At 41.5% G+C, this 138,765-nt stretch overlaps 2 protein-coding genes across 2 annotated transcripts; one reads left to right on the plus strand and one right to left on the minus strand.

The window, feature by feature from the left end:
- Positions 1-1,761: 1,761 nt before the first annotated feature.
- CDC7 (cell division cycle 7) lies at positions 1,762-33,586 on the minus strand. The gene is made up of 13 exons (XM_035123502.3): positions 33,485-33,586; positions 24,870-24,930; positions 23,973-24,059; positions 19,770-19,853; positions 17,726-17,861; positions 16,881-16,974; positions 16,652-16,794; positions 15,339-15,588; positions 13,556-13,645; positions 11,577-11,749; positions 9,628-9,710; positions 6,742-6,891; positions 1,762-3,441 (listed from the first exon to the last, which is right to left on the minus strand). The coding sequence occupies exons 3-13, from the start codon at positions 24,046-24,048 to the stop codon at positions 3,050-3,052; spliced, it is 1,671 nt and encodes a 556-aa protein (XP_034979393.3). The 5' UTR covers positions 24,049-24,059; positions 24,870-24,930; positions 33,485-33,586; the 3' UTR covers positions 1,762-3,049.
- Positions 33,587-51,735: 18,149 nt separating this feature from the next.
- HFM1 (helicase for meiosis 1) lies at positions 51,736-99,742 on the plus strand. The gene is made up of 38 exons (XM_088673810.1): positions 51,736-51,797; positions 53,178-53,290; positions 54,786-54,828; positions 56,797-57,056; positions 58,766-58,810; positions 59,415-59,485; positions 61,797-61,929; positions 64,201-64,352; positions 64,977-65,054; positions 65,139-65,300; positions 66,037-66,237; positions 66,337-66,425; positions 68,246-68,289; positions 68,377-68,478; positions 69,379-69,524; positions 71,106-71,200; positions 73,198-73,331; positions 77,482-77,529; positions 79,977-80,057; positions 80,847-80,938; positions 82,370-82,476; positions 83,419-83,466; positions 84,051-84,148; positions 84,246-84,377; positions 85,554-85,639; positions 87,365-87,448; positions 88,678-88,835; positions 88,918-89,021; positions 90,235-90,387; positions 91,485-91,580; positions 93,298-93,416; positions 94,420-94,502; positions 94,638-94,735; positions 95,206-95,451; positions 96,296-96,386; positions 98,221-98,332; positions 98,757-98,896; positions 99,148-99,742. The coding sequence occupies exons 1-38, from the start codon at positions 51,736-51,738 to the stop codon at positions 99,209-99,211; spliced, it is 4,170 nt and encodes a 1,389-aa protein (XP_088529936.1). The 3' UTR covers positions 99,212-99,742.
- Positions 99,743-138,765: the final 39,023 nt, after the last annotated feature.

Raw genomic sequence — 138,765 nt, forward strand, 5'->3', positions numbered from 1 at the left:
AATTTTATGGAACAAGTAAAACAAATAGACCTCCTATTGAAGAAAGGAATGTGTCTAGGTGCCCTTCTGCCTAGTTTGAAGTTACGAAGAACAGAGCTGTCTCCCTTGTACCCAGCAGCCAGTACAGGAATTAAGACGAGAAGCAACTTGTTAAAAATATCCTTACTTCGCTCCATTCTCTCAGAGGGAAATGGAAGGGAAGCTGGCTGTTGCACTAGCACCCACCCTGTATTTAAGGCATCAGTTCCTTGCTTATTCAGACAACAGCTACTCTGTCCTGACCAGGCAAAAAGCAGTTAATTTTTAAAAGGAAAAAAAGGGTGTCGCAGCTCTCCATGAGATGTCGTTATGGGGAGGAAGGGGGGACTGCTTCCTGCCCTCTGCTTTCTCTGTGATCTAAGAGCAAGGCAAGGTTAAGTCAGTTCTGCAAGACTCTTCTGCTTCAGTCATCCAATAAATCTGGTGGTTTTTTTAAATGCTCAAAGACAGGCAGAAATGGATTTAACTCCACACTCCCCCCCCCCCCAACGAGGGAGTGTTGGTACTTGAATCTGTCCAGATGCAATTGTATAAAAACATCACATGCCCAGTTTTGGGATATTCAGCCAGCTGAAACTCGCAACATTTCCATATGTAGTGAAAAGGCCAAAGGCAAAAACACAAATTAAAAAAACAAAACAACCCACCACCACCCTTATTCAGTTTTGAGAGCTTAGCATAGAAAGTGGTCCTTTTTGCTTGGCGTTAACTAATATTCTAGTAAGGCCACAGACACAATGCGAGAACATAGGAGGAAATAATACATCTACAAACACTGGCAGAAGGCTCAGCTTGCCAAATTTGGCCACAGTTCCTTTAGATAAATAACTTCTCGGTGACGTGCTGCGCTGAAATTACATAAACAGCAGAAATTGCTAAGACGTAGGCCCCAGGGTTTTGTGGGTTTCAGGACTTTCTGCAATCAATATTCTGACATCTGCAAACATTTATCTCTAACAGCTGGTGCCAAAAGCAGTAAAACACACACACACCAACAACTTACCATCACTCTTCCAAAGATCTTGATTCAAGTATCATTCCATTTAAAAGCTGCTTTTCATCTGCAGCTTTGTGCAATTATTTTTTTTCTGTAATAGAGACCTTATATGGAAAAGGTTTTGTTGCAAATGTTAAAAAGTGTGGGAACATGTAATTATGTAAAAAAAAAAATTAAGCCTGCAGACCCATGCACAATTACTCAAGAGCAAGTCCCAAAGAACTCAATGAAACTTACTTCCCAGTAGACGTTTATAGGACTCTGCCATTAGTATTCCGTATTAAAATAATTTTAGGGGGAAATCGTGAAATAACACAGAAGTTAAACGGATATATCTTTAGTACAAGGTGACAAAAGCTACACATTCAGAGACCAACCTCTTGGGGAAGCAGAAAATCCACTACTATGGTATTCAGTTCTGCCAATTAGTGCTTATGTTGTAATTATTAGCTTATCTTACATTGCCTTTAATGTAGTGAATGGTGTAGCTTTAAAAGAGGATTTGGCAAATTCATGAAACATTAAAGCTATCAATGGCTCATCATGATGGTTGTATACTATCTCCAGTATCAGAGCCAAGATGTCTCTGTCATTTACAGTAGGACATGTGCTGGCTGAGCCTGTCCTTTTTTCTTTTTTTGCAACCAAAGAACAAAAATAACACACACACACACACACACACACAATCAATCTTATAACATATTGTTGTGCGCTAATCATATCCATTTTTAAAGTGTATGAAATATAGGTTTACTTTTGGTCATTCTAGGAAAATCAAATTGTTCCGACAATCGTACACATTATACAAAATAACGTGAGCTAGTGCTTGACAAGCAGACAAATACACAGGTCTTGCATATGCAGATATTATGACACGCAGTGCGGAGCAACTGGTACCCATCTCAAATGCTAGCAGAGCAGGGAGGAAAGGTAGAAGTTTTCAAAGAGTACAAGAACACAATCCATATTTTCCTTAAACTCCAAAAATTGGGGGGGGGCGGGGGGGCAGGGAAATCTTTACGGCAAGCACTAAGCCTTATTAAGCTGAATGGCCATTTAATTATATGAAAATTGTTCAGTCTTGATAGTGACATGGATAGGGAACAGGAACGGCTGGTAGGGAATGGCAACACTGCAGATCTGGCCAGCTTGGAATCAGTAATGCTGATGTGGGTGAGGCAAGGGAGCAGCAAGCTCAGAGTGGCATGGCTGCACCAGCAGGACCGGCAGGTTGGCTCCACCGGGGTGCTGGCACTGCCCTGTCCTGACCACCATTCTGCCCGAAATGTTCCAGTAAGCGACAGAAAGGCTGAGGCTGGGAGGCAGCATCTGCAGGGGCATCACTCCCCACCTGCCAGCTCCTGGAAAGAAGGGAAATGTGGGTCTTTTAAGTTGGCTAGGATTGGACACACTAGAGTAACCATGTTCACAGCTGCTTCTTGTTCCACCTAAAATGCATGCATTCAAAAGCTGTAGTCCGAAGCCCTTAGAAACTACTGTTGTCGGCTCAGAATTCTCTGTTTCTTCCTCCGAAGAGAGAATGCGTTTTGATGACTAGGACAAATTTTCAAGTATACTTGTTGGTCTGCGAGGCTGGAAGTACAGTGGGAATCTTTTCTCTATCACAGTCTCACATTAGCACCCTTCACATGGTAAAGGCACATTTGTACAGGTATTAGGAGCTGATTAAGAAGAAGCGGTGCTCCTAGAAGTCAAGAACAAGGCAGCCCAAAGGAAGCCTATACAGGTATCGTGCAGAGGCCAGACTGGGACCACTGTGGGACCACTGTATGGTGTAAGAGCATGGGGAAAAATCTGTCCCAGTCTGCCTTTGATTTGGACTTCAGTATGTTTAATAGCTGACAAGGTTTTGTTTGTTTTGTTTCCGGCAAGTTGGATGTAGCTATGAAGCAATTTAGAGGAAACAATGTCCCTCTAGGGATTTTGATTTTGTTTAAAGATAAGGAAACTGTGACTTCCAATGCTTCTGGTGGTACAGAGCCGAGCATCTTTTCACTGCTTCATATTTTTGAAGAAAGGATGAAGCAAGGCATCCTTTGCAGTTATTCTAGTAGCAGGATTTAGGTCTAGCAGTTTATCCAGAAGATCATAGGCCTCATCAGGGACTTTGTCCCATCCCAGTTCAGCTGCCTTTTCAGAAGTTCTAATAACCAGGCCATCACGTTCATGACAACTTGGCTTCTGATACTGCAGGTGCTTTTTAGATGTCTGAAGTGCAGGCTCTGAAATGTTGAAGATTTCAGCTTGTAGCGGAGGTTCCTGAGAAAGGTTGATCTGCCCATCACCTGTCGATATGTCAAAGCTGGTTTTGCTTCCTCTCAGCCTTTCACAGAGCATCCGTAAATCCTGCGCTGGGATATCTTTACTACACAGTATTGATTTACCTGTGTGAAAAGCAACTGTGGTTAGAATGGGTGCTCGACAGCTTTCAGAAGAAACATTATAACACTAACAAAGACAGTGGATGCACACATACAATACATTAAAGCAGTACTGTTGACCTTTCAAAAAACATAAGCTAGTTTGTCACTTAGCAAACTGGTTTGCACTGAACATTAAAGCCATTATTTTAAATAAACTATGGCTTAATGTAAATGTGCAGTGTGCGGACGAATACTGCTCAAATGTCCCCACTTCGTCCCTACCTGTGCCATGCTTGGAGGAAAAAACCTGCATCACTGGCTTGGCATTGCATGTGTACCAGAGCTCATTGTTTTCCCCAAAACCATGAACAGGAAGGCCATGGGTTCTGCTTGTGGTTTAAAATAGAGAAAGAAACCAACAACATTTAAGCCAACACTGTGAATTGTTTCCTGCAAGCACAGCACAGGACGTAGGAGCCAACTCCTAGGGGCTGTGTGGGCTTTGGCCCCCACAATAAAATATTTGAGGGGGCTGGATCCCCACAAAGTTGATGAAAGTATGAAATCTTTATTACGGCCAAAGGCCCACAATATAATCTTATGCAACACAATGTACAAAAACACTGGGCAAGACAGGATAAAATAAAGCAAGAGTAAATAAAGTTTAAAAAGGACTTAAAAATTCAATACATATAAACAGATATAATTTGCAATAATTCCTTGGATAAAATAGATGGAACAGTACGTTTGTTTCGACAAGTTTCCGCTATAAATCGGGTAATAGAACAGATTTTCAGTAATCATGAAGTAAACCATTTTTCCTTTTGTATGAGAGAACTGTAACCAAATATCTTGCTACTAGCAGTGTTCTGCTAGGGTCGCTGTCTTGTAGCAAATATGTTAACTGAGACTCCAAGTTCTCAGTCAAACTTTCTGTTATTAAGGGAAGTAGAAATCTGGTCCGGGAGTCCGTGTGCAAGGGACAACAGAATAATATATGATGGAGAGATTCTATAGTTTTGTTATCACATGCACATAATGCTGAAATTTGTCCTTTAGTAAACCTATTGCCCATAACGTTGGATGGAAAAACGTTAAATCTTGCTTTAGTAAAAGCAAATCTGTGGGCCGCAACAGATAAAGATGACAAATAAGATGGAATCTGCGGTGTAAGCCGTATACCAAGATTCAGCGGTGAGCATGTACCACTTCCCATTATGACATTTTGTTGGAGATCAAACTCATCTAGTTTTTGCGTAAGTGTTCTTTTGGCCGAGGCGAGATCTAGTTTCAATAGGTCCGATGGAGACAGTCCATAGGACACGATTTTTGTATGTATCTTCTCTGCCCATGGGCTAGCGAATTTGTCTCGCCAGAGACATTGACACAAAGTTGATGGGCATTCCCATTCAAATGGTGTGTGCACTGTGTCATGTGGTCAATTATGTAGGGCCCCACAATATTTTATTCAAGTTGGCACCCCTGGCACAGGAGTAAAGAGGGGCTTTTGAGCTAAACTGGTTTAACGTTATGCACAAATTGGGTCAACTGAACCTTTCATAGAACCAAAGCTTGCAAAACAGATTTCTCTCTCTCTCTCTCTCTCTCTCTCACACACACACACACACACACACACAACAAGAGATGAATCTGCCACATTGCTATTTTGTAATGGAATACAAAACAGCTAACAGAACTGAGTTAAATCCTGACCAAGTCCAAAAGAACTTTTGATAGGTGTGTTTTGGGGATGTGCGGGTATGCAAAGAACCCATGTTGCACCTGTGGATGAATAGGGATAGGAGGAACACGGGAAGCTGCCTTGAACAGAGTCAAACCATTGTTCCATCCAGCAGCAGCTCTCCAGTTTTTCCAACGGGACATTTGCAAGACTACCCAGGATGCAAAGCAGATGCTCTGCCTGTGTCATATACACACGTGTGAATCTGTGAAAGAGCAGTTCTGGTGACACTGGCAGTAATTCCCACTGTGGGTACATGAAGCACAGGTACATACTAAGACAAGGAAGGGCATATGGCTGGAATACTAGGTTACGAGGCCAATTGTCTGCACACTCTCAGCTATTCTAAGAGGGAGACACCTTTAGAAAGTATGCAGCCAACCACTATGTGCTTCGGTTTAGGGGGGACAGACAGCAATTTATTTTGAGGGACACTGCAGCCAATGCTGTGGGACATTCCTCATCAGCTGATGACAGGCAGGAGAAAAGACTTGTGGGAAACAGGCTCAATTCCCTCAGTTTTCCGGATTCGCCAAGCAGCAAGGTACCGACGGAGTCACTGAAAGGAAACAATATACAGTACCTGCCTGCTTCCCCCTCCCCACCTCGGGAAAAACTCAAAGAGTAGGACTAAGATACATGTCACTCAGGAACAAATAACAATTGAGAGCCCCACATTAACATCAGTGCATCACAGAGCACCCCAGGGTGGGGTCCACTGGCTCTGGCGCCCCTCTCTTACATCTACACTTCGGGTAAGGCCAATTGTTCTTTTCCATATATTTAATTTAAAAAATTATAATCAAATGTTAAGTAACTGACAGCAGCAGTTTTAAGGTGTGATTAGCTTATGTATTTACCTGTTGCAACTTTTATTTGCATGAACACAATCTAAACACAATCTGTTAAGTCCAGACCAACGTATTTGGTTGTTCGTGAAATATCAGGAGTAACAGATACCAGATAAATATTTATACGATGATGCATGAAGGAATAACTTCTGTGAGGAAGTAGTGGTGATGACAATGAAGGCGCTGGCAGCTATTTGCTGGCCTGCCTTCAAGTCACCAAGGGGTGAGAGGTCAGCTGTTTTTGTCCTAACAAGTGCCAGGACAAGCACACAGGGCTTAGAAAAGGAAGTGGCAGAGGTCCAAGAAGGCAATCAGGCCCATGGGAAATTTGCAGGGGGCAGTCTAGGGCAGAAGGGATGAAAGAGGAAATGGTAGAGAGGATTGAAGCAAGAATGTAACTATGGGAGATTTTAGGAGAGGAAAATGGGAAGAATTCAGAACAGTGGGCAGGACCAGGAGCTGCTGCAAAGCCGAAGGTCATTTATTGATGAAAAACAACCAGACACATCTTTGGTAGCAACCCTCTATATCTATAAAGCTTAATTTCTATTGGGATTATTTAAAACTACTTGAGGTCAGCCTGATTCTGGTGTTTAGACCAATAAATTCCAATGCCATTCGAATGACTCTGGGAATATAAACACAAATTATCTACAGAAAGCGGATGGCTACAAAACAGTCTGAACGTACACTGAATCACAAAAAAAACCAAAAAAAAAACCTGCGCACCAAATGTTTTAGCAGCTTGAATTGTTTCCCTAGATCCACGAATAGTCATAATCTGTGCCAAAGCTGTTAAATCATCACTCGCTTTGTAAAATGGATACCGGCCACTCAGCAGAGAAAGGAATATGATTCCTGCAGACCACATGTCAATTGCTGCAATTAAAAACAAACTTCAGTTACAATTACTTATACTCCCAGTGTGTTTGAAAGACTGAGTAAAAATCGAAAGCTGATTTTAATTTACATTTGCTCACGACAATGATAACTGGTCTTATAGAAAGTTACTTTCAGAGTTAGACTTTCTGCTCAGCATATAACTGCTCTATTTTCAAAATGGGACCGCTGTTATAAAAGAACAAAGTTAATAGGATTGCCATATTTCAAAAAGTGAAAATCCAGAAACAAGAGTCGTTGAGCTTTTTATCACAAAAAAACAACCCTGACGTTTCTGAGGCAATTGTATGGAAAATCAGCAAAAATGACACTGCCAACATGGGCTGCCATACACCCGGATTTTCCCGGACATTTTGCCAATTTCTGCCTGGACACTGCTTCCAGCTACAGTATTCCGGGTATGTCTGGGACATTCCAGTCGTATGGCAACCCTAAAGTTATAGGTTTGTTTTGTTTTTGTTAATCTCAGTTAACAACTGAATCAGAAAATCTTTGAATTGGTCTGAGCCAAATCAGGCTGTTTCCATGAGGGACCACATTGGGGTCTCAACCGAATCTTGTGGTTGGTGCGTACCCCTAAACCAAAGTTTGCATGTATGGGCTGCTTCATTCACTTCAATGGAAAGGACAGTTCCGAACTCTTAAAGATGTTCCCACGTAAATGGGAAAGCACTTGAAAGCAAGAACACATGGGATCCATTGCAATGGACAAAGTATGTGCTCTAATTTGCCATGCCATGCCATCAAACTCTATGGTTACTATCCCAAGCTAAGTATGTCTATGTCTCACTGACTTCAGTGAAAGAGAGCTAAAAGTACATGCTTGCAACTACCAATGAAATCACATCAGTGGAACTCAAATGGGCTTAATTTTTGCTAGTATTGCCATATGGTTACATCAGAAAAGCGAGCTGAGCGCCGCATCCCATAGTCGCCTTTGACTGGATCCAGGGGTCCGTTACCTTCACGTCAAGCCAGTGATATGCGAGAGTGTTGGTGAAACATATATAAGTATGATCAACATCAAAGAGAAGAGGTGGAATAAACTGGTGTGGCAAAGTGGATAGGGTTGGAATGGCTTAGAATAGTTAGGGTTGCCATATTTTGAAAAGTGGAAATCTGGACACAAAAGTTGTTGAGCTTTTCTTGGCAAAGTTGTTGAGATTTTTTAATTTTTTTTTTAAAAAATGAGTTTTTGAAATATTTTTAATGGAATCTGTCAAAATCTACACTACTGACATGGGCTGCCATACACCCGGAATTAAGGCCTAAATGCCGACGTATGCTGACCCCAGCTTAGTTGAATATTTTCAGGTCCACATCACGTTTGCTGCTAGACTGGGATTTGCTGAATTGCTGCTGGCAGGACTGAACTGGTGAGGGAAAGTTCTGGCTTCCCAAGCAAGGGAAGGTTCTGTTCTGGCTTCCCATGCCTACCCCCAAACCTTCCTGAATGCCTCTTTCTTGGGGCCCATCAGACTGTAGTTGAAGTAGCAAGGGTGCAGAGAAAAACCATTAAAAGCAAATCGAAAACAAACTCCTAGACTTCACAGACCTTGGCTCTTGCCTATTAAACAGGACTAAGCTGGAAGGGCAGGACGTTTCTTCCCCTAGCAAGTCACTTGACCATGCCTTCCAGTCATCATGAGCAGATTTCCATCTGCTTAAAAAGATTAAATATCTAAGGCCAGCTTTTTCATGTAATCTTTTAAAAAATCTGCTGCAAGCATATTATGTTAGTTATGCTTGCTCTAAAAGAATACAAAGATGGATATGATCTCTCACAAATCCCAGAAGAATAAGCAGTGGGGAGGCATTGAAAAATTCTTCAGCTGATGCAAAACCCTCAGTGTTGGAACTTTCTGCCCACTTTCCACCATTTAAAGGAAAAATGCTGCTAACTCCCAATATCATAGTAAATATCTTTCTTCTTCTTTGGCAATCACTTGTCTTCCATGAATATAGTCTTAACAGTGTGTGTGTAAGTGACTGTGGAGGCCCAATTCTGGATCCACACGTCCTTCCAGAGTGAGGACATAACGTTGATAATGGCGAGAATTCCTCCTTTTAGTTCATTTCTCCCTTTCGTCCTGAGTTCGCGCTTCTTCAAAGTCCATGACACCTTTAGTAAAAGCTGTTCTCCGACTGGAGCACTCGCAGGCTAGTGTTTCCCGGCTGCTGGTGTTTATATTATATTTTGGAGGCATTTGCCTTGAGAGAGTCTTTAAACCTCTTTTGTTGTCTACCGGTATTTCGCTTCCCATTCCTAAGCTGGGAATAGAGTACCGTAGTTGCTTTGGGAGACAATAATCAGACATTTGAACATGACCAGTCCAACAAAGTTGATGTTGAAGAATCATTGATTAGATACTGGTGATCTTTGCTTCTTCCAGTACACTGACATTAATACACCTGTCTTCCCAAGTGATATGTATAAATCTTCAGATACACCGTTGATGGAATCTTTCAAGGAGTTGGAAATGGCGTTTATAATTGGTCCATGTTTCACAAGCATACAGTTAAGTTGGTAGTGCAATAGCTATCTATGTTAGGTATACACCTAACTTGTTTTTATTTCAGGTAAGAAGCTTGGAATAAAGAAACATGTTTTATAATAACTTTTCTTTAGATAACAGTCCAACTACATACAGTCTGGAAGACCTACAGTGGTATCTAGTGCATGGAAATATACAATTTCAATTTGTTATACTGCACCTGTAGTTTGATTTGGAAACTTGGTTAACACTTCTGGTGCTCTGAATCCTGGTGTACCAGCCCTTGGAGCAACCTGCTGACGCCTTGGGGATTAAAACATGAAAAGCGCATTTAGCAAGTAACAGCACAGTTTGAGCTTTTAGGGGTCCAACGGTAAATAAACCAACTGCTACGACTTTATGTGGTAACATGAGTAAGAATTTGTAAAGTAATAGAATGCCACACTCATTAATTCCTCCCGATGAGATGGCTGCAACACCTTTTAAATTTAGAACTGGAATCCTATTCCTCCATATATCAGAGGTTGAGAACTACATGTGTGCAGGGGATTCACAGCTAGCTACCACACCATGATCACAAGGAGTCTGTTTATGCATGCAGATCCCATTCAATCTCAGATGCCTAGCAGGGCACAAAACATAATAATAATAATAATAATAATAATAATAATAATAATAATAATAATAATAATAACAACAACTTATTATTTATACCCCGTCCATCTGGCTGGGTCTCCCAAGCCACTCTGGGCGGCTTCCAACAGAAGAATAAAACACAACAATCTATTAAACATTAAAAGCCTCCCTGAACAGGGCTGCCTTCAGATATCTTCTTAAAGTCTGGTAGTTGTTTTCCTTTTTGACATCTGTTGGGAGGGCGCTCCACAGGGCAGGCGCCACCACCGAGAAGGCCCTCTGCCTAGTTCCCTGCAACTTGGCTTCTCGCAACGAGAGAACCGCCAGAAGGCCCTCGGTGCTGGACCTCAGTGTCCGGGCAGAATGATGGAGGTGGAGACGCTCCTTCAGGTATACTGGACCGAGGCCATTTAGGGCTTTAAAGGTCAGCACCAACACTTTGAATTGTGCTCGGAAACGTACTGGGAACCAATGTAGATCTTTCAAGACCGGTGTTATGTGGTCTCGGCGGCCGCTCCCAGTCACCAGTCTAGCTGCCGCATTCTGGATTAGTTGTAGTTTCCGAGTCACCTTCAAAGGTAGCCCCACGTAGAGCGCATTGCAGTAGTCCAAGCGGGAGATAACTAGAGCATGCACCACTCTGGCTAGACAGTCTGCAGGCAGGTAGGGTCTCAGTCTGCGTACCAGATGGAGCTGATAGACAGCTGCCCTGGACACAGAATTGACCTGCGCCTCCATGGACAGCTGTGAGCCCAAAATGACTCCCAGGCTGCGCACCTGGTCTTTCAGGGGCACAGTTACCCCATTCAGAACCAGGGAATCCTCCACACCTGCCCGCCTCCTGTAAATCTTCAACTGTTGCATATTGGCAGCAGAGATCTTTGACATAGTTATATGACCTAGACCACTGGTCTCCAATTAGCTGAGTACAGAGGACCCCCTGTTTTTCAAACAGCCAAGTCATGAACCCCCTACTTTTGAAAATTTTGCTATCACTATGGTAGTTTTTGTTACATGAATGGTGCCATGGACCCCTTGAGTGGGATATGCAGACTCCCTGGGGTCCACAGACCACCAACTGGGAACCACTGACCTAGACCCATTTACAAGCCAAGGCGTAACAACCGGCCTTTTGAACCTGTGGCACTACCTTGTGCTTCCAACTCCAGAGAGTGTTCTATAACACTGGACCAGCTTTCTGGTGTGAGACACCGTGGAGATTGTGTCACAGAAGAGTTGAAACTTAAGAGGAATCGAGTGGTTTCTGCAGCCTTGCACAGAAAGTGTTGACAGTATTATAAAGAAAACCTTCCGCAGAAAACATTTAAACAAATGCACTAAGTCAGAATTTGTGAGTGCTGAAAATCTAGTTGTGAAAACCAACACCTGCATGAGCTTTTGGAATATTTATCTGCTGTTGCATTGCAAAGATCTAATATTATCTTGTGCTTTACTAAACATGGATTAATTGGACAAATGTTTCTTCCTTTAATCATTTCTTGCCAGCAATGTGATTGCATCAAAGTTAATTACCTTGAAAGACAAACACTGCAGACTCTATCTTTTGCATAACAGTCACAGGTCATGCTAGTTGGATAACTGCTGGCAGCTTTCTTCACTGAGCCATTAGTCACAGCTGAAGTTGTCTTCTTCTTCGCCAATAATTTTCTAGCTGCAATATCTGTCACCCTAGGCTGCTTTATGAGCTGCAATATAAATTATATTTTTTAATCCAAGACACATTTAAACACAATTTTGACTCTAGCTGCCCTCAAAGACATAAAAGTTCTATTAGGTAGCATTTTTAAAGGCAGGTTGCCAAATTCAGACTTGTGAGTGATAAATCCCAATGGCTATTAAAACTAACAAGGTATTGTAAGAATTCTAATTTAGTGGGTTTCAAGGAAAAGGTATATAACTTGTGTTAATATCTAGAATACGTTAATATTATAAAATTATAGAGATGGTAAACTCCAGGCCAGAATCTGAACAAAAGGTTAGTCATTTTTACACTAAAGGGCTTTACACAGGAACCAGGTGATGCTCAACAGAAGCTGCTGCCAAAACCAGAAATCCAATCTCAAATACAGTGGTACCTCTAGTTGCGGACACGATCCGTTCCAGGAAAAATCTGCAACTAGAGCAGCACTTCTGCGCAAACACAGAGTGAATAAAGTGCTTCTGCGCATGCACGAAGTGCGCAGAACGCTTCTGCACGGGAAGTGAAACCCGGAAGTATACAATTCTGGGTTTGCCACATTCGCAAGCCAAAAAGACGCAACATGAACCTAACGCAACACGAGGTATGACTGTACCATTGTCCCTCCGTAATGTTCTAAATTACTGGGTGTCACTGGGGTGAGTAAACACATGACTTGGGAACTTACATGTTATGGGGAAAAGTAGGGGGAATTCAACACAAAGCTGCCATTTTGTGGGCATCTGCCGTCAAATCTATTTCAGTGCTATATCTGTGGCAAAGTTGTCTCGTTGCTTTCAAGGGGACTTAAGTGTGACCAGCTTTTTCTGTGCTGGGGCACAATGCACTGATAACGAAAGGGGGAACTAATTCTCTCACAATTTACAATAACTTTCATACCTCTTTGCTTAGAAGCAATTCTTATTCATTAGGTTAGCAGTTATTGAACATTATTCAACAGAACTATTGGTGCTCTAGTTGTCTACAAAATACCTCTCTCTCCTCACTTTTCAGGCCATCAAAGTGTGTCTAATGGCTAATGTTGCTGTTGTTGTTGATAATAATTATTTATTTATACCCCGTCCATCTGGCTGGGTTTCCCCAGCCACTCTTGGCGGCTCCCAACAGAATATTAAAAACATGATCAAACATCAAACATTAAAAACTTCCCTAAACCGGGCTGCCTTCAGATGTCTTCTAAAAGTCAGATAGTTGGTTTATTTCTTTGACATCTGATGGGAGGGCGTTCCACAGGGTGGTCGCCACTACCAAGAAAGCCCTGTTGAGCCATGTGGCCAAAAGGCATGATAATCAAACTATGTGGGCTAGTAACTTTTGTGTACTCAATTGCAAGACTGTTCTACTGCAGAGTAAAAAAAGTCCTAACAAAGTTTCTCAATTCAGTTCAGTGGATCTGTGCTACTTTATATCTGCGTCATGTCTAGCAAAGCAGACCAGAATTATTATTAGACCTTTCGCCTCTTTGTTAAAGGGCACTCACAAAATACCGTTTCACATGCCTGATCGTTCTTAGCTAGACGAGTACATTGCTTGAACAACAACAAAGCTACAAAGAAGAAAAGGTTCAGATGAGAAGACACACATGCTGCAAGCACATCCACTGGCTTTCAAGCGGTTCGGGTAAAAACCACCACCACAGTAATACAAAATAGGCATTGTGCCAACAAGTGCAGTCCACATGCCGCATCTGCCTAGCAAACATTGACCTATGTAGCCTTAAAAAAAACGATAAACACTGTACATGCTGCTGAATATGCGGTTGATTTATCTGTGGTTAACCAGCAATGCTTACTTTGGAATTGTCTTGAGATGCAGAACTGCGGACATTGAAATTCCTCTCCCCAAAGACAGAGCGTTGAACGTGAAGGCTCTCAGGCCCCTCCTGCAGTGTCAAAAGAGGACAATAAGGATTCCATCTTTAACACACAGTCAATTGTGGCATGGCTTTTAAAAAGCGAGATAGCGCAAAAACAAAAAGCTGTATATAAGCTCTCTCACAGGACTAATTTACTGCAAAGAGAGCACAGTCTAGGGTGAATGCTTCTCACCCCGATTCACGGTAGTCCTCCATCAAGATTCAGCTGGGTAATGCTATGGGTAAGGGTACGCTTTCAAAATTCTGATAGATGACTTCAGAATGTCCTGACAACTTGGAGAAAGGAGGCCGAATTTTATGCCGAGAAAAATTATTGTTGAGATAATGGAGCTAAAACTATAAATCTAAAAATTTAATCTAACATGGTGACAGAACTAGCCCTCTGCAGGGGAGAAGAAAATTCATTTGGGGAATGAATCAACTTTCTAACTGGCATGTAAATTCTCCTTATATGGAGATGCTCAGTCAGTTAAAAGGGCTAAGCAACACTAAACACACAACGGCCCTGACTTTCTGATTTCCTAACACTGCATTTGTGGTTTTATACGTGGATACACTTTGACTCCCCACCCCACCTGCTCAATCTACTGAACAAACAGATACGGATTGATTCCCCCACCACTGTCTTCAGTTCAGGGACGGAAGGAAGTTAGCTAAATTGAAACATTCCGTGTCATTCATAAATATCAGCCTGCACATTAGGGTCTTACAGTGCAATCCTAAACACGTCTAACTCAGAAGTGAGTCCTAATGAATTCAATAGCACTCCCAGGTTAAGTGGGGCTAGGATTTCAGCATTATGAATTTTTTATTATTATCCTACGCAATACTTGCTTGGGAGTAAACCACTTTAAACTCAAGAGGACTTACTTATGAGTAAACTGCTCAGGACTGTATTACAGCAAGCCATGGCAATTAACAGCATTATAAAGCAGATCTACCCACAAAGCTCTCTTAAAAATAATCTTAGTGAGATTATTTCTAACCTTAGACCCTGATTTTGAAAACAGTTTAGGATAACTGATCTGAAATAATACTTACAAAGCTACAAGGAAATTCTAATAAAATGTAACCTGGAAATTTTATCCTGCTGCTCTAATTTACACTGACTGAGCAGCAATGTAGTTTAACATATCAAAACGCCAGCATATTCAGAGTTAGTTTATTGACTGAAGATGGCACCTGGGGTTGGCATCTCAGCGCAATGTACTCTTGTCATATCTAATGCATCTTGTCATGTCTGATACATGCCTATATCCAGCCTTCCCACCATTTTTAAATGGCAAGAAGCTACAAGTGATTACAGCTCTCTAATGTGCACATGCAGTGTGAGAGAGAGAGATGTCACCTGTTCATAGTGTACACTCAGTCAAGTGTAGTGCACCTGACTATAGAAAGGTGTTTGTCACAGCAAGAACAAGCTCCAGGACTTTAGTCATTCCTGCAATAGCTAGTCTGGAATACAGCCTCTTGGGCAATGCCCTCATACAAAAGTTGTGCAAAAACCATTGCCGCACAGAAACAAATTCCTATTTTATAAATTCTATGGCTTTTGTTTTTTAAAAAATATTTTTTACATAAGCACAAAGATTTCGAAAAAGGAGATTGAAGATTTATTTTGGTACTACATCTCCCCCTGGTGGATGAAGTGGCTCATTAAACGAATTCACGCAACAAAATTAAGGAAGAAGCACAGAACCTTTCTTTTCTGTTCTTGTTTAATCTCTGTTTGGGAAAGGGAACAGGGCCTTTTATTAGCCGTTCTTGCAGCTGGCTGACGAACTAGCTGCCTAGGTGCTCTAGCAGTAACTGAAACCTGGGATCCCAAAGTTATCTGAGGCTTATTCCATGCACAACTTTCCTGCTGGGCCTCCGACTGGATAACTTTGAGAAGTTCTATTTTTGTGTCAGGAGTTCCTTGCGCCAAACCAAAGTCGACCAGGGCATACCTAAAAGACAATTTGAGAACACACAATTTGTTAACGATTTAATACATACCTCAGCTGCAATAGTGTTATGTTAGAACCCCATGAGCTTTAGCTGTTATCCTGAAGGAAGTTTGGTTGTGCTATAAGGTAAAGGGACCCCTGACCATTAGGTCCAGTCGTGACCAACTCTAGGGTTGCAACGCTCATCTCGCGTTATTGGCCGAGGGAGCTGGCCTACAGCTGCCAGGTCATGTGGCCAGCATGACAAAGCCGCTTCTGGCGAACCAGAGCAGCACACGGAAATGCTGTTTACCTTCCCGCCAGAGTGATACCTATTTATGTACTTGCACTTTGACATGCTTTCGAACTGCTAGGTTGGCAGGAGCTGGGACCGAGCCATGGGAGCTCACCCCGTCGTTGGGATTCGAACCACCGACCTTCTGATCGGCAAGCCCTAGGCTCTGTGGTTTAACCCACAGCGCCACCCGCAGCATGTAAAAGAGGTGGCCTGCATTCCTGTGTTCCAAGGATTTTAATTCTTTTTTTAAAAGTGCACATAATTTGGCTCCTTAATTTGAACAAAGGAGCCCTCTCCGTTTTGACAAGGTGCATTATCTAGAGAAAAATACTTAAGTAAAGCAGGAAGCAGCAAACCCTCAACAGAGACTATAGTAGCTTCTCTCTCTGACTAGGGTGGGAAGCATCCCTGCATGGTCTTATATTCTACAGAAGATGTGACAAAGATATATTTCAAACCCATTGTTAGAGCCCCCTTTGACGAATACTTATAAAACTTTGGGTTAGAGGGGGGCGTTCAGCAGAAACAGCAGGACGTATTTAACTCTCTCACTACTTTCCCCCAAAACCCCTAGATGCGGCAAATACTGGTCTGTCTCTCCCATTGTAAAATATGCTATACTTTTGCCTGCTGCTTAGCAGCAGATCACAACCCTGTGCTTGTCACTGAACATCTAGTACAGCCTTTACATGGCATACTGCTGGACATTGGGAAATGGCAGTTTGTTATGCTTAATAAATGTATTCCACAGAAGATCATAACAGTGTCAAACTCGGGCAGACGTACCGTTTCATTTGCCTGTTGTACAAGAAGTTACTGGGTTTGACATCACGGTGAACAATGCCAAAGTAATGAATACGCTTCAAAGCTTTGAAGAGATTAAACATATAATCTCTTACTTCTTCAAAGGAGAGAGAGTTCAAGATGTCCTGTAAGAATGCCAGAATAAATAATTGTGCAGCAACTTGCAATTAAGCGTGTTTAGTTACTATAATAGAAGGGATTTGTAACTCACCAAAAAGGATTCGTGTTCCAGGTATGGCATAACAATAACCACATGATCGTTTTTTCTAAAACAGTACCTAACTCCCATGACATTATCTTGTCCCCTACAAGGAAAAAAACACACGAATCCTCTCATTAAGCCCATGTATTCAACATTTGCTAGCATTATTCTCTCTCTATAGTCCTATTCTTAAAACCTTTCATTTAGAAACAGTTATATCTAACACTTAGTTACTAATCAGTACATAGGGCTATATGTATGCTATGACACAGAAAGAGTGCAGAATGCCATATTAGATGGGTGGCAGCGTTCACTCCCCTTGAGGTAGGGCATACATTTAAAATAATGTCATTGTAGCTTTGAAGGTGGGCTTGGACAGTTATGTGGGCGATGGTGGCTGATACTTTTTTCCTGTGTTAGGAGTAGCGCCGGCATACAGTGCCCAATATATCTCCTCATCATGGCAAGCAGAAATAAAAATGGTGATGCAAATTAAAATGAATTTCAGCATGAACTGTGTAAACAAAGCAAGTCAATACAAGCATTTTCAAAATTACAGAACCTTGATTTTTGAAGGAGTAGGATTTACGATAGATTGCATTAGCAGTTTCCCTCCCCTTAAATGGCACACTAAAAAAATGCAACAGCCCTACATTGTTAACATACTTCTCTGGAAAACTGATTACTTTATGAGCCACATTTGATGTGTTGTGAGCATGGGTCCACCCCATTATTAAAATTTCAGTAATGTTCCTCTACAGGTAGGCTTCCTCAGATCATATAAGGCCATGTGACCAGGCTTCAAAAACCGATTCTCCTGTAAATTTAAGAACTTGGTACATTTCTGGACCTACCCTGCTATTATAAGACACTGAATTTCAGCAGCAATTCGTACAGGATGACTGGTAGGAATCAAATGCTTCAACGCCACTTTTTCTTCATGGCCTCCTCGTAGCTGGGCTATGGCCAGGTAAACAGAACTAAACGTACCTGCAAAAAGGCAAAATTTATTTGGTATACATTGAACTTTCATGAGCTACAAGAAAAAGCAAATTTCATGTAAAACAGATCTGGTTCCATGCTGACAGTCTAGTTTCAGGTACATATAATCATGAGAGCAGCGGTATTTAGAGACAAGACTTTGTGAAATATAATATAGAGTACCTGTTTTAAGTGAATAGTTACATTTTGAATAAAGGTATTTCAGAAATTCAGAGCGATCATTAAAAAGGAATACCATCTGATAAGACTGAATAATTTATCTGTTGGGTTAAATGTGACAAGAGATTCTCAAGCGGGGCAAAAGCTTTACAAGAATCTTCAAAGGGGGTATCTTGTGGAGAGGTTAAAAAAAGAGATATTTTCTTATAAAATAAATAAATAAAATATACTATATTCTCAGTCCATTTGACACATTTGCGTAGTCCAAAGCATTTATTATCGCTTACAGGCTTAGAAACCGCTGCACGACTGGCAATTCTGATAACACAAAGTTCCCAATTGTGGGGAGGTTTCTAAGCACCAGGAAGGTCAGGAGTGGAGCACACCAAGACTATAGAGGGTGGGGACAGCACGCATGCACACACACACACACACACACACAAATTCTACACACTTCACACCATCAAACATTCTTTGAATACCTGGACAGGGCTAAAGGTACCACCCCAGCAAAAGATGTATGTTGACATGAAACATTTTTTTAAAAAAATCAGTTGTGGATTGAATTGGTAGCACAATGCAGTTAGGTTGCCAGACAACTGTTCCTCTCCTATATCTAGCACCTGTTCACTAAGTAATTGAGAGCTAGAAGACATACTTATCAAACAGAGGAACCAAGATGCTCCCACCTCCCTCCAGAGTTGTTGGCACTTCCTCTTCCCCATGTTCATCTAAAGGGATCTTTTTTTAGCAGAGGTAGCAGAAGATAACGGAGGACATCTAAACAGAATACTAGGGAAGGTTCCAAACAAGCAACCATTCACACATCCTGTTGCTGCTGCTGGATAATGTGAAAAATGATAGCAGGGATGAAGCTGGATGCTTTGCAACCATATGCATTTTTCCAGACATTCTTCTCACGGAACAAGCATTAGGACAACCATGTGTTCTGGCCCTCAAAAATGACAGATGAATTTGGTTAAGCCTGTTTCTGGACCATAGCACCTCCAACTGCAAGTGGGGGCTCACACACGGCTGAATACTCCACAAAAAGATTCCCTGAATGCCCCCGCACACACAAAATATTCCCTGCATACAGGGAACTTTTCTATACGCATCAGGATTCAGTCACACAGGCTCCCACCTGCAGCCTAAAGTGGACAGACCGGGTGGCATTCAACTAAGTGTTGGTGTTGACCTTTAAAGCCCTAAACGGTCTCGGTCCTGTATACCTGAAGGAGCATCTCCACCCCCATCATTCAGCCCAGACACTGAGGTCCAGCGCTGAGGGCCTTCTGGCGGTTCCCTCATTGCGAGAAGTGAGGTTACAGAGAACCAGACAGAAGGCCTTCTCGGTAGTGGCACCCACCCAGTGGAACGCCCTTCCAACAGATGTCAAGGAAATAAGCAGCTATCCTATTTTAAAAGACATCTGTTTAGAGAAGTTTTTAATATTTAATGCTGTATTGTTTTAATATTCATTTGGGAGCCGCCCAGAGTGGCTGGGGGGACTCAGCTAGATTATAATAATAATTTTATTATTATTATTATTAGTAGTACAGTAGTAGTAGTAGTAGTAGTAGTTTTATCTGGAGTACATCTACTGAAATTAATGAACATGACCAAGTTGGGTCCCTTAATTTCAAGTCTACTCTGAATAAAACGTAGTTGAATACCACCCACAAGGACAGGTTAAGCAACATTTTCTAGGATAAAAAACCAGAATTATCATGATACCTTCACCAATTTTCCCCTTAATTCTGAACAAATTTGCAAGCTGTGGCACTGCTTCATAAAGCTGTTCAATATCTGTACTTGCTCCTGTTGAGAAATTAAAAAAACACTTTCTCATTAATATGTTACATATCATTATTGCAAAGTGAACACTTCAATAATGAAATTAAATATTAGCATAAACTATCTTAGTCCTAAACAACCCAATACTGCATATAACACCAATGTTTTACAACAAATGTAACTGATCTGTAGAAAACGCAATCTGGAAAAAAAAGGCAATGTGTGTGCATTGTAAATGAGGAAAATATTTAATAATAAATTAAAGTAAATAAATAAATAAATAAAGTCTCCCATGGGTTATATGGATACGTGACTTTCTCTTAAAAATAAATAAAACATTTCTACAACAAACACATTCCACTGGAATACTCATCACACAGAACAAGAATATCAGTGGCTGACATCTGAAAATAAGTGGCCAGTTCTATTCTATCAGCATGGCTCAAGGCACATGCTATACACCTCCCGTGATGATGAGAGATGCAGGAACACGAAACCTTCCTCTGGTATGCAGAACAAACAGTAATAATATTAATGCACAGCGCAATCCTAAACAGATTTACACACAAGCAAGACCAGAGTTCAACAAGGCTAAGTGCCAACAGGTAGGAACCCTGACTGGGCAGCAGCAGCACACTGGCTGGCTGGCTGGAAGGTTCAGGGCATGCACATCACTGTCCCAGTCTGTAGTTGCCTGATCCCATAAAATGATGACAATGGGGCCAGCTTGGGCCCTCCCTGTTTTGGGTTAACTGCTGGCACTACCTGCATCCCAATTCAGCAGGTGAGAGTGGGGAACTCCAATGCCAGCAGAGAATGGTGTGCTGGGAAGAGAGACACCTCTACCTAATTCAACCCCAGCCCAGTGCGAAGTGGACTTTGATCGTAGCCTATGCGCACACAGGACCGTATTCTTAGTGAGCCCCACTTGACCGCAGATAGAAACACCATAGCATACTTTACTCAATGAGTACTCATGGCACCCACTTGCTATATAGTTCACACACAAAAATACCATTAGTTAGGAGTTTGCTATTGTTCAATAAAGCGGTAGAGAAAATAGCAAGCCCTTTGCAAGTTGCAAATAGCATCTATTAAGTTTTATGAAAGACAGCACAGGAATGCAAAGGAGTGTTAATTACATTCATTCAGTGCACGCATTTAGCTTCATTTTTCCTCCAAAGAGTGAACCAATGCTTAAGATTATTTTTTTCTATAGTTTGATTAGAACTAATCGCTTAAGAACCTACAGCTGGGGTCCCCAATGCGGCATCTGTTGGCACCATAGCACCCCAAGAGTTCTCCCTTGGTGTCTAACCAAGGCCCACTGCCCCTCCCAGTTTTTTACACTTTTAAACTGAGATTCTTTGGGGACAGGATTCAGGCCTTTTCTGTCTACATTTCATTTGTTCTGTATGGGAGGATGAGGGTTTTACCACTTTTTCTTTTTTTGCCTTCCCACCTTGCGTCGCAATAGTCTATATTCCAAGGATATACAATTGTGCTTCGGTCCAAAATAGCAGGGTGCAATGGCAACAACTGTTTTCAAAGCACTTCTATGAGCCATCAGGTTGGTAGATCAGATTACACTACACAACATCTCTATCGTCTATGTTACCAGCACACAACAAACTAACCATCAAAGGATGTCAAGGACCAGGCTATGTCAATCACTAAAAATATTTTCCAGAGACAAAAGGTGGGCTTGGAAACAAAGCAGGCAGCAGATTTGCACTATTACCTAGAGCTGTTGAATTCAAAAGCTAATTCAAAAGCCACTGCTTTTCATACTCTTTATCACTAGATGGCATGGCAAGGATGTTATATTGCATTTTCTGCAAAAACCAAGGCAACACAAACAAAGGTACCCTAATTCTGTTAGACAATTGTTCTGTATTACATGACTGTTCTCTGTAACATGACTAGAGCAGGCTAACCTGTGACCCTTCCTATGCTGTTGGACTACAAAATCCACCATCCCTGTCCATTGGCCATGCTGACTGAGATTGATGGGAACTGAAGCCGAACAACATTAGAACAGACTTGCTTGACCAGGCCTGTAGCCCATCAAGTCCAGGATCCTGTACTCACAGTGGCCAACCAAGTGCCGTGGGAAGCCTGCAGGCAGGACTCTGAACACAACAGCACTCTCGCCTCCTGTTTCCAGCAACTGGTATTCAGAAGCATACTGGCTCCGAACAGGAGGGCAGAGTGGGGGCCATCAACAGCCTTATACTCCATAAATTTCTCTTAAAAGCCATCCGTAAAAGCCTCCTTGAAAATCCTCCTTAAAAGCCATTCAAGTTGGTGGTCATCATTGCCTCTTGTGGGAGCAACTTCCATAGTTTTTAACTACACACTGTACTTGCTTTCACCATTCTGAACCTTCCAATATACTGATTTATTGGATGTCCATGAGTTCAAGTGTTACTAGGGAGAAAAACTTTCTTCTGTCCTTTCTCCAGCCATGCATAATGTTATATATTTCTATCATGTCACCTCTTACTTGACTTTTCGCTCAGCTAAGAAGCCCCAAATGCGGTCATCTTTCCTCATAGGGCAGTTGCTCCAGCCTCTTGATCATTTTGATTAATTCGCTAGTCTTGGATGGCCAGATTAGCCACCCCTGGACTTGACATTACTCTTTCTAAAGCTTAGGAAAATGCTGTAACCCTGTTGTCTTACTGTCATTGTTATTTTACAAAGGGCTGTTGCTGACATACCAATAGGGTTAAATGAAGGCGCTTGTGGTCTAAACCACTGAGCTTCTTGGGCTTGCCAATAAGAAGGTCAGTGGTTTGAATCCATACAACAGGGTGAGCTCCCATTGCTCTGTCCCAACCCCTGCCAACCTAGCAGTTTGAAAGCACACCAATGCAAGTAGATATACAGGTACCACTGCAGTGGGAAGATAAGCAGTGTTTCCGTGCGCTCTGCCGCTTGTCACAGTGTCCTGTTGTGCCAGAAGCGGTTTAGTCATGCTGGCCACATGACCCAGAAATCTGTCTGTGGACAAATGCCTGCTCCCTCGGCCTGAAAAGTGAGATGAGTGTCACACCCAATAGTCGCCTTTGACTGGACTTAACCATTCAGGGGTCCTTTACCATATCTTTTTACCTTTACCTATAATTTTGGTAAAATAGGCTTTCATCTGTGAACCACTTGAATGTCATTGAACGTGTTCATTATACTTAACCAGCTGGAAGCTACTGAAAGTTGTTTATCTAAATGCAGTATTCTTGTTCTGAGGCTTAGCATGCCGTAATGCACTGCTCTTTTCCACAACAAATCTATTTTTGATAAGCCAGGCTAATCCCGACCTGCTTCAAAAGATACCACACACATTACATCTTCAGCTGCAGGACAATGTACACACTTTTCGCATCTGCTCCCCCTTTAAGGACAGCTTACTCAGTTGCCTGGCCCTAGAGCCACTGGGCAGTCTCTCATGCTGTTATGAAGTACACTATTTATCCTCTGTTGGGCTGCTGCAAGCCATGTCCACAATTACTCCTCACGACCCACAAAATTGTGAGTTAAAGCTAGGGGCCGGGATCCAAAGAACCATAAAGCTACATCTGTTATGTGAGCCCAAAGGGGTTTTAGACTTGCATTTCTCTACCAACATCCCTCTATTCTCTTGCTTTAAAGCAAATTGCTTTTGAAACTGAGGGGCGTTTCAGAAAGAGGTTTGTGATATAGGGATCAGTTGATCACCATAAAAAACCAGGCAGGCGAGTGTAAGCCCTTTGCATGATCCCAAGCAGTTTCTTGGATCCTAGCCATAAAAACCTAACAAAACTCTCTCTCTTTAACCACTCTCGTCTAGCTTGAATGAGATCAATTATGTAAGAAAAACAAGTTTGGCTGGAATTCAAAACAAGAATAAACCTGTACATATGAACCAACCAAGTACATCAAAAGTCCAACTTCTTTCTGCTACAAGTTCCTCTGCAATTGCATTCACCAGATCACTTTTTGGCTCTGATAAAGTTTACATCCATTTATCATCTTAAGAGAACCTAGCAATCATTGCACATACCAGGGTGCAAATGTGCAATGATATGAAGACAGGAACAGGGAACGGACAGGGGAATTAGTGACAATATTGTAGAGGGCGTTCAGATGTGTGACAATGTATACCTGACGGTTTCTTGCTGTGGTCGTATTTCATACGAGAGTCTTCACAATGCAAGGGAGGGTGTTCATCTGCATCCATCACAAAACTACCTACAAGCAAACAGGGAAGCAATGATAACAAAGTTCAGAATAGGAAAGCTAGGCTTTTGAGGACTAAACAGGTTCAAACAAGTCTGGTCCCTTTCAGCTATATAAAGAACAGTGATGTTGTATGAGAATGAACGTTGGATAGCCTGTACTGTACAGTCTGATCCTATGTATCAGAAGTCTCTGTGAGGTCAGTAAGATTTACTATAAAGTATGCATAAGACCTCAATCAAAACTGACAGTCCTTAATGAATATAGAAATATATTTGCTTTTCTATTCAACAGCAATTAAAGAGATATTAGGAATCAAACTTTTAACCAATTATCAGAAAGTATTGGTCAAATGTTGATTTTTTTCGTAAAGATAACAAGCAATGCACACCAAATTTTGAAGAGCTTCCCCACCCCACTAGCTAAATATAGTTTTAAAATCACATTAGGAGACATTAATGGAAAATATGTAAGTAATAAAAATCCACAAAATGGTCAGATTCTAAGCTATGACGCGCATTAATAGCTATATGTACACAAGAATTCTTCCAAGGATGGAATTTATTTCCCACATTTTAACTTCCTTCAAAATGTCAAGTAGATGTCACCCTCCATGTCTTAGTGTTTGCAATTATCCATTACATTTAACACCTCCAATTAGGGCGGAATTGAGAAGCTGATCCTGAAAATACGTGCTATTTTTATTTAAGTATGCACATGCACAAAAAGCTCAAAATTCCACATTAGGAAATATTGTTAACAGAAAGCTGCCAATTACTCAAGATTCCCGCAGATAACCACAAATCTCTTTTAACTACGTACCCTCAACATCGAGGTGTTCAGACCATGTACCTTTCACAGGATGTTCTCGAGTCTTGATAACCTAGAACACATTAAATGGTGTTTAAGACATTGGTGTGTAGGCATTGAGAAGATTAAGAGCCCACGTGGCAACCATTTTCAAAATATCCCAAGGGTTGTCATGCAGGTCAGCAAGGCAGTAGCTTCAGACAATTCACTGGAACCTATCTATTGGGAATGGCATAGTTGCATCCTGCTCCACAGATTCTGCATTGTGCTGGACTAGATGATGCCAAACATCCCTTCCATCTCTTAAGATCCTATGAGTGAAAACAGCAGGCTATCGTGTTCATTATCTAATCACTTACAGCAGTTCATTCCATATGCTTCAAATGAAGAATTTTACTAGCACAGGACACTGCTATAGCACTCCATTCCTGTATTGATAAATAATTGGATGTTTTTACTAAAAGTATGAAAACATTATTGTTTGTGGATAATGAATATCTCAGGAGGCATATGATGAAACAAATTCCTTTACCTTTCATTCTACATACGGCTCAGACCCCATCACCTGGAAAGCATCACCATCCAACAGCCATTGGGAAGATTTTATGCAATGACTTGATGGGCTCAGGTGATGATATACTAGTAGTCAAGTGATTACATCACAAAGGACATTATCTTAACTGTTAATAAAAGACACACTGAGTTGAATCCAACTGTCAAGAGTAGGACTCAGTTTGAAATTTCATTTAATCCGTGGACTTCTTGTTAGTCCAATTGATTTCAATTAGTGTACTCAAGAGTATGACTTAACCCTTCATGTATGACTTTAACCCTTGATATCTGAAGATTGCATTTTTATATACAATGGGTCTATCTTTTTTTAAAATGGCTTTTAGAAACTAATGGACTTTACTCTGAAGATTTAAAATTCTAGTGAGTGATTAAGTTCTCAGTTTGGTAAAGTTCTTCTAATTTTATTTTGAAGAATTTTTTCAGGAGCGAGATTAATGTAAAATTTTACTTCTTACTAAGCTATGGTGTTTTTTTTAAGTTTGCTGTTATAATATTATTATTTCTGGGGGAACTGAACCAGAGTAATTCAAAAACAAATTCTGTTCAGTTACTGGAATTTAGGGAACAGGCTTCTATAAAATAGTTGATACCAACTATTTTATAGAAGCCTGTTCCCTAAATTTACCTTACCTATGTATTCTAACTACACCTACTTTTTATTTATTTTTTGGGGAGGAAACCTATAGCAGATGGGAGGCATTTCCATTAGTTAAAAACCATAATAAAAGTGATAGACTGAGCTTAGCTGCATAGCTTTGCTGATCCTGCAGCTTTTAGAATTCTATTACAAAAATCAATACAGTTATCAAACATAAAAGAATTCCCTCACTACTCAATGGGTCTTGAATCCTTGTCTCTGGAGGACTGTGTGTGCATTTTGCAGGCCTTCTGTCCAGGGAACCATAAGGGTGCTGCAGTCTGAACTTCTCATCCCTCCTTTTTTGTACTGCACTCCACAACAGTGCCTGTGCACAGTCTGTAGCTTAAGGGGGCTTAAAGCCCTTTGCATGAAGAGATGCCTGGTAACTGGTAGCATCATTGGGACAGTTGCTGCCTGTGTCACAGAAGCAGATGAAATAATAAGCAGGAATGTGTGGTGCCATCGTATGCATTGTGATACAGGGAGATGTTCTGGGGGAATCGTCCCATCAATTCATGGGTTTCTTCTGTGTGCTTGTGAGTGTTGTTAACAGCACAGACTTTGACTAATAGGCACTGGAGATGCTTCCACAGATGTTAAGGGCATGGTTGCTCTTTTGAAATATGGTGGTCACTGACTCAAGTGTTGTAGCGGACTTTCCCTCCCTTTCACAACTGACCCATAGAATTACTGAAACACTCACCTGCAGGCATGGGGATATGGGTCCCCATGGCAAAGGGGGAAATTAGTCAAAAGAACCTCACCCCTTCTATCATGCCTTTTGGCAGGAAGGTAATCGTAGGCTTAATTCAAAGGATTCAAAGTAATGCAGAACAAAACAGAGTTTAGGAACCAAAAGCAAAGCTTACAATGATAATTAAGTATTTCAGAGAATGACTTAAATAAATGTCATTTATATCCTGAAATTCTGATAAGCCATCATTCAATTAAAAAAAAAATCAAGAAACAATAAACAAAATGACTGTGTATACAGAGTCTTTTAAAAGGTAAAGGGACTCCTGACCATTAGGTCCAGTCGTGACCGACTCTGGGGTTGCGGCACTCATCTCACTCTATTGGCCGAGGGAGCCGGCGTATAGCTTCCAGGTCATGTGGCCAGCATGACAAAGCTGCTTCTGGCGAACCAGAGCAGCACACGGAAATGCCATTTACCTTCCCGCTGTAGCGCTACCTATTTATGTACTTGCACTGGCATGCTTTCGAACTGCTAGGCTGGCAGGAGCTGGGACCGAGCAACGGGAGCTCACCCCGTCGCGGGGATTCAAACCGCCGACCTTCTGATCGGCAAGCGCTTGGCTCTGTGGTTTAACCCATAGCGCCACCCACGTCCACAGTGCCACCCGTGTACAGAGTCTTTTAAGCTCTCTTTATTTCAGCCCACTACAAGCTTGAACAATTATTGACCATTTTAACAGATTGAGGAATCCAGCATTCAGCTAATTGATTGCAAGAATATTGAACAAAATACTGTATGTAATAAGAGCTATCTAGACTGCTTTTGAAAAGAATGTGAAATAGCTGCCAAAGTATAAAACAGTATCAATTCAAATTAGACTATTTTTTCCTTTTATCAATATTAGATTAGCGATCAAGGGCAAATTTTAATACCCTTTGAACAATTCAGTAACTGCAGTTAAGTTTTTGTATTTTCTCATTTCTTCTTGCTGGACAAATATTATAGCTCAAAATGTGGAAATCATAGTTCCATGATCATTGTTTGAGCTCTATCAAATCATTGGTCTGGAGAAAAGAACAACATCTGGGGCTTGTCAGAGCAGGTTAACTTTACAAGGTAGCTCCTTGTAGCAAGACTCCTGGTCAAATACAAGCCTTCCACTGCATTTAAACTGAAGGTTGCAAGCATAAATATTAAAATAACCAAGCACAAGCTACCTTAAACTTTGTCGTTTAGTTTGTACATGATGTGAAACTATTTCTAAAAGCACTGAATGGAATGCCACCCAACATATGGAATGCCCAATACTTTCTTTTTAAAGTCATCTCAAATTTACATACTGTATTGATCTTAAACATAGCTTTAGGTTATTTGTTAGCCTTTTGCCGTGAAGCCCATACAGTATGGCATAGTAATTTTAAAAAATTTTAATTGTACCACATGCTGATCTGGTACACAAAGCAAAGATGGGCTTTGGTCAAAGCAAGATATTTGCTATGCTGATTTTTTTGTAAAAAGAATATTTCTAGTTGAAGATTTGACAGTGTCTACAATTATTTTAAGAACCCCCCCCCCAATACACGGATACAAAAAGCAAACAATTATAGGGCTTGCCAATCAGAAGGTCGGAGGTTAGACTTCCCGCGACAGGGTGAGCGCTCTCTCTCTCTCTCTCTCTCTCTCTCTCTCACACACACACACACACACACGTTGCTCGGTCCCCGCTCCTGCCAACCTAGCAGTTCGGAAACACGTCAAAGTGCAAGTAGATAACTAGGTACCGCAAAGAATGCCTATACCCAGAATTACTGGATACTTAAATTAAATTCAGTATTTATTTAGCTGTATAGTCTTGCTTCTTTTTCCTTAACACAAGTCTCTTAGCAATTAGAAATACTTTAAACAAAAAGAAAGTAAGACAAGATGCAGGAATTGTGAGAGTAATGAATGGAGCTTTTAGGCAAGCTAGAGCTCCAGTCTTTCATTTGAGAAACTAAAGCTACAATCCTACGCCCATTTACCTGGGAATAACCACCATTAAACTAAGTGGGACTTATTTTGAATGGACACATAAATGACTGCACTGTAAGCTACTGGTTCTCAAGTCATGTGTATTCCCCAAGGGAGGGCACAGAGTGGGGAAGACACAAAGATCCACTGAAAGGTAGGATCTTAAAGCAGTATGAGCCTTCTTTCTTGCACTGACAATCAAGACCTGGGTGGATTGAATAATACCCTGACAGCGTACCTCCACTGATCCACACTGTATTTAAGGGAGTAATAATATTCACACTACCTCATCATTGCATGAGGTAGGTTTTATTTTTAAAAGATGTGAAGATGTGAGCTGTGTTGTTCTACTGTCCTTCTGATGCCAATTCATTCTTACTTTAACAAAATGTTAATTTAGCTGCTTGATTGCAATAAAAATATTTTTAAGTGGTTTACAAAAGGAATGAAAGATTTCAATGATCAATGAAACAATTAAAAACAGGTATTGGAAACTTTCAGAATACAATTAAAATCAACAGTAAGGTAAAAATACATGTGAATGTGTATTAAGAGTAGAACCTCACAAGCAGCAACAGGGCACATGGAGCTGCTTGTGAAGGTATCAGACTGCTACAGAACTCATTATCAGCATTTATAAGGGGTGGGGAGTAAGAAGAGGACAACCTGTGGGGGTTTGTTAGGAAAGAAGGGCTCAACTTTTGCGAAACACTAAATTGAGCATCTGAATTGGGTCATCACACAATGAGGTCAGAGCAGGAAGAACCTCAAAATCAATGCCCCTTCCGTTTTAAGAAGCAGATTTCAGAATGGTAGCTGAAATTTACAGCACAGTTCTAGTTATGTTTACTGGGAAACAAGTTTCAGTATGTTGGGGTGTACTCAATAATAATCAGTCATACCCTGGAAGTCAAGCAGAATCTGTTATGGAAGTCCAAAACGTTCGAAAACCAAGCTCCTACAGCCAATCAGAAGCCGCGGAAGCCCCGTCAGACGCTCGGCTTCCAAAAATAGTTTGCAAACCGGAACAGTCACTTCTGGGTTTGTGACGTTCGGGAACCAAAACATTCCAGAACAAATGCTGCTCGACTTCCAAGGTACGGCTGTACTTAGGAATGCATCCATTAAACACATCAGGTGTGGAAAAGCATTCCCAGCCAGACAGCAGGGCCAGCAAGGGATATGGCATGGGGAAGAATCCAAGATGTCCATAGTTGACCGCCAGGCCTTTACTCAGAAGAAACTCCATATGCCTTCAGCAGGATTTCCTCCCAGGTAAGGGCACAGAGGACTGCAGCCATGCAGTGCAACACTATGAATGCCTACTCAGCAGCAATGTTCAACAGAACTTACTCTCAGACATGTGGTATAGGGTTGCATCGTTATTTGATTATATCTCATGTCACCTTAAAAGCTAAATCATGTCAAGACCCTCAGGATTTTTTGGGGGGTGTCTTATTTAGGAACACAGGTGCCTAAGGTTGGGGTACAGCAATTTTGGGTGTCCACAAGGTTCAAATATTGCAGGCTTCCTCAACCTCGGCCCTCCAGATGTTTTGAGACTACAATTCCCATCATCCCTGACCACTGGTCCTGCTAGCTAGAGATCATGGGAGTTGTAGGCCAAAAACATCTGGAGGGCCGAGGTTGAGGAAGCCTGAAATATTGCATGCTAATTCTTCTAACTTATATTTGGGGTAGGAAGCAGAGCACCTCAGGAGGGGCCAAGCAAATCCAAGGAAGGGAGATGGGTTGAGTGCAGGTCCAGTGATATCACTGGGCCAACTAGGCAGCCAACCTCAGATGGGCACAGAACGGACATTTGAATGGCACAGCATTATAAAGATTAGTTTTTGTTATATCTTGGAAATTTCCAACAATATTTTACTTTTATTCTAAACCTTCAATGCAGCTTCTCAAAGCTCAAATTTGCCAAAACTTACATACGCTCAACCATGCTGCAAAAGAGACCAGCTGGCTTGGCAGCTAATGCCAATTGAACCTGAGCCAGACCTGAAGAAACTGGTGGCCAAACCCACAAAATGAAATTTTGACATGCCTTTTAAGAGACTTGAAAGCGCCGCCATTGGCAGGAATATTCAATATTACTTGTGCGCTGAAACATTTCATTTCATTTATTTATTTAATTTCGATACTGCCCTACACCCGAAGGTTTTTAAGGAAGCTAATCGGAAATGGCTGCATTACTTATTCTTGCAATCCGGAATAAATTTTGCCATTTCAAGTTTTTAAAAATTGAAGTTAGCAAATAACTTTGAAATCCAAAGTGAAAACCCAGACAAAAAATTTGTAGAGCTTTCGGGGAAGAGGCGTTTTTTTTGTTTTTGTTTTTAGCTATTTCTGAGGAGAATGGGCCAAAAAAAGACACAGGCTGCCATACACCCAGTGTTTCCTGGGCACACAGGCAATTCCCCACCGGGACACTGTCAGCGGCTGCGGTGTTCCTTATGTGTCGGGGAAATTCCAGGATTATGGCAAACCCCCTCCCCCAAGAAGTTCCTTGCTACGATGCTGATCAGGGGCTCAAGGAACGAACCGTGTGGGGAACTCTCCCTTCTCCCTCCCCACAAGTGGGAAACCCACCCTCTCAGCATTCCCACCTGAAGATGCAGAACAGGGCTGTCTTAAGCATATCTGGCGCCCTCCAGCCCCCCCCCCCTGTTTCCCAAAGTTGTAAATCTGCTAGGAAAATGCTCATTTTTGCGTCTTTTTTAAAAAAATGTTGGTCATAAAACATTGCTCAATGTGGATAAATCAGCCCACAAAAAAGTCACTAAAAGTCTATGTGTATCAAACATATTCTCAATTGAAGCCACAGTTAGTTTGCTTTCATCTCATTAACACATACTGTATGCTTCAAATACCAGTTAAGAGATTTTGCATTCTATTGGTCAGATAGTTGTTAACATCAGTAGAATTCACAACAAGAAGAATGCACATTTCACAGCTTCAGCTGCTACAGACTTTCACTGAAAATAATGCATTGGTCAGTCTGAAGTCTGAACCATATCAAGTAAACTATGGAAGTAGCATATCCACAACACAAACTGTGCCAGTACTTTCTTTTCAAGTCTAATTCCATAATGAGTACAATCTGAGGGAGCCACTACTCCCAGCCTGTGAAAAGTCATAGAACCTGGCTATCAGACATTTTGAAAATGTGACAGTTTACAGTACATTCTTGCAGCCCAATGCCAGGTTCCAGGCATTGCAGTGGGTTGGAATAGATGACCCTTGGGTACCTTCCAACTTTACAATTCTAAGATTTAATAAAAGGTCCTTACAACATAATGCAATTTAGTCCCATATGATTATGCAATTATAAATAAATGAGTCCCCCACCCTGAGAATAATGCACTCAGGTAAACTGGTTTGTGCAGATCTTTTTGGGTAAGATACTTTGGTCATAATAACCAGCTACATCCAACTAAATCCTACTTAGGGCAGTTACAGGTGGGTAGCTGTGTTGGTCTGACATAGTCAAAAAAATTAAAAAAATTAGGGTAGATACTTTGAAATTAATGTTTGGATTTTTAATTCATTTCAGTGAGTCTACTCTGAGCAGGACTAGCATCGGAGGCAACTCTGTGTGTGTGTGTGTGTGTGAGAGAGAGAGAGAGAGAGAGAGAGAGAGAGAGAGAGAGATGTAAACTTACAAAAGAGGAGGGCAAATGGGACAAAGCACCGGGGCGGAGTGAAATCAGGAACACACAGGGGATCACTTCTTTTTTTAACCCTGTGGGTTCCAGAGTTTGGGTCCTGGGGTGTTTTTGTTTTGTTTTTTAGGCAGAAGCAGAAGTTTTACTGCAACCCATGGACGTATAAGGCAGCCTCTTGTGGCATACTGTTTTGCAAGAAGATTAATTTGTCAGTATGTAGCAGGCTTTAGAGAGAATGCCTTCTTCACAAGACAAAAGGGGGTGGGATGAGCCTTCCAACTCTCCCGCTCAAGGGGGCATCCTAGCAAGGCGATCTACCCAACTCTATGTATAGAGGCTGGAGGAGAAAGTACGGGCAGAGCAGAGGGGCTGGGGGAGAACCCGCTGCCTGGGGGTCACTCCGGTTCCTCACCCCGCCTGTGCCCGGTCAAGAAACGGTGACAGCAGCAGCAGCTGGTGGAAAAGGGAAAGAGAAGGAAGGGAAAGGAGCGCGTGGCGAGTGAACCGGAGTTGCGCCCTTGCGGGCTGCCGCGATCTCAGGAGCAGGCTGAAAAGGTGCTGCCTGCTGGAACTGGCAGGGCTGGCTACATAGCAAGGCGGACTCGTTTCTACGCGTCGAGGGGGCTTCTCCTCCTCGGTAGTGAATGGAGGCAGCCGCAAGCGACGAGGGTGGGGAAGAAGGCGCGGAGGGGAGGGACTCCGAGCGGCTCACAGCCTTCCCTCTTTCATCACCCCTTCCGGCGGTTTTATTATAGCAAGGGAGGGTGGCAGGGAGGACGCTGCCGAGCGGGAGGCAGGCGCACCGCTGCCGTCTGAAGAGAAGGCCCAGGGCTGCTGCTGCTGCCGCCGCCGCCGCCGCCGCCGCCGCCGCCTCCTCTACCCGTTCCAGTGTTGGCACATTTGGAAGGCGCCCGGAGCTCGGCAGGCAGGGGATTCCCGCGGCCGAGGGAGAGGAGGCGGCGGCGAGAGAGAGAGAGAGAAGGAGAGAGAAGGAGGAAAAGACAAGCCGGCCTCTCGCTTTCCCTACCGGGAAACTTCTCCTTCCTAACGCACGCGCGCCGAAGTCCGATCTCTCCCTCCACAAAGCGCTTGACGGTGCCGCCTTCCGCAGCCTGCTCTTGGGCGGCCAATCCCCAGCGCCCGTGCGAAGCGGTCAGATCAACCAATCCAGCCGCCGCCTTGAAAAACGCGGAGGGGGATTGGCTGGGTGAGGTTGCTGACGCGCCCAACGCACACGCCGCCCTTCTCGGTGCTGGGAGGAAGGCGAGGAGCGGCACCGAGCTGCCGAGCATGCTCGCTGGCAGCGGCTGAAGCTACGCTGCCCTTAAGTTGCCCTGACTTGCTCTATTCCTGCTTCATGGCCTAAGGCCCTAAGGCCGCCCTAAACAGTCAAAAGTTTTTAAAAGGCGCTGCAGATTTGGGGGAATGGCCTGGGTTTTGTGATCTTACCAAGGGAGGGAGGTCGAGGAGGCCCAGGACATCATAATCAGATGACACACGCAGAGAAAAGGAAAATAATTAGCGCACCTCATTTGGAATCCTATAGAAAGTTTGTTGTTGTTTAGTCGTGTCCGACTCTTCGTGACCCCATGGACCATAGCACGCCAAGCACTCCTGTCTTGCACTGCCTCCCGCAGTTTGGTCAAAATGGAAAGTTAGAGGAGATTATTATCATTTACACGGATAGTAATCGCTGAAAATGCAGCTGCTGCGATTGATAGACCAACCGAAACGTAACTGGATGTCAATTTTTAAAAAATACAAAAACCACAGCAGTATAAGTACTGGACAAAAAACATTGATCAAGGAGCGCAGGAAACCACTTTGGTTAAATTCTGCAAAATTGGAATCAATTGGAATCATTTTGATATTCATTGGAATCCGTATAATTGGGAAACTGTAAATATTGGAAAATTAATTTTCAAAATATTTTTAAAAAGAAAGAAAAAAATCTACAGTATCACATCTCCAAATAGCTATTTCCCATAAACTCCCATTTTGTTATTCTGAACCTTTCCCCATTTCAGAACAGTTGATCTTCAGCGGATTTGCACTGTCTTTCAAAGTGGGGAGGGGGGGGAGCTGTTTCGGGTTTAAATGGCTACAGATCCGGAGGAAGATTTTGGATTTATCGGAACATGGAGCAATTGCCTTAGATTTCTGAAAACAATTTGTCCCCCCTCCAACATTTCCATAGTGGGGAGGGAAAACTCAACTTCAGCCCCACAGGATCTGCCAGAAAAAGGCTGTCTAATTTCTAGAAATGGATAAAACTTAACCTGAAAAACGCCAAACGTTAAAGAAAGGAAAGTTCTATTCTTGATGCTAATCGCTGCTCCTGTGCCTCATTACTTCTAGCAACTGCTTTTTTGCCAGTTATTTATTTTGTTAATTTGTGAATCTCCTTCCATGTAAGTCTCAAGCCAATTTAAACACATGGCATGCTATGGTCCATGGTATCACGAAGAGTCGGACACGACTAAATGACTAAACAACAACAACAAGCACATGCCATTAAAAAAAACAACTAAAATAGTTTTAAAAACAATGGCACTGAGCGGGTTCATTCTGTCTGGTTTATACTAATTGATACCATTCATGTGTAAGAATTTCTGTTTTCTGGATTCATAGAGGCAGCCTTCTACAGAATTGGAGCAGTAGTCCATCTGACTCAGTAAATAGGTAAAGGTAAAGGACCCCTGGTTAAGTCCAGTCAAAGGTGACTCTGGGGTGCGGTGCTCATCCTGTTTCAGGCCGAGGGAGCCGGCGTTTGTCTACAGACAGCTTTCCAGGTCATGTCGCCAGCATGACGGAACCGCTTCTGGCGCAGCAGAACACCGTGACGAGTGCCAGAGCGCACGGAAATAACGTTTACCTTCCTGCCACAGTGGTACCTATTTATCTACTTGCAATGTTGTGCTTTCGTACTGCTAGGTTGGCAGAAGCTGCGACAGAACAACGGTAGCTCACCACGGTTGCATGGATTCGAACTGCCGGCATTCCGATCGGCAAGCCCAAGAGGCTCAGTGGTTTAGACCACAGCACCACACGTGTCCCTATCTGGCTCAGTATTGTCTACCCTGGTGGGTGGTGACTCTGCTCACTTTCAGAGAGGAGTTTTTCCCCAAGCCCTATCTAGAGAAGTTGAACCTATGACTGGTTGTATGCAAACTACAGTACATGCTATTCAACACTGGGGGGGGGGGTCTTTTAAAACCTGTGGGCTGTGGAAGATTTTTGCCATGAAACATACCTACAGTATGCATATTTTCCTAATTAGTACAGTATATGAAGGAGTTAAGGACCTCAAGAGTTCTAGCTGCTACTGTAGGCTCAGCTAGGTCACACACACACACCCCAGTTAGGGAGTGATGTGTTTCTTATCTTCCTTTCCTCATCCTCTTTCTTTATGGTGTAGCTATGGAGGGATAACGTGCCACTCAGTATCTCCCAGCTTCAGACACATGTCTGAAGTGATCTGGCTGTATTTCTACCTAAGAATATTTCTACCTGCATTTCTTACTGTTGCTTCATAGGACAATGCACAACTGTGACCTAAAGTTAGTACGGTAAAGCATTTTAAAACTTACTCCAGAGTGTGGTTTGTTTCATACATGAGGAATTGGGGGGGGGGGTCCAGCTGCTTCATGCAGCCGAACAGAATAAGTGAGGCTATACCTATCAGTGTCAGAAACTGAAATATGAAATCTAGGCGCTAAATAGCACCTTAAACCGAGGTTTTGGCTGCAACAACAAAATGCCTGGGCGTGCTTTTTTTATAACAAGAATACAAAGCTGAAAATGAATGAACGGCAGCTAAATTATGTTCATTTTTCAGACGGTCTAGTCCTTCCCCTGCCCACCCCCCTAATATTCTCCTCCAGTCTCCAGAGAGTAGTTGGAAGTGGGGAGGCAGAAAAAGGTCCTCCTTCCGCTCTGCAGTTTTAATGTGGAATCTTAAGCGCAGTACTGCGCCCATTGCTCAGAAACTGCTTGCCCTAATGAAATTCCCTGCCACAAAATGCGCCTATAGAACCATGGGAGTTTCAAACACAAATTCCTATGCCTTACTAATCTGCCTGAAGATGAGAATTAAACTTTGCTAGGTGGGGGGGGGGCTTTCTCCTGTCTGAGAGTCTGCTGAAGCCCTGTGATCTGAAAACAGGATTGCAGCCGCTTTCCCTTTGGTGTTAAACCACACATGTGGGTCTCTACAGGATTAAATAGAATTAATATATCTTCTTGCCAATTCCCATTTCATGGACCACCTTCTGTGGGCTGCCAGTGTTGTGCGGGGCCAGGGGCAAAAGAAGGTGAAAAGCAAGATGTGACTTCCATAGGCTACATTCTAGCTACTCCGTGTAGGTTTCCACACTCTCCAGCCTTTATTCAGACAAGCAAGGTCACTTTCAAGTCGTACAAACGCATGCTGTCTGGGCTAGGGAGAATCCCAAGGTCCTAGAGAATCCCAAGGTCCTAGAGAGACCTAGATGGCTTCATTCCAATACATGGGCCTCCGATTTTTCCATCCCTCTATGCTGAGCTTTGGCCTTCCCCACATCATCTAGCTGCTCTTTTTGGGGGGTGGGATGGAAAAAAATTTCACTGCTAATTCAGCAGAAATTTTTTTTTGTCAGTATGGGACTGTTTAAATTTTTAATTCAGAATGCAGTAGGAACGCATCACATATTTAAAAACCCCACTTGGCCTTAGAGTTCATCTGTTTGGCCTTTTTAAAAAAAAAAAAAAAAAAACTTTCACACCTGCAGAATTCCAAGAGAACTTGCTTGTTTTTCTCTTTTTCCTATTCGTTCTAATACTCTTTCCAATGCATAACTTTGGTTTCTGTTTATTTTCATGGATTAGCATATGGTCCTTTGTCTTCTACTATCAAATAAGGTTTTGAATCTGTTCATATTATCCATGTTAATTCATGCATTGGGCTCTGTGACTATTCACACAAATATGGCAAAGCAGGATTTGGCCTCTCAGTCACACTTTTGCAACAGAAGATAAGATGAGATGTTAGAAAATCTCAACTTATGACCTTAATATTTATGATAGTGTCAGGACTGCACTGTAAAACTTTATATTATTTAATTTTCAACTCTGACACTAAAGCATCATTTCATTTATATGCAAATAAGAAGAGACTCTGCTTTTTCTTCACGGTAGAAGCTGTTTGAATTATTCACATCTTATTAATAAAGCTTCATAAATGCATATTTTTTCACTCAATTGGTAACGGCCAAGGGAGAGAATCTGTATATCAAGCCTTTGTTATTATGAGAGCTGTAACAAAATACAAAGATTTAAGGAGTACATAATTGTAGGTTATAGAGTTATAATGGAAACAATGCATTATATAGATGAATTTTTTACCCCTTTCATTATCTTGTTGCTGTTCTCCTTAGTCCTTGGCAGAGATATCTTTTGGAAGGTAGATTAGAAAGAATTAAAGTTCCGTATATTTAGTGACTGAAACCATGCCATTTAAGGATAATATTTAACACTGTTATATCATTTTCTTTCTTTCTCTATGAACCTCATAATGTATATTGGCATTCCCCAATCTAGTGTTGACAGTCTTTGGGCACATGTATGCAGGATTATCATTTTTCTTCGTTGACAAATGAGTATGACCCTTTATTGATATGGAGCGGGTGGGACAAAATTGGAGCTGGGGAAAATGTTGTTTTGTTTTGTTTCCCTGAGGGGATACTTTATTGTAAGGTGCATAGGTTGAAAATGAGGAGTTTGAAGCTTCCTCTCAATGAAACAGGAACGACCACTAGGCTGTTGTGGTGTTTCACAAAATGATAAGCCAGACTTTCGGGTTTAACATGGTTCTTCCAATAAGCTGAGGGGTAGGTTATGCAGCAAGACAGTGATAGGCCCAAGGTCACGCAGTGAGCTTCACAGCTGAGTGGAAATTTGGACCTTGGTCTCCCAGATCTAATATCAAACCCCCTAGCCCAGGGGTCGGCAACCTAAGGCCCATGGGCCACAAGCAGCCCACAGGGTCGTTTAAGCGGCCCCTGAGCCGCCCCAAACCGAGCTGCCCGCTTGGCGAGTCCCCACATGCTGTGCTAAACTGGCACAGTGTGGCGCAGGGACTCGCTTCCGTGGCACCGGAAATCGTGTCTGCGCAGATGCAGATGCCAGAAATCATGGGCACATGCACGATCTGGCCCACGGAGGGATTTCCGCTGGAGTGAACTGGCCCAGGTGAGGTATGGTCTTGACAGCTCACTCGATGATTATCTTTCTCTGCCCATTGTCACAATCGTGATGCTCTGAGCTAGACACTGTCTGTTTTTTTACTGCATTTTTATTCCATCTTTTCGTATGTTGCGTTTTGTCGTGTTACGATTTGCACGGCAAAGAATGCAAACGGTGAGGCGAAGGCATGCGGCGTAAGAAGTGAAGTAAGCGATTAAAAAAAAAGCAATTCAAGATCTATATAGATATTGAATGATGACCACGTGAATGAAGCTCACGGGCCACTGGTGGTCCGTGGACCACACTTTCGGAACATCTGTGCTTGAGCACTCTGCTTCCCTGCACCACAGTGCCTTTCTTTTAGATGCCGTGTAAATCTGCCAAGTGTGGCTTCCTCCTTGCATTCGCAGCGCTGTCGCCTCCGTTGACGCCAGCTGTTTTTCTTCTTTTAACACCAAAGCAGCTGGCAGCAGAGTCAGGCCCTTTGTGCACTGAATAGACAGCCGTGGCAGCAGGCAACAAAGGCACTGCGCCGGTATAGTTGCTCACTTTATCTGCCATTCTTTCAGCTCTAAAGAGCTACCAGCAAAGAACAAACCCCAACGATTCATAAGAAAAACTACTTCGTACTCCCGACACGAAAGAACAAAGAAATGAATGCTGAGAAAACGGTGCTTCTCACCCGCCTCTCTTCAGTTTCTGCGGCCCAAGAAAGGTGTGTGTGTGTGTAAATCCCAGCGGGCAGAGCAACCCGTTCTGGTGCCCACAGCAGACAGCAGCATTAGGGCCTTGAAACGAAAACAGCCCATCAAAGGCAGGAATTCTGTACTGCATGGAAAAGGAATACATACAGCACTCAAGGCATCTGGCTTAAAATATTAAAAAGGAGGACAGCAGAATGGAAAGGGTTCTTTTCTTTGAGAAAATTGCCTGTGGACTGTCTCTTAGTGTTCTGAAGCCGCTCCCTGAAGCTGTTTTATATAATACCTAGTTTTCTCCTGTTTCAAAAGTGCTAATGATTCTGTGGTTGCAGAATCGGAGAAAGCTCCTGGTCCCTCCTTCTGCCCCCTTTCATTCTCTTGAAGTCCTATACACCAGAAATCGTTTTAAAGTTGGATGGGACTGGGGGCAAAATGCCCTCTAAAGTATTAACTGATACTTGTTCTGAGGGGTCTCATTTAGAAAGGGGGGGGGGAATGGGTAAGTTAGGTATATACTTAAAGTCTGTGTTTTCCCTTAAGAGCGTTGGTAGAGAACTGAAGGAAAGTACAGTAATGTTCTTTATACAACTGCTGAGTTAAATTGCTGTTTACTTGTTTAATATCTGTATCCTCTTCATTCCCAGTCTTTAATTGCTGTGCATATCCTTTAAGGTAACTATAGCTGTGGTTATGATGGTCTGTTGTGGAGAAGATTTGGTATGTTGAGAAATGAAAAGTTTTAAATTTGTTCCCCTGACCCCTCCCTCCTAAAATATGAATAATATTGCCTGATCCAATTAAAGCAAGTATTCTAGGGCAAATTTCAAATATACAAATATTTCCCTACAATTATGCAGCACATATCATCTCTATACATAAATCATACTGTTTTCATACTGGAAAACATATGCTTATATTTATCCCTGCAATAAATAATACTGCAAGAGAAATATATTTAAATGACATTTTAATAAAATATGCAAAATGTAACTGAAATTTCAAAGCAACTGCAGCTTGTGAAATCTTGTCTTTCTAGCCTCTTGAGGAATATTCACCCTGAGAGCCTGTTCAGCTGGAAGTAAATCAAGCTTTCTTCTCTCAAACAGTTTTGAGTTTTATAGTTAGTCTTTATTTAGACTAGAATTGGTGGCGGGCCTGGAATATCACCAGCTGCAGCTTCTTGTGTAGTACACAATTAAAGCTTTTATATTATTTGGATATTTATGGAATATACTGTTCTCCCCTGTACATTCACTGGGCAACATATTAAAGCACACCGATACATGTTTCTGAAGCCAATGAAAACATCAGTACAGAGTACAAATGGCATAACATAAAATAGCAATGAGTAAAATACAAAACTGACTTTGAATAAATTTTAGCTTCTTAACTCCAGAAATCTAGCAAAACAGGTGTTTCTTCAGCATCTTCCCATAAGAGTATAATGTCCAGGTGAGATTCACCTTAAGTGTAGAGATCATTCCAGAGTTTTAGAGCTTCCACTGAAAAAGCCCTACCTCAGGCTGCTGCACTGCTGACCTTGCCCCTTGTCCATTGCTGATCTTAAAAAATGTGCAGGATGGTATGGGAAAAGGTATTCTCTATTTGGGTCTCCCACCATTCCGGGTTTTAAATGTCAGCATAAGCTCCAGGCTTGGAAGGTATTGACAGCCAGTAGTCCATCCTCAAGTCCTTGAAATAAGAATGCAAAGAGACTGTTTAAGTTATAACATAGGAATGGAGCCTAGGTTTATTATATCGTCTTATCGTATTTACAACAGCAGTTGCAGAAGTGACCAGGCTATAGTGTGGATTGCATGACTCAACTGTACTGTGGTGTTTATGTGACGGACAACCAACAAGTGGTACAAACAGAATAGGCTGGATGTGCATCAGTGTATAGGTAATGCAAAACTGTCCAATTTGCGCCAGTGCAGATATATCTAAGGAATCTGTAAAACTGTTCAGAGGACAGCAAGGTGTTCAGGAAAGACGTACAGCCTGGGATCAGCTGAAATGTCAAATGCTTTGTGTTAACAGACCCGAACTTTTGGATCAAACTCTTAGCACTCACTCTACTGATTCCCCCCCGCCCTCCCTTTCTATTCCCCAGGAAAATCAGAGGCATCAGTAGAAGCTAGAAATTCAAATTCCAGTGTTGAGTGCCTGCTGAAGCTCATCTACCAATGAATAAATATTCTCTCTATGAGAGCGGTAGCTGGAAGGAACGGTTTGGCATCCTGATTTCTCTGAAGGGAATTATTCTAACGGCGTGTTTTCCTTGATTCTCCTGCTGTCTCTACTTATGTTGCCCAAGGAGACATGCCTGTCTTAAATCCTTCCACCATAGAAGCCTCTGCACCTTAGAATATAGGTTACCCTATAGATAAAAGAAAAGAGGGTGGAATTTAGACTGTAGGAATTCGGAGAATAATAGAAAAAAGCAGATAAGGGCGAAATATGTTGGGGGGGGTGGGAGGGGGGAGAGAAAGAAGCTTATACAGTATTCTCAAAAGGTATCAGTAAGTACCAGATTATGAAGGGAGAAAAAAATTTTTGAGATCACAATGGCATATGAAAAACACAAAGTGTATGGATGGTAAATAATAAGCCCAACCTTATGATTGAGGAATCATTTTCCTGGGTGTGAATTTTTGGCAGTGCTTGAAATTGTGATGGGCAATAGTCATATGAGCATTATTTTCTTTCCTTTGACTCGGTGTTTAGCTGCAGTGGTGCAAACAATGGTTTGGGGCCTTGCATCTAAAGCAATACCATAAGCTTGAAGTGCAATTCAGCAATACTTAAGTCAAGAATCTCTTACTACCCAAAAATTGGGGCACAGGTCTATAGAGTTTGTAGGAGAATTAGTTACCTTCCCATCTTTTCTATTCCATGTAAACGATACAAACTTTATTAAGCTAGGGTGATGAGGTCTATTTCCTCCATTTCTGATATTCAGGCTATGTTTGCCATGGAGCAAAATGGTCTTGGCAGGCTGGGGGCACACCCAAGGTTTGCAGAAATACAAAAAAAAAAACGTGGGAGTAGTAAGGGCCCCACGGGAACCCCAAGCTGCCCAAATAGAACTGAATGTGCATGGTACATGATGGAACACTAACAAACTGGAACAGAATGGCTGGAATCTTGGACTGCACAGTTCACGGTGCAACATTTTGTTGCATGTCGCACTTGCATACAGTATACTGTACTTTATCTTTTGTTTTGCTAGTGACCTTATGTTTCAAGTAGAGCCGTAATCAAAAGTGACATGAATCATGTATGTGTTCACAAAGTTCTCACAACTAGTATTTGAATAATATATATACCCAGACACGTAAACATCTGGAACATGCAGTTTTCATAGGCAGCATTTATTTTCCGTATAAGCAGCCCACTTAAAACATTTGCATTTTAAAATCATTGTGCATCCTAAGTAGTTCTACAGTTTTCCTGCAAGGTGAGCAGGGAGTACTACTTTGGCAACCGTTACATCTGTTTAAGTATGGCAAAAGAGAAAGAAAGGGAAAGGATTAAGTGATATACTTCACTGAAATGATGATAGTGACAAGTTACTCTTGGGTAATTTTGATCTTCAGCATTTGCTCTTGCATATCTTCCGGCTTTGCTCAGGTAACATAATAGATTTTGATAGGGTACAGGCAAACAGTATAACCTTTGCCGAATACTCATGACAAGATATTTATGTGATGTTAATTTCCTTCTTATGAATTCTATTTAAAAGGCAAAATCGTGCTGCAGAAATCCCTCTGTCTCTACCTTCATGCATCCACTATCCACAGCAACGCAGGATGTCAGGACAGTTGTGAGAACGTTGATGTGAGGTGTAGAGCTCACAGCAATCCTTTGACCTCTATAGCTATTCTATTTGGAAGGAGCATCCTGACCCTATGTAGGTTTGCCCTGGCCTGAATCAAATCTCATCCAGTTCAGAGAGTCTCAGCTCCAGAATAAATGCTTATAGGATTGCAGGCAAAAGATATGCATGTTTTCTCAAAAGTACCATTATATATGCAGCGAACATGCATAGAATCATATATGGAATGGAAGCTTTAGCCTATTTCCTTTGAAAGCTCAGGCTGAGATCCAAAGAACTGTAAGGAATACCCCAGAGCTTGAGAAGACCCTAGACTCCTTCTGTTCATCCCTTTGACATATGGCTTTGGGGCTACTTTGCGGGAATTAGAAGCTCAAAGTCCCCTTAGATACATAGCACTACTCAAGGAGTTCTTTGGACTGGAGCCTCACTCGGCTCAGTACTATTTGAGTACTGTAAAGGTAAAAAGGTAAAGGACCCCTGACAGTTAAGTCCAGTTGCGAATGACTCTGGGGTTGCGGTGCTCATCTCACTTTACTGGCTGAGGGAGCCGATGTTTTGTCCGCAGACAGATTTTCTGGGTCATGTGGCCAGCATGACTAAGCTGTTTCTAGCGAAACCAGAACAGCGCACAGAAACGCCGTTTACCTTCCCGCCAGAGCGGTTCCTATTTATCTACTTGCACTTTGACGTGCTTTCGAACTGCTAGGCTGGCAGGAGCTGGGACCGAGCAACGGGAGCTCACCCCGGGGATTCGAACCGCTGACCTTCCAATCGGCAAGCCCTAGGCTCAGTGGTTTAGACCACAGCGCCACCCACGTCCCTTTTTGAGTATTTGAGTACAGCTGCCCAAAGAAGATCAAGTTAGGGGGCACCCAGGGCCTATTGAAAAGAGACAGGAGACAAGACACATGGAGAGTATTGTGCACGCCCAACAGTCTCTTCGCTTCCTGAGGCAGTTCTTGTCCCTGCTTCCTTAGAGGTTGAGTCCTTGGGTGGCAGTGAGAGGGAAGCAAAAAGGGCAAGACTATTTGGGGGATTGCAATGGTCAGTGGTGGGTCCCTTGCTGCATTGTGGGCAGCATCGGATGCTGTGGCGGGGCAGCACTGCTCACCTGTCCTCCAGTGAGTTGTCCATTAGTGACAATGAGCTCCGATTACAAGACTGTCTATTCTTTCTGATAGGGAAATGGGAGGTGGTATTTCTGTTTCAGTTTAAGTACTATTTTCCAGCCTTGACAGAGCACACAATTAGTTTGAAAAGAGAATCAACACAACACAACAAATTCCGGTGGGAATTTCTGAAAGGTGCCGCTTGGTCCTGGATCTTAGACAAGTCAATTGGAAAATTGCTTTTGACGGTTTTGTAAACAACTTTGGGGAAAGCTCAACAGTTTGGGGGGTTTCCTTAAAAAGCTTTTGGGTTGTCCTTGTTTTTACGTTTTGAAATATGGCAACCCTAGGCAAGGAATTAGACAAGGAAACAGATGTGGAAAATTTCAAGAGTGGGAGAGAGTACATAGTATTTTTTTCCCAAGATGCTGGTTATCAACTCTTGTTCTGAAAATAGACAATATCATCATTTCTTCTTTAATTTAGGCCTTGTTCAGCTGGTGGAGACTTTTTTCCGTACACCTCTTGGAGAGAACCTGCTAACAGAAAAGTACTGTACTCACATCCTTGTTGATATTTGAGAATAATAAAAAAGAGAGTAAAGAACTCCATACATAATGTTACAAGAATTATAACAGAAAGGTAAAAGACCATAAGCCACTGCTCTAGATTGAGTATGCAAATTATAAAGTTTACCTTGATGGGTTTTATCCAAGGAAATGTTTTAATAACTTTATCAACGTCAAAGGTGTCATCTGATATTTCTTGTGAAATCTCGAGACTATCCTTTCATCTGTGTTGTAAACACATCAGCAAGTATGTAGCATGTCTTGACTTTGAAATGCTGTCACCTACTTTCTGTAGTGTTGTCAGCAGTCATCTTGTTATAAAAGTGTTTCGTTTCCAGCTCCATTTCCTTTTGGTAGCATCGACGTACCTCATTCTTCTGCTGTGTTCATAACCTCTTCTGTTTTTATCAGAAATTTAATATGACAGAGTTTCTCTTTCCTTTTGCATCATGTTGTTTTTCTTTGGTCCTTTGCTGTCACCAAGGCAGTTGTGCTACTTTGAGGCTACACTGAGAGTGTTTAGCCAAGTATCTTCGCTGTATTTTGCCAAAATCGCTGCAGGGATTTGAACACAAGTAGATCCTTGATGGTGTGATCTCCCGAAGTTTCAGTCAGCTATTTTCTTTTAATTTAGAATATCCCCAAGCATGAATGCTAAAATGGAGCGCTTACTTTCTTTTGGGTAAATTGCCACATATAGTTACAGGCATTTTAAAAAATACATGTACAGTACATTCTCACAAAATTATGGGGCTCACAAGACTGTATGCTCTTCCAAAGATATCCATGCAGATAGAAAACTAGATGCCAGGGCAAAATATATAGAATCCTAGAATTTTAGACTTGGAAGGGATCCCAAGGGTCATTTAGTCCAACCCTCTTGCAGTACAGGAATCTCAACTTGATCATACATTAATTCACCCCAGAGGTTCACTCCATTGTCTCTTGAGACCAAGGCTTTTTTTTCCAGCTGGAACTCATCGGAACTCAGTTCTGACACCTCTCCAGTGGGCACCATTGCCATTCTAAGAGATATAGAACATTTTATTTTATTATATTTAAAATTCCAGGTGACCTGACTGGGAATAAACTGTTTTTCTTTTCTAAATTGCACTAAAAACCACTTCTGGGTTTGAACCATCTTCACCCACACCTGCACTCTAATGAGTACAATTGTGGATCTCATTTTTTCAGCATAGATATATATATATTCTGTACCAAATCCAATACCAATAGGAGGTAAGTCCCAGAAAAATCAACATGCCATGTTGGAACCAGGAGTTACACTGAAAAAATGATAGCTACCAATTAATCAGCTGGGGGATGGCTTAGATTTCAGGGCATTAGGAACGCATCAAATGACAAATTTGTCTTGGGGTTAATCAAGTTAACAACTAGAATTCTTTTCAGCGCTGCAAGAATACAAAGAACATCCAAATGGGTTGGTGATACTCCAGGAACCCTAGTAGTTTCTTTTATTAGATACACACAACAGTTTAAAACAGATTTGATAGCCATGTTCAAATATATAAAAGGATGTCATATAGAAGAGGGTGAAAGATTGTTTCCTGCTGCTCCAGAGAAGCGGACACGGAGCAATGGATTCAAGCTACAAGAAAGAAGATTCCACCTAAACATTAGGAAGAACTTCCTGACAGTAAGAGCTGTTCGACAGTGGAATTTGCTGCCAAGGATTGTGGTGGAGTCTCCTTCTTTGGAGGTCTTTAAGCGGAGGCTTCAACATGAGTTTGACCACACAGCCCCTACTTCTGTTGGCAAGGTGGTCCTTCATGGCCTGCTGGCGAATCTGGGCATGGCATACACATTTTAGATTATTTTTTAGAAAACAAAAACAAAAAACCCAATTGTTTTGTGCAGGCGTGGTGTATTGGGAAAATTGTGCTTCGAAAATGAACAATTGGCCATGCACAATGGGCCTGAACATTGTGCTTTCCTGTTATTTGTGAGTTCAACTTCTCTGTTGTTTATCATTTTATTAGTATTAGCACTTCTTAAAGTATTACTGTACTTGAGAGAAAGACGTTTTACAGTGGGAAATGTATGTTTTAGCTGTAAGCTTGGAGGGGCAAATTTTGACAGAGAATGTAGAAAAGCGTAGGTTGCCATATTTTATTGGAAACCCCTCGATTGTTAAGCTTTTGTTGTTGTTGTTTACTAAAAGGCCCCAAAAGCATGATATTTTGATGGGCTCACCTTAGATCTAGGACAGAGCGCCGCCTTTCAGAAATCCCCCCTGGACGTCAATTCCACCTTTGAAATCCCAGTAATGTCCCGGAAAATCCAGTCGTATGGCAGCCCTAGTGGGGGGGGGGATCCCAAAAATGAGAAATAAAATGATCTCAAAGCCATTTAGAACACTGGCTTCCAAACTTGGATTTCCTAAGTGGGCATGAGTTAGTGCAGTGCTGCATAAAATGTATGCTCAGCCTCTGGAGAACAGAATGTTGCATCACTCCTGGGAGATTCCCTCTGGCTGACATACAAACAGTATTGGTGGGGTCCAGAGGGACCTGTATTTAGTTCTCTTAGGGCCCAATTTGGCAAACGCTTATGCACTTGACTAACTTCAGGAGAACTATTTGCATTCGTAAGCTTATTCAAGTGCATAAGTGTTTGCAGGACACAGTGATCAAAGGCCGGGTAATAAGGTCAGTAAACACCTTTTTAAAAATGGAAACAGGGAGAAGATCACTCCCTGTTTCCTCCAAGCAAATGAACTGTATTGCTTGCATTTTATTTCTTGTAGGAGCTGGGGGGGGGAAATGCAGGGAACTAATTTTTTAATTTTTTTCTCCTTGACTTGAGTTGCTGTTTTTCATTTTAAAAGAAACTTGGAATAACAGGTCATTAAAAAACCCCAAAACAAAACAGGGCCTGAGCGTTCAGAAGAAGACAAACTGGAGAAAAGCTATTCAGGTAGCAACACTGCATTGGAGAAGGAAAAAAGCAGGCAAGGGATTCTTCTAGTTTGCAGCTTTTCTCCCATAGCCACAGAGTGCATTACCCCCTTTTCCCTTGCCAGCAATTTTTGATAGGGTGGGGGGAGTTTGCTTGTACCCGAGGTCATGTTGCAGTTTGGACATATTGGCTACACGAAATAACGCTTTTAACTTTTAAGTAGGGCTGCCGTACGTTCCCTAAGAAAAATCTCAGCATACCAGTAATCGCCCATTATAAACATGCAGGGAGGAAAAACACCCAACTATTTTGAAACAGTTATGTGTAACACTTAGTTTAGGGCTGATTTTCCCAGACATTGCAGGGATTTCAAAGGCAGAATTGGATGTCTGGGAGGAACTTCTGAAAGGTGGCGCTTTGTCCTGGATCTTAGACAAGTCAATCGAAAAATCATGCTTTTTGGCGTTTTTGTTTTAAAAAAGGTCAACAACATTTTGGGGTCTTCCTAAAAAAAGCTGAACAACTTTTGGCGTGTCCTGGTTTTTACTTTTTGAAATATGGCAACCCAAGACAAAGATTTCCCACAGATGAGGGGAATAGAGGAGGGTAATTTCAAGGGTGGGAGAGAGTACATGTTTTTCCCCCAATATGCTGGTTATCGACTCTTGTTCCGAAAATGTCATCATTTGTTCATATGGCACCATAACAATAACTGCTACCTGGTAATTATCTGCATGAGAAGGAAATTATCCTGTTATAGGTCCCCTTTCTCATTTCTTTTGTTGTCATTATAACTCAATCAGTGTTTTTTGGCGTTGAAAAGAGCCTGTGATTCTTTACTCAGTGGGAAACTTCTTCAGAACTTCTCAGGCTTTTAACAAATTTGTACTTGGATGGGACATGTCTCCTCCTATTGTTGCATGGACCATTGACCCATGGCTGTCTGGTGTTCGTGATTTTTCTGGTAACATTGCTCCAGAACATACAGGTTTATGGCTTGTTATGTGATCTCTGTGAGTCAAAAAGACTCAAAACATATGGCTGATCAGATGTTAGGCTTGGGGGAAATCAAAAATTAAACTGTCTCAGAGCTGTTGAGAGGCTGCTTTGCTATATATTTTATGCGATTTCCGTGTGTTGAGGGAAATGACATCTTGGGAAGAGACTCTGAGGAAGGGGGGGGGAAGAGCTCTAAAAAAACCTGAACAGTTTGTATGGTCGCTTTAATCTTTAAAGTCTGGTCAGCTAAAAGCAGATGTTGCAGACGAAGATAGAAACTTGCCTGAGGCCAAAAGAATTGGAGAGCACCCTTTCTGAAGGTAGAAAAAGAAAAAGAAAAAAGGCAACTGCTGTCTGAAACTACAGTGGACACGATCCAGTCAAAGTTAAGCACTTTTACATCCCATGGATTTCAGCTAAGACTTTTTAAACTCATGTTTAACTCTCACTGTGAGATCAATGGCTTAAAGGTGCTTAACTCTGACAGCATTGTGTCCAGATTATTTATATACATTATAACTTTATTTTGGTTTTGTGCTTTGTTTTTCATAAAAGAGTAAGTTTATAAAGTTTTATTAGCTGTAGAGTTCATAAAACATAAAAATATAACACATTTCAAAATAGTTCAGGTTTTTTTTTGTACTCCAGCATCCTGAAAAACTCCTTGTCATCAGGAACACTTTCTAGGGTTGCCATACGTCCAGAATTTCCCAGACATGGATATGGAATACTGCAGTCAATATGGAATACTGCAGTTGACAGCAGTGTCTGGGCAGAAATCAGTAAAATAGTTTTTGCTGACGACACCCACCCACCCCAAAAAATAACAACTCAAAAATGGCTTTTTTGTGATTAAAAGCTCGGCAACTTTGGGCAAAGCTAAAAAAAAAAAAGCTCAACAACTTTTCTGTCCAGGTGGGAGTGGTAACTGTAAGATATTTGGCTTAATAAATATAAGTGCACGCACACACACAGTTGGGTTGACAGCTATGCATGAAGTATCCAAAACGCCATGCAAAACTAGGTAGATATAATACATTATAACAATAGATTCAACATAGCCTGCTGCTATGTGAAACATAACTACAGACTGATTTGAAGGTACTTTGCTTCTAGCTCGATGGAACACCCATATATATCCAGAAGAATGGAGTGCATTTATGACTTAAACTCTGCATGGGACGCAGGTTGCCATATTTTTGGGGGGTGGGGTGGGACAAACTTGTTGGGTTGTTGTTGTTGTTGAGAGGCGTTGATATTATACATGCTTAAAAAGATTGAAATGGGGACAAACAGTTAAAAGCAACCATAAGAGAGGTTGTGTGAAGGAGCACAGGTCTTGCATTTGGGGCAACTGTAAAATTCTGCATTCCACTATCCTGGGCGCTTTAGAAGTGCTCTGTTTAAATTAAGTAGCGTGTAAAGAAAGTTATTTTGGTAGATAATGGAAGAATAAGGTATTTTTCCAGCTAGTAAAATACTCCTAGCTCTCCTGCTAAACGGTTAATTGACAAAATAGTGTAGTAAGTCCCTCTTGTGCCTCCTTTGGGCTTATCTCATCAGCACTCGGCTCAGTTAATACAGTACCTTTGAAGCTATTTGTCTCTCTCACATACAGGCCCCAAATAAATTTTAGCTATGTTCTGGGCATAAGAAACAGAGGTGAAGGAAACATGTTTTTTAGGGCTACCATGCGTCCTAACTTTCCAGGACATGTCCTGAAATTCGCCACCAGAAATGGCACCCTGCATTATTATTATTATTGGGGGGGGGGGTTAAAATAAAAAAACGCCCCCCCCAGCTCCAAAACTCAAAAATTCTTGTAGATTTTACTAAAGAGAAAAAAAGCTCAACAACTTTGATTCCTTTAAAAAAAAACAACCACTCAACAACTTACGGGCGGGGTTTTTTATTCCACGTTTGGAGATACAGCAACCCTACATATTTTGCCTCCTTCCCCTTTGTCTAATAATAAGGGAAAGAACAGCCTCGGCTAAGGAACTTAATTTCCCTCTCTGCTTTTGTGAGGGCATTCCCTCTTTTCTTTGCCTTTGACTCCTGATAAAAGCTCCTTGAAAAGCGGCAATCTTTCTTCCCTCTTCCCTCTAGTAATAAGACAGCCGGCGACGTCCATGTTGTTGGACAACTATCAGTGATTTGGAGTGGCTGGCCTGTTCTCCTCAGCTGTCACTATTTCAGGCTGCTAGCAGAGACTTGAGGAAACAGCTTGAGGGAACATTTGATTTTAACTTTCCCCCATTGGGGTGAGAAGGGAAGGTTGTAGCCTAGGGGCTTCGCTTGGCCAAATATACAGAGCCGGACACAGCCTACAGACATAGACCAGGGTACAAAATGGCCTTTTTAATTCATGGGGGTGCTGCTTTAAGCAGTCCTTCCTTTGGAGCTCGTAAATCCACTTTGGATGGATGGGAGTTGCTTGTCCCACAAGGACAAACATTGTCTCCTTCAGTCAAGAAAAGGGCTGTTTTGCCAAGGAATGAATATATGTGTGTGTGTGAGATGTATGTATGTACACACACACACACACACACACACACACACACCTGTGCAAAGGTGTCTACCTAGTCAGTTGGCGAAATATACGGAATTTCAAAATGGCTGCCTGCCACTCTGTTCTGATTTTGCTCTGAGGTGAAAAAATGACCCCAGGGGGGGGGGGAGTGTCTTTGAATTTAAGGCTTCCTCAGGTGGGAGTTCTAAAGAATATAATATAATAATAAAAATACAATGTTATAAAAACAATAATATCGGGTTGTAAAAGCTGGTATACTTACCTGGCAGGGGAGACACACCTTGATCATGAAAAAGCTGGTATTCCTTTGTCAGTATATTGAAATAATTATAGTTGTCATTGTCTTTTGCAGCTTTTCTGAGAATTCACCTCTTGTCTTAATACAATGACAGACCCTGCCTTTTCTTTGGATAATTTGTTTTTTGAAGGACCAGGTACAAAGCAAAAGTAAGTTTGTCGCAGCTGTCTCCCACAAGTTGTCCATGTGATTTGGCAGTGGTAGAAGTCGAGGGAATGTTTTCTGGCTCTAATATGTTTTCTGTAAAATGAGATGAATGTTTTTTTAAAAATAATAATATTTTTTCTTAATTTTCAGATATTTACACAATATTGTCACAGTTTTGCCAGTTATATTATTTTTTATTAATACGCCACCCTATACCCAGAGGTCTCAGGGTGGTTCACAGAACAAAATCAAAATATAAAACCACAAAATATATAATCAAAATAAAAACAACCCAATAAACCTCCCCCCAAAAAACCACATTTTGAAATAATACAAATTACAATTTAGCCTATATAAATAATTCCAGTTACTTCCAAATTTATACAGTTTGATCAAAGTGGTTTCCTACGCTCCTTGATCCAGTTTTTATATTGCTGCAGTTCATAGTTTTTCTATTAACTCTTGTCTGTCTTCAGATTGTATCAATCTTTTGCTTTTACTAAAGGTTTTTATTTTCAACGAACCATAATAAATAAGCTTCTCCTTTCCTAATTCTCTCAGTCCTCTATATTTCAAAGAATAACAAAACAAAACAAATGCCAGATAATTAAATAAATTGTTATTGTAAAATATTCAAGGCGCTACCTACCTCTATTTTCCAAAGAATATAGTGGTAGGTAGGCCCCTAGGATATTTTACAATAACAATTTATTTAATTATATTGCATTTGTTTTGTTTTGTTTGTTATGTTTATTTCAAAAAAGTTTCTGTAGCAAATGATTATGATAACGTAAGTTAGTTGTGCAAGATAACATAGCAGCAGGACACCTCAGCTTATTAGGAGTCCTAGGGTGATATCAGATGTTTTCCTTTTGCTGACTGAAGGCATCCAGGAGCAAAATGGGGGAAAGGGACACAGTTTTGCCTATTTCTTCTGTTCCCTACAACCCCACCCAAATCTGCTCTAGGGTTGCCATATTTCAAAAAGTAAAAAAGCAGGACACCCCAAAATTCCCACTGGACCTCAATTATGCCTTTGAAATGGCAGCCCTATCCAGAGTAGATTGGGGGGGTTCAGTGGGGAACGAGAATCTAAAAATAATTCTCTCTCTCTCCCCCTGTTTTACTGACTTCTGTCAGAGGAGAGGAAACATTGGCTATCTGCTTTGGTTGTGTCCCAAAGCATACCAAATTCTCATTAAACTGAGGTGGCTTAACAGAAGTCTTACATTTAAAATATAACACGTTTCCCCCCCAAGTGTAATGTTAAAAGGGATAATTTAGAAGTGACACAACAGTCAATATGTTCTCCTGCAGTTTGTCATTAATTTGGTTGGAAACACTTGATGTTTTTTCGCTTCATGTTAATATGTTGGAAACAGATATCTAGAAAATGAAGAGCCAACAGACTGGTATCTTGCACCTGTTCCATCTGCGTTTGAAATTCCACCTACTCAACAGCTACAAATGGAATTGGGAGGGAATAGCCAAAAAGGTAGAATGTTTTGTGATTAGTTTTAATAAGAGGAAGTATGGAATTTAAAAACTTCTGTATTTTTCCATGTATAAGACACCCCCATGTAGAAGACAACCCCTATTTTTTTTTGAACCCATAATCAATATTTTAAAATAGTTAGGGTTGCCAAAATAAAACCATTGTCTCATACACAGAAAAATACGGAAATATTCAATTACTGACTTTAATGGGGGGGCAATGCCTACTTTTACTGAAGTATGTTGAATCATGGGCAAAGTAGACTATATGTGAAAATGCATGACTGTATTTCACACATCTTTTCTTTATATAAAAAAACAGCCATAGTGCTGGGTGCATCATAATGGCTTATCAACCCCAAGTTGCTATTCAACATAGGATGAAAATACCTCCCTCTCAGGTTGCTATTTGCTCCAGTAAGGAAGCTATCCAAAATGTTATCTACAGAGTACTGAAGTACTATGGGGTTGCCTTTGGTTAGGCGCAGCAATGGAGGATTAAAAAGAAGAAAAGAAATTAAAATTTCATTGAAAAAAATCTGTTTTTCTCCCACAACAAAAAAGTTCAGAGCTCTTTGCAACCCTACAAGCAGTATTGTAGGCAATAGGCTTATTAGAGAAAACAAGGCTTACCACAGAGTGCTTAGGTCAACGTGAAGGTGCCATTTTAAAAACAACATAGAAGCAAGAATGCATTTCACTCAGTCACCTCTTAAATTACTTTAAGGTAAGGAACAGATAGCCCCCACCCAAAGGGATTATATATTAAAGTGAATCCCTTTTACTTCCCCTCACAAAAATCTCCTGGACGTATTGGGATGCAATTTGGCAAGTTTAATCCACTTTGAAGGGGATTCTGTATCTCTACATGCCATACACTTCGGCCAAAATGAGGAAAAGCTTCTCCATTATAGTGAATGAGGGAACACAATTCAATTTTATACAGAGTAGCTCTGGAGCTGATGACAGAGTGAAGCAGAGAGAAAACACAGGGTGACTCTGAAACAGATCGGATTTTTTTATTTAAAAACACACCAATATAAGTATAGGCCAAATCTCGGGGCCTGTGCATAACCATAATAAATGAGGGATTTTAAGGATTGTCAAGCAGAGAAAGCACAAGAAAACATTGAGAATAATGGCATGAAATTTATTTTCTTTTATGCATGTTTTGTTGAAGCAACTTCTTGGTAGGCATAATATTCTACATCTATTTTCCCTTTGCAAGTAGCTTGCAACAGAGCAAATGACTTGCCCTCTTTTAAGAGCATTACTAAGGGATAAAATCTTAAATAGTCTACATGATTACTTTGCTATAAATTCTAACAGGCAAAGCCTGTAGGAGTTCAGTTAGTGGAGGCAGGTAAGTTATTTTCAGACCAATAGTCTGGAATTGGTCCCATTGTTCCCCTATGACCCTGATTAATATGAAAACAGAGCTTGTTAACTGTTTTGTAGAAAACCTCTAGAAAATAAACTATTAATTAATTTTCCAGAAGAAGATTGTGATGAAAGTGCCTGCTCAACATTCAGGAAAAGGTAGGCTTTTTAAAGCCAATTATAATAATTCATCAAATATCAGAACCATATTATTTTAGATACATTTGTCAAAGACTCAGTTTTTGATCTTTGAAATGAAAGTGCTTAATAGGGCTCCAGGCAATTGTGTTAATATTCTTTTGAATGTAAGAAAACTGGGATAGTTCCTTTTGGCAGTATTTTAATACAGTAATTAGATTTGCTCTAGGCACAACCCTTTTTTACAAGGATTTAAACACAGGATTTAGTTTATTACTTTAGTTAAGAGGCAGCTGATGTACTACCAAACACACTCTTAAAATTCCATACAAAGACATGGTCCTTGGCAGCTCACAGATATACTAGTTTATTTTTATACTTTAAGCTGTCACAGGACATGCATGTAATCAAACTCCTTTAAGAATCAATCACAGGATAATCATTGCTTTAATAGGAGTGGACTTCACTGCTTGCCAGTCCGTTGCAGCAGACTAGAACTGTACTTTTCAGAAATGCGTCCTGAAAGTTCAGTTAACTCTAAGATATTTTGAGTCTACTTGAAAGCTATCTAGGTGACAATGAATGCTGATTCTCAGCCCATTTCAGAGATGATGCTCCTCTTTTTGGATGTGTAGAATCCAGTGGGTTTTCTTTAATTAATTAATTACCACCAATACTGAAAGTAAGAACTAACAAGCAATGAACTACAAGTAAGCAGCTCTTTGAAAGGGAAAATATTGTTGCACCCTGGCTACGTTTCCATTCTTCTTGAATTATTCCTGTCCAGATGTTTATTTTTATATTTATTTGTACATTCAACTAAAATGCCGCTTAACATAAAACAACTCTATGCAATTTGCAAGAAGAAGTAAAGTCATAAAATCAGGGCAAAAATATAAGAGATACATCAGGGGAACTTTTTATAGCCTGAGGGTTGCCTTCCTTTCTAGGCAATCTTCTAAGGTCCACATGCCAGCAGTGGTAAAGGTAGGCAGAGGTACGAATGCACATCTTTCTTTTGTACAGTTGGCTAGTATCAGCACACACTTGCACACTTCTCTCAACCCTCCGTCCAGACGAACAAGAGCATCATCAGAGCTCAAGTACACATTCCAGAAGGCAAAGACAGGGTTCAAAATAGAGCCATGGATGGATGGGACCTGGGGATAGTTGTGAAGGCTGAAGGTCTTTGTCACTTGGGCCTGGTGTTCCCCATTTCTCAGATACATAGTAAAACACTAAATCACAATACCGATCAGCAAGGCCTGTTTCCATGATGTCATGGTCTTCAGTGAACATATGGGTCGTCTAGGTCAGTATGAGTGAAGGTGCTTTGCTAGGTATCCTGGCATACTGTATCCCAGGCACAGTATACTCTGTGACATACATTGAAATATGCAGGCAAAGCCACTGCATGTTCTTGGCATCAAATGTAAGTGGATTTGATGTTACGCTCAAGCAGGAAAAACAGATGTACAACATTTTCAGAGCAACCTATAAAATTGGAAGACACACATCTTTCCCATACGGCTGATACATCTCACTGCGGCAGAGATGCAAAACGTCCCACTTTGGATGTTACGTTAGAAGTGCAAAGTCCAAAGCCACCGCAAGTCTCTCCTCTTTCAATGTCATTGTTTCTTTTATCAGTACTCAGCTATTTCACTTCCAAAACAACAGTGAACTTATCTTGGAGATCTTGGTCCATGCTGCACCACTAAAGGAAACATGGCCTGCCAGCCCTGTATAATGATCAGCCCGAGGCTGAATTAACCCCTTGTTTCGGTTGCCTGCCAGAGACTGCAAGAATGGGTGTGGGGAAGCTTGGTGGGTCAAAAATTGTGCGAGCCTGTTTCAAGTAATAAATAACAGGTTTGGTTTTCAGCAGGTATTGAAAACAAAGCAATGTAAGCTGTAGTATGTAATTGCTATGTAAGTAGGTTGTAAATGTGTATATTATATGAAAATATCCCTTTGAATTTATTACAGCTTATTTAAACCAACCAATTATACATATGTAAATCCAGGCAACACTGAGAGTACCAATGCCAAGAGAGGAATGGACATGTATTGTAATATTACCAACAACAAAGAAATGAGGAAAGGAGACCCATGGAAAAATAATATGCAGTTAGCTCAAGATTCAGATTTTAATCTGCTTAGTGTAAATGATATTTTTTCTGCTTATGGAAATGGAATCGAAAAAGCACAGTCATTTCCTTCTGTTTCAAAGAATTTTAGGATGGAAGGTAAATTACACATTTTCTCTGTAATTTTTCGCTACAAAGGTATTTACAACACTGGCTTCATGAATATACATTATTCATAGTTATTGCATGAACAAAACTGTAGATGGAGTCAAGAAATACACAACAATCTGCTTGAGTAATATAAAGTAAGGAACACAGTCATATTCATATAGAAGGTCAGAAGCAAAGTAGAAAAAAAAGATGTGAATCACAGAAAGGAACACCTAAGCCAGATAAGACAGAAGTAATTATAATGTGGTGGATTAAATGCATTTCTCAAAGAGCTTAGTGCTCTGCTATTTTTGAGGTCAGCCATGGGAACTGATGAAAAGAAAGCTATGCAGTGTTCTTTCACATCTTCCTCTTCTGCTCCTCCCCATCAAATTTTATCTGCATGTGCTACAGAGAAAAGTTTCTTCAGCATTTCATAAGCAATCCTTCTTCTTTCTTCCCACACTGGGAAGAAAGGCCTATAGGTAATTTGAAGGTAAATGAGGGCAAGATATAAAGTCTGCTACTGCCAAAGAGCAGCGGTAGTCAACATGGTGTCCTCCAGATGAAGTTGGACTACAGTTCCCATCATCTCTGATCATTGACCATGGCCATCTGTCATGGATTTAGCTGAGATTCCTGCATTGCAGGGGGTTGGACCAGATGACTCTTGGGGTCCCGTCCAACTGTAAGATTCTATGATTGACCATGTTGGCTAGGGCTGATGGGATTTGGAATACAAAACCGTCTAGAGGGCCATAGATTCCCCATCTCTGATGTACCAAACCTTATTGCCCCGGCCCTCATTGCTAGTCAAGGGCTTGAACTCTCAGTGCAGTTTGTGCCAAAGTCTCTAAAGACAAGGCACAGGTTACAAGATTTAGCAGATGTAAAAGAGGTACACATACATGGCTAGTGCAAGCTAGGACATGGGTCCAACAAGCAACATGCCCCTGCACCTTCCTTTTGAAGAGACAGATGGGCACAGAACTTAACATGGCAAGTGATCAGAGTCCCAGGACTGGGCACGCAAATGGACACTCCCCATGTGATTTCGGGCACCATAACGTGTTTTTTAGCACTGCAATCTCGCAAGAAACAATGTCCGGCTGAGATCTCACACATTGTTGGGCACCGTGCTGTTGCATGAGAGCACGGCCCCCCCCCCAAAATGGGAAGTCTCAGACAGTTGATGGCATAACTGTCAAGTTTTCCCTTTTCTCGCAAGGAAGCCTATTCAGCATAAGGGAATTTCCCTTTAAAAAAGGGAGAACTTGACAGCTATGGTTGATGGGTATGTGTGGACCACCAATTCGGAACCACTGCTCTAAGTCGTCATTTTGTTGATACATTTGCTGTATTGAAAGATGTACAGAAACACTGTTGTAAAGAAGGGCAATAGAGAATTTTTGTCTGCAGTCCTCAAATAGAGACTGGCTATTTGCTTTCCTTGATAAAGCTTTGGAAGATTACAGCCTTCTACCCTGGCTTCAGACACCTCAACTGGTTTATCTACCTGCAGGATCAGTGTTATGCAACCTTTGCCAACCTGGCTGGGGCTGATGCTGGGCTTGTTTTCAGGGGCGGGGAATTGTAGTCAAAAATATCTGGAGGAAACCAGACTGATGAAATTACATTCTATCCTCAGCATTTTTATTTGCATTTGTTATTAATATTGTTAATGGATGATGATAAAAAAATAAAGTTTCATTCACTAGGAACTACAGAAAAAGACTTGATTTTGAGACCTGTGACTGAAATCCGTATCCTTTTATGCACTACAAATATAAAAGTAACTTCTTGGATGTATATGATGTAAACTATAATGTTTTTAAATATGCTTTAAGAATGTGGCTGGGGGACTCCGATATACTGCAAAAAGAAAGAAAGAAATATAATCGAGGAAACTTATGATTGTAGTAATGGCCATGGTCCATTGAATGAAAAATTAACATATTCATATTTTCTTAATCAACTAGAGTATGAGTATGCGGTTTAGTGGACCAGCAGCATAATACTACCATAGCAGGCTTCAGTAGCACAACCATCATAGCACAACCGTTATTTCGGTTTTCCCAATAATGAATAATGCACAGGGTTGATTAGTAAATCAATATTTTGCATATGTTTTAATTTTTATTTCATTCCACCCCATATCGTTTTTTTCTTATTCTTTTTTTTACATTTCCCCCCAGCTCCAACTTTGTTAGAAATTTTCTATGTAGTTGAAGAACTGCTATTCCTCCATTTAATCATTTTCCAGACAAATGTTTAAAAGTGGGAAGTTTTATTTCAATCTGTATAAAGTACTGTGAAAGTTGTATTCATTACTAACTAAATTGTTTGACTCCTTAATATGACTTTAAGCTGCCCAGTTTAGAAATATTTTCAAAGAATTCCCTTATTTTAATTACATTCAGTCCAAGGCTCTGGATGATGTAAGTATGGATTAGTTTTAACCACACAGGTTTTAATAATTACTTTTACACTTACGGCCATGCATAAAGAAATGTCCACTGCTGATTTCATAAAAGTAGTTCCTGTGACCCACCAAGATTAATGGTGCTTGCCATCAAGTTTGGCAGTCTCCTAGGGCAGGGCAGGGATCTGGTTCCAACCAAAGGATTGGATCCAAAAGTAACTTTGGGAAAGTTACCCACCTATAAAATCACTTGACACCATATGAGTCCAACTTCAGTTTGTGACTGCAAAGGAACATTATAGCCATGGCTTCAACTACAGTGGAGAAATCTTCCTTTGCTTGCAGGCAAAGAAAGAGTTTGGTGTTCACCTAGAGTATGCCCTCCCCATTTGTCCTTTGCAGCAGCCATACCTTGAACTTTCCTGCACCTGGTGTGGCTTATGAAAAATGGCTTGGCAGACTAACCTCCGAGGTCTGGTAAGCCTAATTATCTCAGCAGTTCAGAGGTTCCCCACAACCAGTGGTGACTGATGCCCACTGGGACACACATATGGCAGAAGGCAGGAAGGCCAATAATAGGCAGAGCTAATGACAAGCGGAGCCAAGTAATTCTAGTTTTGACTCAGTCTCCTCCCTGCTGAGGAGGGCAACCCTGAGGCCGAGGCAGAAGCTGCCACAGGCAGTGCTAGCCCCAGACCAATATTAAATGGGAAAATAGGCAGGTAGGGACCTAACTAAAGGCAGCCTCCACTGCTCACCACTTCCTAAGGGCTCGACAAATGTCTTATTCTTGCTGCTTGCCTTGGACCCTAGGGGAAAAGGGAATATCTGCTCAGTTGCCGGATTTTTTGGCTTGATATAATAACAAATATAACATAAACCCTCATGGCTGCAATCCTGTGCAGTTTTATCTGGGAGTAAGCCACATTGAACCCAGTGGGACAAAGTCTGGATAGATATGCATAGGGTTAGATTGCACAATTTCAATCCTGTGCACACTTAAATTGGGAGTAAGCTTCACCAAACACAGTGGGAGTTAATTTCTGAATAAATATATGCACTGCAAGATAAAACAAAGTGCCAAAAGAACATTATAAATGATGGCATTTGTTGAGCACATTACTTAACTAAAATATGTAGGACTGGAGTTTAAAAATCTCTGCCGTGTTCTTAATTTAGGCGATAACTAAAGCATAAACTACAATGGGGTTACTATAAAACAGGTATGGGGAATCCGTTGCCTTCCATATGTTGTTGGACTACATCCCCCATCACCTGTGGCCCCTGGGGCTGATGGGAATTGTAGTTTTCTGGAGGGCCACAGGTTTTCCACCCCTGACATAGAACAAACCTTTTAAAGCTTTTGGCCGTTTTCTGGTAACAAAGTAGTAAATAGATAATAGGTTTATTCTTTATAACATTAGAACTTTGCACAAGTGGATGCTTAAGCTACATATAATTTATGGAAAAAGCAGATCATTAAGAGATGATTTGTTCTGAAATTGATGCTGAAGGACAAATCTTACTGTGTATTTTTAATGATAGACCACTGTCAAGGCCTATCATCTTCTATGTGCACGGCTCCCTCCTGAGACTTGAAAATGGGTTTTGTGTTAGCAACTCTACTGCAGGCTTTGCTACATAATGGCCCTAGCTGTGCCATATATTCTTCATAATTGCTCAGCGGCAGATCACAAGGAAAAACTATTGCTTCCACTTTATCTTTTTTGTCCTTGTGTAAGTATTTGATGCATAAAAAGGTTGTCTTTAAAAAAATTTGAACTTAGCTGTTACGGCATGTTGAATTCTTCAACTTTCAAATTCCAAAGTTGTAACATGGCCTGGGACTTCAAAAGACATATTGGTTTAATTAAAATAATATAGTTTTTCTTGGCAAGTAAAATATGTGTAAACTTGTATAGAAATAATTTAAAATGATTGCCAAGTATTTGCAATATTATTTTTTTATCTAGCATTATGGTACCTGATATTTTCAGAAGGTAAATTTAACATTTGTTTTGTTTTCTGAAAGCAGTTTATATGCTTTGACGTAGACATACCACACTAAATGTTGTCCAATAGCAAAAGTAATAGATTAGAATTCCTTATACCCCAAAACATATTTTAAACACCCCTCATAAATTTTCAAAAATTAAGTTTTACCCCATAAAATGACATGTCCTAGTGACTATATAATTCATGATTTGAGAGTGGGTGCATCAATACATTAATAAATAGTTAATTGTGGGCAAATTATTCCAAACCTACTTGTCAAAATATATGCACCTGATTTTGTGTTTCGCTTACTATTAGTTGTTCTTTTCTAGCTCCTTTACACAGATAGAAATTTTGTGATCTGTGCGCCAACCGGTTCTGGAAAAACTGTGATATTTGAGCTTGCAATTATCAGGTTATTAATCAAAGTGCAAATGCCTTGGTTAAATATTAAAGTTGTATATGGTAAGTATGCCATATGTTTAAGTTAATAATTATTAATTATCAAGAAAAAATGATAACATTATTTTGATATTTACGCATGATCGTTTTGTTGGTGAATATGGACACATGTCCAAACAAAGTTTGTCACATTGCTAAACATGGTTTATTTTTTAATTTACATGACAGTTGTTGAAGTTGTTATTTTAGCCATCCTTCCTAACTGGAATTCTTAAATTTTCATCCGATGTCAAGACAAGGATGTGGTCCAAACAGGCATAGGCGTTGCAGGCATAGTTGGAGGCAGGTCACAGCCCAGTTTCTCAGAAGGCAGGAATGTATGATGGCAGAGGTGTTATTAGGACTGGGCCAGCAGTCCTGCCCTAGGGAAGACAGAGGGCAAAGCAGGGCAAAAGCAAGGCAATGCAGTAGGAATCCGCTGCTACTACTCATAGTGACAAGTTGCTCTGCCAAACTCTGAGATCAGAGCTGTCTTGTAGCTGACAATTTCCACAGCCTAGGTGGCAGTCTTGTAGTCAGCCAGGTTTGCAGCAGAGGGAGGTCAGTCATGCAGGAGGTAAAGTACCAGGCTTTGTTGGATGCCCAAGTTCAAAACACTGCCCCAGTACCCTTAAGCCCTGCATCTGTTTACAAAACACAGGTTTCCCAGTAAAACATGTAGTTCTGCCTTCAGAAAGCAAAGGCAAGCCCATTTCATTCATTCATTCATTCATTCATTCATTCATTCATTCATTCATTCATTGCATTTAAATCCCACCCTTTTCTCTATCCAAAGGAATAAAACATGCTGATTCTAACAGTTTGTAATAATATTATTACACCCCACCCCAATCTCCATGAGCGGTGAGAGATTCTAGGAAAGTTCCAGGTGCTTACCCAGGGTCTGTGTTTCCTTTTGGGCAATGAGGTACAGTAGAGACTGTGGTGTCTTTAAGATATATGGTTTATTTACACATATATACAACCTGAGTCAGATGGTGGGAAATCCCAGCATTAAACTGATACACAGGATCTCTTACCTCTCCCATAGGTGCCGCAGGCTGGGATGTAAAGACAGAGAGATCTGCCATGCTCCCTCTCTTTGATGCAGTTGGCCACTGTCAGCCCACATCACATTCTGACCCACTCCTTCCTCCTTGTCACTGCTAACCCAGTTAAACTATTTCCCTCCAGCCTATGTCATCCGAACGTGAAATCCTAAACCCTTCTTGTCTCTTGGAGGGCCCCCCTCATTGTCTAGTACCTCAATGCCTTCTTAATGGCTTCCTTCATGGGTCAATGACAGGCCCTCACCACCCTTTGTTCCTCCAATGGCCCACACTCAACTAGCTCTGCCAAGCTGGCCTGCCTCGGTAGCATAAGCTTAACCCAGAGAGCTTTCCATGTTTGGCATAGTTTAGTCCAGGCATCCCCAAACCTCGGCCCTCCAGATGTTTGGGACTACAATTCCCATCATCCCTGACCACTGATCCTGTTAGCTAGGGATCATGGGAGTTGTAGGCCAAAACATCTGGAGGGCCGCAGTTTGGGGATGTCTGGTTTAGTCAAACCTTGAATTATGGGGGACTTACACCCACAAACTCTGACACCACCCGGAAACTATAACATTATAAATGCTTTTGTTGCCGCCTGGAGCTTTATCCACCTATACTGGACACAGGTAAGGTGGAAAGCTATTTAGAAGTGTTGGATTTATAATAAAATTAATATGACTCACCCATATGTTGTTGCTTACATAAGTAAAATTGCAATTTTCAAAAGCTAGGGGGGAAATTCATCTAGTTCTAGGATCAACTCAAATAGGTACAGGAATGAATAAAGATCTTGACTTGTAGGAAAAGAGGGGGAAAGATGGGGAAGAAGAAGAAGAAGAAGAAGAAGAAGAAGAAGAAGAAGAAGAAGAAGAAGAAGAAGAAGAAGAAGAAGAAGAGTAGTTTGGATTTGATATTCCGCTTTATCACTACCCGAAGGAGTCTTAAAGCGGCTAACAATCTCCTTTCCCCTCCTCCCCCACAACAGACACCCTGTGAGGTGGGTGGGGCTGAGAGACTTCAGAGAAGTGTGACTAGCCCAAGGTCACCCAGCAGCTGCATGTGGAGGAGCGGAGACGCGAACACGGTTCCCCAGATTACGAGTCTACCGCTCTTAACCACTACACCACACTAGCACTGGGGAGAGTTAGTTTCACTCAGAAATCTTATCAGTGTAGGCAATGTGTTTGGTGACCTGTTTATTCATGTCTTCTTTTCTCCAACTACTCTGTATTGTTTTTAGTGGCTCCAATAAAAGCTCTCTGCAGTCAGCGTTTTGATGACTGGAAAGAAAAATTTGGACCCATTGGACTTGTCTGTAAGGAACTAACAGGAGATACGGCAATGGATGACTTGTTTGAAATACAACATGCGCACATTATTTTGACTACACCAGTAGGTTCCACAGTCCAATTAATTGCGTTTGAATTTTTAAAAATGTAGATACTTAACTAGACGTAAAAAATTATTTTGTACGCATGCTGTTGTTTGTGTGTAAACATTTTCCATCTGTTTCTGATGCTAGGAAATGACTGGAAAACTTCAGAATCACTTGGATTTTTTTTTTTAGTTTTATCAAGCAGTTTGATTAATTTATAGTTTATCAAAATGTATTATGTTTGTTTTGTGTGGCATTGTATGAGAAACCTTTATTCCTATGCCAAATTTCGTGTGCTCTGATAGTATCATTTATACAATAATTCATTTTAAAAACTTAGGAAGGAGAATTAAATTGCATACTTTATTGGATCACGGTGAAAGATTTACTGCTTGGGGGGTTGATCTACACCATTTCTAACATAAAAATGTCCTTAGCTTGGAACAAGGACCTACCAGAGTAGTCTTTTACTTCAGCATTGTATAGATTGATAATAGCATTCTTTTCATAAGAATAGCAATATACATCACCAAATACTACTCTCAGAAAATCTCATTAAAAGTTAACGGAGGAATGATAGTGGAGGACTGCACCATTAATATGAATAATCATTATTATTATTTTGTTTCTTTTTCTACTAGGAAAAATGGGATAGCATGACTAGAAAGTGGCGAGATAACTCTTTAGTTCAACTAGTGAGATTGATCCTCATTGATGAGGTAAAGTAATAAAAAAAATTTTAAAATGCAAGTGATTGAAAGCAGGGCATTGTACTTCATATACAATTGTGTTTAACTCAATAGGTGCATATTGTGAAAGATGAGAGCCGTGGTGCTACTCTTGAAGTTGTTGTCAGTCGGATGAAAACTATTCAGTCTTGTCTTTCACGTGGCTTCGAGAATCCTGACTCAGTACTCCTCATGAGGTTTGTGGCAGTTTCTGCCACAATCCCAAATGCAGATGATGTAAGCAAAGTTAATAACATTTTATTTCTAGGATTCAGAATGCTGAGGTGTCTCCCCCCCCCATTCAGCTACACACACACAGAGAGAGAGAGAGAGAGAGAGAGAGAGAGTACAAAATGAGATAAGCACCGTCATTTGTCCACGGACCCACAACAAACTTAAATAAGCTAGGGTTGCCATATTTCAAAAAGTAAAAACCAGGACACTCCAAAAGTTGTTGACCTCCCCCCCCCCCCCCGAATCTATTGATTGCTCACACCTCACTGCTAGAGTACATACCTTGCATTCTGCTGGTCTTAGTTTCAATCCCTGGCATTTCCAGTTAAAGTATGGATGGGTAAGCTGTGACACTCTGCTTGTTTTGGACTACAATTCCCATCAGTCTGGGATATGTTCATGAAATATACCCCCACCACCACAATGTAGTACTAGACAGTGCTGAGTAAATAACATCCCTCCTTTGATCATAACGTATAACAAGCCCTCTCTCACAGAGGGAAATGTCTGCCCTATCCACGGGAACCCTTTGTCAGTATTATGTGGTCTAAAGTACAGTAGTATTCTATGGCAATTATATTCATAACAGAGAAGAGCACATTGAATAACCAACACAGTATTTGTGTCAGTAGAACTTCCATGACTTAAACAGCTCTGCTTGAGCAAGTACGTTCAGGATTTCAGCCCAAGGCATTATTTTCCAGCTTCAAGCCTAACATGCTCTCTTTTCTCTTTAAAGATTGCAGAATGGCTTTCAGATGGCAAGGGGCCTGCTGTATGTCTGAAAATAGATGAAAGACACCGACCAGTGAAGCTTCGCAAAATCGTGCTTGGATTCCCCTCCAGTAGCAACCAAACGGAATTCAAATTTGACTTAACACTTAACTACAAAGTAGCTAGTGTTATTCAAACGTATTCTGAACAAAAGCCAACCCTTGTGGTATATATTGTGCCTTTCCCTTGTGATTGTAATGTTCTCGTGTATATTCTAACATTATTAGTATAAACAATGGGTTTTTATGGGTTTTCTTATTTACAGTTCTGTGCCACAAGGAAAGGAGTACAGCAGGCGGCTTCTGTCCTAGCAAAAGATGCTAAATTTATTATGAGTCTTGAACAGAAACAAAGGTATCTTTTTATAAGACAAGCTTGCTTTTAATATCTATCTCTTTATATTCAATCACATATGTAGCAAAGTTGTGGAAATCTATCCAATTTATAATGATCTGTTTATAAAATCAGTAGACCCAGGATTTGTAGCTTATAGGCTCTTATGGTGAAGAGATAATGAAACCTACCCCAATATGCCATTTGTCACTAAAAGTGACTTTGCTAAGGATACTTTTCATTTATCATGTGTTTCAAGTGGCTGTTTGGAGAATATGAGTACATATGTGTACAGTAATGCATGCACTTGCCATTGATGTTTGCTCTAGGCACTTTCCCCTTAAATATCTGGAGTAGATTTTTCATCTATGATCTGCATAGGGCAGTGTCCATATGTATCTATTGACATACCCATGACAGGAATGTAGATACCAAGTACAGTTTTTGCCCAGTCTCCACAAAATTGTCCTATAGATGCCCTGTAAAAGTCCACATCAATAAACTGTTATTCTGATCAGAAAACTGTGTTCTGTAAAGCCACCATTTTTGCTCCCTTACCCCATTTCACCTAACTTTTGTACATCCAATGTTCATGCAGCCTGAGACTGGAAATCTGTCTGGATTTCAGTGTGAAAGCAAATACAGTCTACAGGTAGGGCTGTACAGATTTCTAGACATCCCAGTTTATGACACACGTGTACATCTAGATATGTCTCCGCTTCTAGCACAATTCCAAATCCAGGAACGAAATCTGGGCACAGAAGCCAAATGAATATATGTTTTATAAAGTATTTTAGGCAGCACCTAAAAAAACAAACCTGGGTGATAGACCTGGCATTGAAATGATACAAGATCTGATATTTATTATTATTATTATTATTATTATTATTATTAATAAATTAGTTAGTTGCTTTATCTTGCCCAAAGCAACCCAAAGCAACTTACAACCAACCAACCAACCAGCTGTAGGGATCTGTATGTTCAACTTCCTTCTCAGCCATAATGTGGGGCCCTGGGTATGCCACTATCTTTTAGCCTCCGCTGCTTATAGGGTTGTCATCAGGATAAATTAAGCCACCCAGCCCTGCCTACTGGAGCTCCTTGAGAGAAGAGTGGTAGTAAAGATAGTTGAAAACTAAGCTGAAATATATTTGGCAGGCGAAATGGTATAACTCTCAGATTAGCCTTTGATATAGAGCAGCCCCAATGCTGGATGAAACTTAGTAGGAAGTTGAAGATTTTCGCATGAAGAATTATGATGCATCTTTATTGAAGCAGGTGTACTGACAACACATCAGGTATTAGGCTGCTGTAATCTATTTTGACTTGAAGCCTAATTTTCAACAAGGTTTTCCTAGATGTATATCCCTTCTGGAAAGCAAAAACATGTATTCACTGACCCTTGCAATAAGGACGGGCAGGCAAAAGAAGAAGATGTCGCTGCATGAGAAGAGATATGAGGCAGTAAAAACAAGAGGAAAAATCATACTCATACTCCTTCACTGTCCTGAATATGATTGTTTGTTCTTCATGTATGATGAACTCCAATAGCATAAGACAGTTGTATAAACCAGGCATCCCCAAAGTGCGGCCCTCCAGATGTTTTGGCCTACAACTCCCATGATCCCTAGCTAACAGGAGCAGTGGCCAGGGAAGATGGGAATTGTAGTCCAAAACATCTGGAGGGCCGAAGTTTGGGGATGCCTGGTATAAACAGTTCAAAGGGTTTAAATGATGGTATAGATGATTACTCAAGCAAGAAATATGTGCAATTGCTATAGATGGTTTTTGCATGCCATTTTATTTATTTTTAATTGTGATACACACACTCTCTGTTTCAGATTACAAAAGTCTGCAAATTCAGTAAAAGAAGCCAGGCTGAGGGGTATGTAGTGTATACTAATTGCAGAAAAGTTAGTGTATTTGTCCCAAGATGTTCTGGTAATGTTTTGGGTCTGATTTTCATTTATAGATCTCTTGACCTATGGAGTAGCTTATCATCATGCTGGAATAGAGGCATCTGATAGAAAAATCATTGAAGCAACTTTCAATATGGGAGTCTTGCCAGTTCTTTGTGAGTACAAAGCATACGAGAACAAACAGGGTAGATACCATATTGCAGTAAGAGGGATGGGGTTGCAAAAACCCAATTTGTGACCATTTGAACAATAATGTTCATAGAGATAATACTAGTTTGAGAAACAATTGATAAAAGTGAACAGTTCCACGGAGTCTGGTGAATCTGCATTTTTAAATGTGTGTTGGTGGCCATCTCCACATCTTGCGGAAACAAAATTTTAAAACTCCTTCATTTTGCCCATCCTAAGCTGCCACTACTCTGTGCTTGGGTGACCCTGAATTGTAATATTTAGGGAAGTTTTAAATGACTGATGTTTTAATGTATTTTTAACCTTTTGTTGGAAGCTGCCCAGAGTGGCTGGGAAAACCCAGCCAGATGGGTGGGGTAGAAATAATAAATTTATTATTATTATTATTATTAGGGAGAAAAATCTGTACTACTTTTTCTACACCATGCATAATTTTATACACCTCTCTGATGCCCTCTTTACTTGCCCCTTTTCTAAACCAAGAACCTTTAACTTCTGTAACCTTTCCTCTTAATGAAGCTACAGTATTTCAACCCTCTGATAATTTTAGTTGCCCCTTTTCTGTACCTTTTTGAGGCCTACAATATCCTTTTTGTGATGCAGTGACCAGAAACATACATAGTATTTCTAGTGTGGTTGCACCACAGACATCACAGAACTTTCAAAAATGTTATGGGTGGGGAGTCAAAGGAAGCATGTGACAACAACCAGTTTTTAGATGTTCATGTGTACATGTAATGAGAAAGAGAGAGAGAGAGATGAATGGATCATTTACTGGGAATAGCCAGAACACTTCAGAATTGTACTTCATGTCTGTTGCTTTATAAAACATCCAAATTCTTTGAAAAACATTTAAATGTTTGCAGTTACTACAAGTACACTTGCTATGGGTGTAAATTTACCAGCTCACCTGGTTGTTATAAAATCAACAATGCATTATGTTGGAGGAATGTTTCAGGAATACAGTGAAACGGACATTTTGCAAATGATTGGGCGAGCAGGAAGACCTCAAGTAAGTTGAATCTGTTATTTAAGGCCATATTTATTATAATCGTAGCAAAAGTTGCCATGCACTTACAGAGGCAATGTTACAAAAATGTTAAGTGAAAGTTTTTTAGTTACAGTTGCTTGTGAAGTTTTTGTTTGCACAGTAGAGTTTATTGCTGAATAATTAATATAGCCTTGTTTACTAGGAAATGTAAAGTTGATGCTACTGGCTTCAGTTTGCTAGCTGAATTAGCTTCCAAGTTATTTATTTAAGAAATATCGACCAAATATCTTTTTAAAAAAACAACCATCCCAAATCTACAAACAAAATCAAACCTAAACACTCTCCTACAAAAACCAACAATTCATAGGATATTCCACATTTATAAACGGTATAAGTTTTATGAACCTTTCTTTCTTTCTTTTGATATACTGGATCCACATCTATGGGAAACAAATTTAATAAATACAGAGGCATACCGAGGAGTTGGTGAAACCGGTCCCCGCTAGTGGCACAGGCATGCACAAAATTCACCTATTAGACTATGGAGTGTATGACATACTGTATAGTATTTGTGTGGTGCTGCACAGCCGCTGTTGTGGCGAGATCAGATGTGGGAGAAGCTTCCTGTCCTCCTTGCACTGCAGCTCAAAGCCATGTGTGGTAAAGTGATTTCTTACGGGGGGGGGGGGGGAGGCACCAATACAGTTCCTTGTGCAAGGGACCCTAGGTAGCCATCTCCGTAAACAGGGTTCTGTGGTCCCGCTCCCACCCTCCCCAAAACTTGAAATGCAATGAGCAAGACACACAAAATTAGTTGGAAAGAGGCCAGGATCCCTTTCATTTTCAAGGCTTTTGTTGATAATTTGTTGACCACCCCTACCTGTCTGGAGCAAGACTTGCCCTCCGCCTTGCATACTAGGCTCTGGGAAGGTCGTGCGAGAGCCCTCTGACAGGCCCTTGTGCTTACTTCCCAGAAGCTAGTAAGTAAGGTGGAGGGCTTTGAAAGCTATTTCTGCAATGGATTTCCTCATCTATCTATCATCTATCATCTACCATCTATATCTATCTATCTCTATCTATCTATCTATCTATCTATCATCATCTACAGTCATACCTTGGTTCGTGAATGCCTTGTGACTTGAACGTTTTGGCTCCAGAATGCCACAAACCTGGAAATGAGTGTTCTGGTTTGCAAATGTTCTTTGGAACCCGAACATCTGATGCGACTTCCAGTTGAGTGCAGGAAGCTCCTGCAGCCAATCAGAAGCTGCGCCTTGGTTTTTGAACGTTTTCAGAAGTCGAACTGACTTCTGGAACGGATTTCATTTGAGAACCAAGGTACGACTGTATCTATCTATCGGCCATACACCTAAGGTTATGATCGCATAAGTAAATTACGCATAAGTGGCGGTCCCACTCTAAAAAAAAAAAAACCAAGCAGATAGGGATACCCTCCTGCCCATAATTTTGATCTGGCTAAATATTTCAGTGATTGAACTTCACGTTAGTTGATAGTCCTATATTTTTCACTGCCATAAAAATGTTTCATTACTGCCTACTCGGTTTAAAGCATTCTTCTATATATATATATTTCCTCACCAGTTTGATACAACAGCCACAGCAGTTATTATGACAAGGATAAGTACTAGAGACAAGTATGTTCAGATGTTAAATGGTGCAGATACAATAGAAAGCAGGTAACTTGAGCCATTTTTCTGTTTGCTGTTGGAATTACAGTCTAAAACACATTTGTTTATCTTGAAGAAATTTATCTGATGGATCATGAAGATAGGCCTGTGGGGAAGCTAGAAAATCTTTATATTCCCAGCATGTGGGAAAATACTAATCAACAAGACAAACAAAAATCCACACCAGCATTTTCCTCGATTCTTCTATAATAATCTGCATAGAACGGAAGCAATTTTGTGTTGCAATCCTTCATATGGTTATACCGATATGCGTCTAGGTCCCATTTATATAATTGTGTGCAGCACTGCAGTGTTTAATTTGAAATTAGCGAACTAGAAGAATAAAATAAACACAAACACCTTTTTCTCTCTAGAAGGGCAAAGAGCAGCTTTAGGGATGATAGGATAGGGAGATATAGATTTGGAGACAGAGTCTAGATTCTGAGCCCCTTGTGCCTGCTTTTAATTAAAAATTAAAATGCTGGGAGAAAAGCTGAACAGCATGTGTAATTTGCTTAGGATTGCACTCCTATAATAATTTCAGGTTTTTGTGTAATTACTGTTGCACTTAAATTTTGGCAAATCAGAAGCATCCTAAATTAGAATTCACAGTAAAAATGACATTGCATTAATCACTTTGACTCAACATAGACAATATGTGTGTGGAAACCTGTTTCCACACACAGAGCTCTTTGCTGGAGCTGTACTTTGCAAGTCCATTTGGATGGGAAATCCCAGCTCTTGGAGGCACGTATAGTATCAGACAGGGGATCAGACCATCCCTTAAGGGTGCATGTGTGTTGATATTCTTGTAAACAGCAATGAACATTTAACCTAATAAGAGAACGAAAATACATTTAACTTAGGCTTTCTTAAAACTTTCTTATTGTATTGTTTTACTATTGAGAGTTCCTAGGATTAATTTTCAGTGAAATGAGTGCTATCTGATTGGTGCCCCTCAGCTAATGGATGGCTCATTGATGTGGAAACTTGCATTGTTGAATTAATGCTCATCAGTGATTCACACACCCCCTACCCTAAATCTGCTGTGGAAGGTTGGGAACCCTTCAAAGCAACATGCGAGATGAAGTGGTGGACTGTAGAGGATGAGTGGGGAATCGCTGAAGGTTGCCTTGGTTCCCTGTTCTGGAGCTGGTGGACTCCGCTAAAATGAAAGAACACTGGCCTGATCCTGCATGGCTCTTCCAAACAGTCATCTAGTCCAGCATCCTGTTCTCAGAGTGGCCAACTAGATGCCTATGAAGAACCTTCCATCAGTGAAGAGGCACCAATTGTATGCAACCCTTTAGAAAAGAGCTTTCCAAACTGTGTGTGCAACACATTCATGTGTTGCCTGCAGTCTAGATGGTCGGGCAAATGCTCCCCGTGCTCTATCTGGGGCTGGAAAGGAGTTAAGTTTAACCTCTGGTTTTTCTAGTAAAACTGAATTACTGTATTGCGAAATGATGCCTGTCTAAAAAGTGTGCCACCAAGTTGAAAAGTTTGGAAAGCTCTACCTTAGAAGCAATAAAAGATCTATTGGCCTGGTTGGCAACTAATTCTTAATAAGGATTATAATTTGTACTGAGCAGGAGCTGATGGGCCAGCAACATTTGCTGTGCCCACTGACTTGCTCCCATGTTAAATAAGGCTCAAGCAGATACCTTCTTTAATTGCTTTTACCCAGCGTGTAAAGCAGCAGTGTGAGTGTGTTTTGTGGACTTCTTTGCTTATACATCTTCAGCTGCCATCTCCCATACTCTCATGGGAGTGAGAAGCAGAAGTGCATAAAGGTAAAAGAATTTATAGAGCCTCGGCATAATAGAGGAGTGTGGTGATTCTTGGAATTGAGGGCTATTCTAGTAGCCAGATGGGAAGATGGAGGTGATGGATTTTGCCCCCAAACCTCTAGTTGCCTAATCTATTTTAAGAATGCAATGTACTGCTTGCCACTGGAAGACTTTGGTACGTTTCATTTGTATGCATTTGCTTTCTGGTTTTCTTAGTCTGCACACACATCTCATTGAACACTTAAATGCTGAAATTGTGCTCCACACCATCACGGATGTGAACATAGCTTTGGAATGGATACGATCAACTTTCCTTTACATCAGAGCTTTGAAGAATCCAGCTCACTATGGTTGGTTCCTCTTAAAGTTTTCTGGACTTCAGTGTTCAATTAAAATATGCTACGATTTGGTGTAATAAGGTCTGTTGCAATAAAATAGTCACATCTTGGGAAATAAATTAGGTATATTGAGAAATTACAGGAAAGATTAGTGGCATATTCTTTTGTCTTATATGAGTTCTCATTTTCAGTAGAGATTTTGGCAATGAAAACTTTTGAAGCCTTTTCATGAGTTGTGCTCAAATCCTTGCTACCTCATTTTGTCATAATCACATATACCAGCATCATTGCATTTGTCTTCCTAATATGCCCCCTTTTCAAGTTCTGTGCATATCTTATAATAACAGAGCCTGGAGTTCTCTTAGCGCTTTCTGATGAATGTCAAGACTTTAAATTTCCTGTGTTAATATTTGTCTCTTCAGCTAGCTTTATTTTATTTTTTACTTTATCCCTTCCCTTCCCTTCCCCTCCCCTCCCCTCCCCTCCCTAGAAAAGAGAGATTCTCCTGGTAGGCTATTGTGCCATGGAAGCAAAGATGGTTAGCTGCAAGAGGTCATCTACATCAGTGGTCCTCAACCCCCGGGCCACAGACCAGTACCGGTCCGTGGATCAACTGGTACCGGGCTGCCCAAGGAACATTAAATACAATTAAATTAAAATTATTAAATCAAAACAATATAAATAATCAACGCCCCCCCCCCCTCGGTGGGCCACAAAACAATTAACGGCCCCCCTCAGCGGGCCACAGTAAAATTATCAAACGTTGATTGGTCCGCGGCGATAAAAAGGTTGGGGAGCACTGATCTACATAACCTGTAGCTACTGGATGCCACATCCATGAGTACAGTATTAGCTTCTGTTTGGAAGAAACTGCAGAAGCCAGTAGATCAAAATCTGTCTGAGAAAGCCAAAAAGGACAGATACAGGCATAGTGGATGAACACCAGGGAGATCTAGCAACAAGGCTGAGGTAGTGGAGTAGAGCACAAAGATACTGTGGGATAAATCAGCTTCATACAACCAACATGCTTAACACTAATTAATGCATGAAGGGGTTAAGACCATAGAGTAAGCTTAGCTATGTCACTCCCCTTCACCTTGGAAGGAAGGATCACTAAACTCTTTGTTCTCCATTCTACCATGTGAACTCTACCAGTAAGGAGTGTTAGGATCTTACACACGAGTAGGACCCTGGCAGAGACACATGCCTAACTGGCATGTTCCCAACCTCAAGGTCGATCGTTCGGGAGCTTCAAAAGCTTTCTTCAGCCCGAACATCACAGCGACTGATGCCAAGAAACATCAGCACACTTGCGGATCTGCAGTTTGCGCAGTTGCGTAACAGAACTCAGCAACTCAGCATTTTGGCTAATCTACTTTTATTTACATATAAACACACACGGGGCACTGCAACATGGCTCCCTCTCTCTCTAGCATTAGGCAACAAAGAGAAAGAACAAAGGACAATAGTCCCACTTCATGGAACACAGTAACACAAACATCCTGTCTTAGTCACTTCCCACTCTGTGGAATCAAAACATACAGTCATGTGATAGACAACAATCCCATGACTGAAGACACGGGCAATGAATCTTCAGCAAGGAGGTCTAAGCTGGATATTGTGTGACTTAAGCAAGCCATATTTGTGTTTCTGTACAAATGATCTAGAAACATTTACCATTTTGGAACATAAGTTATACCAGTGTTTCTCAACCTTTTTTGGGCCACGGCACACTTGTTCCGTGAAAAAAATCACAAGGCACACCACCATTAAAAAAGTTAAAAAATTTAACTCTGTGCCGCCCTATATTATAATTATGACTGTAAGAAACACTTGCCAAATATTGCTTTCCGGCGGGTTAGTGGTGTGTATTGGCGGCCGCCAGGCTCGTTTGCACTGAGCTTTGGGAAAGAGGAGGAGATATATTGCTTTCCGGCGGGTTAGTGCTCTGTATTGGCGGCCGCCAGGCTCGTTTGCACTGAGCTTTGGGAAAGAGGAGGAGATATATTGCTTTCCCGCGGGTCAGTGTTGAGTATTGGCGGCCGCCAGGCACGTGACAATGTAAATCGCCCTTCTTGTCGCCGCACGTCGCGGCACACCAGCCAGCGTCTTGCGGCACACTAGTGTGTCGCGGAACAGTGGTTGAGAAACGCTGAGTTATACTACCTCTTTTTTGCTGCTGGTATTAGATGTCAGGGAAATCCTGAGCAAAAATATGTATTTACAATATTTCTGAAGCAATGGATGAATAACGTTTCAGTGTAGCAGAGGGAAACACATTCCACAGTGTAGAGTCAATGGTGGAAAATGCCCTGCAATATTCGGTAGGCTGTGGTTCCAGGAGTAAAATTTCCCCAAATGATCAAAGTGATCTTATAATCAATACAGGGGCAACTGGTCTCAGGCAACCTAGTCTCAAGTTGTTCAGGGCTTTGTAAAAAGACTTTGAACATGGCCCAGTAGCTGATAGAAACATAATGAGCACACAAAAAGGTGGTGCTGGCATTTCACCTCCACTTGTCAGTATGAAGTTGCAAGTCTGCTTTTAAAAGAAATACAATTCACATTTATTAACCACTGTGTGACAAATCACTTTTGTGAAGTAGTGTGTGGCATTTCTAGCTTTCTGTTAAATAGACTTGTTTTTATAGAGGATCAAAAAAGAACATTAAAATTCAGAAAAACATTTCCCATCAAGTGAAAAGAGATCTATTTCCCCCCTGAAGGCAGAGTTTCTGCTTCTGCACTGATCCTACTTGCTGTCAACACCACAGCATAAGGCATTCTAGGGTGTTCAGCACAGTAGGATCTCTCTGTACATGGAACATCTGCTTTTCAGAGCTGTGAAAGAAAGGAAAGAAGTGGTAAACGGAATAGTTGCTTTGTTGAAATGCCCTTAAATGATAGCAGTTAGGACATTTAGCACCTTTCTCTACATCTGTTTTCACACTGACTTTGATTCTTTCAAGATACACGTGAAGCCATTTTATTAGTAAATGGGAAAATAATCACAATAATAAGCTACTCCTTAAAACAAAGGTGCATATTCGTTATAGCCAACAGAATTGCAGGATGAAGATTTATGCAATTGTTTTCTTCTGATTTATTTATGTAGTAAGATACTGAAGAAATATCATTGGGAGGCAATAATACATTCTGCATTGGCAGATATTTTCAGCTGGAAAAACAAAAAATAAGGGTTTTTCTAAGCCTTTGCTTTCATTCTTATTCCAGCTTCTTATGCTGTGCGCTCATAAATACTCAGTGTATGGTATAGTTCATCCACACAAAAAGGACCATTTCAGAGCTGTGACAGGAGAACAACACCCCCCAAAGAATCCTGGGAACTGTAGTTTACCCCTCCAGGAGATACTATTCCCAGCACCCTTACAAACTACACCTCCCAGAATTCTTTTGTGGGAGAGAGGGATGTGTTTTAAATGTACAATATAATGTATATGCAACCCCATTCAGCCCACTTAACTCCAATTCCGGGTGCTAATTGAATATTGTTATCCCAGTTAGTCTATATGTTGGATTTGAGCTTGATTATATATCTGTGTAATATTTTATGTAAACAAAATTTTTGGTTTATGTATACAGTTTGTTCTAGCTGTTTTTATATATGTGATTCTTTTTATATGTGTTTATTGCATTGTAAATCACTTAGAGATGCTTCATAGGAAGTGATTCATAAATGAAATACAGTAAACAATAACAGCAACAAATTCAAGAAAGCATTATACCAGATTTGGGGCTTGAATACTGAATCTGTATAAGCACCAATATCTTTGAATGGAGCTTATAGAAGTCCTGGTTGAGTAGCACCCCACTTTTGGCCAAGCAAGAATCAGCCTACTACTAAAGGAGACAGAAGAAGACAGAAGAACGTATACAACAAATGCACTTTAGAAACATGAATAACCCACTAGGCACATCATGGCCCACCTGACACCGCGTTAGAATTGAAGAACAGTCGACCAGGCTATGGCCTTGGAGGCATCTTAAATCTCAATAGTTAACCTTTATTTCTCGTGGCTGGTAGCTCCCCATATATGTTAATTATATAAATATATTGATTTTAGATTGCTATTGCATATAACATCTGAGAGTTCTTACAAATTAAAGCCATAATTAAATGTAAATGTTTCCATTGATTAAGGTTTTCCAGCTGGATTGGACAGAAAAGGAATTGAAGCAAAATTGCAAGGTTAGACACTTTCCACCATGCTTGAAAAGACCGTGCATTTTACATAAGTTCCTATGTGATCTATTAAGCCTGTACATCCTTTCTTCTTTATACCATTTATCAGTAGCAGCTTTGTTCAAAGTTCAGGTAATACCGTGTTTCTCCTATTTTAAGACACGTCTTATATTTATTTTACTCAAGAAAAATAAGCATGTGGCTTATTTTCAAGGGATGTCTTAAAATACACTGGGGGAAGACTGGGGGAAGAAGGTGAAAGGCTGTAGCAGGTAAACAGGGCTGGTGAAGAAATCTCAGCCTTTTACCAGGGGACGCTGTGGCTTTAAACCACTCCAAGAAGTGATCGGGTGGGTTTCCTCCCCACTCTGCTTGAACAAACGTCTCCTCCCTGCTCCGTTGCCTCGCTTACCCGGGCTCCGGTGTCTGATTAAATGAGAAGGAAGTGTGGGAGTGAAGCTCTCCCTTTAAGAGGCAGCCTGCAAAGGCAATTTCAACAATTCGGCATTGCAGGCTGCCTCTTAAAGGGAGAGCTTCGCAGCCTTCACTCCCAAACTTCCTTCTCGTTTAATCAGACATCGGAGTGCAGGTGGGGGGGCAGGGAGGAAAAGAGGATCGCTGAAAAGGGGAGGGGGAGGAAGAAAGAAGGACGGGGCGGGGGAGGTTCGCGGAGGTGAGAAAGCGAGTGAGGCAACAGAGCAGGGAGCGGAAATCACAACTCCTCTTTCCTGGGAGTAAGTTCCATTGAACTCAGTGGTGCTTACTTTGGAGTAGAGGATGTATAGGACTGCCTTGCACACAATGACTTTAAAACTTTCAGCATTGCAGGATGGCATTCCACAGCCCTCGCTCTTCCCCTCTTGTTCACATAGGCAGACTGGGGATGCCGCCGCCGCAGCCAAACACCCATTAAAATCGGAGAGGGAGGAGGGGGAACCTTGAGAATCTGGGACCTTTCTCCCATCCCCTGACCAGAAAGGGAGGGCTTGTTTTCTTCTCTCTCTCTCTCTCTCTCTCTCTCTCTCTCTCTCTCTCTCTCACACACACACACACACACACACACACATTCACTCACTCACTCTTTCTGCCGTCTGCCTCTCCAAACCAACTCTTCAACCCAGAAATCAAGGGGACGGAGGAAGCCAGCGAGATCCTCGGACTCGCTGCTGCTGGCTCCTGGAGGCAGCCTGCCGGGTCGGCGCCCAGCAACGCCACGCAGAGCTCCCCAAGCCTCCTGGAGCCAGCAGCAGCAACAGGGCAGGAGGCTTGGGGCGCTCCGCGCAGCGCTGCTGAGCACCGACCCGGCAGGCCGCCTCCTCCTCCTGCCGCGGCCGTCGTGCTTGGTCCCGCTGGCTGGCTGGGGCGCTTGGCTTATTTTTGGGGTATGTCTTATATTTCTTCAACTCAGGAAAATCCTGCCATGTCTTATTTTGTAGGGATGACTTAAAATATGAGAAACACGGTACTCATGTAAGTTGTTAAATAATCTTTCCACCTGACTGACATATCCATCTAGATTCCATTTCAGATCTGCAGCTTTCCTCACAGCAAAGTAAGATGTAAAATGAAAGTACAGCCATTTTAAAAATGGCTGAGCTAGGCAGCAGATTACCATGTAAGGTCTTTACCATTTTAAAAAAAAGTTTAAGCTGGGCCTTCTTTGATTTGTTATTGTTGGCATCCATCTGTCTTGAGAAACAATGGAATGCACATCTGGAGGTGAAGTTAAACCACTGGAGAATGACAGTACCTGCTGTGGCTGCAGAAACCAGTAACTTGTAATTGCTGCCTCCCACCTCTCAGGGACGCAAGCCTGGGCAGTGTGTATGGAGGTCCTGGACTGCCCAGAAGACAAGACCCCCCTCTTGGCCTCACTGATGTGGTCCAAAGGAATACATCTGGCACCAGCTTGTCTACAGGAGATGGCAGAAGGAGGCATACAAGATGCCATCCAATCATCTTAGGGAGTCTACTATGGATTTATGTAGGGTTTACTCCTTGGCCTTTTCTTCTCCCAAAGATATGCCTCAAGGCAGCGGAGGTTTAGGACCAGACTTTTCCTTCTCCTAGATGGGCTACCTTCCCAGGTAGACGAGCCCCATCTGCCCCTCACTTCTTTCTGCAACATGTGCAGTAATCACCTTCTTGGCTGTTGGACCCACTATTATTATTGTCTGCTCAATCTGCAGGAGCCTGTCTTCACATGCAGGGGAAGTCCCTAACTCACCAAGGGTTTGATTAAAATATGTTAGTTGCTGAGAGCACAATCCAGCAAGTACTACTTGCCAATTTTAAACTTGTATTGATATCAATAGAAGAGTTAAGCGTGTTTAAATTTCATATCAAATTCCATGAGACCTAAAAGTGCTTAATTTTAGCTGGAACGTGGCCTTAGGCATGTACAAAACTTTTCCCCCTACGTGTACTAACAATTATTTCTCCTACATGAGCAGAATTATGTTTGAAGAACTTGACTGATTTATCTGCATTTGATTTGATCAAGATGGATGATAAACTCTATTTCAAGCCAACAGGTAATACTTAAATCTTACAAAAGTGAGAAGCTTAATTTTTTTAGTGTTTTTAGTGTAGAATGTTTTCTGGATAGGGCACTGCCTCTGTTATGGCTAGGGCCCTAGATATTTTAGGAGTTCCTTTCCTGTGGCCCCTTACGATTTCCACGATAAGTCAAGAGCAGCCTTTTGCTGGCACATCTATGTTGCAAGCATGTACTAGAGAAAATAGAAAATGGCTTCAAATCAGGTGCGTTAAGATAGTAAGAACTGGTGCCAGTAAATACATGCCCAATGGCTGTGGTTTAAAACGCATTCAGGATTAAATTGTCCCACTAGTGCTCAAAGTTCTTCTGAGGACTGTGGAGTTCAGCCACAGAATCAGTCATTAGGCAGCAAAGAATGTGAAAGCTGCATAATGCCCATATTGGTTCCCAAGATAAGAAATGGTCATTAAGCCAGACCAGACAGAACTGTTGATACTGCTGAAGTACATTGTTGGGAGAAGTGTCCCTCTGCCACTTCATGCTAATTTGAGAGCATGGAAAGCTCTTATGTCAGTTCAGTGATTTCATAGTTGTAAATGGGAACAATTTCTCCCTTTAATATTAATACTTGAAATTTGGTATCGGAGCAAGCCACAGTACTGTTGTTAAATCTGCTTAATGATGTGTTGTCTCCGCTCTCTAAAGGTGAGTAATTAAAAACTGGTAAGTCTGCTCAGGGTTATGATATGCAGGGAGAAAAATGGATGGAACACTACACCTGACTCACCAGAGTGCTAAGTGCTTTATATTTCTTTTCCTACAGAAACTGGACGACTAATGGCTTGGTATTATATTGCATTTGACACCATGAAGAAGTGTTTTACGATTCATGGAAACGAGACTTTACATGAACTGGTAATTTTGTTACACAAATGAAATATGAATATCATGAGCAGAAGGAGGAAAGGGTTTGTTACTGTTTCGTTAGCTCTTGCGCAAGCTGGTGGAAGGCTTTTTGTAGTGTAGCATCACATTGTACCCGGCAAATTGGATGAGGAGGGGAGGGTTGGCTGGGACTTATAGTTGCCGAGCGGACCTGAGTGAAGCCTGCCTCCCACAGGTCCGTTTGTTGAGCCATGCCCCCCTAAGGCCGCCACGGATTGGCTCTTTTGAATCAGTGGATTTGGCGGGAACCTGTGAGCCTCCATGGTGGCCAAGGGGGATGTACTGCACTCAAAGTAGCACGTTGCATCCAAGCAGCAAGGGAGGTGCTGCGTCGGGCCGCAACCACCGCTCACGATAAGCACGATAGCAACGATAAGCAACCATTCTGAAATCAGATGAGACTTTCTACTAGCAGAAGGGCACTTTTGGATCCCAGCTGTTCCATATAATCCCATTTTAAATTTATACTTTACATAGTCATGAATACTTAAATCTCATGAGTAAGCCTGAATCCAACCCTGTTCTGTTCCTTTAGGAATAGCGTTACTTGTTTTAGAATTGCAAGTTTTATCTGTTTTTATAATGGTAGATTAGATAGCTATAACTCAGCTTAGGACCTTATGGTGAAAGGTGGTTAACAAATCTTATTAATTAATTAATTAGTCCATTAATATTACCACAGTATAATATTTTATAAAAAGTTCCTCCTGCCATTTGCCTAAATCAGATATTGCAACACTTCCCAATTACAGTAAACTTCTTAAAATAATCATTGTATGTTAGTTTTGCAGTGGGTACAATCCCCCCCATCTTTCTCATTCTGACTCATTTATTTTTCTTTGCTTGTTTACACTGATGTAGTTCTGGCCTAGCCACTGATCACTCGTTGTAGTCTGTACTGTATATGCTAGAAATATATTGTAAAGGGGTGATTTCCTAACCAGGGACTCAGCTACATTAACAAAGAAACAGTGATTTGAAGGAGTTATAAACATGCAACACCAGCTGGCGCCAGAGAGCAGGAAATGTTTCTATGTGATTTTCCAGGGTTCCCCCCCCCCCATTTGCTATAACGATCTAATTTCTGACTTATTTATAGTGGGTTTTCCCCCTGTGTGTAGATCCACCCCAGGTTTCATACTACATGAACAATATGTGGTTTACACACTTTGGTTTGCATTTAGCTGTGCAATTGAACATTGAAGACCAAAGTTTAATCCTGGTTTGCAGTCTTCATTTTCAGGGCAACCCCAATCATACTTTTCTGGTTTGATTGTGCTAGCAATCCTGAAAGGCCTTATAAAGTATCAAAAGTAATACTGTTGTGCTTAAAATATAATTAAAATATTTAGAAAAGGCCAAGATGGGAGAATTTTGAATAAATGAAAGAAACTATTGCAGGTCACATTGATCTCCAGCTGCAATGAATTTTCAGACATCAAGTTAAGAACAAATGAGAAAAAAATACTGAATACTTTGAATAAGGACAAGAACAGAATAAGCATAAGGTACAAGGTGATATATTCAAAAAATAAAATTTAATTTTTATTTTAGACCACTGTTGCTGTCCTGCACACAGTTACATAGGTTTGAAAACCACAATTTAAAATATTACTAATTCTAGTTCCCACGGGAGATGCAAGAAGAAACTCCATGTGGTCAACATTTGGCTGGGTGTTCTGACAGGTATTACAATCCGCTTGAGAGCACCATGCCAACACCCTTCCTTTGCTGCTACCCCCACTCATTTTTCAGCAGTTCGGGAATTCATTTTGGAGCACCAAAGAAATAGCAAAACAAGGAAATTTCTCTAGTCTTTGTTTCCCCCTCATGGTGCAAGAAGAACCCTAATGCATGCTGGAGTGTCAACTGCTGTGTGGGTGGGTGGGTGGGAGACACACTGAAAGAACTGGACTCAGGTTGTGTGACTGCTTTTAGTTAGCACTTGTCCGAACCAACAGTTGCTACATCTAATTGACTTTTCTGCCCATGTGTAGGTTCTTCTTAGGTCTAGGGTATGAACTGTGGCTTAAGTTACTCTGATTTCAGCAGAACTTCATTTACGTGTACTTAAAACTGGCTTCTACAATTAGTGGCACAATAAGTCAAATGCAGTCCCAGCAAAGTGGCCCTCAGGTGCTTGATCATCCCATTGTTTGGCCCAGGCAAGCAGCAAAACCAGGAGCATTATAGAACCATTTATGGCTGGTGAGCTGCATTTGGCTTTGTGGATCTCTTAACTCTTCAGGCCTTCTGTAGGTCACTAACTAAAACAGGCATTTACATATCATTGCATGTGATAATTCTAGACATACTGTACATTGCTGGTAGTTCCTACAGGCTAGACAGTGTGTCACATTTGAAGCCATTGTTTGTCATTGGACCATTAAGATGGGTGTAAGGTCCCAGTCTTATGGAATGAAAATTGATATGTTGTGTTTCATATACAGATATCCAATGGAAGGAAAGATAAAAACAAGAGAAATGAAAGTGAATTGGTAAGCATTTAGGCTCTCCTATTTTAAAATAGAAATAGAGCAGCAACTCGCTGCTACTTAAGACAATGATAAAATTCTAGGTCAATTAATTCCTGTAGAATCACTTCTTTTTATATATATAATAATTTTCATTGAATTTTCAATTTTACAATTTCAAATAAACATTTTGCATACTTTAAAATATCTAATGACTTTTTCACTTTCCATGGTTCATTTTACATATTGTACATACCTGCATATTTAACCATTGCAATCAGTTTTCCACTTTTACATCCATCAAAAATTATTTACCGTACTCCTTTGAATTTACCTTAATGCTGCCAGTGTTTTCAGCTGTATACAGTTATTTTCCATATATTCAATCAATGTTTTCCAGTCTTCTTTAAACGTATATTCTCCTTGCTCTCTTGTTCTATATGTTAAATCTGCAAGTTATGCATATCCTGTAGAATCACTTCTAAGCTTTCTATATTATCTAGATTTTTTCCTGACCTTGATTTTATTCCCCCCTTCAGTAGCTGACATGACTGAAATGTTTAAAATCTGTTTTTTATAATTTGAATGATTCACTATTTCTTTTGCAGTCTTATTCAGGCACAGCTAGGATGCATTCCCATACAAGATTTCACATTGACACAAGATATAGGGAAGATTTTCAGAAATGGCATAAGGCTTACAAAATGTATGATAAAATATCATTTTTGCTTTTGGATTATTTAAAAACAGTCTGCCTTGTAAGATTCCCCTCGCCTCACCTGTATGTTTGTTTTCTTGTGCAGGGTTGTCTGAATTTCTGGCCTCCCGTCAAAACAACTTTATTGCATTATTAAGCTCTCTGATTTTAGCCAAGTGCTTTAGGTGTAGACTTTGGGAAAACTCGCTGTATGTATCTAAACAACTTGAAAAAATTGGTGGGTACTACAGTCAACAAGAAAGTACAATGTATAGTGAACTCAATTATGAAGTATAACACCTCATGCCCAATATTTGCTGCGGAATTCAAAGGGTCATATGGGGAATTTCTGCATCTTAGGTCCCATCCACACTGTATACCTAAAGCAGTATCATTCTCACTTTAAACAGCCATGGATTCCTCATAAGAATAATAGAATTGTATAGAGTTTGAAGGGTCATCTACAGTTGCCTGAGTTCCATGGGAACAGAGATTCACTGTTAAACCACTCTAAGAACTATAGCTCTGTGAAGGGAATAGAAGTCTGCTAACAACTTCTTAGAACCTTTAACAAACTACAGTTCCCAGGATTCCATAGCTGGGAGAAGCCACAACTGTTTAAAGTGTTATGATACTGCTTTAAATAATGGTGCATTACTGAGGCTTCTGACATGCCTAAGAAATTAGACCCCTTGACTTTTTCAAAAAGCTGACTCCCGGACATGGGGCGATGCTGCAGCAGTCTCTATTGTACACAAGAAGCAGCAATTAGAAAAGAAAACCAGAGATGCTTCAGTGTATAAACATATGCAGTTGAGTGTGCTCATAGCATCTCTTTGGATCCCAGTGTTTGCTTTTGGCCTGAGCGCAATTTGATATTGGCAAGAATTATACACTCAGAAAGTGGAAAAGGCGTATGTAACTAGATTAGGCATCCAATCCTTGGGTGTGAGCTCCATTGAGCGTAGTTGGACTTATGGTAAATATGCGCAGAATTTCAGTGCAAATCAGTCAAGTCAGCCCTTGTTCTAAATAGGCAGTAGTTTGATCTTTACCTCCTATAGCCAGAACTTTGAACTATGACTGGTGCATGCCAGCAACATGGCAAATTATAACAGAAATTCAGCAATCCATCTCTGAGTTCTCACAATCCACCTATAATTGATGGCCATTGCTTTAAGGTTTTCGTGTTTAATTTTTACTTCTTGCATAAGTCCACTCAGAAAATGAAACTTGAAGGTGAATTGCATCAATGTTTTGAGATCTATTTGGTGTAACCCTCTTCAAATGTATTTTAAATGCCATTTTATATTTGCTTGCCTTTGGTGAAGATAATGCAGTATTTGTAAGAAAATGCTGTTAGTAAAACAAAACAAAAAAACCACACCAATTAAGACTGTGCAATTTTCAACAGGTGTGACACTGTCAAGTGCAATGATGGCAGCTGGTCTGGTATCCTTTGAAAAAATAGAAGATATAAATGCAAGAGAACTTGAATTGGTATTTATTTTATAATCTGCCTATTTTGCAGTTTTGTTTAAAGTATGTTTAATTGGCAGAAGGGGGAAGCAATAATGACATCACAGAGGGTCAGTGGTTGATTGGAAGTAGGTTGGAAAATGAGCTTGGAGCAGAATGAGCGAGACCACTAGAGGTCAAAGAGAACAACAATTACCAGACCTTTAGAAGGCATCTCAAGGCAGCCCTGTTTAGGGAAGCTTTTAATGTTTGATGGATTTCTGTATTTTAGTGTTTTGTTGGAAGCCGCCCAGAGTGGCTGGGGGAACCCGACCAGATGGGCGGGGTATAAATAATAAATTATTATTATTATTATTTATTTATTTATTTATTTATTTATTTATTTATTTATTTTCTTGCTTCCACTGTGCTGTCATTGTTTGTGGTACCAAATAGAATCACTTGAACAAAAGACTGGTATGTGCTGATTTCTTTTGTAAGCATATATAAGGGCCCTGTAGATTGCAGTTATTGGAGGCTAGTGAAAAAGCAGGCTGTTTGTTAGGGCATTTTATCTTTCTATCCTTTCCATTAAATTTCAAGGATCTTCTAAATTAGCACCCGATGTCAGTAACAGACTGAATGAAGGTGAACAATCTGAGACTTAATCAGACACGATAGAGGCACTCTTGATCAGTCAGAAGGCAGATAAAGAAATAAGGGTTCAACCTGTGTTGGGTGGGGTTACACTTCTCTTGGAGACTCGTAGTTTAAGTGTACTCCTGGATTTTGCCCAAGTTTCAATGGTGTCCAAGTGTATATTTGCACAATTATAGCTCATGTGTCAGTTGCATTCATTCCTAGCCATGGTGACAAATCCCTGGGTTGCATCCTGATTGGACTACTGTAATGTACTGTACATTAGGCTGCATTTGAAAAATGTTTGAAAGCTTCAGCTGGTCTGGAACACTGCAGCCAGACTGCTGACTAGGGCTGCTAATGGAGAGCATGTCGCTGTTTTGTTAGAACAACTTTACTGGCTCCTGGTCCCTTTCTAGGCACAATTCAGAGAGCTGGTCATGACCTATTAAAGCCCCAGATAACTTGGGCTCGGGTTAACTGAAAGTTCATATTTTTCTTTACAAACCAGCTCAAGTGCTAAGCTCCTCGGGTAAGCACCTTCTCTTGGTCGCATCAACTTCAGAGGCACAGTTAGTGGTGACACAAGAAACAGCCTTTTCTGTGGCTTCTCTCTTATTGTAGAATTCCCTCTCTAGAGAGGTTAGATTGGCTCTCTCTGTTATCGGTCCACCGGCATGCTAAGACCTTCCTATTTAAACAGGCTGTTGAAAACTATCTGCAGGAGATCTTATTACTAGGCTGCTGTCTGAGCAATCAGTATTTTAATGGCTGTTATAAATGTGTTTTATTGCATTTTAACTGCTTTTCCCTGGTTTGTTTTTATTACTTTTTATATACTATAAAATATACTATATATAGTGTTATTTAGTATATGTAAGCTGCCTTCTATCCCAACTTGGGAGAAAGGCAGACAATCAATCAATAATCTAACATTTGTCAGCGAACAGTTTAATTAAAATATCCCAAAATAGTGCTTTTATATTTTGATGGATTATGGGGAAATGGTTAGCAATGATAATATCAGGGGGACAATCTTTCTCAAATCAATGCTATTTTGTATTAGGATGTTTGCAAAATCAATGCATGCTGAATTAATATGAACTCTTTCTGAAATAAAATTTCCAGATTTTGAATAGGCACCCTCCTTTTGGAAATCAAATTAAAGAATCAGTAGCACACCTTCCAAAATATGAACTTACTGTAGAGCAGGTAAATAGAATGGCCTAATTGCATTTTTGTTCTGCCCTTCACCTCCAAAACAGTTGTATAGAGAAAGTTAAATAAAACTGTATTCCTAAATTTCACAAAGATCGGTTCAGTTATTTAACTCTCATGACATGTGTAGTGCCCTGGATAATTACAAAGAAGGTCCTCAAGCTAAGAATTCCTAGGTTTACCGTGATTTTGTAGGAATGAAATGTGCTAACTTGGAGAGGAGGAGGAATAAGGAGCCTATAGAGAAGATCATATAATTATAAATTGGAAAAGTAAACCTAAGACATGTTGATTTTTCTGTAAGATTTTGTCTGCACCGTGGTCCCTGTTTCTTGTAATCTCTCATTTGTTCCATTTTCTGCTTGTGCAGATTTCCTCATGTTTGCAGTATACACATAGAAAGGAAACGACAGGGAGAATTAAGAAGCAAAAAATTAGGTGGTAGATCAATATTGGATTAGGCACAATACCTAGCTCAATACAATGGCAGCTTAGGGTAGATAAGTTTCTGGGTAGGACTCTCAGTTTCTCCCACAGCCTATAAACTGTCAAATAATGCCCTCTTGGAGGATTTGGCTGAACATGTGAGGGTTATGTGTAGGGGCAGGGATGCAGAAAGAAGCCCAGGACTCAATGTCCTTGTGCCAAGGCTCCTCTCTCAACTTTTCATGCTAATTGTGAAGGTCTGAAGGGGACCACTTCTGGGTTCAACAGAATGCATGTAGAAGCCGCTGTGCAACTGGGGACCTTGTCTTATCAGGATTCCTGATCAGGTAGAGACTTCTAAGCATATTGTCACATATATAGAGAGAAGCCCTTCTCAAACCTTCATGCTCAATGTGTAGAAGGCGCTGTTTTGAACTAACCATGGTGTGGTGTAGTCTGAACTATGGTTTAGGGAAGAAACCCAGGATCAGAAACGACCATTTGCAGTTGACTTGTTTCCTTAACCCTAATTAAGACTAACCACAGTACTGGATTTGCACGACAAAACAAATATTGGTTATCTGAAAGCAGAAGTAAACGTTTCCCATCTCCTTGTGGCCAACCTGGAGGAGAGGGGAATGGGGCATGTCAGAGCCCAACGCCAACCTTTATAACATTCAATCATACTTTAGCAGTATATTTGAATCCAGCCAATATATACAAAGTAAAACTGCATTTCTACATTGTGAAATAGGTGAAAAAGTAGTATTATTTTTAAAATATGTATCTTTTCCAAGCTAACAAAATACAGTGAAGCCGTAGCTGAAATTCTAGTGACGGTCATATTAAAGAACTTTGAACAGCTACAGACAAAGAGAACTGCCCCAGATTTTCACTATGTGACCTTAATAATAGGAGATAATGATAATCAGGTGGTTTTTAAGCAAAAGATTACGTGAGTATACTCAAATCATTTTAAAACTTTAAAAAATTGCCCATTTGTGCATATTTAATATCAGCATATTGATACTTTGCAGGGATTCCGCTTTGCTGAAAATTGGAAATTGGACTAAAAAGGTTGAAGTGAGAAGAGCTGTTAAGTCTGAAGAGCTTAGCATAAATCTAATCAGTTCTGAATATGGTAAGTTAATTTATGTGATGTAAGTCTTAAAACCAATTCTGTTCAAGTAAAACTGCATTCTATTTCTATAATATATTGCAAACTTAATAGGTTGGATCCAGACTTAGCTCCCTTGACTTAAAATTGCATAACTATGCTCTCCTTTTCTATCTGCTGCCTCACTGACTGATGTAACCAGTAGGAAGCAGACCACATTCATTTGACCTGTAGCTCCATTCAAGGGGTGGAACCATGGCTCAGTGATAAAACACATTAAGGTGTGGGAAGGTAAATTGCAAACGTCATGTTTGCATGTTCAAAATCAGCTTCTGAGCCAATGTTGTGGTGATTTTAACCTCTATATGATAAAACTCCAAAGCTGTCATGAGAATACTGGATTCATTTTGTTTCCACTGCCTTAAATACTGCTTTGTACAAGCTGTTTCAGTGATGTCTGCAGTATTTTCTGCTTGAAAAAGACTGTTCAGCTCACATAATAAATCAGAATTGTTGCAATTTTAGCATCTAACATCCCATATTTTCAAAAGTGAAAATGGACATGACAACTGAAATGGCCACAACTTTATTGATTTCAGATGTAGGGAGCTTTGGCATATGCATTGGGTGTGTATCCCTCTCGGCCCCCTGCTGGGGGTCTGAGGCATGACATGGTGTATTTGGGAAGGTGGGTCCATTGCAAAACACAGGTTTATGCAGCTGGCCCCCCAAATGCTAAGGAAAGCCCTATGGACCGCTAGCCTTATGCAACTGGCTCTTTGGACGGAGACTTCCCTCCAGACCCCTCTAACGGGGTACCCTGTAATCGCCGCCTCAGGATATGGGGTGGGATGAGTCACCACTTCCCTCCCTACACTAATTGGATGAAAAACTATAGGATTCCACCCAAGGCCTAAATCGCCAAAAATGGCACAGTGCCACGGAGTGAGTTGAGGGAGGCACCGCGTCGGGCCACAACCGCCACTCACACGGGAAGGAGGTAAATGGCCATTATATTTAGATGGTGAAGGAAAAACTCTGGAGAGTAGCTGTTGGTCTGACATCGGTCTCCTTTGCACTTGGGTCATAGCTTTCTTTTGGCATTTTAATCTTTCAATTTATTAAGGGAGCAGAATTATAGAATTACAGACATATTTGAAAACTCAATAAATCATACATACATACATACATACATACATACATACATACATACATACATGTATATTTTCTGCAACAGTTGGACTAGATATCCAGAAAAAATTTAAGGCATTTTATCTTGGACCAAAGAGGTTTGGAAATCAAAAGATGAGCGTACATGGAACATTAAAAAGTGAATGTTCATCCAATCAGACTTCCTCAGAAGGATCAGCAACAGCAGGGATCAGTAAAGGTAAGTGATAGTTCCATACTAAGTAACAGATCTGAGAGGCAGGGTTGGCTACAGTTGTATATATACTTGCTAGCAAATCCCAGTGCAATATTGCATAATGTGTGAATTGACTTTAAAATGTGGATTGCAAACAAATGAAAGTGCAGCATAATCTCCACCAACATGCTGGCTCCCAAGTCTTCTTCAGGGATGTTGGGACAAAGCCCTTATCCGCAGGGACTGATGCCCTGCTCCAAGTTTGCAGGAAACTAGAAACAATTTGGTGGGGGGTGGGGGTGGCGCAGTGCCTTTTTGATTGCTGCTCGGAGGCTCTGGGATGAGTTGACAAGAAGAAAAGCATCAAAAAAGAAATGCCAAGACCACCCTTTAAGCAGGCATTAGGGGGTATATCCGGGGAAGGTTTCTCTTTGTGTATACGTGCCTTTAATTGCTGGGTTTTTGTTCTGTTTGTGGCTCCTTAAATGTTTTAAATGGTATTTTACAATCTTTTGCTTTTAATTATTATAAGCCGAGCCCCATCTTTGTTTTAAGAGGTGGGGTTAAATTGATAAATAAATGAAATAGTTTTAAAGTAACGTACTTGATGGCACCCCATTTCTGAATGTACTTGTTTGAAAGTACATCCTGTTAATTTTAAATGGCATTTATTTACAGGCAGTTGGGATTAGGAACAGCTTTTCCAATGAAAGGCTCAATCACTGCAGTGGGACATTTATTGCCACTGAGTTGCAATAAATAGAATATTCATGCTCTATGGCTTTTATGGCTTTTCTTCTATGACATTAAACTTTAAAATAGTATAGGAACAAATATTAAGGATAGACTCACAATTCACTTTAAGTGATAGCAAACACACAATATAGGTTAACTGCCTCTGGAATTGCCTACCCTCTTAGGAAATTGACTGACAGGACAACCGACAGTTGACCATGATAAGTACATAACAACTGTTCTACACGTTCACATTTTCAAATTATGTCTATTATCACATGGATAATGTATGCTCTCAAAATCAACCAAGTTCCACCCCACTGCTATATGTCACCTGATGAACATCAACACAATCAATATTTTAAAATGCATATATATTACTTTAGGAGGCCCTCGTAGCCAAGGGAACCTCAGCACGAAGCATGGGAATAGGAAATGCAACCATCACTGCAAAAATAAGGAAATATGTGGACATGACTGCTGTAAGTTTCATCCATTTTGGGCGACCTTTACCTGCGAAAGGGAGGAGGATCCAGCCTTTGATGTGAGCATTGAAATGTGCACGGCTCTGCACACATCTGAACACTTTTATGAGCATAGAACATGGGTTTGCTGGAGACAATATCACAGGAAAGGATGTGGAGATTGTCTCACAAGTTCTTCTAGAATGAGTGTCGCTGCAAAACAATGAGGGATGATGGTACAAGGGATATGGCATATGCAATTTATTCTGCTTTTATAAAACGAATAACCTTTTTTTTTTTTACAAAATATATGCTTTTGGTTTTTTAAAACATAAATATATATTAGAGTGATCTTTTTAGGGACTTCTGGAGTTTTTTCTCTTCTTACCCCAGCATGAGCTATGCTTTGGTGCTGCTGACCCCCAATGCCGTGCATCACTGCAATTTACTAAGAGCAGGAAGGACAAGACAATAGGAACCTGGCGTGGTGCAGGTGCAGCAGCAGAGCCAATCTGATGCTCCTCCTGCTGCAACCCGCCACTGAGGCAACACTGTGCTGAGCTTCCACTGCCTTGCCTTCCCCCCTGCCACAATGCATGGCATTGAGAAGGCAGGTCCGAAACGCAGCCAGCCGCTACTGCCTAGCACTCAAAAGATCACTTGGTGAATTACTTCACCTTCGCTGCTGGGATTAAATTCACCGCAGAGCAGTCACAAAATCAAGAGCTGTCAACTGCCTACTGGGATAAAGAGCAGGAGGGCTCCTTTGTAGCTTCAAGAAGCGCTTCGGGACACATTCCTTTCCCATGGCTTCTGTAATTTGCTGTGACTTCAATGTTGGTACCGTATATAGAGGAGAGCGGGATCCCAGCAGCGAGCCCCACCCGCAATCAACATTTAGCCACAAGACTGTCTATACATCCTGTCCCCCAACTAGCCCTCTGTGGATGTCTTGGACTACAGAATAAAGACATTAATGTGCGACCATATCGGAACAGTGATAATTCCTTAGATTGGATAATGCAGGTTTACTTAACCGGAAAGAAATAGGTTTCTTGACAAACGTATAGGTCCAAGTGGCACATTTCTGTAATTAATGGTTTGTTGTAGCCATGCTGAGTTGGGTTGTTTTGCACCCGGTTTCCCACTTGCACATGGGAGAAACAAAGATCCCTGGCTTAGCATTACACAGAAGTGGGTGGAGCAGTGCTGCACACCAGGATGCTGGGTGTGTGTGTGCTCTGAAGACCCCAGTGGAACCAATATGATACTCCTGTCAGTGCCTCTTTAGTCCACCTGTGCAGCCCTGACCTCACCACCATTCAGTGTTTCCATCTGTACAGGTAACATAGATTTTGGTAATCATTAGCCAGATAAAAAATATGGGATGTACATTTACAGGAAACTTGGCTGTGAAATTATACAAGGACACAACATGATTTAGGAATGGATTCCTGATACAGAATGTGCAGCAGAACATGTCTGCTTTTTGAGGGCAAGCCTTTGTGGTCTAAGCTACTACCTCTGAAGCGCCTGAGATGAAACAAATACAACTTTGCTCTTTAGAAACAGAGAAAGGTTCAGTCTTGGTTGTTCAGATACAGAATTACCAAAGAATATTTTTAAATGTTTGTAACTTACCATGTTGTGTTCCTAACGTTGTATGGCATAAATATTTTAATTGAATGCAAATAGAAAGTAGACACAAAACATGTAGCCTTATCTTTTTTTCAAGGTAAAATTGGAGTTTCACAGAAATATGAGATGAGGAAAGATTCAAAGTTTTCTTCATATCTCGCTGATTTGAGGAACAGAAACACAGAATCTGCCATTCCCCCAGCCAAACGATTAAAGGTGCACAGATGCGGAAATACTTTTGCTTGCATTTTGTTAACAGAATGTCTCTCTATTTCCAGTTAACATTTTTATTAGTAACATGGTTACTGCTGTCAAACATTTGCTATGAAATTGGCAGAGAGTAAAAACTATATGCATTGATTAAGAAGGTACCCAGAAAAGATGGAAGACAACCTTGTTAATGGGAACTATCCCAGCAAACTTCTTTGAAAGTAACTTTTATTGTAAATTGCAGTAAGATCTATTTTCAAGTAAGTTTTCTCAGATAATTTGTAATCATTGGAATATATTTCCATGCAAAATTGATTTAGGATCAGGCTGTAAGACTGGAATAAATATTCATCATGGAACAGCTTAAAGATTGGAATGCAAGTGTCACACATTGTTTGGCTGCCTGATTTGGGTATGCAAGATTTGCAAATAAAGACGGTACACCATATATCTGTGTTAACATACTTTTATTGGAACTCGGTAGAATTAAAACTTGGGCAGAGTGAAGACTTTTCAACCATATGTTAGCAACTACAGGATGATTCCCACCACCTTTCTTCAGGTTTCAAAGCTGAAGAGTTGTACCACTGTAGGACTGCTATTCATTCACCCTCCTTTGCAGAGTTACACATAGGAATGAGGAATTGCTCTTCCCTTCCTTGCAGGAAAATGACTTGGGCAATTGATAATAGGGAATGAAATATGGTTAACAAACTATAGATTACAGCCAGCCTGGGCTTGTTGTTGACATGCTTGCATAGTTCTAAGCTTCTGCTGACTAAATTTGTTCATTTAATTCGTTTTTCCCCCTAAAAAAAATTTATACACCTTCTCAACCATATAAAAAACACCTCTCATAAAGTGGGGAAAAATAATGTTGTTCATATATGACTTTCCTATTCCTGACAAGGTGTCAGAAGTATTCATTTTCTAGGTTTATTTGTACATACATAAACCAAGCCTATGCTATCATATATGTCCATTGTAATGATCTCTCCCTGTATTTTAGATGCAGATGCCAAATAAATCTCAAAAAGTGGATCTTAAACAATTTGCTTATACTCCTAAATCTTTCCTTCCAAGATTGCCAAGGTACTGTACTGCCATAAAAATAGTATGTCACCCAGTTTACTTGTTCATTTTAATATCAACAAACACAATGTATATTTTCTATATAAATATGATTTAATTTACACCTTTCTTGTGATTTTGCCTGCTTTTATAAAGGTATGTACAACATTCAGGGTACCCGTTGCTGGAAGAAAGGAATGATCCTGTTCTCCAGGAAAGTTTTGCAATGGAATCTGATGGTTACAAAGAGGCTGGTAAGTTGCAAATGCATTCTAGGATTCAATCCAATGAAAGTTAAGCGTTTTAAAATACGTTTCAAATGGAGAAATTATTTCAGTTGCAATCAATGTGACCTAAATGTCTTACCTTTGGCTGAAACTTCTCTGTTTTGTTTCGCTTTTCATTTTCTGACAGCTTGAGATTTCCTTGTAGCTCCCCCCCCCCCCGATGGGTGACATTCAGGTAATATTGGGATATCTTTATCCTGGTTGTCAATTGGTCCCTAGCTCATTCTTGCTTTTGTAAATTTCTGAGACTAAATGATATATTTGATTATGCTAGAACTCTCTTGATTTCAAAGGCAGTCTCTTGATCATGCTTATGGTTTTGAATTTTTAGTATCTGTAGCAGGCAATAATTTATGAAGCCTGTGTAATCCAAATATATTTTATAATGAGAAATTATTTTACTCTCTCACCTGTATTCTTATTATGCTCAATTATAGGTTTCATTGTAAGCAAGCAACCTGCAAGTTGGAATGAAGAGAGCTGTTGGACAATGCTTTCACATGAAAATTTCAAAGAATCTTCAATAAATAATAACTTGACTGATGCAGATAAAAGCAGCTCTTTGTTTTCAGAACCTTTCAGCGTAAACTTTGAGTTAGATGAGATTTGGGGCGATTACGACGACAGTAGCCTTGTGGACGCCAGCACATTTTGTACTGATATGGAGAAAACTAAGACTTCAGGTAAAGCAGCTGCATGTAACATACAGTTATGTATAAAATAACAGTTATCACTGCATGCATAGAATTCATATCATTGGCATCTGGGGGGGGAAAGTATCCAAGCCCACCCAAAAGATACAAAGGGGTGCCAACTGACTTTTGTTGGGGGAGAGAAAGAAAAGTGCAGAACATAGATTTTGAAAGGTACCATAATTTGCTCGTGATATTCAAGATGAATATCAGAACTTAAGCTGTAGTACTTAGTCTGTATGACACTATAATAAACGGATGGGGGAGTGGTAAATTGCTGCCACTTCCAAAGCTCTGTTGGCTTATGCCAGCCAGGGTAGGAGATGATGGGGAGCAGACTTACTTTTCTTCCCTGCACAGTTTTTGATACTCACCTATTTGTTCCAATAGGAAGGAAATTTAGTTTTGCTAGTTCCAGGTTGATGTCAAGGGGAGGGCTGGCCCAAGGGCTTCTCTGAACCCAGTGGATCCAAGCTCCCCTCTTGAATTAGGCCCATTTCAGGACTTGATGCTGGCCTCTGAGAAGCATCAGTGGTAGATCGCTCATTGAGCTATCCATGAGTGTAATTTCAGTGGGGTGGCAGTCGGACTCCAGTATATGGGTTTTGGGGTTGCTTTGCCAGTTGCTAGTAATGCTTCCTCTTTTTATCTCTTGAATATTTAGATAAAAATCCATGGGAAATTGGTCCCATTTTGTTTGCAAAATATAACTGGAGAAGCACCTTTGTATATCTGATTAATTTGCTTTTGTTTGGAGTAGTAAAACCTTAAGATCGTGCTTCAGTTATGTTTGCTTTCCACTTGAAAGTTGTTTTGGGATGTTTTTATGTTTTAGAATCTTCTCATCTGGGATCTATAAATACATGCTTCCAGAACACCCAGAACCAAACTGCACAAAGCAAATCTCCTGGTGCACTTTTAAAAAGGTATGTGTAACTTGGTGCCAATCGTGCATACACACAATCTAGTAGCAGCTGGTAGGGCAAAGTGGCATTGCTTACCTGGCTAAGGGAGGCAGGTTGGCGCCATGCAGGTGCAGTGGTGGAGCCAATCCTAATATATTTATCATTGCCTGCAAACTGTTACAAGAATTTTAGATTAAGGGCACTAAAATGGAAAATCCTGAATAATGAGGAAACACATTTTTATTGATGCTGTGCAATAGTTTCTTACGTAATGTAGATGGCTCTGTATAGTATGTTTCTTCTGTTTCTTCAAATACATAGGACTGCTCTATACGTTTGTTCTCCTTCTTGCTCCTAGTAAAAAGTCCTAACAGGGTAAAGCCTTTTAAGATTTGGAAAAGCCCAGATCCTAACAGGTGGGAGGTCTGCCTTGTTTAAACTCACCTGATTCTGGAGAGAAGGAAATGGACTCTGCAATCTGTGGAGTTCAATGATGGGAATGCTTTTAAATGGCAGTATATTATGCTGTTGAACCTAAGTATCTTCAATGAAAAGAACACCAGCAGTCTTCAAGTCCACTCCAAACACAGCCCAAAGGGGAACAATTTGCTGACCTCCCTGAGGACAAAGACATGTTTCTGGGCACTTGATCCTTAGATTGCAATTAAAATCAGCGATTCAGAGAGGAATCGGAATCGGAATCCTGTTCTGCATTGGTGTGCCAGCTGCTCAAGGCTTCTCGTTCACTTGCACGCCTTCATTTGAAATGGACTCTACTGGAGGACACTTAACAGTGTGAGGCTTGCCCATAGTGGAACAATGATGTGCTGGGTAGGACTGGTCCTGGCTTTGGATGCTCTGCTTCTGTCCCTATTTGCACCCTTCTGTTCAGTTGCCTAACCAAAGATACCCCTCAGGCCAATCTTTTGCCAACTACACCTGATGTTCTGGACTGATCTTTCTTCAAGGCCTGGCTCAGGAAACTTGATTGCTCCCATCTGGGAGGGCTTTCTGTTCAAGCCCTTCGCCAGCAGCCTGGCATGTGAGTGAGAGCATTTAAAACACCTCAAGTAGGCCCAGTGAGCGCCAGTTCCCACAGTCACTTAAGGGGACTGGCGGTCATTGAGATTTGTTACCTAAGCCCGGAATTTAAATTCATATCTCTGTATGAATATGTGAGGAAAGCGCCTTTCAGAATCAAACATTCCCTAGAGCACGGACACCATTCTATATCAGGGGTGGTTAACCTGTGGCCTTCCAGATGCTGGGCTACAGCTCCCACCATCCCTGACCATTGGTCATGGTGGCTGGGCCTCTAGCAGCACCTGAAGGGGTGGCCACAGGTAAGCCACCCCTGTTGTAGAGGATAATTGCTATGGAAAAGGGTGTGTGGGTGTGGAACATTTCTGTACAGCTAGTTCGGTGCTTTAGAGAAAGATTCGGCATGCAAGTGTCTAGAGAGACATGAGAGGTACTTTTACAGGGCAACACATAGAACCTACCATGTAGGTTACCCAGTCAACAGTGGTCTTACATTTATCTCTTTCGGCTGAGCTGAGGACCAGCACATGCTGTTGTAGTCTATGATAGCTGTATCTTCTCGGTGATCTGGGGCTCTTGTAAATAAGCTCTTTGCAGAAATGTCCTAAATATGGGTAAATATAAAAATAATGTCTATGTTTTCTACATCTGCCCAGAATATGCATATTTTCTATGCTCAAAATAAAAGTGCCCTAAAAGGATGGCATGACTCATTTTACCATTGTCTTGCCACACTTTAAAACTATATAAACTCTCGTTTTCTGGTTTCATTTCCAAACATTTAATTTTGCTTTGGGTTCTTTTTCTTTTTTAGTTTTTCAATATTTAAAGAGAAACCTGATATCTGCCTGCCAGAATCTACTTCTCCATCATTAACTCCACCATCAAGTGTGAAACCACTTGCTCAATATGGCAATAAAAAAATTGTAAGTGAAAGCATATATCTGATCATCTTGCTTTCTAATTATGTACTCATTGTATGTTGATATGCATATTTTGTGTGTGTCTGCTTAAAATGTTTTTCCTAGAGTAGCAAAACATCTCAGACCACCGTGGCTTTGACCCACATCTGTACAGAGCAATATTCCAGATCAGCTTATCATTCTTCCAACAGACTAATGATTGTTGCTTGGAATCACTTGTTTGCTAGCACAAACACATTGTGTTTTAAACCTAATCTTATATAGTCTTAAAAATTGTGCTTGTAAATTCTTTAACCTGGCATTCTGAATAATACCCACAATAGGACAATAAAATGTAGGTGATATTCCGTGTGTAAATTACACTTTCGGAATGATAGGGCCACTTGCTTTGAAATCCAGATTTCTTCTTGTGATTTTTGCATTACAGTTTTGCTTTCGAGAAGAATATAATCTCCCACAAAAACCAAAACCTGTACAGTTGACTACAACCTCAGGTTCTTGCCAAGTTACTGGAAAGGAGGGCTTTCTTATTAGTAAGAAGAAAATGACAGAAGAGGCTGACCACAGGTAATGAAAATGATTTGTGAAGGTACTGCCTGAGCTTGGTATGCAGCCTGCATAATTGTATCTAGATAGATATTTCAGAAAGGTCATAAGATTGCAAGTAACTTTCTTGAGCTTTCTATGCAAATAATTGTATTCTAACAGAACAGTTTGGTTTAATAGCACTATATATTGTGCTGCAGATAAAATAATATGATCTTACAAAGTTTGGTATAGTAAACCGAAATGTTTCTTGGGTGCTTTCTTTTTCCTAGGCAACAGCTTTCTGATGATGATGCAATTAAGCTTTACCTTGGGATATTTGATGGCATTTTCTAAGACCAGTAAACCAAACGTACATGAAGCATAAGCACTCATTTTGAGGATGAGATCTTCAAATACCGAGTCTGGATTTTCTACTTTTGATGTATAGTATAGCAGTTCATTAATAGTCAGTTTTGCTACATACATTAATGACCAGAATACTATATGGTTTGCTTGCAGTATTTAATGTACAATGCATTTTTAATAGTTATTTAAATAACTTTGTTTACATGAGGTTTCTGTTCAAAATATTGTAGAAGATAAAGCCCTTTGCAAGCCTTTTATTAAAGGGATTGTTTTTGAGCCAAGCTATTTGTTTTGTTTCAAATTATACCTAGTCTTATTCTTGGAAAAAAGATTATCCGTGTAATATGCATTTCCTAGGTAAATACATTTGTGAACAATGCCTGTGTTATCCCTGGAAAAAATATCTTCTTGGTAGGATTTCTTTTTATTGAGCAGTTATTCGCATTAAACTGTTTTTTTTTATAATGACTATACATTATGTGAAACAACAAGTTTTTAAAATAAAATGGAATAAAGTTAGTTTGCAACCTCTGTTTTCTTTTAAGTACTATAATCAGAATCTGTCCGTTCAGTGGATAGAAGGCATTTCAGTTCACAGAAAAAGTCTTCTAAGAACAAAAGGGATCTTTCAGTGAGCAAAGCTCTCCTTCTGCATGTGGAACAGAGCCTTTGGAGTCAACCAAATGTGTTTGCCTTCTGGGAGCTCTGCAGAAATTGGGTCCAGGTTTCCAAAAGAAATTTCACCACATACAACTGGGTTCAGTAAACTGACATAGCTAAGTATAGAATCATAGGATTGTTGAGTTGGAAGAGATCCTGATGCTCATCTAGTCCAATCCCCTGCAATGCAGGAATATCAACTCAAGCATCCATGGCAGATAGCCACCCAACATCTGCTTTGAAACCTCCAATGAATGAGACCCCACCACCTTTCAAGAGAGTCCATTCCACTATCCAACAGCTCTTACTGTCAGAAAGTTCATCCTGATGTTGAGTTGGAATCCCCTTTCTTGTAACTTCAGCCCATTGATTTGGGTCCTACACTTTGGAGCAGGAGAAAACAGACTTAGATGTAGACAGATCTTATGGGTGCACCTGGAGGTTTTTTCTGCTCCTCCTTCTGGTAGCATTTCCATGCATTCCCAAGATTGAGAGCTGCCTTGAGCAGCCCTCTGTGACAGCAAAAATTTGGTATTGAGGGGCGAATCTGCTATAAACATAACAACACTTTTGGGTGCACATATGAGCGTCTCTAGACTCCAGCCATTAGATAGAAGCATCTCCTTATGTCACCATTGTTTATTTATAAAATTGGTACAATGCAGCATTACAGGAAACTACAGAAATTATTCTGTGGTAGTTTTATAAGTGGACCAAAGAAAAGTGGCTGAAGTCTTACATTATGTCACTGCTACGATTGCGTTAATAAATATGTGATGGCCATTCCTTGAAACTTACAAATGTATTGCTGTAACATGTTCAGACATGTTTATATTTTCCAAGGTCGTAAAAAGTCCACTGTACATACCAAAGTGCCAAGGCAAATGATATATCCAAAGAAACAAGATAGACATTTTCACTTGGGACTGTCAATATATATAAATTTACCTTAAATTGCAAGTTAGACTTAAATGCATGTTTTTTCTCCCCAATTGTCCTAGGTAGGAATTGTAGCATATGGATTGTTTTCCTTTCCTTCTTTTGTGGAAACCATTGGCCCTGGTCCCAGGCTTATAAAATGGCTTGCAACATATCAGGTTTTGTCCCACCATTGCGGAAACTATTGGCCAATTCAAAATACATTTGAGCAGCCAAGTGACCCACTGGTCTGATTATTTGTATACTCCGAATTTTGTAACAACCATCAATGTCTGTCTGGGCCCAAGATAAAATTAAAGGACTACAGTATCCATATTCTACAAGAGTTTGAATTGGTTTCTTTTTATTATTACTGTATTTCTGATAACATCTTGGAGGGGGAAAAGTTATTATCCAAGTTACTTTCTCTTTCCTCTTAAATTAAATCTTGCCCAAGGAGAGGATTAGTAGTTATTAATGTTTTTATTTCACTCTTAAAAGTGATTAATTTTCAAAAGATAAATTCAAAGTTTCTTCTCATAACATTCTCTTCTTGTCTAATATTCCCTTCATTTTTCATATGCTGCTCATCAATAATCTGTCCTGCATACTTTGGGGAATAGCTTCAGTTCTTTTTACAATATATTTCCACTGTTCTTCTGATTTTAAGAGACTTTAATTTCCATTTTTAGCCACAGACTAAGGGCACAATCCACCAGGAAGTTTATGCTCCCAGCTGGCGTCTGAATAGAAGAAATTTCTGATGAATTGTGTCCAAAGATGCCCAACACTTCAAAGAATCATTTTGAATCATTTTTGCCTTGCTCATAAGTTGCTCACAAATCCACATCATATACCGTACTTATTTATTGTTGATATTTTCACACTTTCAAAAGATGAGTTTCATCAGGCAGAAGTTCTTTTAGTAGCACAGAATCTCTAGGGCACCCCCCCACACACACACACAGTAAAAAGATAGGTTTTCCCTCCATTAGCTTACCTGATTTGTCTTTTTTGTTTTGCATAATTTATTCATGGCAGTTTTATGTTTCTTTTAAAGTCTAATTTCCCTTTCATAAAATTGGTTTGAAAATTTTAATAGAAGCAAAAATATTCTGAAGTCTTTTTTCAAAGGAAGTTTTTATATTTACATCCACTGTGTCCCCCCCCCCCAATTGCTTGCCTTTCTGGTTTTGAAGTAATTGTGATACCTGATCAAGATCAAAGGTGATAAAATACCCCATTAGCATGGCTTCCCTCAAAGTATTTAGTTTATACTGACATACAGTGCATTCCACAGAAACTGCTCCCATAAAATACCCTTTGAAATTCATAAGGCCATTTCTGCACTCAGTTTCCACAAGTCTGGCACTCGAAGACAACATTGCGGAAGAGATGTTATTTTTCAATAAAGCCATGTGGTACAGGTAGACCACCTCCTGGGACCAGGCAGACACTGAGACTGCTGTTGGTTTGTGTGTGCATGCCTTAACGCAGAGTACAGAGATTGGTTCACACTGTAGTGCATGTCATAGCTGCAAATACTTGCTCTCTCATTGTGGCCATGTGGGGAGCTGATGTGTGCAGACAATCTTCTGTTGTACTGGTGCAAGGAGTGCACCTTCTTCTGTTCCAGGGGTCTGTTCTGTTATTCTCCAGCCAAGTATATTCGGGTCAAGTGTGCATAAAAATATGCTTCTATTACTGAAAGCAATATTCCAAATTGCCTTATACCGTATTGGCCCAAATATAAGCCACACCCAAATATAAGCTGCACCTTTAAAATTGGAGGGGGGGGGTATCTGAATATAAGCCGCTCCCTTCCTCGCTGCTCCTGGGGGGTGGGGGGAAGCTGCACTGTGTTGCTGGTAGCCTTTCCCCTTCCTTGCTCTCTCCCTTCCTAGCCTTGGAGGATAGGACTACGGGTAGGGTGGGCGCCGCTTTGCCGTGCTCCTGGCGCTGTTTGCCACACGTTCCTGGCTGCATACTGTAAGTTCGCAAATATAAGCCGCACTTTAACTTTTCACGGTTGGAATTTGGGGGAAAAGTGAAGCTTATATTCAGGCCAATGCGGTATTAAGCGAAAAAGTACTTTGCAATAAAGTGCATTTTACACAAAATTGCATACAAGAATATGGTCTGTTAGGAGAGATTCGCATGGAAATTTTGATGTATTTTCATGAGGATTTTTTTTAAAAAAAACAAACTGATATGGAAATGTAGAGACCAAACTTAAGATGGGAAAAATGAGAAGCTGAAATTGAAGACTCGCCTATCTTTATACAGTGGTACCTCGACATCCGAATGCCTCGACTTCCGAAGGTTTCGACTTACGAAGTCAGGAAACCCGGAAGTCTTTTCGCCGCGTGTGTATTCTGCGCCTGCGCAGAAGCGGCACGCGTGGTTGCCGCATGCGCAGAAGCGCAAAATCACGCTTCACGCATGCGCAAAATGGACGCTTCGACAACCGAAGGATTCGATTTATGAAGAGCGCCGCGGAACAGATCGCCTTCGTAGGTCGAGGTACCACTGTATCCATGTATACGAAGTTGCATAAGTTCCCTTGGCTTTATAGGAAGTGCTATCCCTGAAATACTAAAACTGCTCAGTTGCTTCTCTCAATTAGCAGACATCTTTCTTCTTCTTGTACTCACTATGTTACCAGCAGAACTTTTTTATGTGCCTTCATTGTTCTGATAACATTGGGCAACACCAATAACTTGCTCGCAGATGGCTCTAGAAATTGCAATGTGTGCATATCTTAAACTTACATTGCGATCAACCTATGCAGTGCTTTTTTCTGGGGGTACGCAGGGGTACATTTTGTGAATCTGAGTTTGGCCTCATTGAGGGGCAGTATTTCAATATGAGTAGGGAAATGAGAGTACCCCTAAACATTTTTAAGGGGAAAAAAGCACTGAAGTCATGTTAAAACTGGCGTTTTAATTGTGTCCACCACATTGCAGAAAGCCAGTGTAGACTATGGCAACATCATGCCTCTCCCCAGCCAGGAGACAGACTATTGGATGTGATGTGCCACCAAAGCATGCGCCCCACAGCATCTCAGCTCCAACCATCCTGATCCGAAGCGAGTATGACTGAGCTGTGAGGGTGTGTGTGGATAATGCAAGGTCTAAGGATATACATTCCCAGCTCATTTAAAAAAAGAGTTGGGGCTGGAAGGAGAGCGAAGGCAAACAAGAGGGAAATAGAGGCAGTTGTAGTCTTTTCAAGGAGGGTGTAATAGGACAAGTGACAAGACATTCTCTCCTCGTCTGTTCATCAGAGGAAGTGTAGGTGGCTCACATGACATAAGTGGTAGGAGATCCTCTCTCTTTTTGTTAAGTGGTAGGAGATCCTGGCCTGAAGGAAATGGTTGATGGCTGGTCTGACTGCATGAGGGAGATACATACAAATTAAGGGGACATCATTTAATACTGTTTGTCAGATGGACCTCCTCTGTCGCTTAGGGAACAGAGAAGCAACTGCTACCACGTGTGTGTTGCAGTTGTGGAGCCAAAGAGTCTTCACAGACAGTCCTACATAGAAAACATTGTGACAGCCAACCCTTGAGATGATAAAGGTATAAATTATGGCTTGTAAGTATGAAATCAGGCCCTCACTGGGCCTTAAAAAGACCTAGGACTCAGCTATAAGGCTGCAAATAAAACATTTCAAATGTGTTGTAAAGTGATATACAAATCTGACACTAGATGGTGACAGTGAGCTATGCCAAATTCAGTGTATTTTTCAAAACTCTTTTAAAAAGCATTTTCACAGTGGTTTTTTTATGTGTGTAGATTCCACCCTAATTACATTCAGCAAACAGTTTTACTCTAATTCAATGACACACACACACAAAAGACAAGGATCTGGCTCCAATGGAAATTACTACAAGGGAAGGTACTTAAATCATTGATATCATTTACTTCTTGAATTGAAATGTAACACTATGCGAGTGTTTTGTTTAGAAAGAAAGGGAATAGGGCAACCAATTCTCAGGTGATATAGTAGAATGCTACAGTCATTATTCAGCAGAAGATTCTATATAATTTGCATTATATCTATGCTTTCTCTCATAATGGAGTAGAGAAAGCAAAATTCAATATAGCAGGAGTCATATTTACCATCTTACTGGTCTGAGTCTATATAATAAACTGCATGCTGATACCTGCTTTTAATTTTATTTCAGCTGCCTTACATGTTTCTCTGTCCTATCAGATATATTGATTTCAAACAAGAAAGTGAGGTTGATGAGATCTGCACCTGAACATGGGATTGCAGAGGCAGGCGCGGGGATATTTATTCTGCTCTTGAAAATCAAGATCCGAAAAGGCCTGCCATAAAAAAATATATGTTTGCTTTCGGTGCTTAGACATGCTTCCAGCAACACACTGGAGCATACAATATCACACATTGGATAAGCTCATGAATGCAGTGGAACACACAATTTTAACCACACGACACAATTTTATTTTATTCTTATCTTCTGTAATGGTATTTCAAAAGCTTACAATATGAAGTTCAAAGTGGTGATCAAAGGAAATTAAGGAGCAAACTTAGTATTTCCAGTTACAGGTATGATTCTAAAGCAAATTTAAAAACAAAACAAAGGTACCTGTAACTATATTTGCTGCAGGATATTCCTTTGCACTTTTGCAGTTCTGCCCTGTGGATGTCTACTCAGAATTTCTTAGAATGAAAAGCTGGGAAACACAAACCAAGTTACTCGGTCATCCTCACACCAATGGAGACTGCTCTCTGCCTTGGGTAGATCTGTACTAGTCAAATATGGTCTTAGGGAGGGCCTGTCCCAAATTGAATCTGGTGCTGCAGGCTTTTGTCGCAATTAAAACATCATGGCCCTCGATGTGGCAATATGTCATCCAGCATACATACAGACAGTGGTGGTTGGTTCATTAGGGCAAGTGGGGCACTGCCCCACCAAGCTCAGTCTGGCCTCAGCCACCCCACATGTACCAACCTCCAAGTCATAGCACAACAGACCTTTCCATTCTTTACTGTGGTTTAGCACATGGACTCTGCATGGTATCAGAGCCACTTGCCTGCAGATGCCACTTTCAACTTTGCTAGTAGAGCACCCTTCAAAGAGAAACACTTTAGAAGGTGTGCCTATTAAAAAACAATACGCCAAAAAAACTGTGTTTTTGATCGACTTGCCTAAGGTCCAGGACAAAGCGCCGCCTTTCAGAAATCCCCTCCCCACACCCCGGACCTTTGAAATCCCAGTAATGTCCGGAAAAATCCAGACATATGGCAGCCCCAGGCTATAACAGAAGGAAAAGAGCACAAAGGCAGTGAGGACCAGAACAGGGAATTGCCAATGGAGAGATAATGGTAATTTTGTTCAACATATTAGCATTTGATGCATCTGAGAGTGTTTGAGGGGTAATGGCAAGAGAGAAACAGAAAGCCAGCAAGAGACAAGAAAGCGAACAAAAAAGCTGGTACGATGACATAGAGGGTGTTTTGACAGGATGGTTGCAATACCACCCAGTGAATGATGTATTGTTGAATGATAAGAAAATAGGTTTTGAAGATAAAAAATATATATCTAAATTTCAAATTGAATTGCTGGAAAGCAGAAGTAAATTGTTATCTAAAATGTACAATTTTCTATTGGAATGGTTTACAAAAGATGAATTGACAAAAGAAGTGATGATAAAATAGGCAATGGATTTTGGGTATAATGTTGAATATGACGTGTGGGTGAAATCATGGAATGAAACATTGAAATTTACAGCATGTGTCACCTTGAAAGAAAATGTAATGAAAATGATGTACAGATGGTACCTAACACTGGTGAAGTTAGCTAAAATGTATATGATGAGTAATATATTATGTTAGAAGTGTAAAGAAAAAGTTGGTGAGTTTTTTCATATGTGGTGGACATGCGAGAAGGTTAAATCATTTTGGGAAATTATCTATAATGAACTGAAAAAGATGTTTAAATATACCTTTCCCAAAAAGCCAAAAGCAATTTTGCTAGGCTTGATGGGAGAGGAAATTTCGAAGGTAGATCAGAGACTATTTATGTATGCAACGACTGCGGCGAGGACTTTACTAGCCCCAAAGTGGAAATTACAAGAGATACCGATGATTGAGGAGTGGCAATCGAAGACAATGGACTATACTGAACAGGCAAAGCTGACCAGCGGGATCCGAAATCAGGGGGAGACAAAGTTCCAGAGAGAATGGAGTAAATTTATTGACTATTTTAATAATAACTGTAGAAGTTTGAAGACACTTGCAGGATTGAAATAAATCCTACGGTGTGAACTTGATTTATAAGAGGGAACTGTGAGACTCAGATTGAGAAACAAAGCCAAATGGCGGGAGGGAGGGAAGTCACAAGCTTGGCAGAGCACATGGTAATGAGAAGGGTGAATATATGTTGGAATGTAATTTGTTTTGTTTGTTTGGAAAATATAATAAAAAGTATTATTATTATTTTTTAAAAAGCTGATACAGGGAAATTTTGCCTTGTTTTTGAAAACAGAAGTAAAGAGCCACAAACTGGGGTTCCTCCAGTTCTATTTTGGCTGCTCCAGGCTTGCTAGTGTTCCTGCAAAGTGAAGTGCCTGGAAGTGGTGTTGTAGGTAGAAGGTAGACAATGGCCAGAATCTTACATAGGAGGATTCTTTTTCACTCAGTGTGTAAAAAACACAAACCAAAACTAAAACAATGGAGGCAAAACTATTTCTGATCACAGTGGTTGAATGCAATGTATATAAAGAGGCAAAGAGAATGTAACTTAAGAACCTACAGCTTACGTGAGTGCTGTTTTCTTCTGCCTTTGAATGTACATTGCATTGTACCATGTGTTCAGAAGTGTTTTTTTCCTTACTGTTTATCCCCCCCTCTATTCCCCCCCTTTTGATTTGTGATTTCCATCAGGGCTGGAGGAACTTAGGCCTGGGGGCAGGAATACTGTACATACCTTTCAACATTTCTCCGATGAAAATAGGGACGTCCTATTCCATAATGATGATGATGATGGTGTTATTTATACCCCACCCATCTGACTAGGTTGCCCCAGCCACTCTGGGTGGCTTCCAACATACATAAAAACATAATAAACATAATAAAGCATTAAACATTTTTTAAAAAATCCCTATATGGGGCTGCCTTCAGATGTCTTCTAAAGGTTGTACAGTATAGTTACCTATCTCCTTGGCTAGGGAGTTGCATGATGCCATTCCCTCCAACAGGGCCATCTTAACCATATCTGGCACCCGGGTGCCAAGATCCCTCTGGCACCCCCCGTGAGTGAGGCGGGCAGGAGGGGCGCGCGGGGAGCTGAGAGGCGTGGAGGAGGAGGCCCCAGGCTCCCGCTCCCTGCGTGAACCTCCGGAGGCACGTGGGGAGTGCGAGCCTAGGGCCGCTGCGCTGCGCCTCTCTGCTGTTCAGGCAGCCCCAGGCCAGCGCTCGCTGCGCGCCTCTGGAGAGCGGCCTGAAGCCGCTCAACAGCTGAGACAGAGGCGCGGCAAAGGCGGCCCCAGGCTCGCGCTCCCCGCACGCCTCCGGAGAGCTGTCTGAAGCCGCTCAACAGCAGAGGCGCATGGAGGCAGACATCAACGTTCGGCGCCCCTTCCGCACCCCTGATGGCCAGGCGCCCTGGTGCCTTGCGCCACCCAGCCCGGGCCTAGGGATGGCCCTGCCCTCCAACATTTCTCCAATAAAAATAGGGGTGTCCTAAGGAAAATAGGGACATTCTGGGATCAAATCAGAAACCAGGACAGCTTCTGTAAATCCAGGACTGTCCCTGGAAAATAGGGTCTGCAGTACAGTATCTTCCACTGCACTTGGGGGCTAGCATAGCAGGCAGGCCACATGACACTCACAGCTCTGTCCCCTTCCCACCCAGGGGTCAAGTCAAACAGCTGTGTTAGCAGCACCAAAGCCTGGGCAGTGTGATTGGAGGTCCTGGGCTGCCCAGACAACAAGACCCCCCCTCTCAGCCTCGCAGATGTGGTCCAAAGGAAAGCAGAGCAATACATTTGGCACCATCTTGGCTGCAAGAGTTGCCAGAAGGAGGCATACAAGGTGTCATCCAACCATCTTAGGGACTCCACTCTGGATTTATGTAGGATTAACCTTTTCTTCTCCCCACAAGGCAGCGGAAGTTTAGGTTCTGAGTTTCCTTTCTCCCAGATGGGCTACCTTCCCAGGTTGTCAAGCCCCATCTGCTCCTATTGGAAAGCTATTATGTGGTTGAATTGGGGAATAACCGCAGAACAACTAAGAAAGCAGAATAAATCCACCACTAATGCACTATTATGGGGTTAAGAACATGTGGCAGAACACATCTGCAAGAAACTTCCCATTCTGAAGCTCTGCAACAAGCAGTAAGTACAGGAAAAATCCACTCAGGTGGCTTATGCCTTGCCCTACAAAAAGAAGTTAAAAAGCCCTGAAGGTTACCTACCATCTATGCAGATTGGGAGAAATCCCTTTTGTGTCCCACAACAGGCCGGTTCTCCTTTGAAAAATGTGCAAAACATTACAATATTTATTCTTGTGTTTTTAGAAGAAGTCTCGCCACAGACGATGGCGAAAGGAACGGACGGAAGTATGCTTTTGTTTGGATAAATGAAATTGTGTTTCCCTTGTAACTGTGAAACTTTCTATTAAAAGATGCATATAAGTTTCAAAATACGAAAGAAGCTTGGAACGGCAAATAGATATGATAGATTTGCTACTCCCCCACCTGTTTAAAGGCAAAAGCTATTTATGAGGCTTTATTAAGTGCAAATAATTCCCAGAGCTTCAGCAGAGAAGAAACAGCTGCAGAATGTGGACTCATTTGCATATAAATGACATGATTTCAGCTCAGAGAGGAATATTGAAAAATATACATTTCTACAGTGAAAACCTGGAGAGTCAAACATATTAAGGTCAGATTGTGTGATTTCTCTCTCTCCCCCCCCCCAATCCGTCTCCTTCATGTCAGTGGTAGCGACTGATCACACTGATCACTACAAATGTGTGTAGGGGGTGTCAATTTTACCCTCTCAAATAATATGTATTTTAAAATGTGCACTAATTAAACTACCACTTTTAAGTGTGTGTGTACAGACATCCCCCCCCCCAATAACAAATTAGGTCACCCATCTAAGCCATTTTTAAAATAAAAAAAATTAATGGTAGAAACAGGCATGAAGGGTGTGCCCGACGGTGAATATTCCTTATCTCTAGTTCTGAGAGGTTGTGAAACATTATGATTTAGATGAGGCAAAAAGAAAGAAAGAGAAAGAAATTAACTAGCCTCTGGGTCATCACGACACTGGGCTTCCTTCCCTCTACCTGCACCTTTCCCAGACAAAATTTGACGCTCCCCACACGTTAAATATTTCTTATTTTCACAATAATTCCTTTTGGTACAGTTGCTTTTTTAATGGATCTTCTCAGTAGGTATGTGCATAAATATACGTGCGTTCTGGGGGCGGGGCGCATGGCACGTTTTGGGGCGGGTGTGCTGTGCACAGGGACAGGATGCGTGTTTTGGGGGCAGGATGTGCAGTGCGCAGGGGCGGGGCGGGCAGCCGCGATGGCACCCCTGGGATCTCGCTGCTTGGGGTGGCCTGCCCCCACCGCCCCTATCTTCCTACGCCCCTGTGATGACCCCAGTGTCTGACTCCCCTTATTCTGGAGTCGAGGCTGGGAGTTCAGAACCGGAGAGGGAATTGCCTTCAGGGTTGACCCCAGAAGCCCCTTCGCCTACTGGAAGCACTTCTGCAAGAAGAGCTGGTGGAGACCATGCTTGGAGGTGTCATGGTGCCTTCCTTGGATTCAGAGGACTTTGTCAGGTGTCTCCCCTGTTCTGTTGGAATAGACATCTGCTGGGGAACGCTGGGTCCCCCAGGAAAGGCAGAGCAAGCCACTGAGCCCCTCTTTTGGTGAGAGTTGCTGAAGCAACATCTAAGCCCTGCTCTCATGCAGTCCTTAGCTCGGCATGGAACTGCCATATCTCCGCTGGAACATCAGAACATCTGTTTCCTTTTGCGCTTCTCTCACCCTTTGGGAGCTCAGTGACGGAGACAAGATCCATGTTCCGAATCTTATATGCTCAAAAATGGAAACAAGACGAGGTTCCAACGAAGGAAGACGGGCTTATTCAAATGATGGCGCATGCTAACAGCAAAGATTAGCGACCGGAATTGCGAAACATTCTTTGAGGATTGGAAAGCTTTGGTGGAATATCTAAAGAACTATTATAACTGCATGAAAACGCGAGCGGGATTTGAAATATGAGCAACTGTGGAAAGACATTGAGGCTAATAATTTAGGATTTATATATTGAGTGTTAAAAGGTAAAATACGCAGCGTTAAAGAATAAACATAGAATATCATGGAGAGGGGGAGGGGAAAGTCAATGGATAAATTAAACGTGTTGTTGAGGGTAAAGTATGCAAACTTTAGAAAACTAAATAAACATTTTTTAAAATAAAAAAATCCCATGTTCAAGGCCTGGCATCTGCAGTGAAAAGGATCAGATAACGGGGTGGCGCAGATTTCTGATTTAGATTCTGGGCAGCCACAGTCCTTGGCTGGATGGACAAATATTGTATATTCCTGCGTATAAGACTACTTTTTAACCCAGGAAAGTCTTCTCAAAAGTCGGGGGTCATCTTATACACTGGGTCGTATTTCTTATACGACGAGTATTTCCCAAACTTTATATTTTAACTGGGAAAGTTGGGGAGTCGTCTTATACGCCCAGTTGTCTTATACGCTGGAATATACAGTAATCAGAGGTGATCTAAGGCAGATTCCTATGTTCCCTCCGCAGCAGCATCTCTGTTCCTTTTGCAAACAACGGTGCTGAAGGAAGACTAGGTGGCAACAGAAGCAGAGGTGATGGAAAAGAGTGAGCCATGAAACCGACATCCTTCAAACTTTGCCAGCCCGAAATGATGCATTCTTGAGTCAGGAGAGTTGGCGAGAGGCTGAAGCCATATAAAAGAAAGACAAGGCACCGGCGTACGAACGCTGCCTGCTCTCTCTGGGGCACAATTGTCTCCGACAACCCTGTCAAGAGAGGCTTGGACACATTCTCACTTCCTGGAACAGCTTTCCCGAAATGCCAGCATACATCGGGGTGGATGGTAATAAAATGGACATTGTGTCCTGCAAGAAGATAAAGTTGGCAGTTTAGATGGTTGAAAAACAGTTTGCGATAAGCTTGTGGTTCCATAGAAATTAATCCCAGCCCCTATATTTTATATCAGCCAATCAGAGTGTTCTTAAAGTTCAGGCAGTTAATAATATCTCACATCTTTGTAGCTTAAGGGATACAGTTTTCAAAATTATTGTAGTGGGGGAACAATAAATTCCTGCACCAGGAAGGCTGCATGCCATATAATTTATTTTAGATTTCCATCTAGGGTACATTATGACACTCTGCATGAAAGTCAAATTGTCCATGTAAAATGCTTTCCAGGTGATAAGTTTACCCCGAGGGTTCCTGTAAAATAATAGATTCAGAGTTATATCTGACTCTCACAATCTATAAAGACTAGTTATCAGCTTTTTGAAGGATCTGATAAGCAGGAGCAAAAAAAAAAAAGTAGCACTTGGAGGCTGACATTTTTCTCATTAATGGGAGTGATGTTAGAGCCACTTGCTCCTCCTGGATTCGACTGCAAACACTCCACTGATGTACATTTTGGGATGCTGCAGCTCAGAGTGAGGCAAAGTGCATTTGTCTAACCTTGTTCAGAAAAGTACTAGACTTCTGGCACTTGTAATATTTCTGACTTGTACAGCTTGCCCGAGCAGCTTTTTAAAGCACGGTCGCTCGCTGTATCTTTACCCGTTGCCGAATTCCAAACCATCACAAAGTTAATGATTAGATTTGATCTATAGCATGTAGCATATGGATTTTATAAGAAGAGGATTGTTTGCCTATTATGCTTCGAAGGGGCGAGGGAAGGCCTCTAATAGGCAACGCCACACCCTTTGTGTTCTTTTCTTAACATGCAGAGTCAAAACTAGTTCAACACAGTGGCGTAGCGTGGTTTGCTGGTGCCTGGGGCAGGCGTGCGCGAGTGCACTCGCCGCAAGTGCATGCCCTCCCCCGCACTGCAGCCAAGCGGGGCTGTGCCGCACTGCTTGTTCACATCACAAAGCGGGGAGCTTGGCTGGCCAACAAGGCCCTTGGGCGAATCCTTGCCAGCCTGTATGCCTACCTGCAAACTGCCCGTTGTGCAGGACGCAGCAGACTGAGGCTAGGATCGAAGGGTGTGTGGCTTTTGTGTCCTTTTCCCACCGTGCTGCCAGCCCTGTGCTGCTTTGTGAGGCTGGGATTTGATCTGAATGATTCGCCGGGCGAATCACCCTGTTGAACTCTTACCCCGCTTGCTACTAAATGTAAGGAAGAACAAACTCTGCTATAACTTTCAGGAGTTAGAAGCCGGGTAGCCCCAAAGGTGTGGTGGAAACCCATCTCCTTCCTGCATTAAATTCTATTGCACTGACCTCTCAGGCTATGCAGCTGGGTGTCCACCGACCAAACGCCATGCTGTGGCTTTGGGGAAGCAACATGATCTGTTTTGGAGCCGCTCTGTGATCCTTCCAAAACAACTTGTTTTCCTGAATCGGGTCTGTTAAAAATGAATCTGTTTTTTACACCGTTAACAATATACACATGGTTATATAACCCTCCTGTTTCACAGACCTGGCTGACATTTGCAGGCCTTCGGCTTTCAGAGTGGGTTAAGCCCATAGCTGCCAAGTTTTCACTTTTCTCGCGAGGAAGCCTATTCAGCATAAGGGAAAATCCCTGTAAAAAAGGGATAACTTGGCAGCTATGGTTAAGCCAGGCAAATTCTTGTATTCTTTTAGAGCGTGGGTTCCTGGGGTGCTTCAGCTGCTATTTTTGGGAGGCAGGTAGGCGGGATAAGAAGAGGATTGTTTGCCTATTATGCGAGGGAAGGAGACCTCCAATATGCAACGCCACACCCTTCGTCTTCTTTTCTTAACATACAGAGTCAAAACTAGTTCAACAAAGCAGCGTAGCATGGTTTGCTGGTGCCTGGGGCAGACGTGCGCGAGTGCACTCCCACCCACCCACCCACTGCAGCCAAGCGGGGCAGTTGCTCCTGTCTGAAACTTGCCTTGCCTGCCTGTATGCCTACCTGCAAACGGCCTGCTCAGCCTGGTAAATAAACATATCGTGAAAGCTCCACAAACCCCAACAGTTGCTCTCTTCCAAAGAATAATAACTCTGTAAAGCTGGCCTGACACTTCACATGTCTGGGAGAGGCAGGGAGGGTAAAACCATAAATTTCTCCTTACATCTGACATTATTTCTCACTTATGAAAAATTGCACGCATTGTAAACCTTCTGATCAGCATTCTGCAAACACAAACAAATGCACATTTGGGTCTAGTTATCCTGCAAGGTGCTGTGTTGCTAGCGCATTCAGAACGTTTATTAGGCAAATGCAGCAAAAGGGGGGGGTGCAGTCTTCTTAGGCCTCCTCTCCTCTTCCCTGCCCCTTCCCTCCTTTTCCCCCTAGCAGCATCTTTATTTTTCCCTCCTCCACCGAAAGGTTTTGAAAACAGATCATCGCTGCATTCATATTCCCAGTTGCAACACAAGTGGAATGAGAGATGACTCTTTGCCAGGAAACGGCATTGGTAATATTGTTTCATGTCCTGGCTAACATCTGTAAACATCTGGGCTTGCATACAGATTTCAGCAGGAGATTTCAGAACATATTTATTTAAAAGGTCAAGGAGGAATACAAACCCCATGATGCACTGCACACTAAGTGCTTTAATATGGCTTTCATACAGGTCTCATATTGGACATTTTCCCTTTCTAATTATGCTAACAACCTCCAGCCTGAGGCACGCTGAAAAATCCTCCATCTGCTTTAGGAAAAAAAAACACATGCAGGAAACCCTCCCTCCCCCCTTTAAAGCAATCATTCCTTGTTTCTATTCCTAATACGAGCACTTAAAAAGGCACAGCCTGGTGGTTTTTTTTAATTAAAAAAATGGGTTGTGTTCAGCGCTCCTCACTCTCTTTTGAAAGCAGAACATAGGAAGCTTCCTTCTGGAAGATGAGACTACCCCATCTAGTTTAGTATTTTTCACAAGCAACTCTGGAGGGGATATTCCCAGCTCAACCTAGAGATTCTGGGGACTGAATATGACACTTTCTGCTTGCAAAGCAGATCAGATACTGTACCTCTCAGCTGTGGCCTGTCCCCCAGAACACTCTGTGAATTTACAGTATAGCTGTGTGGTCCAGATGGCTGCAATCCTAACTATGCTTGTGGGCGTGTAAATACAGTACCTTTGAACCCAGAGGGAGTTATACCATACGCTCCAACTTTCCTCAGATGAAAATAGGGACATTTCTCACTCCCCCCTCAACTGGCCCTTCTTGACCCCGCCCCCCATTTTTGTGGGAGAGAGAGAGAGAGAGAGAGAGAGAGAGAGAGAGAGAGAGAGAGAGAGAGAGACCCAATAAATAAATTTTGGGAAAGGGGAAAAGGTTAGATGTGGATGCACAAAGCACTGGGTTGCCATACAGTGGTACCTCAGTTCCCGAACTTCTTACTTGTTGAACAAATCGGCTCCCAAACGTTGCAAACCCGGAATTGAGTGTTCTGGTTTGTGAACGTTTTGTGGAAGCCGAACGTCCAACACAGCTTCCGCGGCTTCTGACTGAGTGCAGGTAGCTCCTGCAGCCAATCAGAAGCCACGTCTTGGTTTTTGAAAGGTTTCGAGAGTCAAACAGACTCCCGGAACGGATTAAGTCCGAGAACCAAAGTACCACTGTATTTCAAAAAGTAAACACCAGGACTCCCCAAAAGGCTTTTTAAAGGAAACCACCGGGAAAGTCCAGACATATGGCAAGACTCCTTCCACTTCGCTCTCCTTTCTTCCCACCATTTCATTTGCCTGCCCCTCAGAGTCAGCACACAGGGGCGTCGCAACAGGGGGGCGATGGGGGGCGGTCCGCCCCTGGTTCCACTTGGAGGGGTGCCACTTGGGGCCCCCACCCCCACGACTCCCAAGCCGAGCCTCCAGCCTCCTGGTAAAAAGTTCGCTCGCCGCGGTGCGTGTTACGACGCATGCGCAGCAAGATGCTGCGCATGCGTCGTTAAGTGGCGGGATATCGCCATCCCCCGCACCTCCAAAGCCATGCCCCTCCAGCTCAAAACTCCAGGTAAAAAGCCCACTTGGTGTGGCGGGCGCACTGCACCGAGCGGGCTTTCTACCTGGAGCTTGGCGCTGGAGGCGTGCGGCTTTGGAGGCGCGAAGGGGCAGCGATACCCCGCCATGTAGCGCCCCCCCCCAAGTGCATGGCGATTTGCCGCCCCGGGTGTCGTGGTGCCTCGCTACGCTGCTGCCAGCACATCATGAGGGGCTGGGACGCAGCAATGGCAGCCCCTCCTCCTCCTTGCTGCTACAAGCTGCCCATGGAAGGAGGCTGGCTGTGGCAGCCATGGAGAGGCCACGGAGAGGCCAGAAGATGCTCCTTCACGATCACCACCGCCTGGCCACCGTTGCTGCAGCTTCCCCATCTCTGTAGGAGTTATGGACAAAACTTAATGATTTTTCCGAACTGTATACCACTTGGCTCCTTGCCTTTCCTTGGGTTGCTTGCTCCTGTGTTTTGAAAACTTTGGAATGCTGGCTCCGAAGCCTCAATTCTCACATTCCTTTTGAAAATGCTTGAGGTCCCTGTGTCTTAAAGCATGAGAGCCAGGTCCAAGTTTATTATCACTGCACTCGCGCCAGGAAGGTTAGCCAACTCTTTCAACAAACAAACAATTAAAATGTACTTAGGAGAGCCAAGGAGCAGTTCTCTCTGGCATTAGGAACAGAAACCATAGCAGTTCAGGGCCAAAATTATGTTCCAGGTGAAACACATCTGAAATATTGGTTCAGTGGGGGGAAAGACGTATCTGAAAAGGAGAATTCCTGGATGCCTGCATCCAGGTTTGGGGCAAGTACTCCTTGGTGAGAAGACCCCAGCACAGATTTAAAACCTCAAAACAAGCAGCAAAGTAAAGTATGGAAATAATACTGGCTGTTAGGCCTTTAAAATATGGTCTTCCGATTTCCTTCTGATGTTTCCCTCTTACCCTAGCACCATACATTTGGCAAGTTTAAAATGGTTTACTTACAAACTCTTCAAACATCAGGTCCATGTTCAGAAAGTTGCACAGGCAGTAAAACTTGGCTTAGTTGCAAAGTGGTGAAAGTTCTCAAATTATTGCTGTAGGAACTCAAGAGTGCCTTGTGGGAGCTATGTGGTTCAGCTGGACAAGCTCAGCCTCTTCACATGATTAGCTTCTCAGGTAGACTGGGAGGGGAACAATAGGCTTGATTACCCCCCCCCCCCCGAGGTAAGGAAAGTCGACATAGCTAAGCCTGGCAGGACAGCTTAACTCTATGGTATTAACCCCTTCATGTATTAATTAGACTTAAGTATGTTGGTTATATGAGAGAAGTTATCCCACATGAAGAGCCCTCCCACATGAAGGGTATATTTAGCCTGGAGAAGAGAAGGTTAAGGGGTGATATGATAGCCATGTTCAAATATATAAAATGATGTCATATAGTGGAGGGAGAAAGGTTGTTTTCTGCTGCTCCAGAGAAGCGGACACTGAGCAATGGATTCAAACTACAAGAAAGAAGAGTCCACCTAAACATTAGGAAGAACTTCCTGACAGTAAGAGCTGTTCGGCAGTGGAATTTGCTACCAAGGATTGTGGTGGAGTCTCCTTCTTTGGAGGTCTTTAAGCAGAGGCTTGACAGGCATATGTCAAGAATGCTTTGATGGTGTTTCCTGCTTGGCAGAGGGTTGGACTGGATGGCCCTTGTGGTCTCTTCCAACTCTACGATTCTATGATTCTCCTTCCCGCTTTATTCAACTTTTGACTATCTTAGGGCTTTTTAATTGTTTTAGCTGCACATTCCATGTCTTGTGGTGCATGATTTATTCCTGTCCTGCAAGAAGATAGATTTGCAGTCATAGATTACAACAAGTCACATCGTTTGTTGAATGAGCACTGACTTGTAAATTTCCCTATGAATAAAAGCAAACAGTGGTCACACATAGGCTAGTGTTGTCAGCTTTGCAGGCTCAGATCAACAATTTGAACTGTTTCTGGTTTTGGCTGTTGAGTGGATAGTTTAGAAAGGTACCATCTGAACCTGGTGCCTCCCAGGTCTGGTACCATAAGCAGGCACTGGGTAACCTGCCTCTCAGTCTGGTCTTGGGTTTGGGTTTGGAGCTGAAACTGGTACCTGTGAGAACCTGATCCTTCTCTTTTGGTTCCTGCCCGGTCTAGGGTGGATTTGTCTACTTTAATTGTGTGTCTCAATATCTGAGCTAGGCCCACATGTCTGAAATAATGTTCCAAATGGCCCAAAATGAATCCTCACAAATATCTAAGGAGCCTACAGACATAATCTTTTGGACTCTTGCAAGTAATGGCCATAAATAAAAGCATTACCTTCTATTTCTTAATCAGCTCTTATTTCCTCAAATATTCCAGTGTTTAATTTTGTACTAAGCCATCGTCGAAAGCCATGTTTAAATTCAAAATTTATAAGAATGCAGATTCTCTCTCTATTTTTCTTTAAATTAAATCCCCCATTGACTTTTAAGGTTCCTATTGTTGTTTTCATCTCAATAGGAATTTTTAAAAGCTCCTTAACAAGATCTCAAAGGGGTGATAAATCTAAGCAATTGTCCTTATTAGTAGCAGATTATCCACTTGGGTCTTTAACAGCCATAGAAATATTTAAAACCATTGGGATTAAAGTAGAAAGACCGCCCCCCTCCATCCGCCTCAAATACTAAACAACTTGTGAATCGGTCGCCCACGTTCCCAAATTAAATTACGGTAAATGGTATTTTGTTGATTCTACACATTTTTTCAGCAATTAGATGTTTGCTGATAAATCTTAAGGGTTTAGCTCTTCAGGCAATTGCCTTTATCAAGGGAAATAAAATGCAGGATTTCCCCGGATTCTTTTGTTAACGACTTTAACGAGACTTGCTTCTCGTCGCTTTCTCCTATGCAATACATCGTGAGGAAAGTCATCACTGCGTGGCAAAGTTCCTATAGGTTCTGAATACTTACTCTCTTTTTAAAATGAAAGCTGGGAATTTGGGTATTATGTTTCATTGGAGTGTCCCGTCTCATCCCCCGCAATGGATACCCATGAGTGCAATTTATATATAGGCATGCATATGCAGTGCTTTTTTTTCTTTAAAAATGTTTAGGGGTACTCTCATTAAACGCTCATTTCCGCCCGAGACTCAGGAAACAGGAAATGAGGCCGCCCTTGAGGGTAGCAGCGGAACTGACGATTCACTGTGCTAGAGAAGAAACTAAAAATTTTATTTTTATTTTTAAAGTTTCTTCTCCCGTTGGATTCACAAAATGTTTAGGGGTATGCATATCCCTGCGTACCCCCAGAAAAAAGGCACTGTGCCTATTTGGATTATGTATTGCCGTTCCCAAAATTCAAGTACAGGCTGTGTTAAGCTGAACAGAGATAAAGTTAAACAATAAAAGTTTCCACAGGGATATTTCCATGTCATTCCCTTTCTTTCCCCAAGTAAAACATTGCTTTCCACCCTCCTCCAGTACAGCTGCATTGCGAGCAAAGTTTGCATCCCAGTATACACAGAGGTGGTTAGCTTGGGAAAGCAACGAGAATACTAAATGATTACTAATAACACTTAATCAAATGCCAGTAAGCCTTTTCTATATTAATGCTCTCCTTTTGAGGATAGATTGAGTCGCATTTTATTAAAGAATGGAGAAAGTAACTCAGGAGTAACTCTTTAATCTTCAGCTGGAAAATGCAATTTTGAAAACCATTATCTTAGGAATGCAGTAATCAAACCAAGTAATCACAGGTGTTAAGCCTACTTTGAATATTATTTAAAATACTTCCCGGATGAAAACAAAAATTGACAGGGCCATGTCAGCATCTGCTGGGCGGCTGCTTTGTTTAAGCAGTTGCACATATTAACAAGAAAGGTTTATTCAAATGTGTTTTTGTGCCGGTGTGATTCTTCCTGAAAGTATCAAAGACTCTAAAGTCATTACGTGATTCATAAATATTTTCATTTTCCATTTGTTCCCACAGAGGCTGTTAGGATTACACCACAATTATTATTATTCTTTTGTTTTTAATAAGCATGTTCTCCTAAGAAGAACAAAATCATTTTCACCAGCTGTATCCTGAGTCTCAGATGATGCAAACGGAAAGAACTGAAGGGGAATCTGACCCATATCTCTTCTAACATTATGCTATCATCTAATTTTCACCCTGCATTAGGTCTACCATACGTCTGGATTCTCCCGGACATTACTAGGATTTGAAAGGCGGAATTGACACCTGGAGAGAATTTCTGAAAGGTGGCACTTTTGTCCTGGTGTGTGTGTTTTTTTGGGGGGGAACCTCAACAATTTTTGGGGTTTCCTTAAGTAAAATCTTAAAAACAACTGGTTTCTGGACAGAAAAGTTATTAAGCTTTTTAAAAGTTTTGCCCACAAAGCTGTTAAGGAGCTGCTTTTATGGAAAACGGCACTGCTGACATGGGCTTCCATCATAGCTGCCAAGTACCCCGTTTTCCCCGGGAAACCCCCATTTTTACTTACCTTTTCCCGGTGGCCCCCCCCCCATATCACTTCGTCTCCCGTTTTTCTCTGTTATTTTCTCCTGCTGGCGGCCATTTTTTTTCTTTCTGATTTGCCCTTCTATGGGCACAAAAAATGGCCGTCGCCAGCTTCAAAAGTCGCATCTATGCATGTCCGGAAGTGCATAGACACGACTTCCGGTGCACATAAATGGGCAGAGCGACACCGGAAGTTGTGTCGCTGCACTTACTGACATGCGTAGAAGCGACTTTCGAAGCTGACGGCGGCCATTTTTGGTGCCCATAGAAGGGCAAAACGACACCGGAAGTTACATCGACGCAACGTCCACTGTCACACAGCTGCCGGTCCCGGATTCTGCAGTCTGGGACTCGGAAGGTAAGGCTTCCATACGTCCGGAATTTCCAAGACATTTATTTTATCAATTTCCACTCAACCATTGCTATTGCATCCTTTCTTTTAGCAAGATAACCAGGTGATAGCAAAAACTGCAAAAAAATTAGCAGGGGCAATTGGAATAATATCGATTATTTGATTATTGATGTAAATTAGCTCCATAATGTATTTTGTCCAGTTAAGTTTTTGCCTCTATCTTCAGTACATTTTTTTTATTTCTAAGGCTCGTGGCTGATGCAAATAAAGATTCTTCCGGCTCTTGTAGGCTTCACAGCTGAGTGAGGATTTGATCCCAGGTCTCTACACTGGCCAGCAGTGGCTCTCCAGGCTTTTTCACACGGGGGCATTCCCAGCCGATCACTTTGTGCTGTGAACATCCCTAAGCTTGGGAGCTATGCACTTTCTACATTGGGATGGTCTCCCTTTAGAAATGTTGCTGAATAAGGAATAATCTGATCTGTGAGAGGACTGGAGAGATGACCATGAAGAAGAGATGGTTCAGCAAAGCTGCAGACTGGACAGCAGGCACCTCAAAGTTCTGGACAAACATCCAGGGGCACAATAGGCCCAGGGTCAAGGTGGGTGGGTTGCCAAGGATACCATGCCCCACCCTCCTTTATGACATCTCTTGCTGATGACCTATGAAACAACCACCACAGGTGTCCATTGTGGGTTAGGAAGCAGGAGACAGGGAAGTGTGGAGTATTAGTCATGAGAGAAGCAGGCTCTGTTTGGGTTTGTTTTTGTTTTCTGACTTTGAGTCTTCTTATTTTGATTTTGTTACTTTAATATCTTCATTTTTTTATTATAATATTTTATTCTCTTTTTCTAATGTCTTTCTACATATTTTGTATATAGAGAAACAATCAGGCTTATGCACAAGGTTAGGTGGGCATTTTAGGTAGATAGTTATTATTATTATTAATAATAATTTATTTATACCCCACCCATATGGCTGGGCTTCCTCAGCCACTCTGGGCAGGTTCCAACAAAATATTAAAATACAGTAATCCATCAAACATCAAAAGCTTCCCTAAACAGAATATCTTCATGAAAGAAATGTCCAGCTTGTGTAAACGGTAAGTAGGATTTTTCTGCTTCTCTGTATTTCCTGGGGTGAGGGCCTGGGGTCCCCTGCATGGTCAAAGCCTTGGCATCCCTTGGCTTCCGGTTCTGGCCTGCCTGAATGGAAGCAGCTTCCATGACAGTGGGAGACCGTTGGCGAAGGAAAAACAAGGATGATTGAGGGTAATTATCCATGCAAATTTTCCCCAGGGACAGAGAGAATGGGCTTCACTCACCATTCATCTTGGTACCTGATTCTCGTTCCGGCATGGATTGCGAGAGGCAGGGAGATGCTGAATGCAAAAGCACTTCACCTGCCGAAAACCCTCTTCGACGGGCGTGATGGCACTTTTCCCTCTCATTCTGTTGGATCCGCACTCACTTAAATTGCCCCCAGCTCACTGTACAACCCTTTACTCGAAGGTTTCTTTTCCTTTCCTCTTTAAAATTCTAACCCAGATTTTCCTGCAGGGGACCTTTGTGAGGGGATATTTAGTAAGTTGGAGTCTCAGACAGGTTTTCTTTAAATAAACAATAAAGATTAATTTAAGGCAAGATAGCATACAACACAAATGGATTAAATTTAGGTTACTTCAGAAATACAGTGCGATTTCACTTGAATCTGTCCTCAGTTTTTGCGTTATAGATTTGGTTCCTTTATATGGTGATACTTTCTTTCAGTAATCCACCCCCTTTAACAATCCTGCTCCTGAGGTACTTTAAGTAATAGACCAAAGGGTTCTCCACACCCCTCCCTTCACTGGGTTTGGGAGTTTCTTCTTTTCTTTAGAAAAATTTCTTCCCTCCAGACTATATTTGAGTCCCAAGTAGACTGTTCCTTTCCAGCTCCTACATCTCCTGGCTCAACATCTGCCTTCCAGTAAAATTCTACAGGACACCACACCCTGTCCTTCACAATATAGTGTACGCTCAGAGTGGATGTTGTTTTTCCAGAACCAACTCTTTCTCCCATTCACTCTTAATACCTCAACCTGTCTCCCTACCTATCTCCCAACCTCTCCAACCTCAATTCCAACCCACCTTAACAAACTCTCACTCTCCAATAACCCTCCTGGAGCCATGGCCAATCAGAGGCTGCCGATCGTTAACCATTTGCTGGTAGGGAAAGAAAGAAAGAAAGAAAAAGAAAGAAAGAAAGAAAAGAAAAGAGAAACACTTGTTGATCCAACCTGTCCAGGAAAACCAACTTTTTCATCATACCCTCAAACACTGCCATTAAGAAGCAAAGGTTCTCCTGTTAGAGTTTAATTGGACTAAAGTACAGGCGCGTGCTAGAAAATATGAGATTACAAACTGTGGAACATAAACAACTGCAAGGATTTTAAGGTTTGAATTTGAGATAAAACTTCATTTGCTGCAAAAGATGTTGTGAGCGGTGGAGAGCCTATGGTTTCTTTATTTAAAGTTTTCTTCTCTACATTTATGATTTGGCAACCCTCCTCTGAATGTTTAGTTCAAATTATATTTGTACAAGCGAGGATGGAAAAAATTGGATTTTAGATATGGAATATAACATTAGATGGAACTGTTGTGTAAAAAAATTGAAAAAGGGAGAGAAGCTCTATTTTGCAAAAGGTTTATGATGGAAACTTAGAGCTAACTCTTCCCCATCCTTTATTATTCAGTTGTGAACTGAATAACGCTAAGAAGATTTGGAATTTAATTTAATTGGAAGTATAATTGCTAATTTTTATTCAGTTGGACGGAAGGATGAAAGGAGTCTGTGAACTTGCCTAGGAACTGATAAAGTTCAGTATTGAGTCATCTGCAGTTCGACAGACTACTTTTCTTCTCAGGCTGAGAGGGAAAATTGTGACAGAGTGATTTTTGCAGCTGTTGTTAATGTTGCAAAACAACAAAGCATAGGATGGAGCCGGAGCTGTACCTATTTATCTACTTGCAATGGTGTGCTTTTGAACTGCTAGGTTGGCAGGAGGTGGGACAGAGCAACGGGAGCTCCATTGTGGGGATTCGAACCACTGACCTTCTGATCAACAAGCCCAAGAGGCTCAGTGGTTTAGACCACAGTGCCACCCGCGTCCCATGCATTCGCTGTCAATCTTATTCTTCTCTTCCACGAATTGTTGTCATCCTCTTCCAAACCTCTTGCAGCTAGTAGTCTTTGCCACATCTCAAATATCATGAACCAATTAAGACTTATGTGAAGGAGCCCCTGCCCACATTTTAGGTGACCTGAAGAATCTCCTTGTCTGTCTGCTTTCTCTCCAAGCCCTCGATCCTCGTGGCTCTCTCCTTTCCTAGCTGTTCTGATATCCTGCAGTTCAGTTAACTGCACAGGGAATGCATGAAACGAAGGCTACCATCATTTTTGTTCCGGCTATTCTGCAATGAAATAATGCTAAGGCAGGCTTTCTCAAACTTGGGTATCCATCTGTTTTTGGACTACAATTCCCATCATCCATGGCCGCCAGTCCTGCTAGCTAGGGGAAATGGGAGTTGTAGTCCAATAACAGCTGGAGAGACCCAAGTTTGAGAAACCCTGATCTAAGCGGAACCCAGCTCTCCATAAGGCCAATTGAAGCAATACACACTGCAAATTTTAAAAAGTGGAGAGGAGCATTAGAACATTAAGCATTAAGTCTAGAGATGCTCCTGCCATAAGAACAGTGAGTTCAGAGTCCAAAATTACAAAAACCCCACCACAATCAGGGAGGGGTTGATGGGAGATATGGTGGTGTTGCAAATCAGAGTAGGTAATGCTCTCAATAGTCTCATCTTGTTTAAGGGAGGTATGCATGGCGAGATCCAGGATTTGTCTTTATTTTTCTCCTTGTGTGTGAACCAAGTATTATTATTATTTTAATTAATTGCTGTGGATTTGGTCTTTCAGCAGTGTAACAAAGAACCCGGCTTAAAATAATAGTGAGCTGCCATCTGCTGGTATGAAAGTGTTATGTGGGTGATAAAACTGGATTTTGTTTATTATTCTGGATGTTTATTTGAGAGGTGTATTACAGTGGTACCTCGGAAACCGAACGGAATCCGTTCCGGAAGCCTGCTCGATTTCCAAAACGTTCGGAAACCAAGGTGGGGCTTTCGATTGGCTGCAGGAAGTTCCTGCATCGGACGTTTACCAAAGAACGTTTGCAAACCGGAACACTCACTTCCAGGTTTGCGGTGTTCAGGAGCCAAAATATTAAACTCACAAGGCATTTGGGATCCAAGGTGCAACTTGTATTGTGCTTTTGTAACTGGCAGGTTACACAGTGAATTAGAGGCAGCTTGCCAATGTAGCTCATAGAATGAGGCATCTCTGTTGGACCAGCAGTTTCCGTATCGTGAGGGACAGTATGTATTATGTGAGGAAATAATGAGAAATCTAGCAAAAATAAAAGCATTATTTTGACTTCATTGTTGTCCAGTTTGGCTGTAGTGCTCATGTGAAATCTCACTAGGGGTTGCAGTAATAATAATAATAATAATAATAATAATAATAATAATAATAATTTATTATTTATACCCCGCCCATCTGTCTGGGTTTCCCCAGCCACTCTGGGCGGCTTACAACAGAAAAATGAAATAAAACAATTAAACATTAAAAGCCTCCCTAAACAGGGCTGCCTTCAGATGTCTTCTAAAAATCTGGTAGCTGTTTTTCTCTTTGACATCTGATGGGAGGGCATTCCACAGGGCAGGTGCCACTACCAAGAAGGCCCTCTGCCTGGTTCGCTGCAACTTGGCTTCTCGCAACGAGGGAACCGCCAGAAAGCCCTCAGTACTGGACCTCAGTGTCCGGGCAGAATGATGGGGGTGGAGACGCTCCTTCAGGTATACTGGACTGAGGCCATTTAGGGCTTTAAAGGTCAGCACCAACACTTTGAATTGTGCTCGGAATACTTGTAGTGGCATTGCCTGTCCCCAGAGTTCCAGATGTGTCATCTTTATATACACATAAAAAAGCTGTCTACTCTGAAGTTCCTTAACTGTTCATACCATGAAGGGCTGTAGCTCAGTGGAGAGTATCTGATTTGCATGCAGGAGGCCCCAGGTCCAATCTGAAAATCCTAAACAGCTGCTGCCAGTTAGTGTGGACAATACTATCCGAGATGAGCCAATGGTCTGACTCAATATAAGGCCACTATCCCATGTCTCTGTTTCTTCCATCTTCTCCCTTATCGGTCGCCCTTTGCTGGAAAGCTAGCCCAGAGCTTTCCAAGCTGTGTGTTGCGGTTAGTGCGTCTGCTGCAGTGTGTCAGTTTGGGCTGCCATATGTCTGGATTTCCCCGAACGCTACCGGGATTTCAAAGGCGTAATTGACGTCTGGGGTGATTTGCCCTGGGTCATAGGTGAATCAATTGGAAAGAACTGCATTTTTGGAGCGAGTCCTGGTTCTTACTTTTTGAAATATGGCAACCCTAGTGTAGGTGTGCCGCATGAATGCTCCCCGCACTCCTCCTGGGGCTGGAAAGGGGTTGGTTCAACCTCTGGTTTGCTAGGAAAACTGAATTACTGTGTTGTGAAATGATGCTATAAAAAGTGTGCCGCCAACATGAAAAGTTTGGAAAGCTCTGGCCTAGCCCCTCCCCAGAATTCACCTGCCTTTCATCTTGTCCCCTGTCCTTGTAGGAGCTGAGTTATTGGTGCCATTTCTATTGCACACTTCTTGAAAACCCTTTTGGCGATTGATCCAGTAATGGCCGCTCGCCCCTTTCTCAGGTGGGCTGCAGTTGCGGCCCCTCGCTCTCCAGCACCATCCCTGGCAGCCAGATCACATGTGTTTGCTGGCCATTTGGGAATCCCGCCGGCCGGCCAGATCACAAAACGGGAATTCCTGCCAGTAAGCTAGCTGCAAACAGGCCAGTCACGGCCATGCCCGGTCAGGCAGCAATGGTTAAAAGCCGTCTGTGTGTGCCTTCCTCAGTGCAGTCGGCAGGGGAGCAATATGCCGCTCTATTTTTCTAGAAAAAGAGGTGACGGAGCTCACCACAAACTCCTCCCTTGTTCTCTTATTTGCAATGGCGCCCACCTGAGAAGTGCCAGAACTGAGTTCCAGTGAGTTCCAGCTGGGGAGAAAAGGCCTGGCGATATGTGCGTTTTAAACCCATTTTTAAATTTAATAATATTTAAACCTGAAACACGGCATTCACTGCGTGGTTTATACGAGTGTATAAAGAACACTGTTGTGCCTTTAATACCTTCAGTTGCAGTATAGAACCGAGGTACTGAGGTGGCTGTTGAGGGAAATTGCTTCGTATTCCCACATTTCTTTGCCTTTTGATGCTTAATTTCTTCCCAGCAAGTGGTATTCAGAGGCATACAGCGTCCAATAGTGGAAGCAGAGCATAGCCATCATAGTTAGTAGCCACTGGTAGCCGTATCCTCCGTGAATTTGTCTAAATTCCATTTACAGCCATAAGAGTTGGTGATTATCACTACATTTGATGGGAGCAAATTCCACAGTTTAACTGTAGGACCCAGCAAAGAAAAAGTGTTTTAAATGCGTTACAACACTGTGACACCAGATGGTGCTGTGGAGTCCTGTCTCTCGCCAGTGTGATTTCCCAGTACAGTGGTACCTTGGTTGTCGAACAGCTTAGTTCTCGAACAACTTGGAACCCAAACGCTGCAAGCCTGGAAGTAAGTGTTCCAGTTTGCGAACTATTTTCGGAAGACGAATGTGCTGTCTGTGCTTCCAATTTGATTGTTACGCTTCCCTTTTGAGTGCCACACTTCCCTTCTGTGTGCTATGCTGAGGTCTTTCAGCTGGTGAGTCCCATGCAACATGGAGGTGATATTTGGAGCTTTTATTTGACGCTTTTGTTTTTGCTATTTATTTTGCGTTTTTGTTTGGGGGCCTTTTTCGGTTAATTTGTTTTTGTGATTGTGTGGAGCCCAGTTCAGTACATTGTTTATTGCTTTCATTTTTATGGATCAATGGCCTCATTAGATAGTAAAATTCATGTTAAATTGCTGTTTTAAGGGTTGTTTTTAAAAGTCTGGAACAGATTAATCCATTTTGCATTACTTTCTATCGGAAAGCGCGCCTTGGTTTTAGAACGCTTTGGAAGTCAAATGGACTCCTAGAACGGATTAAGTTTGAGAACCAAGGTACCACTGTATAATAATAATAATAATAATAATAATAATAATAATAATAATAATTTATTTATACCCCGCCCATCTGGCCGGGTTCCCCCAGCCACTCTGGGCGGCTTCCAACAAAATATTAAAATACAGAATTCCATCAAACATTAAAAGCCTCCCTAAACAGGGCTGCCTTAAGATGCCTGCTAAAGGTCTGGTAGTTGTTTTTCTCTTTGACATCTGGTGGGAGGGCGTTCCACAGGGCGGGTGCCACTACCGAGAAGGCCCTCTGCCTGGTTCCCTGTAACTTGGCTTCTCGTAGCGAGGGAACCGCCAGAAGGCCCTCGGCGCTGGACCTCAGTGTCTGGGTGGAATGATGGGGGTGGAGACGCTCCTTCAGGTATACTGGACCGAGGCCGTTTAAGCTTTACAATGTGTTTTCCTGAAAGTTTTTTTTTTAATATGTCTAGATCCAGCCTATGTGGTGTGTGAAGGAGTCTGTTGTTTTCTCTGTCATGCATCTTCCAACCTTGGGTTTCATTGGATGTCTGCAAGTTCTAATATTTATGAGAGATGGCATTATGACAGGTTGTCTTACTATTGAGCATCATCCAAAACAGCCCGACTGCTGAACAAAACTAATGGCTTTTCTTTTTAAACGCCTTCTTAAAAATGGCATAGCTACCCACTCCTATTTGTAGTTTATTATTATTATTATTATTATTATTATTATTATTATTATTAGTTCCTATTGTAGCGACATCAAAGCAGTTTCAAAGGAAAGGGGCAAGGGGGAAAAATAGGTCAGCCCTTCATCTGAAATTGGAGATGAGCAGGTATTTGTAATGTTTCTCGGGTTTGTTTCCTCAGAGCGAGGTTGGCAGGTATGAGAGGAAGTTAAAGATTTATTTTTGGTACTACTTACCAGATGTCACACTTGCTCTTCGGAGACAGTTGCTTTCATCTTTCGCAGTACCTGTTCTGGGAGCGACGAAAATGTGATTTTCATCCCATTTTAAGCAGTGTAGCACATACTCTTTGCATGCCATTGAAGGCAGGGGGGGTTGCTTGAGAAGGCTCCAGGCAGAGACTTTAGGTGTCATTTAAAAACTAAACACATCTATGCCAGCTGGAAGAATCATAAAGAAATCCTATATAGCAGGGGCTCCCAAACGCTCCCTCTGATGGACCACTTGAAACTATCCGAGGGTTTTGGCAGACCGCTTAATTCCTCCCCCTCCTTATTATACAATAACATTTTTTTTATTTACCGGTATACCCACCCATCTGGCTGGGTTTCCCCAGCCACTCTGGCTGGCTTCCAACAGAATATTAAAAACACGATAAAACATCAAACATTAAAAACTTCCCTAAACAGGGCTGCCTTCAAATGTCTGAAAAGTCAGATAGTTGTTTATTTCCTCGATATCTGAAGGGAGGGTGCCACTACCGAGAAGGCCCTCTGCCAGGTTCCCTGTAACCTCAGTTCTTGCAGTGAGGGAACTGCCAAAAGGCCCTTGGAGCTGGACCTCAGTGTCCAGGCTGAGACCCTCCTTCAGGTATACTGGGCCGAGGCCATTTAGCAGTTGTATTATAGCCTTGTCTTTGCCTCCCTGGTGAGAGCATTCCCCAAGCATGGGGCCACCACTGAAAAGGCCTGTTATTGTGCCATCACCCTCTGAATCTCTCCCATTGGAGTGGGAAACACAAAGATGGACCTCAGAGGATGATTGCATGTTCTGGATTTTGGGTCATGTGGGGAAAGGTGGTCTTTGAACTCCGAGGGTCCTAAGGTTTTATAGATCAAGATCTACACTTTGAACTGAGCCTGGAAACCAGTTGGTAGCCAGAACTGATGTTATGTGTGCAATATAATTCCCATGGTAAGGAGAGACAAAGGGAGCTGCTTTTGAGACTGACAGCAGTTTCGGAAACAAAGACATTCCCTTTGATATCCATACTTTGTCAGTATTCACGACAACATTAACTTACGGAGACCTTGGGTAGCGTGGGGAACGTTTAACAGAAAAAGGCCCAAACTCCAGGCATTTGTCAAAGTGAAACTTTGTGAATGACTAATATCCTAATCCACCAGGCAGCGCATGCAAAAAAGACGCTGAGCAACACTCTTCCTGCTGATAGGAATTTGGCCCATGAAGGTGCAAGATGATTAATCGGTGAGGGGTTCTCCTCCCCCCCCCCACTCCAAACTATTAATGTTCTGTTTGGGAGCGGCGGCCCGCACCTCATTAAAGCGTAGAAAATTTGAATTCAAGTGTGAAGGACAGTACAAAACATATTCTCTGCGCATCCCCTGCTTGAGCCTTGGAGATTAGAAAAATGAAGTAGTGAAGGAAGCTTGTCCTGTGATAACACTGACCCAGTGTGGTTTTGTGTGTGTGTGTGTGTGTGTGTGTGTGTGTTTTTTAAGTGTCAGGCCTGTCAGGGGTTATTTAGATGAATACGGGCAAAAAGGGATTGAATATAAAGCTGTCAGGAACGTGTAAGGATAGGGTGAAGGTAAGCAACTGCTAATCTAAAAGCGGATGCTTTACATTACATTCATGCTAGATGAGCATGTGCCTCTTTGAAAGGTACAGCTAAGTGCAATTTTAAATGGGCTTCGTTCCAGCTTAACTACAACAGCCTTTCCCAGAGGACCCCATTCTAGCTAGGGTGCCAGCAATACTCTAAGTCTCAGGCTATGGTCTCCCTCACACACATACCCAGGAATATAGAATGGAATAATAATAATAATAATAATAATAATAATAATAATAATAATTTTATTTATACCCCGCCCTTCCCAGTCAAGACCGGGCTCAGGGCGGCTAACAAGAATATCAAAGCAAGCATAAAAGAAACAATTCAATTAAAATGCAGATTAAATACAATGTTAAAATTCAATTTTAAAATTAGGAATCTACAAGTGCAGCCTCATTTAAATATCTGTAGGATAAAGCCTTAGGGGAGGGTAACACCGGGGTCAGACTGAGTCAGTCCAAAGGCCAAGCAGAACAGCTCCGTCTTGCAAGCCCTACGAAAAGATGACAACTCCCGCTGGGCCCTAGTCTCCTGAGAGAGAGCGTTCCACTAGGTCAGGGCTAGTACTGAGAAGGCCCTGGTCCTGGTCGAGGCCAGTCTAAAAACCTTGTGACTCGGGATCTCCAGTGTGTTATTGTTTGTGGACCTTAATGTCCTCTGCGGGGCATACCGGGAGAGGCGGTCCCGTAGGTACGAGGGTCCTAAGCCGCATAAGTATACAGTATTAGGAATGCCGTCAGACTGCTGCATTACCCTCCAACATTTCTCCGATGAAAAAAGGGACGTCCCATTCCATCATGATAATTTTACTATTTATACCCCACACATCTTACCGGGTTGCCCCAGTCTCTCTGGGCGGCTTCCAACATATATAAAAACATAACAAAACATTAAACATTAAAAAAACAAAACCCTTCCCTATACAGGATTGCCTTCAGACGGCTCGGGGGTGGGATAACTCCATAACTTCCCGTCTAACATTTCTCCAATGAAAATAGGGACATTCCAGGATCGAATTGGAAACCAGGGCAGCTTCTCTAAATCAGGGATATCCCTGGAAAATAGGGGCACTTGGAGGGTCTTCTGCAGCTCTCATAATCCCTGAGCATTGTCCATGCTGGCTGAGGCTGATGGAAGTTGGAGTCCAACAACATCTGGAGGGCAACAGGTTGCCCAAACCCTGATATATGTGAACAGGGTCGCCATCCGTGGGGGGGGGGAGTCCCCTCAAATTTTCAGGCAGGGGGCCAGGTCCTCTCATTATTCTGCGACCCATCAGGGCTACCCTATGGCTGCGACGGGCCCCACCGAGTGTTAGAAACTGAGATATGAAAGCTAGGAGCTAAATGGCACCTTAAACCAAGGTTATGAGCACAACAACGAAACGTCTAGTCACACTTTTTAATAAGAAGAATACAAAGCTGAAAATGAATGAACTGCAGCTAAAATACGGTGTTCATTTTTCACATGGTCAAATCCTTCCCCTGCCCATCCCCACCCCCCAATATTCTTAAGAGGGTCTCTTCTCCAGTCTTCGGAGAGTGGCTGGAAGTGGGGAGGCAGAAAAAAGTCCTCCTTTCCTTCCACTGCAGTTTTAATCTGAAATATTTGGCACAGTACGGCTCGCACTAATGAAATTCCCTGTTGCAAAATGCGCCTAGAACAATGGGTTTCGAACACTGGCCCCACCAGGTTTACCTGCAGCCATGATAAGTCTTGTGGGGCCTACCTGCACCTGGCCCCATAGATCCTCCTCCCGCCGCGTGATCTCACACACATGCTGCCCCCCAAATTGGGCAGAACCTAGCGTGTGTGAATTATTTATATTTACACCCCATCTTTCTTTGACGGAAATCAGTGCAGACACTGACCATGCTCAGACCTGCATAGCTTCAGCAAGGTATCTAGGTATGCCTCAGGTGCGCCAACTCTAGGGGGGGTGGAGGTGTTTGCCAGCCTCCTCCATATTCCTTAGTACCTCCTCCCAATGACGTGCCTCCTCTGGACGACACATGCCTGTCACAAGTGTGACATCACAGATGTACATTGGACGCAAGCTGCGCCACTCCCCCCCCCATCGTCCGCCCAAGGCGGCCCCTCCAGTATGCCTCATGACCTATAATGGTGTAATCTATATGGTGTAATCAGGATTCAGCTACAATAGTCAAATGATAACGTTATAAATGTGTTATAACACGTTGACACCAGGTGGTGCTGTAGAGCTAAAATCGCAACTCAATTCTATTTTCCACTGAGAGCTTTAAAAGGGGTTTGTTTTTCCTCAGAGTTTTCAGAGCATTTTTTTTATAGCTGTGTAGATCTAGCCCCAAACTATATATATGCATTAAGTAAATGCTGGGAATAAGGGGAGACACGTCCAAGTGTCTCCAGCATGTTGTGTCCATGTGTTAAAGGATGCCTGAATTTACAGAATTCAAAGCATTTGTTCACAGAGGCAAATTCTTTGTCTTAGTGCAGTGTTGTTGTTTAGTCGTTTAGTCGTGTCCGACTCTTCGTGACCCCATGGACCATAGCACGCCAGGCACTCCTGTCTTCCACTGCCTCCCGCAGTTTGGTCAAACTCATGTTCGTAGCTTCGAGAACACTGTCCAACCATCTTGTCCTCTGTCGTCCCCTTCTCCTAGTGCCCTCAATCTTTCCCAACATCAGGGTCTTTTCTTAGTGCAGTAGACTTTTTTAAAAAATGTATCACATAATTAATTCTTGTTATCAATTGAATATGTTAATCAATGTTATTGTTGTTACGGTGTTTGGATTAATTTCCCTGGATCATTAAATCAACAAATTCCCACCCTACTTGCAATTCTTAATCCAGACTTTCACACTCTCCGATTTGCATTGAAAGTTAAGCTAATGCACTTGATATATTCCTATTACCGTTTGTTCAAACCACCTTTAAAAGCCACACACACTTCCAACTTTTTATATTTGATTTACTGTTTCAAATTCTACCATGCCAATTAAAGAGAATTTAGGTGCAATATATACTCTTCATCCGAGACTAATAAAACAATAAGACAGAAGCGATTGTTTTAAAATCCCTTTGTTTTTTCTTTTATATATGTTTTTATCTTTGATCAGTTGTAGATAAAATAGCTATCTAAATAATGTGGCACAGAGCCTTGTCATTTGGATTGATAAAATTATAAAGACATTCAAATAAGATATTAATTTCTTATCCTGATGCAGTCACGGGTTGCTTTGAGAAACTCAAAATGCACCTCTGAAACAGCAAAGAAAGCCTCCAGTTTTGACTGATCTGATTTGAAATTTTCCAGTCACCTAGCAAGATGAAATCCTCAAACTATTTACTTAGATGAATGGATATATCCCTTTCTGAAATAGTGGATATGCAAGATTTAGCCATTAAAGTGTTGGGGTAAAATTAAAATCCTCTCCAGTAGTAACTAAAGACAGAGAAAATCTTTCAGGAAAATTAAACACTTCATCAAAAAGAAGGAAGGGTTATTGTTGAGATTATAAAGATTATATAGGAGGGTTTTCTCTGATGATAGCCACCAGCTATAAATAGAAGACCCTTAGTAAATCTGCTCAGGGAATCTTCTTTTTCTTACAAAGCTATGCCCTTCTTTAACACAAATATACAACTACATTTCATTCTGTCAAAGTATAACATAGCTCTTTCTCTCCATCTATGGGAGGAAGGAATAAACCTTCTGGGAAATGTAAATTATTATATTCTAACAGGAAAGGTAGGTTTGATACAGGAGCTGGAAAACAAACAATTAGGACATGTTACCAATAACTTCATGTATGTGTGTACCTGTGACTTCTGATTTGTATGTCTACCTATTCTGAAATCTCATTTCTATAGGTGGGCTTACATTCTTTTATTTTTGATTGCCCATTGACACCATACTTTTGTGCTTTTAACTCTGAGTGGCTTTAAAAAGAAAAACAGGAATACAAATTAAAATGTATAAACCACATCACAGCCTCTTCAAGTGTCCCTATTTTCCAGGGACATCCCTGATTTAGAGAAGCCATCACAATTTTTTTATTTGATCCTGGAATGTCCCCCTTTTCCTTAGGATGTCCCTATTTTCACTTAAATTTTTTGGAGAGTATGGAATTATCGGACTCCCGAGCCATCTGAAGGCAACCCTGTATAAGGAAGTTTTTTTAAAAAAATGTTTAAATGTTTTATTATGTTTTTATATATGTTGGAAGCTGCCCAGAGTGGCTGGGGCAACCCAGTCAGATGTATGGGGTATAAATAGTAATATTATCATTATGAAATGGGACGCCCCTATTTTCATCAGAGAAATATCAGAGGGTATGACATCAACCCAAGCGGGCTTGTAAATGGATTTAAAAGGGCTTGGCAAGTGAGTGGCTTATTGGTGAAATGAATGATTTCTGATAATAGAACACAACATTGTAAGTGACCGGAATAAGTGCTGTCTTGACTTCTCCTGGTGACTTCACTAGTAATTCTTCACTAGCAATTCACTACAGTGGTACCTTGGTTCTCAAACTTAATCCGTTCCGGAAATCCATTCCAAAACCAAAGCGTTCCAAAACCAAGGCGCGCTTTCTCATAGAAAGTACAGTGGTACCCCGCAAGACGAATGCCTCATGCAACGAAAAACTCGCTAGACGACAGCGTTTTGCGTTTTGTGAGGCGTCTCGCAAAATGAAGTGTTATATGGCTGTGCTTCGCAGGACGAATAGGGATGCATTACAGTAAAGTCCCTTGCCCTTGCTGCCGTGCTGCGCTCACCCTCGGGGATCCGCTGCCGCCTGCTGCTGTTGCCGGCCCAGAATCGGCCCCCTCAGCGCCGCCGCTGTGTGCTTTCTCCTCACCCTCGGGCCGGCCCAGGATCGCCCCCTCAGCACAGCTGCCGTGCACTTTCTCCTCACCCTCAGGCCGGCCTGGGATCGCTCCATCTGCCCCCGTCCCGTCCCACTGGCTGCGCGGACTGCCGAAGTGCACGACTGGGCGTGAGCGGCCGTCTGGTTGGGCGCGAGCGGCTGCTGGGGAAGGAGGGAGGGAGCCTCTCCCTGGCCTTCCTCCTGCTTCCCCCTCCCCAGAGCCTTAAAAACATCCGGAGCGGCCATGGCGGGTGAGTCAGCGCCTTTTTTTGCACTCCCCCCCCATAGGAACGCATTGATTAAATTTCAGTGCATTCCTATGGGAAACCGCACCTCGCAAGACGAAATTATCGCAACACGAAACGACTCGTGGAATGAATTAATTTCGTCTTGCGAGGTACCACTGTAATGTAAAATGAATTAACCCATTCCAGACTTTTAAAAACAACCCCTAAAACAGCAGTTTAACGTGAATTCTACTAACGAGACCATTGCTCCATAAAATGGAAGCAATGTAGTTCAGTCACACAATCAATCAATCAGTAGCTGAACTGGGTTCCACGCAGTCACAAAAACAAAAAAAGCCACAAAAACAAAAACGCAAAATTAATAGCAAAAACAGAGAGACACTCAAAACCGAAGTGTGGCACTCAAATTGGAAGCGTAACACTCAAAACATGTTCAGCTACGGAAAAAAGTTCGCAAACTGGAACACTTCCGGATTTGCAGTATTTGGGTTCCAAGTTGTTTGAGTACCAAGGCGTTTGAGAACCAAGGTACCACTGTAGTATCATCTTTCACTAGCAATTGTGATGGGATGCTTTCCACTTCTTTGTCTATATGCTTTAAAAAAAGGTCTATTCTGGGTGCCAGAGCAGATGGAATTATTAATCTCTGACTCTGTTATAAAACGGGGATGGGCAACCTTTGGCCCCAGAGCCATTGGCTAAATTTCATGTTAATGAGGAGAATCTGGAGGTAGAGGAGGGGATTGGAGGAGAAAAATGAGAGAAGGGGAGAGTCAAAATGGATGGAGAAATTGAAGGAGGTGGTGGGGCCAGGGGGAGAAGGCACCTGCCTGTGAACAGGTTAGACCTCTGCAAAAAATAAAAAATAAATCTATGTACCAGGCAACGAGGAATGTTGAGTGGTGAGAGAGAAGGTGATAGTCTTGCTCAATCCTATGCACACTCACCTGAAAATAATCCCTAAGAGGAAATTGTTTCAAGGAAACATTTAAAAAATTTGGAGTCTATATGCATCTTTGAAAAATAAATAATGCAGGAACTTGGTTTGGACAGCGTTATGCTGGTTGGCTCACACAGATTTTTTTTAATTAAAAAAATTGGTCAGCCTAGAGGAAATGTGGAAGTGGTAAAGCGGTTAAACTTTTTAAGAAGTTTGATGCACAAAACTGGAGTTTGATCTCCATTGTGGAGTGTTTAGCTGACCACTTCTGCATTCAGTGCAGGCTGGGAAAAGTCACAATCGAAGAAACGTCACTCCGAAAAGTTATAGGTGCAAAAGCGAGTTTATTTGAGCTGCATGTTTTGTTGGTCATCATTATGTTCCAAAATGGTTGACACCTGGCTTGTGCTTAAAGGAGATGACAGTTTGACATAATAATAATATAAATAAATAAATAAATTTATTATTTATACCCCGCCCATCTGGCTTGGTTTCCCCAGCCACTCTGGGCTGCCTCCAACAAAATATTAAAAATACAATGAAACATCAGACTTGAGAAACTTCCCTAAACAGGGCTGCCTTCAGATGTCTTCTAAAAGTCAGATAGCTGTATATTTCCTTTACATTTGATAGTTCAGTTGGTTGGAGCCTGGTGCTGATAACACCAAGGTCACAGGTTTGATCCAGCTGCCTATTCCTGTATTGCCTGGGGTTGGACTAGATGATCCTCAGGGTCCCTTCCGGCTCTACAATTCTAAGATATACATATAAAGCATTTTAAAATTCCTATTTACAATAAACACACCTACATTATATTGTCGGTTTCCCAAGTTTCATCTTGCAACAGGGCCGTTATTTCTTCCCAGTAGTTACACTACAATTGCAAAGATTTTTTAAACAAAGACATAAAAAAGAATCTGCTCCTTTTGATATCTTTGTCCTTTGACAGCAAGAGTACTATCTGATAGACTGACAGTGGTACCATGGCACTATCTGAAAGAGCTGCGGCACGTGGACATATTAAGATGCAGCAGGAGAGTTTGGAGAGAAACCCATGCTGTGTCCAGTGTATTAGAGATGAGAGTATACTCTGATTATATTATATAACCAGATCATCTTTGAAATTTAGTGAATTTCAAAGCTACTTTCAGTACTGTTTGCTAAGCTAAGCTGATTACAGATCCCTAGCGCTTACTTGGGTTTCTGTTACAGTACTACACCCTCAAGAAGTGGTGGTTCAGAATGTAGTCTTTTGCTTTCACTAGGCCAGGGGCTTTCGTTCTTTCAAATTGCAATGTTATTGCAACCCTCAATGCCACAGATGAATGGTCAAATTAAAGTTGGCGTGAAAGCAGCACGAGACCCAGTGTGAGGCCTTTGGTTGTGATAGTTGTACCCCCATCCTGGCTTGCTTGTACAGGTTGTAGGGAGGCGAATGTGTGCAGCGAGTGGTGGTCAACGCATCCGTGCACGAAGGAGCCATCCTTTCCCTTCTGAAAGAGGTTATACAAAACTAGGTTCAAAAAATTGTTTTTCATTCAAATGAGAACTGACACTCCTCCTGGAAAAGCCCTTGCTGGACTCTGCGGCATTTGACAACTACTGCTTGGTCGCCAACAAGCCCCAAATTATTTTATTTATTTACTTCTTAACATTTATATACTGCTTGATTGTAAAAACAAAACAAAACTCAAAGCAGTTGACAAGAAAAGGAGAACAATAAAATTATCAGTAGAAACAGTTCAAAACTTCTATTTAAAACATTCAGATAATCAGTGCTTTTTTTCTGGGGGACACGCAGGTGTACGCACACCCCTAAACATTTTATGAATCTAAGTTTGGCCTCATTGAGGGGCAGTATTTCAATGTGAGTAGGAAAATGAGAGTACCCCTAAACATTTTTTTTTTAAAAAAAGCACTGGAAATAATAAATTAAAATCTGTAATAAGCTGAACAAAGATTAAAACACATGCAGGCATTCCACATATAAAGAATTGTCGAAACAAAAATGTTTTTAGCAGGCTCAGAAAATAGTAGAGTGAAGAAGTATGGGGGCTGCTCCACTGAAATATTGATTCCTTACAAATGATGTACTTGTAACAGTGCTAGGTGCACCAAGTGGACAGGCTGTATATAAGAATAATGCTAATATTGATGTGTGAGAGGCTGATCATTTGC

This window comes from Zootoca vivipara, chromosome 7, assembly GCF_965207765.1.
Source record: "Zootoca vivipara chromosome 7, rZooViv2.hap1.1, whole genome shotgun sequence".
In the NCBI taxonomy this organism is placed as follows: domain Eukaryota; kingdom Metazoa; phylum Chordata; class Lepidosauria; order Squamata; family Lacertidae; genus Zootoca; species Zootoca vivipara.

What these genes read in the sequence shown, in the direction of transcription:
- CDC7 (XM_035123502.3), bottom strand. Translation starts at nt 24,048, where the DNA reads ATGGATGCAGATGAACACCCTCCCTTGCATTGTGAAGACTCTCGTATG. An exon ending in TAAGGGGAAAATTGGTGAAG is followed by an intron (nt 17,862 to 19,769) that starts GTATCATGATAA and finishes GCCTTTTTGCAG; the next exon opens with GTACGTTTAGTTCTGTTTAC. An exon ending in GTTTCCAAATCAAACTACAG is followed by an intron (nt 6,892 to 9,627) that starts GTGCAGTATAAC and finishes TTTTAATTGCAG; the next exon opens with CAATTGACATGTGGTCTGCA.
- HFM1 (XM_088673810.1), top strand. Translation starts at nt 51,736, where the DNA reads ATGACAGACCCTGCCTTTTCTTTGGATAATTTGTTTTTTGAAGGACCA. An exon ending in AACAAAAGCCAACCCTTGTG is followed by an intron (nt 66,238 to 66,336) that starts GTATATATTGTG and finishes TCTTATTTACAG; the next exon opens with TTCTGTGCCACAAGGAAAGG. An exon ending in ACGAGACTTTACATGAACTG is followed by an intron (nt 80,939 to 82,369) that starts GTAATTTTGTTA and finishes AAACTATTGCAG; the next exon opens with GTCACATTGATCTCCAGCTG.